Raw genomic sequence first — 144179 nt, forward strand, 5'->3', positions numbered from 1 at the left:
TTGTTGTTGTTGTTGTTGTTGTTGTTGTTGGGCCGTTTGTTGTAGTTGCGATTGATGTTGCGATTGTTGGGATAGTTGTTGCGATTATTGTTGTAATTGCTGTTGTTGTTGTATTGGTGATTCTTATCACCGTTTTTCTCCCACTTTCTTTTGACTTGCTTCACATTGGTGTCTTCAGCCGCCTGTTCTTTAATTCTTTCCTCAATCTGGTTCACTAGTTTGTGAGCCATTCTACATGCCTGTTGTATGGAGGCGGGCTCGTGTGAACTTATATCTTCTTGGATTCTTTCCGGTAATCCTTTCACAAAAGCGTCGATCTTCTCTTCCTCATCTTCGAATGCTCCCGGACACAATAGGCATAATTCTGTGAATCGTCTTTATTACGTGGTAATATCAAATCCTTGGGTTTGTAACCCTCTAAGTTCTATCTTGAGCTTATTGACCTCGGTTCTGGGACGGTACTTCTTGTTCATCAAGTGCTTGAATGCTGACCACGGTAGTGCGTAAGCATCATCTTGTCCCACTTGCTCTAGATAGGTATTCCACCATGTTAACGCAGAACCTGTGAAGGTATGCATAGCATACTTCACTTTGTCCTCTTCAGTACACTTACTTATGGCAAACACCGATTCGACCTTCTCGGTCCACCGTTTCAATCCGATCGGTCCTTCGGTTCCATCAAATTCCAAAGGTTTGCAGGCAGTGAAGTCTTTGTAGGTGCATCCTACACGATTTTCTGTACTGCTAGATCCAAGGCTATTGTTAGTATGTAGTGCAGCCTGTACTGCGGCTATGTTTTTAGCAAGAAAGGTACGAAATTCCTCTTCGCTCATATTCATGGTTTGTCGAGTAGTCGGTGCCATTTCCTTCAAATAGTCAAATGAAACAAGTTAATCATACAGAATATTAAGAGTAGTCAATAGTATCTCGTAGCATAATATGAACTCATTTATAAAAGCTTTTTCTTCATATTAGCGTTTTATAAGTTTAAATTCGGGTAGTACCTACCCGTTAAGTTCATACTTAGTAGCTAATATACAATTCAACTACTACAATTCTATATGAAAAACTGATTATAATAATATTTCGCGTTCAAACTTTTTCACAATATTTCACAAACTTACAATACCGCTTATTTTACATATAACATGAAATATAGCACACAATAACTTTGATACAAGATAGTTGTGAAGATAATTCTAGCTAGTACACAAGTCGTTCAGCAAAGGCAATAAAGACACGTAATTCATACGTCCAGAAACAAGTCATGCATTCTGGTTTTACTAGGACTACTTCCCATCCTTGGTCTTGTGGAACATAACCGTTATGGCCGTTGATAAGACAGCGTGTTGTAACGTTGTCAAAGGGACGAGGGTTACGTAATGTCCAACAGTCCCGTAACAATCTAAAAACCTCATTTCTTACCCCAATTACCGACTCCGTCACTTGTGGGAACGTTTTGTTTAATAGTTGTAGCCCGATGTTCTTTTTCTCACTATGGTGAGAAGCGAACATTACTAACCCGTAAGCATAACATGCTTCTTTATATTGCATGTTAGCCGCTTTTTCTAAATCATGAAGTCCTATATTCGGATACATTGAGTCAAAATAATTTCTTAACCCGTTGCGTAAAATAGCATTTGGGTTCCCCGCAATATATGCGTCAAAGTAAACACATCGTAACTTATGGGTTTCCCAATGTGATATCCCCCATCTTTCAAACGAAAGCCTTTTATAAACCAAGGCATTCTTGGAACGTTCTTCGAATGTCTTACAAACTAATTTTGCCATAAATAGTTGTGCCGAGGAATTCTGACCGACTCTAGACAAGATTTCATCAATCATGTCTCCGGGTAAGTCTTCTAAAATATTGGGTTGTCTATCCATTTTGTGTTTTTATACTGTAAAATAGACAAGCGTTAGATTCATAAAAGATACTTATTAATACAAGCAATTTTTACATATATCGTAAAGCATAAGCACACTATATTACATATATTACACCGCACAAATACAACTATCTTATTCCGACACACTCGTTTCTTTTTTTTCGAACTTGGTTCTTTTTGCTAAGTTTTTAGGGATATATGATGTTCCCCAAATACGAGCCGTCGTTTTCCACATTGGTCTAGAAAAACCTGGTGGTTTAGAGGTTCCCGGGTTATTGTTACAACTTAAGAAATACGGGTGTTGACGATACATATAAAGTTCATCGGGGTTGGAATCAGATTTCTCTATTTTTATGCCCTTTCCCTTATTGTTCTCTTTTGCCTTTTTATATTCAGTTGGGGTAATTTCTATAACATCATTGGAATCCTCGTCGGGATCCGATTCATCGGAGAATTGGTAATCCTCCCAATATTTTGCTTCCTTGGCGGAAACACCGTTGACCATAATTAACCTTGGTCGGTTGGTTGAGGATTTTCTTTTACTTAACCGTTTTATTATTTCCCCCACCGGTTCTATTTCTTCTTCCGGTTCCTCCTCCTCCGGTTCCGATTCTTCTTCCGGTTCCGATTCTTCTTCCGGTTCCTCTTGGGGAACTTGTGAATCAGTCCACGAATTATTCCAAATTACACTTGACTCTTCATTATTATTAGGTGAGTCAATGGGACTTGTATTAGAGGTAGACATCTATCACATAATATCAAACACGTTAAGAGATTAATATATCACATAATATTCGCATGTTAAAAATATATAGTTTCCCACAAAATTTGTTAAGCAATCATTTTTCAAGTAAACACGATCGAAGTCCAGACTCACTAATGCATCCTAACAAACTCGATAAGACACACTAATGCAAAATTCTGGTTCTCTAAGACCAACGCTCGGATACCAACTGAAATGTCCCGTTCATATTGATTATAAACGTTCCATATTGATTGATTTCGTCGCGAGGTTTTGACCTCTATATGAGACGTTTTTCAAAGGCTGCATTCATTTTTAAAACAACCATAACCTTTATTTTATCTATAAAGGTTTAAAAAGCATTACGTAGATTATCAAATAATGATAATCTAAAATATACCGTTTACACACGACCATTACATAATGGTTTACAATAAGAATATATTACATCAAAAATAAGTTTCTTGAATGCAGTTTTTACATAATATCATACAAGCATGAACTCCAAATCTTGTCCTTATTTTAGTATGCAAAAGCGGAAGCTCTTAATAATCACCTGAGAATAAACATGCTTAAAACGTCAACAAAAATGTTGGTGAGTTATACGTTTAACCTATATATTATCAAATCATAATAATAGACCACAAGATTTCATATTTCAATGTACATCCCATACATAGAGATAAAATTCATTCATATGGTGAACACCTGGTAACCGACATTAACAAGATGCATATATAAGAATATCCCCATCATTCCGGGACACCCTTCGGATATGATATAAATTTCGAAGTACTAAAGCATCCGGTACTTTGGATGGGGTTTGTTAGGCCCAATAGATCTATCTTTAGGATTAGCGTCAATTAAGGTGTCTATTCCCTAATTGTTAGATTACCAGACTTAATAAAAAGGGGCATATTCGATTTCGATAATTCAACCATAGTATGTAGTTTCACGTACTTGTGTCTATTTTGTAAATCATTTATAAAACCTGCATGTATTCTCATCCCAAAAATATTAGATTTTAAAAGTGGGACTATAACTCACTTTCACAGATTTTTACTTCGTCGGGAAGTAAGACTTGGCCACTGGTTGATTCACGAACCTATAACAATATATACATATATATCAAAGTATGTTCAAAATATATTTACAATACTTTTAATACATTTTGATATTTTATGTTTATTAAGTCAGCTGTTCTCGTTAGTAACCTACAACTAGTTGTCCACAGTTAGATGTACAGAAATAAATCGATAAATATTATCTTGAATCAATCCATGACCCAGTGTATACGTATCTCAGTATTGATCACAACTCAAACTATATATATATTTTGGAATCAACCTCAACCCTGTATAGCTAACTCCAACATTCACATATAGAGTGTCTATGGTTGTTCCGCAATATATATATAGATGGGTCGACATGATAGGTCAAAACATTGTATACGTGTCTATGGTATCTCAAGATTACATAATATACAATATAAGTTGATTAGGTTATGGTTGGAATAGATTTATTACTAACTTTCACGTAGGTAAAATGAGTAGTTTTTATCAATCTTGTTTTACTCGCCATTTCTTCGTTTCTAATCCGTTTTGAGTGATTCCAGTGGCCACGGTTTCGTATTGAACTTAAATTTATGAATCTAAATAGAAAAAGTATAATTTTATAGTTGGAAATACAAGTTACAAGTCGTTTTTGAAAGAGATAGTCATTTCCGTCGAAAGAACGACATCTTGATGACCATTTTGAAAAACATACTTTCACTTTGAGTTTAACCATGACTTTTGGATATAGTTTCATATTCATAAGAAAAATCATTTTTCCAGAAGTATAGCTTTTAAATCAAAGTTCTTCTTAGCTTTTAATTATCCCAACCAAAACAGCCCCCGGTTTTACTACGACGGCGTATATCCAGTTTTATGGTGTTTATCGTGTTTCCGGGTTTTAAATCATTAAGTTAGCATATCATATAGATATAGAACATGTGTTTAGTTGATTTTAAAAGTCTAGTTAGAAGGATTAACTTTTTTTGCGAACAAGTTTAGAATTAACTAAACTATGTTCTAGTGATCACAAGTTTATAACGTTGAATAAGACAGCTTTTTATGTATGAATCGAATGATGTTATGAACATCATTAATACCTCAAGTTCCTTGGATAAACCTACTGGAAATGATAAAAATGGATCTAGCTTCAAAGGATCCTTGGATGGCTTGAAAGTTCTTGAAGCAGAATCATGACACGAAAACAATTTCAAGTAAGATTTCCACTCGAAATAAGATTGTTATAGTTATAGAAATTGAATTAAAGTTTGAATATGATTATTACCTTGTATTAGAAAGATAACCTACTGTAAGTAACAAAGGTTTCTTGATCTTGGATGATTACTTGGAATGGATTTAGAAAACTTGGAAGTAAACTTGCAATCTTGGAAGTATTCTTGATTTTATGAAACTAGAACTTTTGGAATTTATGAAGAACACTTAGAACTTGAAGATAGAACTTGAGAGAGATCAATTAGATAAAGAAATTTGAAGAATGAAAGTGTTTGTAGGTGTTTTTGGTCGTTGGTGTATGGATTAGATATAAAGGATATGTAATTTTGTTTTCATGTAAATAAGTCATGAATGATTACTCATATTTTTGTAATTTTATGAGATATTTCATGCTAGTTGCCAAATGATGGTTCCCACATGTGTTAGGTGACTCACATGGGCTGCTAAGAGCTGATCATTGGAGTGTATATACCAATAGTACATATATCTAAAAGCTGTGTATTGTACGAGTACGAATACGGGTGCATACGAGTAGATTTGTTGATGAAACTGAACGAGGATGTAATTGTAAGCATTTTTGTTAAGTAGAAGTATTTTGATAAGTGTCTTGAAGTCTTTCAAAAGTGTATGAATACATATTAAAACACTACATGTATATACATTTTAACTGAGTCGTTAAGTCATCGTTAGTCGTTACATGTAAATGTTGTTTTGAAACCTTTAGGTTAACGATCTTGTTAAATGTTGTTAACCCAATGTTTATAATATCAAATGAGATTTTAAATTATTATATTATCATGATATTATGATATATCAATATATCTTAATATGATATATGCATTTAAATGTCGTTACAACGATAATCGTTGCATATATGTCTCGTTTCGAAATCCTTAAGTTAGCAGTCTTGTTTTTACTTATGTAGTTCATTGTTAATACACTTAATGATATATTTAATTATCATATTATCATGTTATATATAATATAACAATGTATTAATACGCTTCATATATATTTAGTAAGACGTGGTTATAACGATAATCGTTATATGTATCGTTTCGAGTTTCATACGTCAATAGTCTCCTTTTTAAGTATATAACTTATTGTTACTATTTTTAATGAGATACTTGATGATCATTATATCATGTTAAACATATATATTTATTCATTTATGTATCATCATGTCATATACAACTTGTAGCGTTCGTGAATTATTGGTCAAACTGGGTAATTAGACGTTTACAAAATTTCCGTTTCAATTAACCAAGTCTTAACAAGTTTGATTGCTTAACATGTTGGAAACATTTAATCATGTAAATATAGTTTTCATTAAACATATAATCATAGAAAGGTTCAGAAAAGTTCGGGTCACTACACATAATACCAATCAAAAGAAAATTCCTCCACCGAATTGTAACATCCCGCATTTTTCCGTTAATTCATTTTAACGCCCATCTTTTTTTTTAAATAATCTTTCGTCATCTATATTCGTACCTTTTGTTAACTAACGTTCTTAACATTTCCGTTATTGGATTGTAACATCTCCCGTTTACTCTCGCGTATTTAAAATAATTCGTTTGGTTAATTCACACACCTGCTTTTAAACTCGAGGGACTAAGGTTGTCAAGTGGGCAAACTAGTTGACTAGGTCAACTAGTCAACCCACCATCTCATCCGTTCATTTTCTTCAACCTCCCACTTCTTCCTACTACTTCCATTACTTGTGCTCTCAAACTCCAAATCCTAAATTCATCATCTATTTCAATTCAAGCAAGCAAACATCAAAACGAATTGTACTTTTGTGATCCTCTCTTCATCCTCTACATTTTGGTACCAATTTCACTACTTGGGGTAAGATTTCTAAAAACTCTAGATTTCTCAAATTCGTTTTATAGACTTGAAATGGTGTTAGTTAGTGTCTATGACTCGTTTATAACATGAATTTGTGATTTATTTGCTTCTTCTTGATGTTTTGAGTAACTAGCATGAACACTTGAAATGGGTTTATAACTCCTTGATTTTGGTTGATTAAAGGTTGTTAGATGTTAAACCTATTGTGTTAAATGTGTTACTAGCATCGTTAGCTTCGTTTTGGTATGTTGGATGACATGAAAACCTTACATGAACATGATTATTAATTTTGTGATTCTTGGTTAGGGTTTGATAGATCTTAAAACGAACATTCGATGTATTAAATGCTTTGCAATGTTATTTGTAAGTGTTTAGTTGTATTGTATGCGTAATTACCCACGAAACGGCACATTACATGTGTGTAGTAAGTTCCCGAATCATAAAATGCGTTTTACGAACTTGAAACTTCAATGGTGAACTTTTAACGATCATTCGACGAGGATTTGGTCATTTTAAATGATGTAATTTTTTGATGATATGTGTTTAATTGTATTCCTCGTCAAAATACCTTTCCAACGTTATAAGATACGTATTTTGAATGTTTTCGGTTCATAATTTGTGTTTGAAAGTGTTTTAGTTCGAGACTTGTCAAATTGCAGTAGCAGAAATCTGTAATACATTTAGACGCCATCCCAACCCTTTGGACGCCGTCCAAACCTTCACTGCTGGACGCCGTCCAGCCATTCTGGACGCCGTCCAGATGATCTATCAGGGGCTATCCAAAATTGTCATTCTTCGTTTAATTCCAACTATGCTACGCATCTCCGATTAACATGTAACTTGTTCTAACATGCTCATATATGATTATAAAACTCATAAAAATTGTCCGAGACCTGACCCGAACGTACTGACTTTTTCGTTGACTTTGACTTGACCAAAGTTGATTTTTATTCAAACTTAACCGAATACTTATGCAATCGTTCTAACATGCTTTTATACTTGTACCATGCATGAAACTTGACAACGTGATTCACATGCTATATATAATCAAGTCGTAATGAGTCATTGGACTAATTGAACACATTTTGACCGACCTTGTGTCATAATCGTTAATTGATACAACTTACTTGTTTAGGTTAAGGCTAAACAACTTTTATGAACACGTTTACTTTGTGAAGTACCTTTATACTCGTGCACTCGAGGTGAGATAATAGTCCCATATTTCAACAACTATTATACCTTTAAATCATGGGATGAGAAACATATACAGTTTTATACTACATACTTTATACTTTGAACACAAGTACGAAAACAAACATTCCACAGCGAGTTAGAGCAAAAAGACTCAATTCAATTATCATTAGTTACACTTGCAGGGTGTAAGCGAGAACTTATATTATGTGATCACATGGGCTTGACGAGCCTCATTCGGACGGTTCGCTACCGTTAGCGGATGAAATATATTTTCGGGTTTAGTGTATGTTCTAACACTACGTAACAGGGTACAAAACAGTTAAGTCTTGATAATTGGGTGCTCGCGAACATACTTTTGGAATGCAAACAATTTGGATAATCAACGTTATGGAAATACAAAATCTTGTGGTTCAAAAACAACGTTTACAAATACACCTATGATTTCACCAACGTTTTTCGTTGACAGTTTTCTATATGTTTCTCAGGTTCATGAATGACTATTTGATACATGCTTCCGCGTACACTCATACTTGCTTGGGGTCAAGCATACATGCATACACTCTGATTACTTGCTTGGAGTCAAGCATACATACATATTTACTCTATTTATAGCAACCGTGATTTTAAACTAATTATGTCGCAATTTATTTCATTTATACTTTATCACTCTTGTAAACTTAAACTTGTTGTCGAACCGTTTGGTAACTTAAAACATTGCAAGTCATGCACGTTTCAAATGAATGCGACATAATTTTGGTCAAATGCGTCTCATTTAGGGACTACGACCACGTTACGGGACCTAAGTTAATGGCGCCATCAATGACGATTTGGGCGGGTCGTTACAGATGGTATCAGAGCGTTGGTTGTGGGGATCTAGGATGTGCATTAGTGTGTCTGACAGAGTCGTTAGGATGTATTAGTGAATCTAGACTACAACCGGATAGTTAGCCATTGCATTCTGACATACATTTGCTATAGATAGCACTTACTTGACTACTTGTGCATATATACTTGAATCTTTCTTAGGTGAACTCCATAATGGTACCAAATTTTCATCATACGAACTCGTACTCTGCCACTTTCTGATAACACATGTGAATTCAAGATTCATACGCGTAAGGATGACGACGACTTCATTCGTTACACTAGTTCGGGAACCTTGTCTCCCGGGTTATTATTCACCACTGTCCCAGCTTACTACCCACGAGTACTATAAAGTTTCCACCACTATGGAAATCACTAGCCACTACCGATATTACACCGGTGTTCTTCACTATCTACCACTTCTTGTTACTACCTCCAATACTCTAGGAGAGTATCTTCATCAATACTTATCACTACGGTTGCGTACTACTAGTTATCATAATTCGTTACTCCTTTCGTACCTAAGGACACTATTGGTTGACTTGAACCGCATTGACGTGAACTATCGTTTATCCACTTCCCTCGGGAAACGCTTCTTCAGAGTTGCATAAATTCTTTCGATTCGATACGAGTCACGTTAGAGATGCCATTACATTTTGTTCATTTTAAATCTTCACGATTACACGAATTTGATTTTATGGAGTGATGTGAGAATGGAGGTATGAGTTAGCATAATATAACGATACTCGATCAACGTAGTTATATTATGGTAAGTCATACCAAAGTTCTAATGACTCGTGATGGTGATTGGACTCGATCAACCTAATCACCATCATGTGCCATGTACATGACTTTATTTTTCCTTGTTGCCATCCGAAAACTTTGAGAATATTGTTAACAACCTTACCAGGGACAGATCTTTGATTATTGCCAAAACATATTTACGCTTCCGAATGGATGACGAATTCTTTCAACTTCAAAACATATGTTACACGTGTATACTATCTCGTCTTTGCACACTTTTATCGACGAACTACGAAACGCTTGATATGCTCACATCGAGGCGGAAACTTCTCTCGCATTACACTCGTACTTCCGTGTAATGAAAACCTTTATCTAAATTCCTAATGAAGAGAGAGACTCTTCACGTTATACTAGTATTCGCCACGAGGGTGAATATTCCAAACAAACGTTCTTTGGAAACCAATAAGATACTTATTCTAATAAACGCCTTTCAAAAATCGACAAGATGGGGAAAGACTTGTACGACTATGCATTATAGAAATTCTATCTCGACACGGTGTGCCTTTGTCATTTGTTTTGGATCGAGATTCTCGTTTCACTTAGATTCGGAGTGCCTTACAAGAAACCTTGCGAACACGTTTAAACATGAGTACCGCGTATCATCCACAAATCGACGGACCAAGCAAACATACGATTCAAAACTTGGAAAACATATCAGGAACTTGTATTGTTGCCTTTAATTGATTTCCTCTTACTACGATAGTTATCATTCGAGTATTAACGCCGCACCTTTTCAGAACTTTATATGGCCGCAATTGTCGTTCTCTTAATTGTTAGGCCGAAGTAGGTGACAAGCAAACCACCGGACCCGAACTCATTCATGAAATAACCGTTACGACCGTTCAAATCCAAGAAAGGCTCGAGATGGCCCGTAGTCACCAAAAGATCTATGCCGATGTTAGACGTAAACCTTTCGAATTCCAAGTGGGTAACCGCGTAACGTTAAAAATCGCACCTTGAAAAGGGTAATCCGTTTCGGGAAATGTAGAAAGCTAAATCCGCAATATTTTGATCCTTTGGAAATCTTGGAGCGTATTGGACCCGTTGCTACCGTTTCGAACTCCCAACTCGATCGAATTCTGTATATCCTACATTCCATGTATCAAACTTAAAGAGGTGTCTTGCGAAACAAGAACTTGTTATTCTCTTCGATGAGCTTGCTATCGACTATATACTCCGCCTCCTAGGAGAACCGGTTGAAATTATGAATCGTGAAACAAAACTCTAAAACAACGTAAAACCCCGATTTTCGAAGTTCGTTGAAATGCCCAAGGAAGTACCTTCACTCATTCGTAGAATTGGTAACGCAAGATTTTGAGGAAGAAACAACGACTACTACTTCCAACTAAATTTCGGGATGAAATTTCTTTTAAGGTGTAGGTAATGTAACATCCCGCATTTTTCCGTTAATTCATTTTAACGCCTGTCTTTTTTTTTAAATAATCTTTCGTCATCTATATTCGTACCTTCCGTTAACTAACGTTCTTAACATTTCCGTTATTCGATTGTAACATCCCCTGTTTACTCTCGCGTATTTAAAATAATTCGTTTGGTTAATTCATGCACCCGCTTTTAAACTCGAGGGACTAAGGTTGTCAAGTGGGCAAACTAGTTGACTAGGTCAACTAGTCAACCCACCATCTCATCCATTCATTTTATTCAACCTCCCACTTCTTCCTACTACTTCCATTACTTGTGCTCTCAAACTCCAAATCCTAAATTCATCATCTATTTCAATTCAAGCAAGCAAACATCAAAACGAATTGTACTTTGGTGATCCTCTCTTCATCCTCTACATTTTGGTACCAATTTCACTACTTGGGGTAAGATTTCTAAAAACTCTAGATTTCTCAAATTCGTTTTATAGACTTGAAATGGTGTTAGTTAGTGTCTATGGCTCGTTTATAACATGAATATGTGATTTGTTTGCTTGTTCTTGATGTTTTGAGTAACTAGCATGAACACTTGAAATGGGTTTATAAATCCTTGATTTTGGTTGATTAAATGTTGTTAGATGTTAAACCTATTGTGTTAAATGTGTTACTAGCATCGTTAGCTTCGTTTTGGTATGTTGGATGACATGAAAACCTTACATTAACATGATTATTGATTTTATGATTCTTGGTTAGGGTTTGATAGATCTTAAAATGAACATTCGATGCATTAAATGCTTTGCAATGTTATTTGTAAGTGTTTAGTTGTATTGTATGCGTAATTACCTACGAAATGGCATATTACATGTGTGTTGTAAGTTCCCGAATCATAAAATGCGTTTTACGAACTTGAAACTTCAATGGTGAACTTTTAACGATCATTCGATGAGAATTTGGTCATTTTAAATTATGTAATTGTTTGATGATATGTGTTTATTTGTATTCCTCGTCAAAATACCTTTCCAACGATATAAGATACGTGTTTTGAATGTTTTCCATTCATAATTTGTGTTTGAAAGTGTTTTGGTTCGAGACTTGTCAAATTACAGCAGCAGAAATCTGTAATACATTTGGATGCCGTCCCAACCCTTTGGAAGCCGTCCAAACCTTCACTGCTGGAAGCCGTCCAGCCATTTTGGACGCCGTCCAGATGATCTATCAGGGGCTGTCCAAAATTATCATTTTTCGTTTAATTTCAACTATGCTACGCACCTCCGATTAACATGTAACTTGTTCTAACATGCTCATATATGATTATAAAACTCATAAAAATGGTTTGAGACCCGACCCGAACGTGCTGACTTTTTCGTTGACTTTGACTTGACCAAAGTTGACTTTTATTCAAACTTAACTGAATACTTATGCAATCGTTCTAACATGCTTTTATACTTGTACGTTTCATGAAACTTGACAACGTGATTCACATGCTATATATAATCGAGTCGTAACGAGCCATTGGACTATTTCAACACATTTCGACTGACCTTGTGTCGTAACCGTTAATTGTTACAACTTACTTGTTTAGGTCAAGGCTAAACAACTTTCATGAACACGTTTACTTTGTGAAGTACCTTTATAATCGTGCACTCGAGGTGAGATCATAGTCCCATCTTTCAACAACTATTATACTTTTAAATCATGGGATGAGAAACATATACAGTTTTATACTACATACGTAATACTTTGAACACAAGTACGAAAACAAACATTCCACAGCGAGTTAGAACAAAAAGCGTCAATTCAATTATCATTAGTTACACTTGCAGGGTGTAAGCGAGAACTGATATTATGTGATCACATGGGCTTGACGAGCCTCATTCGGACGGTTCGCTACCGGTAGCGGATGAAATATATTTTCGGGTTTAGTATATGTTCTAACACTACGTAACAGGGTACAAAATAGTTAAGTCTTGATAATTGGGTGCTCGCGAACATACTTTTGGAATGCAAACGATTTGGATAATCAACGTTATGGAAATACAAAATCTTGTGGTTCAAAAACAACGTTTACAAATACACCTATGATTTCACCAACGTTTTTCGTTGACAGTTTTCTATATGTTTCTCAGGTTCATGAATAGCTATTTGATACACGCTTCCGCGTACACTCATACTTGCTTGGGGTCAAGCATACATGCATACACTCTGATTACTTGCTTGGAGTCAAGCATACATACATATTTACGCTATTTATAGCAACCGTGATTTTAAACTAATTATGTCGAAAGTTATTTAATTTATACTTTATCACTCTTGTAAACTTAAACTTGTTGTCGAACCATTTGATAACTTAAAACGTTGCAAGTCATGCATGTTTCAAATGAATGCGACATAATTTTGGTCAAATGCGTCTCATTTAGGGACTACGACCACGTTACGGGACCTAAGTTAACGGCGCCGTCAATGACGATTTGGCCGGGTCGTTACACGAATATGGAATGACCCACCGAATATTCCACCACCGAAACAACTCGGCCCATATTTTGAAAGACCAATTGCAATGTAGTAAGAGATGTTCAATAGTTTCTTTTTCAAGCAAACACCAAACGCACAACTATGAAATATTGGAAGGCAAAATGTGTCTTTGAGCTAGAATGAGATGTACCGGGGATGCTCTTCTTGATAGCTAACCAATGAAAAAGCATGACTTTGAATGGCACATTGTTGCCCCATATTACTTTGGGACAGATTGGGGCAATGATAGACCTGGTATCACCAAACGTATTGCACCCGCTATCGAAAAAGAATCACTCAAGTTATCATTCCAACGAATGACATCTGGCTCGTCATCAGTGAGTACAAAGGGAAAAATGAAATCACTCAACTCTTGCCATTTAATTGATTCATAAGGATCAAGCTGCTGATTAAAAGCTACAGCCCAACTGAACTGGGCCAGATTCGGATCAGTGGGCCAACGAGCCTATTTAACAGTGAGATTTGGATTGGAACAAATAAGGAATAAAGAAGGAAAGTCGTCCTTCAAAATGTGTCCGTTCGCCCAAGAATCGAACCAAAAGAGAATACCCGCCCCGTTACCAACTTTCCACTTCCAAATGCTAGACCCCACAATACTTTTAGAGGTGTCATCTCTTTGTAAATTACCCAAGTCTCTCCAAATCGGTGAAAGTTGTGATGAACGTAGAGAAGACACGTCGTTCATAAGTTTTCCCTGAAACGAAGGGCCGAGGGAAGAGATAACAATAGACTTCCAAAGTGAGAGCTTGTTAGAATTAAGTTTCGACCACCACTTTGCAAGCAAGGCAACGTTTTTTAGCCTTAAAGGGGTAATACCTAAGCCACCCATTTCTTTAGTTAAGCAAACTGAATCCCATTTTACAAGGCAAGTTTTCTTTTTGAGACAATTGACACCCCAAAGAAAATTTCTACGGTACCTCTCGAGCAATTTAATAATAGAAACAAGCACTTTATAAATGGACATGTAATGAATCGGAAGATTGGAAATTACCGCGTTTACCATGACAAGGCGTTCTCCAAAAGAGAGACACCTCCCTTTCCAACCCGCGAGCTTTTTCTTGAACTTGAGAAGAATAGGATTCCACATGGAAAGTTTATCTCTATTTAGGCCAATCGGGATGCCTAAATATTCCAAGGGAAAAACACCAACTTTACAATTAAAAATAGCCGAAAAGGACATCATATCTTCCCTTGACACGTGGATGCCATACATAGTTGTTTTTATTGCATTCATTTGTAGCCCGGATAACTTGAAGAAAAGGTGCATGATATGCTTGATTCGATTTAATTCTTGGACGGAAGGTTGAGCGAAAATGATGGTGTCATCTGCGAATTGAGAGTGATTAATATTTAACCCGTTTCCAAATTGGCAGCCTATCAGAGACCCATTGGGTAAGTCTAAAGAGAGAAGCTTGCTCAAAACTTCCGCTACAATGATGAACAGAAAAGAAGATAAGGGGTCTCCTTGTCTCAAGCCCCGTTTCATAGTACTTTCGCGAGAGGGAGAACCATTCAAAAGGACCAAAAAATTGATGTTGGAGATACACGTTTTAATCCAGGAGATGAACTTGGCACCAAACCCCATATTTTCAAGAACATTAAGAAGGAATTCGTGCAACACACAATCGTAGGCTTTTGAGAAGTCGATTTTCAAAAGAATAATTGGACGCTTTTTTATCTTGGCCGTATGCACAACTTCATTTACAACCATAACACCGTCCATTAAAAGTCTTGACGGAATGAAACCATTTTGATTTTCGCTTATAATAGAATGGATGACTTTCTTTAATCTATTAGCGAGCCTCTTGGCTAAAATTTTGTAAGTAGCATTGAGAAGACTAATAGGCCTCAATTGATCAATACTTTTAGCCAAATTGGTCTTAGGGATTAACACAATAAAGGAGGAATTGAAACCTTTTGGAAACGAAGGATTGGCATGAAATTGATCAAAGACATCCATAATGTTATCCTCTAAAAAGTGCCATGATTTTTTGAAGAATTGCAAAGTAAAACCATCCGGGCCTGGAGTTTTATTGCCATCAAAAGCATTGATAACCTCTAGCACTTCTTTGGATTCAAAAACTGATTCAAGAACAGTACGTTGATGGGCTGAGATGTGGGCTAGTTGTAACGAAGCACATTCCAATTTAGTGAAAGTAACAGTGTTATTGCACTTTGAGAAAAGAGATTCATAAAAACTAATAGCAAATTCTTTAACTATGGAAGGATCTTCTTCCCAAGAATTATTGATTTGCATCCCGGCAATATAAGACGATTGTTGTTTGATTCTTGAAGCAAGATGAAAAAATCTTGAGTTTTTATCACCAAGTTTAAGCCATCTAAGTCTTGAATGAAGCCTATGCATGGCTTGTATTTTGATCGTGGTCTTTTTCTTTAGTTTTATTAATTTAACAAGATCATTCATCTCATCAACAGAGAGGTCACGAAGCTTATACATGGATTTGATATGAGAAATCTCATCCCCTATCACTTTAAGATCGACATTGTGTTGGTCCCTTTGAGAAACACACCAAGCTTTAAGATCAGATTTTAACAAACGGAGATTTTTGCCCATGACAAAAGCAGCCCACCCATCGGTTGTGTAAGAAGCAGACGAAAGCCAAGTGTTGTTAAACCTAAACAGTTTGACCCCCCAGAAGCATAACTTTTTTCCCCAAATCAAAGGTTTATGATCAGAACGACCGGGTTGACCCATTTGGAGAATAGCATCGGGCCACAAGCTAGCCCATTTAACATTTATAAGAACTCTATCGATCCTTGAGAATTTGCCTAAAGGCCCTTCCCATGTAAACTCGTCGTTTGCTAAAGCTTGATCGATCAGATTAGCATTCAAGATGAAATTGTTGAAGGATGCAATGCTATTAAGGTCAATGACTTCGCGTAGTCTTTCTTCTGGTGAACAAACCGCATTGAAATCACCCAAAAAACATAAGGGACCCGGCCAATTATGAGCGATTTTGGTCAATTGAGACCACACTATCTTTTTATCATGTTCTTGTTGTGGTGCATACACATTAACTATAAGGATGAGATTATTAGTAGGAGAATACCTCAAAATAGTGGCTATCCAAAATCTTTTCTTCCAATACTTGATTAATTTGAAAAATTCGGTTCTCCAAATTGAAACCAATCCACCCGATCTTCCCGTGGCATTAACTTGAACCCCGTCAAACGCAAAGTGTCTCCAAACTTCTTTTAAAATGGGTAGGGGCACGCTTTGAACCATGGTTTCTTGTATTGCTAAGAATTCTATTTGAAATAGATTGACAAGTGTACCCGCCATTCGACCTCTTGACTTTTCACCAAGGCCCCGGGTATTCCACGAGGCTAGCCTCATTGTTTGGGGGAATTGGAAATGAGCTCATCATCCTTCATATTGCTCATAATGAAATCAAATTTAACCATTTCTTCTTTGTGAGTGTGCTTTTTTATACCAAAAGAGATCCTTTATTCTTGCAGTTTTTGTGATTTGTTGCTTGACCAACAACGTGGTTGATTTCACTCTCTGTATCAAAGTGGTCCAAATTGTCAATGGTAGAATCTTGATTGACCCAATTGATTTCGGACGAAGTAGGGTTACACTCACTGTTAAGGGTATTGAAAGGAGTTTTAGAAGGGATGCAACGGGTTTTTTTTTTTTTTTTACAAGAGGCCTTACAATCGGCCCCCAAACACTGATCAGGATTAACATTGGAAGCGAGTTTTGTAGCAAAGCTTTCTTTAAAATTTGGGTTTAAAGTAACAGTGGCAGAAGGATTTTTGAAAGAGTGGGATGGAGAATTAGAAGGATTTTTTGGAGGTGAATGGCTAAGGGTAGCATAGTCATTATCATTGAGGTTAAAAGGTAAGGGCTAGGTAGAGGAATGGAAAGAGGTATTTGATTTGAACCCATCTTGTACAGTCTGTGCCTTTGCCTTATTTTTTGGGGAAAAAGAGATTTTCTAATCTCCTGTGCAGCTTTTTCTTTTTCATCTACAATAACCTTTTTGACTTTTTACATTGAATTATGTATGACTTTTGGTTCCATAACCCTATCTAGCTTGGTAGGCTTAGTTGGAGTTTTGAAATTTGAAACTAAACCCTCCCCTGAAACCTATCTAGCTTGGTAGGCTTAGTTGGAGTTTTGAAATTTGAAACTAAACCCTCCCCTGAAACGTCTATTTTTCCATCTTCAGGCACATTTTGTAGTGACCCGAACTTTTCCATGTTCTTATATATTAAATGAAATTGATATTTACATGATTAAATGTTTCTAACATGTTAAGCAATCAAACTTGTTAAGACTTGATTAATTGAAATAGGTTTCATATAGACAATTGACCACCCAAGTTGACCGGCGATTCACGAACGTTAAAACTTGTAAAAACTATATGATGACATATATATGGATATATATATATATATATATATATATATACATATATATATATATATACATATATATATATATATACATATATATATATATATACATATATATATATATATATATATATATATATATATATATATATATATATATATATATATCTATATATATATATAGTTAACATGATATTATGATAAGTAAGCATATCATTAAGTATATTAACAATGAACTACATATATAAAAACAAGACTACTAACTTAATGATTTTGAAAAGAGACATATATGTAACGATTATCGTTGTAACGACATTTAATGTATATATATCATATTAAGATATGTTAATACATCATGATATCATGATAATGTAATAATTTAACATCTTATTTGATTTAATAAACAATGGGTTAACAACATTTAACAAGATCGTTAACCTAAAGGTTTCAAAACAACACTTACATGTAACGACTAACGATGACTTAACGACTCAGTTAAAATGTATATACATGTAGTGTTTTAATATGTATTCATACACTTTTTAAAGACTTCAAGACACTTATCAAAATACTTCTACTTAACAAAAATGCTTACAATTACATCCTCGTTCAGTTTCATCAACAATTCTACTCGTATGCACCCGTATTCGTACTCGTACAATACACAGCTTTTAGATGTATGTACTATTGGTATATACACTCTAATGATCAGCTCTTAGCAGCCCATGTGAGTCACCTAACACATGTGGGAACCATCATTTGGCAACTAGCATGAAATATCTCATAAAATTACAAAAATATGAGTAATCATTCATGACTTATTTACATGTAAACAAAATTACACATCCTTTATATCTAATCCATATACCAACGACCAAAAACACCTACAAACACTTTCATTATTCAATTTTCTTCATCTAATTAATCTCTCTCAATTTCTATCTTCAAGTTCTAAGTGTTCTTCCTAAATTCTACAAGTTCTAGTTTCATAAAATCAAGAATACTTCCAAGTTTGCTAGCTTACTTCCAATCTTGTAGAGTGATCATCCAACCTCAAGAAATCTTTATTATTTACAGTAAGATATCTTTCTAATACAAGGTAATACTCATATTCAAACTTTGATTCAATTTCTATAACTATAACAATCTTATTTCGAGTGGAAATCTTACTTGAACTTGTTTTCGTGTCATGATCCTGCTTCAAGAACTTTCAAGCCATCCAAGGATCCTTTGAAGCTAGATCCATTTTTCTCATTTCCAGTAGCTTTATCCAGAAAACTTGAGGTAGTAATGATGTTCATAACATCATTCGATTAATACATATAAAGCTATCTTATTCGAAGGTTTAAACTTGTAATCACTAGAACATAGTTTAGTTAATTCTAAACTTGTTCACAAACAAAAGTTAATTCTTTTAACTTGACTTTTAAAATCAACTAAACACATTTTCTATATCTATATGATATGCTAACTTAATGATTTAAAACCTGGAAACACGAAGAACACTGTAAAACCGGACATACGCCGTCGTAGTAACACCGAGGGCTGTTTTGGGTTAGTTAATTAAAAACTATGATAAACTTTGATTTAAAAGTTGTTCTTCTGGGAAAATGATTTTTCTTATGAACATGAAACTATATCCAAAAATCATGGTTAAACTCAAAGTGGAAGTATGTTTTCTAAAATGGTCAACTAGACGTCGTTCTTTCGACTGAAATGACTACCTTTACAAAAACGACTTGTAACTTATATTTCCGACTATAAACCTATACTTTTTCTATTTAGATTCATAAAATAGAGTTCAATATGAAACCATAGCAATTTGATTCACTCAAAACGGATTTAAAATGAAGAAGTTATGGGTAAAACAAGATTGGATAATTTTTCTTGTTGTAGCAACGTGAAAATTGGTAACAAATCTATATTAATCATATCCTAGCTAACTTATATTGTATTATACATGTATTCTAATATATTATTTAATCTTGGGATACCATAGACACGTATGCAAATGTTTTGACATATCATATCGACCCATGTGTATATATTATTTGGAACAACCATAGACACTCTATATGCAGTAATGTGGGAGTTAGCTATACAGGGTTGAGGTTGATTCCAAAAATATATATACTTTGAGTTGTGATCTATCCTGAGACGTGTATACACTGGGTCATGGATTGATTCAAGATAATATATATCAATTTTTTTCTGTACATCTAACGTTGGACAACTAGTTGTAGGTTACTAACGAGGACAGCTGACTTAATAAACTTAAAACATCAAAATGTATTAAAAGTGTTGTAAATATATTTTGAATATACTTTGATATATATGTACATATTTGTTATAGGTTCGTGAATCGACCAGTGGCCAAGTCTTACTTCCCGATGAAGTAAAAATCTGTGAAAGTGAGTTATAGTCCCACTTTTAAAATCTAATATTTTTGGGATGAGAATACATGCAGGTTTTATAAATGATTTACAAAATAGACACAAGTACGTGAAACTACATTCTATGGTTGAATTATCGAAATTGAATATGCCCCTTTTTATTAAGTCTGGTAATCTAAGAATTAGGGAACAGACACCCTAATTGACGCGAATCCTAAAGATAGATCTATTGGGCCTAACAAACCCCATCCAAAGTACCAGATGCTTTAGTACTTCGAAATTTATATCATATCTGAAGGGTGTCCCGGAATGATGGGGGATATTCTTATATATGCATCTTGTTAATGTCGGTTACCAGGTGTTCACCATATGAATGATTTTTATCTCTATGTATGGGATGTATATTCAAATATGAAACCTTGTGGTATATTGTTACGATTTGATATATATAGGTTAAACCTATAACTCACCAACATTTTTGTTGACGTTTAAAGCATGTTTATTCTCAGGTGAATATTAAGAGCTTCCGCTGTTGCATACTAAAATAAGGACAAGATTTGGAGTCCATGTTTGTATGATATTATGTAAAAACTGCATTCAAGAAACATATGTCGATGTAATATATTTCTATTGTAAACCATTATGTAATGGTCGTGTGTAAACAGTATATTTTAGATTATCATTATTTGATAATCTACGTAATGCTTTTGAAACCTTTATTGATAAAATAAAGGTTATGGTTGTTTTAAAAATGAATGCAGTCTTTAAAAAACGTCTCATATAGAGGTCAAAACCTCGCAACGAAATCAATTAATATGGAACGTTTATAATCAATATGAACGGGACATTTCACATTTTCCGGTGAAACTTCCGGCACCGGTGAGCTTTTTTCGTCAGTATTATTTTCCAATGACTGCATAAACAGACGAAGGCCAGCGTTATATTCTTCAATTGTTTCATCGTTGATAATCACAATTTGATCGTCGATATATACTTCATCGAGCCAGAGATTAATAGAGGTCATATCTACCACTTTTGCTTTAGTATAACCCTTAATAGGTCCTGGATCGTTGACCTCTATCAAGGCAATTAACACGTCAGACCTTTTGAGATTATAAGAATGTTGATCGATGTGAATCACTCTACCATAATTCTGAGCTACTTCAATGGTGTAATTTGGAGAAACACAATCGAATGGGATTCCTTCTATTCTCACTTTCGTGATTATAAAGAATGTGTTTTTTCTTTTAATCATAGGAATGACCTCCATGAATTCTAACTCATTCAAGGTTGGCCCCATGGTCATTCTTTGAAAACTTTCGGGATCGCTACACTGAACCATGTAACCGTATGGTCCCTAAGCAGAAATCGACTTAATAGATATGAACCTACTCTTTAACCATTTGAAAAGTTTAAATGCATCAATAGGCTCTTTATCAATAATGAGTACGGTTAAAGATAATCGATTACATGTTTCTTGATTAGGGGGGAGGTTAATCTTTACGCTATTATCTTTATTGGATGGATTTTGCTTATTTAAAGGAATAAAATGATTACCAGTAGGGATGAAAGCGGTATTCAAATCCTTTTTGGCATACCCTACAAAAAGTGTCATGTTGTTAACAAGATTACCATTCATATTGAATATAGCATCGTTTGCTTGAGATAACTTCTCAAATCTCACAAAGGCAAAAGAACGATCTTGTTTCCAAGAGATCCCTTTAATAGTACCAAATGATTGGAAAAGATTGTAGATGATATATTGGTTAGTAAATTTGGATAATCCACCTATAAAAACAGTGGATTTTTTTGAAAAATTGGTTGATGTCGATTGTGGGTAAAGGGATTTTGATGATTGATAGGGATTGAATTTGAGAAAGTTGGTTTGAAATTAGAATGAGTTTTGTTTTGGTTGTGTGGGTAAGGTTTCTGAAAATTGTTTGAATTCATCTTTTTTAGAGAGAGAATTCTCTGTAAATTAGTTTTTTTTATCTATATTTTTTAGTAACAATAATCTTTAAAACTTTAAAGTTGTCATTAACATCCAGAAATATTTAGAACGTTTCCATAGTTGCTATTAAAAAGTCAATAGAAACCAACATGTAATTATTATTTACATCTTAATGACAACACTAAAGACTGTTGTTAACAAAATTTTTTTAAACCAACCTATTCATAAAAATAGTAAATAACCCCTTTGTCCCCATTTATTTTACTATGCACTATTCTATTTGACTTCCATAACTAGGGATAAACTAATTAGGTAAAGTAATACAAAAAAATTAGGTAGAAAGTAAGGAGTATGATATCGCATAAAAAGTTATGTTTTTACCAACGATATCTACTCAAATTTCACATGAGTTCAAGCAAAAATGATCTAGAAACGCACTAATTTACTAAGCATTACTAACCAAGAATTTAAAAGAACAAATTGCAAAAAAGTCGAAAAAGAGCCAAAATTAGGGTTTTCTAGCCTTAATCTCAAGAATTACCGTAGAAGATCACCACGGAAGCTCAATATTACTAATCGAGGATGCCAGCACTTATTATATGAGATCTACCAAGGACCTATAAGGTTATCTGATTTATATACAAAGATCAAGACATTCCGGACTAATACACACTGAAAACATACACAAAACCCTAATCACACAATAGTTCAAATACAACCTCATGGGACTTCAAGAAGCAATTTAGGGGATTCTGTGGCACTATTATAAGTCTAAAGAAACTCCAAGATTATGCATCTACTGAACTTCAAGTCAAAATGGGTACCGGTAATCAACAACACACTATCAAAAATCAGTACACGACAATAAAGGACTACGCAGATATGAAAATCTACCAAGCAAACTAGCGACTCAAAGCCAGTTTTCCATGCAAACTGGCTACGCAGATGCAAACTTGCGACTCCAGTTATGCAAACTGGTGATCCTGCTAGCAATCTAGCGACCTGGTTAGCATCTAATTACACAAACTAACGACTCGGTTATGCCTATTGGCGACTCGGGAAGTAAACTGGCGAACCATATCTCACTAACTTGCGACTCAGAGCCAGTTGGTGATGCAAACAGGTAAATTAGTGTCAAATGAGAGGCAGTTTGATGAACTAACTCACGAATCATCATCAAAATGGTGACTGGAAGACAATCTGCTGACTCAATTCGCCTATAAATAAAAGGCTTCAGACGTTCATTTCATTCAACTAGAGTAGTTTGATTTCCAAAGGGATCTCTAATGTGTAAAATCGTGTATATAAATTTTGAACTTGAAAGTATCGGTTTTAAGAATATTACACACATAAGGGCAATGTACCCGATCGTGGAGCAGTATTGAAACTAGTAATTCGAAATTGTTCCAAGGATAGCTTACACGCAATTTAAGATTATAAATTAAATGTAATTAACTAAACCAATAAAATGAAATAAACCAAATAACAATTATTTGGTTTTGGTTAGTTAACAATTAACCAATCGGAGAGTGGTTCAATTAAAAAGACAATATTTTTGTTGGTTTATATTAATAAAACGGATTAAAGGTAACTTTCAATCAGATAATGGGCAATATGTCCATCTAGGCATTCTTCACTATGTTGGATGTATTTAAGTTTAAGTCCTTATTAACACCACGCAAATGCAATTCGACTCACCGGTTCACCAAGAGTTCTCTTGAGTGAAGCAACAGTTCAGATTACACAAAAGACCTCTAAAATGTGGCTAGCTAAATTGACTGACTTAAAGGCTCGAACTATGACCCAGAGTTCTCTGTAATCAACAATCGTGTCAATTTTCGTTGTGCATAATCAACCTCTATATCTATCAATCGACAAATTGATTCAATTCCTTTGTCCAGATATTGCTCAAATTACACAACCCAAATAGCCAACTAAACAATTATAACATACTCCAAAATGCGTCACTAATTTGGACAATCATAATCAATCAAGTAAAATATGATTAAGAAACTGAAAACATACACAATAGACTCCAATGAGTGTTCACTCAATTGGACAATCAAATATGTCAATCAATTTGTATAAATGTATTAATAAGAGCATTCAAATGTTCAAACATTAAATCATCATATGCACAATCCTTGATCAATCAATTCAAACCAACATAGTATTTAGCCTAAGTGAACATAAAAGGTTTAGCCTAAAATCATAATGAAAGACAAAATCATAATCAAAATATAAGAAGAATTCATTGTGTTTGCACAAGAATCAACCTACTAATGATATTGAATGATGAAGAGATTAAAGGTTTATGTGTAAAATCGCTTCTATTATGTATTGAACAAGAATTACCGATTAAAATTACACACACTCACGGGCAGTGTACCCGATCGTGTAGCAGTATAGACTATGCTAAAATTCGTGCCAAGGACAGTGTTCACGCAAATCAAGATTATCGACCTCATATATTTAAACTAAAAACAAATAAAAGGAAATAAACTAAACTAAAAACAAATAAAAGAAAAGAACTAACAAGTTGTTTGTTATGATTATACAACGATTAACCAAATCAGAAAGAGTTTCAAATTAAAAGACAATATTTTTGGTGTTTTATGTGAATAAAACATTTTCAGATAAGTTGAATATCATTCCAAAGAAGTATGTTCATCTAGACTTTTTACCCTCGGTTATGTATGTTTAATAATTAAGAACAGTTTGACTATCAATACACATGAATTACTAAATTGGTTCACCATGAATTCCCCTGAGCAAACACTACAAACTTGATTGCACACCACAGAATTCCCTATTACTTAAGACTTCTAATTTGTGATCAACCAATTCAACTAACTCAGTGACTTAATAAGTGACCCTGCTCTCGTAGTCATCAACAATCACACCAACTATCATTGTGTGTCTTAGTTAGTGATCTAATGATAATATTCAAATGTTAACCCGTAACGACCCGCCAAAGTCGCTATTGACGCAGTCATTAACAGACGGTCCCATCACGTGGATATGCCCTCTATATGAAACATTTTAACCAAAAGTGCATTCATTTATTTCAAAACATTTTCCAAATTCAAAAGTGAACCAACAATTCTAACAGTAATACATTTCAAAATATATAAAAAGAATGAATGCATAAATTTAGTAAAACGAAAGTAGGCAGGCATGCAACACTTCAAAAGAGCTACTTTTGACTTCTAGACCACAGCTGAAGCAACAAATAAGTACCTGAGAAATACATGCTAAAATTTGTCAACATAAAGTTGGTGAATGCATAGGTTTGAATAACTGTTGTATAATATAGACCACAAGATTTAGTGTTTCAAAATGTTTGTAAAAGCATTCTAGATAATGAGCACTAAATTTCGAAACTTAACATGTTTGTGGAACGTTACCACATACCCGTAAAACAAGACACTCGTAACCCAAGTGTTAGAGGTCAAACTATTATGTACCCGTTTATGACCTGCAGTCAATGGTTAGACTAAACCCGGGTGGAAATTGTCAGTCTCAATCGATCTATAATACGACCGAAACGGACAATTTTATTTGTGCGGTGTCATCGGGCCGCAACGCTCCAGAATCAACCACCAAGGGGGTGGTACTATTTTAAATTTATATTTAGCGAGGCCTAAATCGTACTACTCCTTAGTATGAGTAAGGGAAGTATGACCTAGAGTCGTATTTTTGAGATATCAATAGAATCGAACCTATATTTAAGCCTAAGATAGTTATGAAGGAGTAGTGGTTACTTAATTTTGGGATTTTCTAATTTATAAGACAGATAAAGTAAATGCGATAAAATTCGTAATTCATATAAGGTTAAAGTGAGTGCATACTATGATTTCATCAGTTATTCTGCCGAGATTATGGAATGCTGGCTCATGAATAGGCAGATACCTTGTATTCATTACACTGGTCCTAAATGCCCCTGTCATAAGACATGTCACTGGGTACTGCGTTAGGCTTCAAGATTATTGTCTTTCACCGTTTTCGCTCTAGAATCTTCGTTTTAGCTCTAATTCTCTTGATTCTTTTTGCACCGTCTTAATAATTACTTGTTCTTCAATTCTAACTGATGAAGTGGGTATTTTGCTGATAAAGTTTGAATCTTTCTTGTTTTTGGGCCTTAATACCAGGGTGAAAACGTGACTTTTTAGCCGATATCAATCTATTCACAACAGTTCGCGCTTACCCAACCTAGTAATTAACGATATCAAGCTAGGGATTTAAGGTTACAACTCATGTGTAAGACTGTAAGTAATTGTACTTGTGTCTATGCGTAAAACAGTAAAAGCATGCTTGATTTCTAACCCCAAAAATGAAAATAGTAAAAAGGGGTTGTGAAGTCACTAGTGATGAAGTACGGTGCGAGATTCGGAAGTGCAATTTAGGTAGTTTGCGGTGATCCAGGCTCGGAACCTAAATATAAATTAAGTTCGGAGATCATACTATATCTAATATAGTGTTTAATTAAGTTCATAATTAATTTCAATAAGTTTTACATGTTCTTTTCTATTTTCGGTTTCATTTATTACTTAGTTTCTTAGTATGGTATTTCCAGCTTTTCTGTTTCGGATCAACAATTTTACCAAAGTGTTTATCCCAAAATTTTCATCGATTTAGGATGAGATTATCATCTCTGGAAAGGTTTTTGTGTCTAGTTTCCAACCATATAAGGTTCCATCTCAAATTCAAAGTAAAAGTTGGTCAAGTTCATCCTCTTACAGGTGTGCAAAACTGTCCAGATTTACACTATAAGCTTCCATGCAAGCTTAAAAATAGCAAAATACATTTTTTACTTAGGATTTTTACAGAGAGGTTAAGACATATAAAAGTACTTTTGTTTAAAAGGAATCATCTCCAGGTATTTACTAACCTAGTTTTTAGAAGTGGTGTTCTAGACCATCATTTGACTATAATAAAATCATGGGTCAACTTTGGATGACCATTTCTCCAAGATTACTACATGGATTTATGTGGTTCAGTTTGTGATCTACTACTCTATGTGTACCATTTAAAGAACATAAACTTAGATTTCCAGAACCCTTTTAGTTTTTAATTTTTACTTGATCCTTTTGAACTTGGTCAGATCTGGTCAAAATTTGACATGTAGTGAGAAAATAAAATTAAAAATACCTTTTTCTTTTGAGAAAATTATGAAACTTTACAGAGAGTCAAAAACATATATCTGAACAACATATAAAATTAGGAGTTCCTGAAACCAAGTATAAGTTGGTTTTTAAGTCGTGATCTTTTGCTATTTCATTAGGACTGATTTGGACAGATTCATGTTAATAATGTTTCTATGTGCTTTAGCCACTTTAATCTTTATTTCAAGTTTATTATGAGTTGTTTTGCTTTACTAAAACATATAATCAGTCATCTAAAGTCAAGATTAGGGCTATCAGTGAGTGTTTAAACACTCTAGATTAAGTTTTTACACTCATTTCTCTTGAAGATGACCTTGAAATGAAGACTAGAAATGCAAGTAGTGTTTATACCTTGATGAATGAAGATGAATATGCTTATGAAGATAAAGGAAGATGAAGAAAATGGCTGGAACTTGAGAGAAACTTAGTGAATTGTAGAAGTGTAACAAGTGAAAAATGAAGAAAATGGAAGTTAAATGGGGATGGTGGGGGTAGTGTGGCATGATGAGAGGAAAAGGAGGGTGATGACTAATCATCCTCATTAATTAGTTCATGCAATACATGCATTTGAAATGACATATTGATTTGATATGTTTCCATGTAGTTAGTGTTAATTAAGTGTGATTAATTACTTAAAATCTTAAGCTTAATTTTAGATTAGTTTAGGTTTAGGTGTAAGTATGTGTTTATGATCTTGATTAAAGCTAGATCATATATTGTTATAGTTTCTAGATAGATTAAGGAAGGTTACTTAATCATAATACTTGATTAGCTGATGTATATAAATACATAAGGGTGTGAATTTCTCAAGTTAAGAGTTTACGAGGATATACTAGGGTCTCTGGAAATTATGTGAATGTGTGTGACAACTTTGGATCAATCAAGATCTAAATGTAGCACTAGAGTTATACAAACCTTAAAAACAAATCAAGATTCACTATATCAGATTTACATGTCAAGTCAGAAATCCCGAATTAAGAATGTTTAGGTTAAATAACCTAGTTGGAAAAGTCAGGGTTGTGACATAACCACTTTGTTTAGATGATGACACCAAGTCTTATGTGCTTAAAAAGTGTACAGAACAACACAAGTTCACGAGCCTACATGATCTCTAGCAAACGACCAATACACATAATAAACAAGTCAAAAGAGTCATTTGAATAACTCTGGATGAGCATGGCTGGGTCCACGGTAGACCGCAGGTCATACCATAGATTAACTATACCTTGGTTCTGAGGAACAAGGTGCACGGTCGACTCCATGGCCAACCATGGGTCGACCGCAGTTTTCTCTGTCAGAATTTTTGATCAAATAATGTTTAACCACTTTCGGGCATCTATAATTTATGAAACTTGTTTTAACATGCTTACAATAGTTACCCCCTTCATATCCAAATGAGTTTTGGTCACTAGAACGCTAATCGTGGTTAATCACACCTAATGACATCTTAATGACACTTTAGCTTGTGATCAATGTTAAACACATAAGTGTTGCTAAATGTCCGTTTGCAAAACCATCCTTTTAAATCTTAAAAAAATATAGACATGATTAGGATGGTCATTAAGTTTCAACTAAAGAGATGCTCTTCATTTGATTAATCATTAAGCATTACTTACATGCTTAAGTATGTTTATCTCTTTATGATTAGTGTAATTCCCTAGAAGTCTTCATGTAAAATAAATTGGTCTTATTTGGAGTGTTGCAAGTAACCAATGAAAGCATTTGCTTGCAACCCAATGTTGACAAATGCATAGAAGACTTGTGATATTATCTTTGGAAGCTTGCTAATTGTTATGGAGCAAAAATCAGGATTTACCCTTTTTAGTAATCAATGACACAATGCAAGGACTATGTGACTTTCCTCTTTTACAAGCTCATGTCTACTTCAATGAATGCATCCAAAGTATAAGATAAAGGTTAAGGAATTCTAGGTGTATTAAGCATCTTTTGAAGGCTCTATATTGGGTAAAGAAGTTAAAATTTCAAAGTAAAAGGACATCTAACGGATATATTGAAAAGCTAACAAAAGGCTCCGCGGTCTACTCCACGGTCGATCGTGGATTGACCGCATTTTTGTCTGTCAAGATTTTCTTGGAATATAAATACACCACTTTGCCAAACTAGAAGACTACCTCTTTCCAACATACTTTCAAAGTCATATCAACTAAAATCCTAAGCCTCAAGCACATATCTATGGAGAATTACATTGTAAACTTTATGCTTATTCATTTGTATCTTTAAGTTTACTTTGTGAGATACTTCCTTAGGGGGTCAAGGAAGTTAAATAGTTCTTGTGTAAGGAAACGCCATCTTACTTAGTGATTCAACTTCCTTAAAGTGATCTAGGAAGTTGATTAATTCCATTGGGAATTAATACTTGTCCAAGGTGAAGACAAGTTTGATCTAAGTAAGATTGATGTGACCTATTCAAGAACTATGAGAGATTGAGTTAGGAGAATTGATCTTGTGATAAGGGCATCACTTGACTTATGATTCTTCTTCCTTAAAGGAATCTAGGAAGATGATTAATTCCATTGGGAATTAATACTTATCCAAGGTGAAGACAAGTTTAATCTAAGTAAGTTGATGTGGCTTATTAAAGATCATTTGGTGTAAACGGATCTCCACCAGGTTTGGAGAAATGCTTATTGAAGATAACTCCCGATTAGTGAATCGGGGAGTGGATTAAGGAGGATTAGTTAACATCTTCCCGAACCACTATAAATTCTTGCGTTTGTTCACTTTACATTGTTTACATACTTGCATTAACAAACACAAATGCTTCCACAATTAAAACTTATGATTTGATTGTCAAAGATTTTGAAAAAAAATTAAGTAACTATTCACCCTCCTCTAGTTACTTACAATTGGTATCAGAGTGGTTGCTCTAATATTTGCTAAAAAAATGTCTTTGTCATGTCTAAAAACTATTTTGAGCAAAAACCCGAGTCAAAGATCTTGGAACTACGCTCTACTTGTTTGGAGAATGCAAAAGATATTTTGAATGAGTTAGTCTTAAATCACAATAAAAAATTTCATATGAGAAGCAATTTCAAGACACTCGTGTGATGTGGAGTCAAGGATCGAACCCGAATGCTCAAACTTACATCCATTACTTTGAGGAAAAATACCATCATTCACATGGTGAGGTAAGCTTGTTTGTTTTTAGTCTATTTAATATTTGTATACTCTAAATGTTGTGATAATTAATAAAACTATGATTAAAAAAGAAAAGTTTGAACAAAGAAACATTTTTTTTGAATGAACCAAGTTAATTTTTAAAAAATAAAGTATGTAAAGAAAAATGTGGGGTTGAGTCAGAATCACAACTATAGTGTACATAATAGAAACACCTTGAAACTTACCATAAAACTTAGGTCAATGAAATGTATGAATGAAATGTATGTGAAAAGTGAAATTACTTGTGCCTTGAATCCTTGCATAAAAAATGACATGAGTTAAAGCTTGATGTGTGCTTGATTAATTGATCATAAGTGCTAGAATACGTAGGTTGTCACACATCTTAGAGTCTTAAGTGATAGACATAATATCTAAGATTAGATTCTAAGCATCTCAATAAGTATTCTCAAAATTCATATAGTCAAACAAAAGGTTACTTAGTGGTAATAATAATTTGAAATTAAAATCACTAGCTTGTGACTACTTTGAACAAGAAAAAAAATTATCTTTCCTCAAAAATTACAAAAAGGGGTGATACGGTAAAAGTGATTTTTAGAAGTCAAAGATACCAAATGACAAACGACCACTTGGCTATTGATATCGGCTAAAAAGTCACGTTTTCACCCCGGTATTAAGGCCCAAAAACAAGAAAGATTCGAACTTTATCGGAAAAATACCCACTTCGTCGATTAGAATTGAAGAAGAAGTAATTACGAAGACGATGCAATAAGAATCAAGAGAATCGGAGCTAAAACGAAGATTCTAGAGCGAAAATGGTGAAAGACAAGAAATCAAGTTACGATCCAGGGAATCAGCAGGCCAAACGGCCTGCCAATGTGAAAAACGACCTGCCAAATGACCAGATCAAACGGCCTCAGCAAACAGGCTGCCTCAGCAAACGGACTGGCCAAACGGCCTGCCAGCCATTTGCAGGCAAACATCAAGCTTATTTAAAGGGCACTTGTCATTCATTTTCAACACACACTTCAATTCATTTCTCTCTCTCTCTTGTACAATATTAGTCATACTTTCAATGTCTTCGACTCCGTACGGGAAACCTAGTACCCGAAGAAGAACGCCGAAGATTGTATTAGGAGCGGTCTGGAGTCTTGAAGTTTTCACTTTTGTATTCAGAACTCATTTAATCTACTAGTAATTCTATCCCTTGTCATTTTATAACGTCTCCATTATTATACTTTACGATATTGTTGCCATGATTAGCGAGTAGCTATCTTTAGTGTATGTTATGACGTAATCAGTTATAATGCCGAAATTATATTATGGCTTGTGTATGTTGTCAAAATGATTTCCGATTACGCTTTGAACTCAATCGCTTTTCCAACTAATAGAACGTAGTTATTGGCTATGTTATTAGGAAGTCGTGAACCCCGATTCAGAGTACACTATCTGTGTCACCCCTTGGTAAGAGAAGTCTATCGGATACAACGTGAGTTTGACTGAGGCACACCGGTTGTAGTAAGTCCACAGAGCCTTGGATTCCGACTGAGGACTCTTTTGTAGTGAAACATATGACTAGACCCCTAGTACATTGTCGGTCTTAGACCATGCTAGTGTAGTCACCAAGCATATAAACTTTGTATGTGCACGCTGAAGCACAACTGTTGTTGTAAGCTGTACCTCTGCTAAGTAAGACCATGAAACATGGTTAGTGTTGACTAGTACACTTCACCATAACGCGGTCTCAAGCATTGCACCCCGCTTGAGGAATTCTTAGTTAATTAAAGAACTGTTTGTTCGAACACATAAAGGATTGGACCGTTAGGATAACCGAACGTTTCCTGGAAGTCAGCTTGACTTGACCATGGTGTTCTTTATGGTTAAACTCTTTTAAGGGCCTAACTATCTTCTAAACCAATCATTAATGAACGCATTGCGACCCATCACATCTCTCGGATGTGGAAAACCATGTATTATATTATACTTAAGAAAGTTTAGGCCATTTCGGAATGTTAATACGTCACCCAACCGAGTCGCTCAATTGGATGAGCCGTGTGAACGTGTATGCCTGTAGTCAGACTGCACAGGCATCAGGCGTAAGGGACGTTGCTGTCTATTCAGAATCTTCAAGCCTAGCGCATTACCCAGTGACATGTCTTATGACAGGGGCGTTTAGGACTAGTGTAGTAAATACAAGGTCACTGCCTATCCATGAGCCAGCATTTCATAATACCAGGCAAAGTAACTGATGAAATCATAGCATGCACTTGTTTTAGCCTTATCTGAATTACAAATTTTATCGTATTTACTTTACTTTACTTTAATCTAGAAAACCTAAAATTAGGTAATCACCAACTACTCTTGGAGTAGTACGATTTATAACCCCCTAAATATAAATTTAAAACAAGTGTCCCCCCTCTTGGTGGCCGGCTCTGACGTGCCGCGACCTAACGACATCGCGCGAAATAAAATCGTCCGTTTTGGTCATATCAAGAGGGAGGCGAGTTTTTGGCACCGTTGCCGGGGAACTGGTATCAGACAATAATGCTTCTATCAAACTCATTCACAAACATTTAGGTGGTGTCTAAGAAAGACAATTATACACGGACTTTGTTGTTGGATTTACCGAACAGTCTCCAATTATATTGGAACCAAAAGGATCCTGTCTCTCCGTAGTCAGCCTGGCCACTTGGTTTGTTGAATAGTTCATGCGAAGCTCTGTTATCGAAGTACCAGGGAATCAGTAGCCAGAACCAAAAACATATCTATAATTAGGATAATTAGAATACCTTAGCCTAGAATACCTTAGACTACTTTAGAATAAGATTGCCCTAGAATACCTTAGATTACTTTCGATTAGCTATTAAATTAGGAACTTAGTTTATCTCTATAAAAATTAAAACAACAAAAAGAGGCATACCCAATGTATGACCCAAACCCGATCTAGACCAGGGCCATTGTTATTCATACCTGATCCAGACGCCATAATCTCTAAAGCACGCAAGGAAGCACGCATCAAAAATCGAATGGCATTATGCGTTACTTTAGCAGAAAACACTAAACCCTCAATTGAAGGTCGAGGAGGACCGATCAGATTTCCAGAGATTCAAGGACACTCGTTCGAGTTAAAACATCACATCATCCAGATCATTCAGAACAGCTGTCAGTTTCATGGATTACCGAATGACAATCCTAATTCTCACCTTGATAAATTTATATCTCTTTCGAACTCCTACAAGCAGCCAGGGATAGGACAAGATATAGTCCGGCTATACTTGTTCCCCTATTCTCTCACTCATCATGCTCAAACCTGGTTCGGAGGACTGGAAAAAGATTCCATCACGTCATGGACGGAGATGGCTACTAAATTCCTAACCAAATCTTTCCCTCCTTCTAAACAAACCAAGCTGAAGAATGACATCGTTAACTTCAAACAAAGTTATGATGAATCTCTTTACACTGCATGGGAACGATTCAAAACCCTGCTGAAGAAATGCCCTAATCACCAGCTAGAACGGTCAGCCCAAATCTGTACCTTCTACAATGGTCTTACAGTAAATCATAGGACGACGATCGATACAGCAGCTCAAGGGAATCTGATGAACCAAACCGCAGACGAAGCATGGGAGTTGCTCGAGAACATGACAATGCATCATCATGACTGGAACAATGGTGAAACAACTTCATCATCTGCCCCACTCTCTGCACTCAACAATCAAACGGAGGCCATCAAATCCCTCACAGATAAGATGGAATCTCTTGTTAAACAACTCAGAGAATTGAAGACGCAGCTGCAGTAGGTCAACCAAGCTTAGGTTTGTGTAAATTGTACCAACTCGCAACCCACTGAAGAATATCAAGTTGAGCACGAAAACCCCAAAGGTTCGGTCTCTTACGTTCAATACCCAGCTCGTCCACCAAATCCTGGATTCAATCAACAACCTAGGGTTAATCAATTTCAGCGAAGCAATCAACCTTTTCGCTATCGCTATCCACCTTACCCAGCTTAACAATCTCAATTGACCTACGATCAACCACTTCCACTCACTCGTACCCCAGTTGAGGAAAATTTCCCTACCACCCAGATTACGAAAGAAACTAACCCCACTCTCGGAGCTGATGATCAGTTGACTCAGTTCATTCAAGGACAACAACAACTAAATCAGAAAACTGCAGCCATGCAAGATCAGACAGAGATACTAATGAGAAACCAATTGGCTCTGCTTAAAAGCCTGGAAACGCAGCTCGAACAGTTATCACAACGCCTTGAAACCCGATCGCATGGAAGATTGCCAAGTAATACTATCCAAAATCCCCACATAGAAGAAGCAAAACAAAGGATTCCGTAATCCCAGAGGAAGAACCACAGAGAAGGTCAGCCAAGCTTAATAACAAATCAACATATACTAAGAAGTTGACACCGAAAACTCAAGTTTGTGTACCCTATCCTGGAAGGCTACAAGAAGAACCATCAAAGCTTGATTCCCTCAAACTTGATGGAAGATTCCTGGAGACTATGTCCAAAGTCCCTAACTAGAAGAGATAAATCCAAAGGCTTCTCTCTACAAAGGAGAGGATACCAAATTCTACCAAAATTCCACTGAGTGAAGAATGCTCTGCATTACTCAGGAACTCTCTACCACAGAAGCTAGGAGATACGGGCCGATTCATTTTTTCGTGTTCAATCTACCAATCTGGAACCATTCATACGCTAGCAGATTTAGGAGCAAGTATCAACCTAATCCCCTACTCTCTCTACAAGAGATTAGAGTTAGGATACTTGTCACCAACCAAAATGACAATCCAACTTGCCGATCACACAATTCGATATCCTAAGGGCATAGTTGAGAGTCTTGGTGAAAGTCGACAAATTTTTGTATCCTACAGATTTCGTAGTAATGGATATCAAGGAAGACCTACACACACCAATAGTGTTAGGAAGACCTTTCATGAATACTTGTAGGACTTTCATTGATGTGTACAATCAAACCTTGATCTTACGATCACATGGGGAGAGCGTTACCTTCAAAATTGACCGACCAACCAATCTTTCTGGACAGGTAGAGATGTTTGCTATTTCCACCAGACGGCTCACTTCCGATGACGAGTCTTCACCACCAGCCGATGATATCGAGATGGGTGTCAAATCACAGTCTGTAGACGACCCAGAAATGGAAGAAGAGGATCCTAGTGAAGAAATAGAGGAAGAGGAGGAATCTGAAGAGGAAGAGGAAATGGAAGACGTAAAAGAAACTGCGACAATACCCACTCCAAGCATTGAGCGTCATGAAGAAATAATGAGGCTTGAGACGGCAGATCGCAGTTTAATCATTCGCTTCAAGAAGAAGACCGACAAGGCCGAGGTTAAGGATATAGAAATTGATCCTACAAGTATCAAACTGGAGAATCAGAATACTGAAGAAACCCGTTCATCAGGCGCATCCTCAAAGAACAATACACCGATGATGATGAGGTAGAGTAACATGAAGACATTCTGAATAATTCACACTCTCTAACCGAACCAGATCAAAGGGAGCCGGACTCTTCTTCAGATCGGATTCCGGTTATATCTACACACGCAGACATGATAACTTTCATCAATGATACCGATGAATTTGAAGATATTCTCAAAGCCATCCAAAAATCAACCATTGATTTTTTGCTATGCTTAACAGAACGAATTATGGCTATCCAAGAAGAACACAACCTCTATCTATGAAGAGAAGACAATGATGTTGAAATCCTAGAAGAACGCATTCAAGACTTTATCAATTCTCTTCACGATCATATCTACCAATAAGAAAGGCAACGAGAGCACAATTCAGTGGTTCATATTATTCTTGAGACAAGATTCTGTCGAGATCAGAAGATCATTTACTCTAAGGTCTACAATGCCTAAGCAGGATCTGCACTTCCGTTCTCACGAAACCAATGAGCACTACTGACTCTCATCCGAATGCATATGGATCTTTCCACCGGATGCCCGACTTATCACTCTGATTTGCAAATGATTGAGGATATTCACAGCCTTTTCGCTCTCTTGAAAAGAGATAATTTCGAAAGCACACCAGACAGACTAGTGATTTACGTAACAATTGATCACCATCCTGATCTGATTATCAAAGAGTTACGAGACGCTGTTACGGAGGAAGTAAGGCAAAACAATCCATTCTCTCATCTTGAACCAGATCGAGTCAACATCGCCACCTATGTTACGAAGCAGATATCACATATTTTCCACGAATCCATAGATCCTAGTTTCACATTTAAAGCTGGATGTCGGGAGATATACTCAAAGGCGTTGACATTAATGCTCGGCGGAGTACCGATTTGGTTTTGGAGACGAATAAAAAGATTGATATTATTCGGGATCACTTTAAGAAGGCTCAAGATAGATAAAAGTCGTATGCCGATAAACGTAGACAAACGATCGAATTTCAAGAAGGTGCCATGGTGATGCTTAAGGTTTCACCATGGAAAGGTATTATTTGATTTCGAAAACGGGGAAAGTTAGCTCCTCAGTTTATTGGGCCATTTAACGTTTTAGCTCGTATTGGTGAAGTCGCGTATCGTTTGGAATTACCCGAAGAACATGCGGGGATTCATAATACATTTCATGTTTCCCATCTCCGTAAGTGTCTTGCGGATGATTCTTCATGGATGCCATTAGATGAAATTGAGCTAAACAATAGGTTAGAATATGTTGAAGAGCCGATTGCTATACTTGATGAGAAGGTGAAAATGTTGAGAAATAAAGAGGTGAGAACTTTTAAAGTTCAATGGCGTCATAGTAAAGGTTCCGAGTTTACTTGGGAGCCTGAAGAGTTTGTGTTGGTTTATCTTCCTTCTTGTCATGCGGCGTGGATCGCGAGGACGCGCTCCGATTCAAGTGGGGGAGAGTTGTAAGACCCGTTTATTTGTAGTGGTAAGCTCTAATCTTGATTTCCTAATTTAATTTTGTGAAAGGGTTAGTGTTAGGGTTAATGGTGAACTTAAAACCCACTTTGTTAGTAAATTGGGTGTTTTGGGTGAATTTGGGTCATGAAGACCTAAAGATGATTTAACTAGGGTTTTTCGAAGTATTAATTGATGCTTATGAGCTTAAATTAGTTAGTTAATTACTAGCACACCTAGAGATAAGTAAATGGGCGTTGTGTGGTTTGGGGGATGACCCGAAATGGGTGTGTTGACATTAATTTGGTCAAATGGGTCAAGATGGACCTAAGTTAGTTAATGTTGTTGTGTAATGCATAAACCTTGTGTTGAAATGCGTTTTAAACCTAACTTGGCTAACGATTAGGGTTTTGGGGATGTTAACCCAAATTTTAGGGTTAAGGGTGTAAATGGGTCAAAATTGCACCATAGGTCAAGATAACACTAGAATGGAGTTTTAGTTGGATGACCAACTTGAGTTTGTGATTGATATTATGTATAATGTAATAGGTACGTTACATTGATGATTTCCGAGCTTGATTATCTTTCACAAGAGATTTTGAGGTGAGTGGAGTAATTATACGTATGTGTATATGACGCGTTTATTTGTGGGTGTTATGGTATGAACCATCGAGCCGGTAGTGCCATAACATGTGTGCGATAAGATGTGAACCACGAGCCGGTAGCATCGAGTGTGAACCACGAGCCGGTAGCACTATAAACTAGATGTGAACCACGAGCCGGTAGCATCGAGTGTGAACCACGAGCCGGTAGCACTATAAAATAAGATGTGAACCATGAGCCGGTAGCATCGAGTGTGAACCATGAGCCGGTAGCACTATAAAAGTGTATGACTCAATTGCGTATGGTGTGAACCACGGGCCGGTAGCACCATAGCGTTTATGGTTAACCATATTGAGATTGTCGTTTATTTAGCATATATATATATTGTGTTGAGTATATGCTAATGCGGTTTTGTGTTAATATACGACTTGTTAAGTGTTTTGGGAATGATGACATGCTAATTGAGTTACAAGTTCGTATGAGGTATTTGGTGAATGTGATTGCAAATAGATGAGTTATATATATTTATGTGTAATTATTGCATTCACTAAGCTTTGCTTACCCTCTCGTTGTTTACCTTTTTATAGGTTCGGTTGTGGACAAGGGTAAGGGCATCATCTTGGATTAAAGATCCCGTCGTTATTAGAGAACGCTTTTGGGATATTTAGCTTTTGGAGCTTGACCGAGACTTGGGTAGTTTAATCCCAAACACCATGCTCGTAGTGTAGTTTGGTACTTAAACTTTTTGATGGTCGAAACTCATATTTTGTATTAAACTCGTAAAATGTCCGATGTGGGCCCCGCTTCGTAAAACTCATTTTATTAATGGAATGTGTTAGTTTTGCATATTTGAATATGTTGTTAAAAGCGTTTTGTCTAATTATGTCGGGAAGTGGCCAATCTTTTTCGCATTTCAAGACTTTTGGGACAGACCAGAATGGCGCGCCGCGCCATTTGCTGATCAAACAAATTTTTTTTTTTGGTATTTTCCGCTGGTTCGTTTATGTTTTGGTTTGGGTCGTTACAAGTGGTATCAGAGCATGGTCTAAGGGATTTAGGTGACTTGAGATAGACGCCTAGACTTAAACTTTTTGTGTGCGCATTATGCGGGACTTGTAGGACTTTGGGTCGGATCGGGTTTTGGTTAGTGCATAGGTTTATGTGAACTAATCATGCGCTATTGTTTTGTGTGGCATTTGAAATCGTCAAGCGAAATAGACGTGGTACTAGTGAGTTAATGCGATGTGCTCGCGTAACAATGGTTAGCTACCATTGTTACGGGTTCAAATTGTGTCAAACAAGCGATGTACGACGATTGTTGAGAAAGATGGGGTAGTGTGGTGTATATGTATATATATATGGGTTAAGTCCTTTCATTTTGTTGCTTAATTTACTTCGTTTTATAAAATGAAGATGAGAAATGGACACGACACCAATGACGAAAGTACGAGTGAGGACGTTGAACTCACGGCCAAGATAGAGGCCATCTTTAAAAGGCTAAAGAAGGATTTTCTTGACGATGTCCGAAAGGTCTTTGATGTTTTAGCAGAGTAGTATAAAATACTATTAAATTTTAGCAGGAAATACTATTAAGTACGATACAATTTTACACAAGATATTTATTTATTTAGAGAATGGATATACTTAAACCTTGCTACAACACTTATAGGCAGTGTACCTAATCGTACAGTAGTGTAGTTTTTAGTAAGTCCGGTTCGTTCCACAGGGAATCTTTTTAAACAAAGCTTAACGCTATATTAGTTTACTTTTATAAAAATACAAATATATATATAAGTAATATTATTATTATAAAAGGGGGGTTTTTACCGTTTAATGACCGGTTTGTCGATTTTAAAACTTTAGTCGCAGTTAAAACCAAATGTAAAATATTAAAAATAAATACAAGACTTAAATTAAAGCGTAAAGTAAATAACGATAATGAAATTGCGAATAATAAAAGTGCGATAAAATAAACTTGCGATAATTAAAAAGTACGATAATTAAAAGTGCAATTAAATAAAATAACAATAAATAAAAATGCGATAATTAGAAGTGCAATTAAATATAAAATAAAGGAAATTAAATATGAAATAAAAGAATTATGCTTATTTAAACTTCCGTAATCATGATGTTTGAAGTGTTGATTTTAGTTTTATGCCCATGGATTAATTGTCCTTTGTCCTGGATTATTTAATATGTCCATACGGGTTTGTCCATAATAGTCCATCAGTCATAAATATAAAGAGCGAAAGCCTTCGTCAAATTATTCTTATTCCCGAAGTCAAATATTCCAACTAATTGGGGATTCGAATTGTAACAAGGTTTTAATACTTTGTTTAATGAATACACCAGGTTATCGACTGCGTGTAAACCAAGGTTTTACTACTTTGTTAACAATTACACCAATTACCCTTGAATGTAATTCACCCCTGTTTCAACAAGTCTATTAACTATTAATCCAGTTCCGTATCCGGTAAAATGAATAATTATTGGTATTTATAGATATCCCGCCCACCGTACCCAGTCAAGCTTATGTGGTTATATATAAATACGTCGAATTATAAGTTTGTATATTAAATTAACAAGGTATTGTTTAGTTAATATAAAACCCATTAATAGCCCATAGTCTAATTTCCACAAGTGTCGTTCTTTTATCCAAACCCCAATTATGGTACAAAGCTCAATTACCCAATTTTAGTAATTAGCCCAACATCATGATTACTTCGGTATAAATAAGCATAATAATAACTTAGCTACGAGACATTAAATTAAAAAGGTTGAACATAACTTACAATGATTAAAAATAGCGTTGCGTTACACGGACAGAATTTCGACTTACACCCTTACAACATTCGCTAACATACCCTTATTATTAGAATTAAAATTACAATTAAAATTAAAATATAAATTATAAATATATATTTACGTATAGATATAGAGAGGATGGATATTTTGATGTTTTTGCGATCAGAATTCGTTTGCTTTTATAGGGAGTTTCAGAATTTGGTGCTCCGCGACTCGTGGCAATTTTTGCCTTCAAACTCTGCGAGTCGCGGAGTTTGTTTTTACAGCTCACCCACATTTGGCTCTTTGTTTGCCGACGATTTATTTTATAAATATAATATATATATATAATTAATATAATTAATTATATATTATATTATATTTATATACATAGTTAACTTGTAATTTTTAGTCCGTTGCGTCGAGCGTTGAGAGTTGACTCATGTCCCGGTTCCGGATTTTCGAACGTCCTTGCGTACAATTTAATATCTTGTACTTTGCGTTTTGAATCTTGTACTCTTGTAATTTCGAGACGTTTCTTATCAATAATTGGAACCTCTTTAATTGTATTTTGTACTTTTGAGCTTTTTGGTCATTTGCGTCTTCAATTCGTCGAATCTGTCTTTTGTCTTCACCTTTTATTATTTAAACGAATATCACTTGTAAATAGAACAATTGCAACTAAAAGCTTGTCTTTCTTGAGGAATAATGCTATGAAATATATGTTCGTTTTTAGCATTATCAAATATTCCCACACTTAAGCGTTGCTTGTCCTCAAGCAATATCGTCTTGAAATACTAGAATCACTTCTTTATTCTTCACACTTTGTACATCAGTGATTTCTATACGGCGGTATAAACAATGGTAGTAACGATATGGTTTACAGTCCCACATGACTATAAAATTTAGATCCATTAAGGAAATTGGATCTTTATGAAAACATTTGATCTTTTGAAAATTAAATCTAGCTTTTACCCTAGATAAGTTTTCCGGAATAACCCTTCACCGGTGTTTGCAAAATATTTTTGTGGGTTTGGTGGGTTTCAGATTTGAAAATTTTAGTTCAAAACTTATGGTTTTGTGTCACCCACTTGCTAACCTTGTATTTGGAAAGCAACACGTCCAGTTTACTTGTCCCGTATATTACCTTTCGGTAAACTACCGTCCGGTTGTAAAGGAAAGCTTTGAACAAGCAACTGTTAAGGCAATGTCCCCTGACATGCTTTTAATTATGGTCTATAACGTATCGGACGCAATTACTATCCTTTGTAGGAGCAATAGTAAAGCTCACCCTTATGATTTTTCGGTCTGGCACAAGGTCCTGTCTTTAACCATGCTATGCAACCACCGTTCTTACGGTTGACACCCGATTTAGTTCAGGTGACCTAATGAATTCCAGGTGAATTCCTATGATTTTACGTTCAATGGTAATGAACGCATTGAAAATGGGTTTTCAGAAAACAAATAGGTTTATAATTTGATCAAAATATTTTCTCGTTCAAGCTCGAGTTTAGATATCATTGAATTCCATGAGTTTGAATTCTCAATCTTTAAGGTTAATCTCAAGGATTGAGTAATATCAGTCTTAAAAGCTGATTTTTGATCTTTTAAGGAGATTATCCTTTCTGGGGATTTGATTCATTAGTCTTATCCAGCTAATTTGCATGGTGCCCCCCCATTTTACGAGATAAATCCTTCTCATAGTTAGGATAAATCTGACCACTTGGCGACCCTGTTTAATGCTGAGGTCCGTGGATTTCCTGCTGATTTTAGTGATGACTTTTCTAGGTTTTTCGTCAACCTACAGCTGGTCTGGACGACAACTTCCTGACCTAAATCAAGAAGCGCGTTTCTTTTTCGGAAGACTTTACTTCCTTTTAATGATGGAATTGATTCATCGTGTAGATCCATCTCTTTTTTTCTTTCATCGGGTAAAATAGTTTAGTTTAGTCCAAAGCAAAAGTATTTTCAGTTATTTGTTACAGAAATATGTGACATATGTTTAAGATAACTTGGTAATTTTTCCCACACTTGGCTTTTATTTTCCTTTTTATTGTCCTCTATTCCATTTTAAATGAATTTTAACATTTTGGTTTGTTTCTCAATTTATGTCCTTTCTGAGGTAACAATAATTTTGGTGTTAACACCTAGTTTTATCGTTCATAAATATGTATAAACATGATTTTGAGTTCATTTAATTGAAAATTTTGAAAATTTTTACTAGAATTGGGTAGTCAGTATATAAGACTAGGGCTGTTCTTTATCATCAGAGAGCACTAGATTCTAATACAACTACTGCTTTATTAGTATTTTTAATGGTAACCAAGTGTATAAAGTAAAAATTTTAAAATCCGAAAGAATTTAACCCCTTCCCACACTTAAGATCTTGCAATGCCCTCATTTGCAAGAAATCAGTAATAATTTAAATTATTGAGGGTGATTTGTGTGAAAATGATTAAATTTTACCAAAGTTTCCAAACATATTTGTGTTTGTTTACTGAATGATAAATGGTGCACATCATTTGTTCATTCCGTCTTGTTGTTATTTCACATATATTTTGCATCTTATCATCAAAATTAGTTGCTTTTGCTGAACTTAATGCCAGTCTTTGACAATGCGTTGTTTTACCCTGTTGTGTACATAAGATAAACTGCAAACATATATACATATTTTTTAAGTTTGGTATATTACCCCACATTCAAAAATTATTAAAATCTAAGAATAAAAGTTAGAAAATTATAACAACTATTACAATATTAACATAAGTATTAAACGTATCAACATTAAAAATTACAAAATAAATAAAAAACTAAGTAGACTAGGGATGATATTGATACCAATAGGGGTTCCATGCATAACCATAGGTGCTATAAAATGCTTCGACAGGGTTATACGTAAGATACGGTGGTTGCATCTCTATAGACCAGGGAGGGAATATGGGCTTTGGAGTAGGAATATAGTTTCTACCTATATGTTGGCAATAAGCTATGATTTGGTTTTGATGAACTTGCCAATCTTCAAATGCTCTCTGTCTAGCATTTTTGTACTCCTGTGAAGCTATAAATCTTTGCATTTCTTGCATTTCATTTCTCCCTCCTACATTACCTTGCTGTTGGTTTCTCTCAACCTGTGGATGTCTACCATGGTATTGTACTGCGGCGTTATTTCGCCTCTTCAAAACTTTCGCACCATGGTATACATTTAAACCTATTGTATCGCGGGGTTCTGGTTCTTCGACTAATAATCCCCCCCGACTTATATCCACACCGAAATATTCAGCAATCAAAGTTATAAATATACCACCTCCTATTATGCTATGCGGTCTCATCCCCCTAACCATAGCTGATAAATAATAACCCACACAATAAGGAATACTTACAGCGCTTTGTGGGTCTCGAATACACATATGGTAAAACAAATCCTGTTCATTTACCTTTTCCTTGTTCTTACCTCTTTGTGTAATCGAATTAGCTAAAAACCTATGAATTACTCTTAATTCAGCTCTATCTATATCCAAATAAGAGTAATTTCCCCCTTTGAATCGGTGATGGCTTGTCATTTGACTCCATACACCATGTGTATCAAAATTTTCATCTATCTTTCTACCATTTAGTATCAACCCTTTACAATCGGCAGATGCTAACTCCTCAGGCGTATATATACGTAAAGCCTGAGCCATGTCTAGTAAAGACATGTGGCGCATCGAACCTCCTAACAAAAATCTAATAAAAGATCGATCGGTTAAACTAGCTACCCGATCATTTAATTTTATACTACACAACAATTCTTCACACCATACTTTATATACAGGTCTACGCATGGTGAATAAACGTACCCAGTCGTTAAAAGTAGAATTACCATACCTCTGTGCAAGTAATTCTCTAATTGGCCCGGCCAATTCTACAGCTTCTAAAGGTCCCCATTCTATGACCCTAGGTACCTCAACAACTTTAGAATGAAGAGTATGCAAACCCCTTTGGTATTTTGGATAATCTATCCAAAGTCTGTCAAATCTCAGGTTCGGGTGCAAATCTTCCAAGTGCATATCAGAAAATGTCATGACTGGATGAGGTATATCTTGTTTGTAGTAGTTATCCACCTCCTGTTGTTCCGCATTCTTAGCAGGAGCATTGCGAGCTTGGGATGAAGATTCACCCCTTTCAGTCTGCAAAACACATCAAACACAATTTTTGTGCATCCAAATATGCATTAGTGTCAGCAAAATCATCAATCAAAATAATTACAATGACATGATCAATTTATATCAAACTTAAGCTCATTTTCATATTTTTATCAAATCTACACTTTTTCAAATAAGCATATACGAAAATGTTCGCCAAGTTTATAAGCATTTAACTCAAATAACATGTCAAAATAATCATTACTAGCAATTAAACAAATTTCAAATGGCATTATCTTTCAAAAATCAAGTTCATGAATTTTAGACTTGAAAAAGTCCACTTTAATTCTCAAAATCATGTTTAGGCTCAAAGTTTGGATCATTTAACTACCTAAACATGTTACATTACTTAATTTAGCAACAATTCATGACAAAAATCGGCCATAACCTGTTTATATCAAAAAGCCCCAAATTTGCTCAAGAACACAAACCCTAGATTACTCAAAATTTGAAGTTTAAGGCTTCCAGTCATGTTAAATAGCATCAATCTAGGTTATACAAGCATAATACATAAACAATTTAAGCATAATTACACTAAAAAGCATCAAAATCAAATTGGGTATAAAATTGCTCAAGAACACTAATTTTCGGATTAAATGGTGTTTAGGTGTAGAAATTTACCGTTTTTCTTGAGTAATTCTTTGATAGCATCCTTCTTAACATGATTTTAGTAAAAGATTTGATGATTAACGGTTAAAAATTGTGAATTTGGGGGTGTTTTTCGGGTTTTTGCGCAGTATTTTCGCTGTGTTTTTGTGGGTGTTGGGTTGGGGACAGATCAGTTCGTCCCTTATATTTTTTTTTCTGAATTTTAGGAACTCCGCGAGTCGCGGTATTTTACCCTTCAAACTCCGCGAGTCGCGGAGTTTGTATATATATATATATTTTTTTTTATATATATATATTTCTTAACTAATTAAAATAATTAAGTAATTAATTTTAAAATTTTGTTTCCCTTGTTATCTAGGACGAGGTCGTTTCGGATCGATGTCCTAGTCCGTCCTTCGACAAAATTTTAAAATTTGTCTTTTTGTAGCGATTGTTTTAAAAGCTAAGATTTTTGGGGTTTTTTAATGTTTTTGGCATACTTAAATTCAATAAGATTAAAAATAATGATAATAAAAGTTCTCGTCCCTCCCTCGGGTAAAGCAATTTCGGTTCAAAGACCTAGTCTTCAACTTACGACGAATTTTAAAAATCATATTTTTAACTTAATGAGATAAAGTAAATTTTTGTTTTTAAATTCACACAATTTAAATATAAAATTCAAAATTAATATTAAAAATTCACACCAAACTTAAAATTTGAAATGCATAAAATTAAAAATTCATATTTTAAAAATTAAAAATTCACACCAAACTTAATTTAAAAATTCATATTATAAATTCACACCAAACTTATATTAATTTTTCAAATATTTACAATTTTAAATATATTGATTTTACAAAGTTTACAATATTAATTTAAGATTTATATATTAATTTTAAAAACATGGTAAAAATAAAATTAAAAATCTTTTTGGCTTTTTATCCCACTTTAATCAATCAAATATTATCAAAAATATGTGCCCCTCTTTTCGGTAAAGTAATTTCGGTTCCAAGACCTAATTTAACTCATGACGAATTTTTGAAATATTTTGGGTTGATTGATTAAAGATATTTATACCTTAAGAATAAACGTTAAATTTCGCAGTGATGTAATAAATTTTTGAATGATATCAATAATTTCGGTCGCCAAACCTAATTTTATTCAATACCAATTTAATACTTTATAGCGAACAAATTAGCCTTTATTATCAAAAGGTTAAAAAAAAAAAAAAAAACTGTACAAACATACCTGTGAAATAGATTTCTTAGTTATATGATCTATCCCATTCATAAGATAGTCGGTTTAATTGGTTTTCCATGGCTACATAGGCGTAACCTCGAGCATTCAGTATTTTTTCTTCTAAACATATGAACGGTCCGTCTCTGCATAAAGTAACAAATTCGGTGTTTGAATAGGTTTGATTATTTGAATATTTACCTCCATGTGACCATTTTCCGCATTTGTGACATCTTTCTAGGTGTCGTGCTCTTCTTTTTGCTGCGGATTTTGATTTTCCTTTACCAAATTGTAACTTATTATCTTCGCATCTGGATTCTTTTCTAACTCCGTCCAATCTTTCTCTGATTACTGATACTATTTCACTCGGAAGTGTGTCATTATTACGTTTAGTGATCAAAGCGTGTAGCATTAGACCATGGTTTAGTTCACAGGCAGTCTTCATTTCCTAAAAACTTAAAAAAAATAAAAATTCAGAATGGGGGGAGAAGACTAGTTCTTTAGGGTCTGCTAGGGAAAGACCATTCGGGTTCCATTTTCGAGAATTACATGAAAACAGACAATCTAACTCTAACAGAAATACATAAATCCCTTATACTTAGTTAGCTGTGCTATCAAAATTGTGATTAACTTCATTGTCTTCTTCCATCGGACCATGTATGTAATGTTTAACTCTGTGACCATTAACTTTAAATTCAATCCCATTTGAATTTATTAATTCTATCGTTTCGTATGGAAAAACTCTTTTGACTATGAATGGTCCAGACCATCTTGATTTCAATTTTCCAGGAAATAGCTTGAATCGTGAATTGAAAAGAAGAACTCTGTCTCCTTCTTTAAATTCTTTTAAACTTCTGATTCTTTTATCATGCCATTTCTTCGTTCTTTCTTTATAGATTAACGAATTTTCGTATGCTTCATGTCTTAATTCTTCTAATTCGTTTAGTTGACTTAGTCGTAGACGTCCGGCTTCTTGTAAATCAAGATTACATGTCTTCAAAGCCCAAAATGCTTTGTGTGTAATTTCTACTGGAAGATGACATGCTTTTCCATAAACAATTCTAAAAGGTGTGGTTCCAATTGGAGTTTTGTAGGCTGTTCTAAAAGCCCAGAGTGCATCCTCCAATTTAATGGACCATTCCTTCGGATTTGATCCTACGGTTTTCTCTAGAATACGTTTTAAAGCTCGGTTGGTATTTTCAACTTGTCCACTTGTTTTTGGATGATATGCGGTGGAGATTTTATGAGTTACTCCATATCTTTTAAGAACTTTCTCAAGTTGATTATTACAGAAATGAGTACCCCGATCACTTATTAAAGCTTTCGGTGTTCCAAACCTTGCAAAAAGACGTTTTAAAAAGTTGACTACAACTCGTGCATCGTTAGTTGGGAGAGCTTGTGCTTCCGCCCATTTAGATACATAATCAATGGCTACGAGTATATATAGATTATTATGAGATTTTGGAAATGGACCCATAAAGTCAATACCCCAAATGTCAAATACTTCACATACTTGGATGACGTTTTGTGGCATTTCATCACGTTGACTTATTTTTCCAGCCCTTTGACAAGCATCACAGGATTTGCAAAGAAGGTGTGCGTCTTTGTAAATTGTAGGCCAATAGAATCCAGCATCATAAATTTTTCTTGCTGTTAGTTGAGGCCCATAATGCCCTCCTGTTGGTCCTGTGTGACAATGGTTTAATATTTTACTGGCTTCATCTCCGAATACACATCGGCGTATTATTCCATCTGGACAACTTTTAAACAAATGTGGATCTTCCCAGAAATAGTGTTTTATATCACTGAAGAATTTTTTTCGTTTTTGGTACGATAATCCTTTTTCAAGGAATCCACAAACTAAGTAGTTTGCATAGTCTGCAAACCATGGAATTTCTTTATAATCTATCTTCAATAGATATTCATCAGGAAAGTTGTCTTGTATGGCCGATTCATTTAGAACTTCTAACTCAGGATTTTCAAGACGAGAAAGATGATCAGCGGCGAGATTTTCTGCTCCCTTTTTATCTCGGATTTCAATATCAAACTCTTGTAAGAGTAAGATCCAACGGATTAATCTTGGTTTAGCATCTTGTTTCGAAAATAGGTATCTAAGAGCAGAATGGTCGGTATAGACCACCGTTTTTGCTAGAACGAGATATGATCGAAATTTGTCAAAAGCAAAGACAATAGCAAGGAGTTCTTTTTCAGTAGTTGTATAGTTCGTTTGTGCTCCTTGTAACATCTTACTAGCATAATATGTAGGTTGAAATTGTTTTTCAATCCTTTGTCCTAAAACGGCTCCCATTGCAAAATCACTTGCATCGCACATTAGTTCAAATGGTAGATTCCAATTTGGTGTTATCATGATCGGCGCATTAGTTAGTTTCTCTTTAAGAATATTAAAAGATTTGATACACTCATCTGAAAAGATGAATGGAGCATCCTTTTCTAGGAGTTTATTCATAGGAGTGGCAATTTTAGAAAAATCTTTTATGAAACGTCGGTAAAAACCGGCAAGCCCTAGAAAACTCCTTACTCCTTTAACATTGGTGGGATGTGGAAGTTTAGCAATTACATCTACTTTAGCTCTATCCACTTCAATTCCTTCTTTTGAAATTTTATGTCCAAGAACAATGCCTTCTTTAACCATGAAATGGCATTTCTTCCAATTAAGTACTAGATTTGATTGTTCGCATCTAATAAGCATTCGTTCCAGATTAGCTAGACATGTTTCAAATGTATCACCAAAGACTGAAAAGTCATCCATGAAAACTTCCATGCATTCTTCTATCATGTCATGAAAAATCGCCATCATACACCTTTGAAAGGTTGCAGGGGCGTTACAAAGTCCAAATGGCATGCGTTTGTAAGCAAAAGTACCATAAGGGCACGTGAATGTGGTTTTCTCTTGATCTTCGGGTGCTATTGGAATTTGAAAATATCCGAAAAATCCATCTAGAAAACAATAGTAACTATTTTCGGCTAATCTTTCCAACATTTGATCTATAAAAGGTAAGGGAAAGTGATCTTTTCTGGTGGCGTCATTTAATTTTCTATAATCAATACATACACGCCATCCTGTTACAGTCCTAGTAGGAATAAGCTCATTTTTCTCATTTGTAATGACAGTCATGCCACCCTTCTTAGGCACGCATTGAACTGGGCTTACCCATGGACTATCAGAGATTGGATAAATTAGACCTGCATCTAGCAGTTTAATAATCTCTTTCTTAACTACATCTTGCATATTAGGATTTAGTCTTCGTTGGCGTTGCACATACGTTTTATGACCTTCTTCCATAAGGATTTTATGTGTGCAATACGAAGGAATTATTCCTTTAATATCATGAATCTTCCATGCAATGGCTGGTTTATGAGCTTTCAACACAGAAATGAGTTGTGATTTCTCATTTTTAGTAAGAGAAGACGATATTATTACAGGTAATTTAGATTCACCATGTAAATAAGCGTATTCCAAATGGTTTGAAAGTGGCTTTAACTCTAATTTGGGAGGTTCTTCTATCGATGATTTGTATCGATATCTGTCTTCTTCTTTTAGCATTTGAATTTCTTCTGTTGTTGGTTCATATCCATTAGCTATAAGTGTAGTTAACATTTCGGCTTCATCAATTGGTTCATTACCTTCTCCTAAAGAACATTCTCATGTTCCTTGTAATTCTGGAAATTCTTCTAATAATTCTGCATGTGCATCTATAGTTTGAATATAATAACATGTATCATCTGCAGATTGCGGTTGTTGCATTGCTCTATCAACTGAAAAGGTAACACTCTCGTCCTCTATACTTAGGGTCAATTTCTTACCGAACACGTCTATCATTGCTTTAGCCGTGTTTAAGAATGGTCTTCCTAATATGAGAGGAACTTGAGAATCTTCTTCCATGTCCAGAACAACAAAATCTACTGGAAATACTAAAGTACTAACTTTAACTAGCATGTTCTCCATTATCCCTCTAGGATATTTTATTGATCGATCGGCTAGTTGTATGCTTATTCTTGTTGGTTTCAATTCTCCAAGGTCTAGTTTAGTGTATAGTGAATACGGCATTAGATTTATACTAGCACCTAAGTCTGCCAATGCTTCCATTGAACTAAGACTACCCAGAAAACATGGAATTGTGAAACTTCCTGGATCAGATAGTTTTTCTGGTATCTTATTCAACAGCACTGCTGAACAATTAGTATTCATGGTAACAGCCGAGAGTTCTTCCATTTTCTTTCTATTTGAGATTAGATCTTTCAAGAATTTAGCATATCTAGGCATTCCTGAAATCACATCAATGAAAGGAAGATTTACATTTATCTGTTTAAACATATCCAAGAATTTGGATTGCTCAGCTTCAAGTTTCTCTTTCTTCATTTTACTCGGGTAAGGAAGTGGTGGTTGGTATGGTTTAACATAAGGTTTAGCCTTAACTGTGTTATCTTCATTAACCTTTTCAACTACCGGTTCTTTTTCCTTATCTTGATTAGGTTGTGGTTCTTGTGGAGTAGGAATAGCTTCATCAGAAGTTACAGGTATTTCAGGTGGTTTAAGTGTTGTACCACTTCTTGTGGTAATGGCTTTAGCTGTTTCATTCCGGGGGTTAGTATTTGTATCACTAGGTAGACTTTCCGGTTTTCTTTCACCAATTAACCTTGCTAGGTTACTTACTTCTTGTTCCAGATTTTGAATAGAAGCTTGTTGATTTCTAAATGCTTGAGCATTTTGTTCATTAGTTTGTTTCTGAGATGTGAAAAACTGCGTTTGAGTTTCAACTAGCTTCGTCATCATATCTTCTAAATTCGTCTTTTTATCATCGGTTTGTTGTGGTGGTTTGTTTTGAAAATTAGGTCTTTGCTGGTTGTAAGTATTATTGGATACTTGTTGATTGCTAGGACCATGTTGGTTGTTGTATGGAATATTTCGGTTATAATTCTGGTTTTGATTGTAAATAGGTCTTGGCGGTTGATAATTATTCTGATAATTATTTCCAGGTCTTTGGTTTATGTATGAAATATTCTCTCTTTGTTCCATTGTTAATTCAATACTGAGACCATCTTTTGTCAAATGTGGTCCTCCACACTGCTCACAACTAATTTGTATTGAGTGAATATCTTTAGTCATCTTTTCCATTCGTCTCTCCACAGCATCTATCTTTGCGGAAATGGAATCTAAGTCATGGCTAGAATCGGCTCTAGCTGCTTTAGATGATCTAATGATATCTTTTTCTTGGTGCCACTCATGTGAGTGGGAAGCAGTGTTATCAATAATTTTGTAAGCATCAGTTTCGGTTTTCTTCATAATAGAACCACCAGCTGCTATATCTATGTCTTTCCTTGTAGTGATGTCGCATCCTTGGTAGAATATTTGTACTATTTGACAGGTGTCTAAACCATGTTGCGGACATCCTCTTAATAACTTTCCAAATCTAGTCCACGCCTCATATAGAGTTTCATTCGGCTTCTGTGTGAATGTAACAATTTCTCCTTGAAGTCTTACGGCTTTAGATGCAGGAAAGAATTGTTTAAGAAAGTTTTCAACTAAAACGTCCCCATGTATCAATCGCCCCTTCAGATAACGATTCCAACCAATCTTTGGCTTCTCCCTTTAAAGTCCAGGGAAATAACATGAGATATATCTGTTCATCCTCCACTTCTCGAATTTTAAATAGTGTGCAGATCCTATTAAAGGTACGTAGATGTTCATTTGGATCTTCCTTCGGCGCACCACTAAATTGGCATTGATTAGTCACCATGTGTAGAATTTGTCCTTTGATTTCATAATCTGGCGCATTAATGTCTGGATGAGTAATTGCGTGACCTTGGCCAGTGCGTTTAGCTCTCATTCGGTCTTCCATACTTAATGGTTCTAGATTCTCCATAATTGAATTTGTTGAATCGGAATCACTAGAGGATTCTGATTTAATGGTTCGTTCCTCAACAATCTCTGTTTGAATGATTGGTGGTTCCGGAGGAAAATTTAGTGGTTCAGGATCTACGAATCGTTCCTGAATATTCTCCGGATTCTCAATTGTGAGGTCGGGTTCAAAAAATGGATTATCGGAAATTTGAACTGGAGTACTTGGTCGACTGGATGAAGATTCTAAAGAAAAATCAACGGCGGTAATATTTGCTAAATGTCTTGATCTAGTTACAGGTGGTGAACGTACAAAAGGTGATGAACGTCTTGCTCGGTGCATTCACTGAATATCCTATTAGTTTTTAAAAGGAAAGAAAAATTATAATAAGAAGTTATCCAATCAATAGACTTTTCTGATTTTGCCCACGTTTCGAATAGCCAAAAGATGCAGCAGAGGGGCAGGATTCGTTTGGTCTCAATATAATTGAGGACTGTTTGGCTCCAATAACCCGGTCCACATACAAATCCAACTATTACTACGAACCAGAAAATTTTGATGTCTATCAATTTAACCACTTAAAATAAATTTTCGTAATTTTAAGAAATTTAGATAAGAAGTAGAATAAAAATCTATGTCCTAAAAACTAGAATAGCGAGAAATAAGAAAGAAAAAGAGCGTGTCGAAAAAGGTCGAAAAAGAAAAATGGTTGAAAAATAAAAGGTGACGGAAAAATAAAAGAAACTTATAAAACTTAAAAACACTTGACTAACCTAACCTTATTACTACAACTAACTTAAAATTATAATCGCAAATTGAGATTACTAATTGGAATGATAATTGATACATAGGTAAAAGTCGTCTAAAAATATTAAAGCTTACAAGAAAAACTAAATCCCAAATGGAAATAACTTAAAAAGAAACCAAAACTTAAAAAGGCGTCGCAAAATTCTAAAGCACCTAAATCTTAATCTAAAGAAAAAGTACTTAAGGAATTCTACGGCAAAGCCTAAAAATCTAGAAATAAAAATAATTATGGCAAAAACTAAGTTTAAAACTAAATATGAGCTAAAAATACAAATATTACGCTAAAACGATTAAAAAGGGACAAAATATAAAAATATACAAAAAGTTGTAAAAAGTACAATTTTTATAAAAATATTATTTTTATTTTAATTATTTATTAAAACTATTAATTTTACAATTTAATTAAACTAATTTAACTAAAATATAAATTAAATAAAAAGTAAAACTAATTATAATAATAATAATTAATTAGGGTTAATAATAATAATAATTAATAATTACTCCGTAATTAAATGCAGATTAGGGTTCTGTCGGTGTCAGGGTGTCTCCGCGAGTCGCGGTATTCGAGGCTGCAAACTCCGCGAGTCGCGGGGTTCCAAAATTCAACTCAGGTACTTTTTTTAATTCGACGTTTTTTTTTCTTTTTTATTTTTTTTTTATATTTTCTGTTTTATATTTTCTGTTTTATAATCTAAAATATTTATATAATAAAAACTTATATTTTAAAAACTAGAATAAAAATAGAACTACTTTAAAAAAAATCTTAAAACTAGATTTATATATATATATATATTTTTCGGTTTTTTTTTATGTTTTAAATAAAAACAAAATACTTAAATAAAACTTATATAAAAATAAAGAAACTTTATAAAACTTAAATATTTAACAAAATCTTAAAAATACTTATATTTTTGTTTTTCTTTTTATATTTTCGAATATTTAAAACGTATTTTTATAAAAACGAATTTTAATAAAAGTAAACTAAAAATCTTTTTTTTTTTATGTAGCGTTGCGCTTCCGGCTTTTAAGCGAATCCCCGGCAGCGGCGCCAAAAATACTTGATGTTTTAGCAGAGTAGTATAAAATACTATTAAATTTTAGCAGGAAATACTATTAAATACGATACAATTTTACACAAGATATTTATTTATTTAGAGAATGGATATACTTAAACCTTGCTACAACACTTATAGGCAGTGTACCTAATCGTACAGTAGTGTAGTTTTTAGTAAGTCCGGTTCGTTCCACAGGGAATCTTTTTAAACAAAGCTTAACGCTATATTAGTTTACTTTTATAAAAATACAAATATATATATAAGTAATATTATTATTATAAAGGGGGGTTTTTACCGTTTAATGACCGGTTTGTCGATTTTAAAACTTTAGTCGCAGTTAAAACCAAATGTAAAATAATAAATAAATACAAGACTTAATTTAAAGCGTAAAGTAAATAACAATAATGAAATTGCGAATAATAAAAGTGCGATAAAATAAACTTGCGATAATTAAAAAGTACGAAAATTAAAGTGCAATTAAATACAATAACAATAAATAAAATGCGATAATTAGAAGTGCAATTAAATATAAAATAAAGGAAATAAAATATGAAATAAAAGAATTATGCTTATTTAAACTTCCATAATCATGATGTTCGACGTGTTGATTTTAGTTTTATGCCCATGGGTTAATTGTCCTTTGTCCTGGATTATTTAATATGTCCATACGAATTTGTCCATAATAGTCCATCAGTCATAAATATAAAGAGCGAAAGCCTTCGTCAAATTATTCTTATTCCCGAAGTCAAATATTCCAACTAATTGGGGATTCGAATTGTAACAAGGTTTTAATACTTTGTTTAATGAATACACCAGGTTATCGACTGCGTGTAAACCAAGGTTTTACTACTTTGTTAACAATTACACCAATTACCCTTGAATGTAATTCACCCCTGTTTCAACAAGTCTATTAACTATTAATCCAGTTCCGTATCCGGTAAAATGAATAATTATTGGTATTTATAGATATCCCGCCCACCGTACCCAGTCAAGCGTATGTGGTTATATATAAATACGTCAAATTATAAGTTTGTATATTAAATTAACAAGGTATTGTTTAGTTAATATAAAACCCATTAATAGCCCATAGTCTAATTTCCACAAGTGTCGTTCTTTTATCCAAACCCCAATTATGGTACAAAGCCCAATTACCCAATTTTAGTAATTAGCCCAACATCATGATTACTTCGGTATAAATAAGCATAATAATAACTTAGCTACGAGACATTAAATTAAAAAGGTTGAACATAACTTACAATGATTAAAAATAGCGTAGCGTTACACGGACAGAATTTCGACTTACACCCTTACAACATTCGCTAACATACCCTTATTATTAGAATTAAAATTAAAATTAAAATTAAAATATAAATTATAAATATATATTTACGTATAGATATAGAGAGGATGGATATTTTGATGTTTTTGCGATCATAATTCGTTTGCTTTTATAGGGAGTTTCAGAATTTGGTGCTCCGCGACTCGCGGCAATTTTTGCCTTCAAACTCCGCGAGTCGCGGAGTTTGTTTTTACAGCTCACCCACATTTGGCTCTTTGTTTGCCGACGATTTATTTTATAAATATAATATATATAATTATTATAATTAATTATATATTATATTATATTTATATACATAATTAACTTGTAATTTTTAGTCCGTTGCGTCGAGCGTTGAGAGTTGACTCATGTCTCGGTTCCGGATTTTCGAACGTCCTTGCGTACAATTTAATATCTTGTACTTTGCGTTTTGAATCTTGTACTCTTGTAATTTCGAGACGTTTCTTATCAATAATTGGAACCTCTTTGATTGTATTTTGTACTTTTGAGCTTTTTGGTCGTTTGCGTCTTCAATTCGTCAAATCTGTCTTTTGTCTTCACCTTTTATTATTTAAACGAATATCACTTGTAAATAGAACAATTGCAACTAAAAGCTTGTCTTTCTTGAGGAATAATGCTATGAAATATATGTTCGTTTTTAGCATTATCAGTCTTCCAAGAGTCGGTCGATGGACAAGTGACCGAAATGATCAATGATCGAATGAAAGCCGCAATAGAGGAGGCTTTAGAGACTAGAAACATTTATCCTCGAGGCGAAGGGGGTGAAGGTAATGGTGGGGGTGGAAGGCGGGACTTCCACTATAAAAATTTCAAGGATACTCAACCTTCGATGTTTAATGGGGTGAGGGATCCATTGAAAAGCACTTGTTGGATCTCTGATATCGAGGGAGCGTTCCGTACTGCGGAGTGTCCTCCCGAGAAGAATACGAGGTATGGGTCTAGCATGTTGTGCGAAGAGGTCAAGTTGTGGTGGGACGATAAAATCAAATTATATGGTGAAGAGCAATGCATGTGCTTGACATGGGAGGAGTTTAAGAAGGAATTTTTCCAAGAATACCGAACTTCTTCCGATCTTGATAAAACCCGGGACGAGTTGCACCATTTGCTACAAGGTTCAATGGACTTGGTTACTCTCAAGTTTACCTTCTTGGCAAAGACTCATTTTTGTCCGGAGTACGTTGGTGATGATCACAAGTTTATGCTAGATTTCTACCGTACTTTAAGTGATGAGTTGAAGGGTAAGATTAGCCGGGGAATGGCTAAGTCATTTGAAGATTTATACGAATTGGTTAGGGGTTTTGAGCCGGAGGTTCCAAGGAAAAGCGATTTCACTTTTTCGAAGAGAAAGTTTGAAGGTTCGAGCTATTCGAACTTTTCAAATAAAAAGAACAAGAAAGGCTCCGAAAGCGTTAATAGTGTGAAGAAGGGTGCTTCCGGAGGTTTCAGACCCACGTGTTATAATTGTAATCAAAGAGGGCACATCGCCCGTGATTGTACCAAGGCGACGACCAAGCTTACTTGTTTTAATTGTGGTAAAGAGGGACACAAGAGGCCGGAATGTCCCGATTTGAATAATTATCATGTGAAGAAGTTGGAGAGAGCGGCGGGTATGGCTAGGGGTCGTAATTACTTGATGACCAATGATGAGGCCAAGCAATCCAACAAAGTTGTTTCAGGTACTTTTATGGTTAACTCTAATCCGGCAAGGATCCTATTTGATAGCGGTGCAAATTTGTCGTTTGTATCTCCAAAATTTGTGCCTAGACTTAATAGACTGTTTGCTAAGTTAAGTCGTCCGATAGAAGTCGAAATAGCGGACGGCAAGACGGTGCTAGTGGTTGATGTGTGTAAAAATTGTGATGTCGTTTTTGGTGCCGAAAACTTTAAAATTGATCTTATCCCGATGACTTTGGGCGATTTCGATATCGTTGTTGGTATGGATTGGCTCGATCATAATAGAGCCGATATTGCATGCCATGAAAAATGTATTCGTGTAAAGGCCCCAAGTGGGGGAGAGTTAATTATTCACGGTGATAAGCGTAGAAGACTTGTGCCGATATGCACTTTTGCACGGGCACGTCGTCTCCTTGATAGTGGTGGCATGGCTTTTCTTGCCCATGTTGTTGATACTCGTGATGAGCCACCACCCATTCGTGAAATTCTGGTGGTTAGTGAATTCTAAGATGTTTTTCCGGACGAGTTACCGGGTGTTCCGGCGGAAAGACAAGTTGAATTTCGCATTGAGTTGGTTCCGGGGGCTATCCCCATTGCTAAAACTCCCTATCATTTAGCACCGACGGAAATGCAAGAGTTGTTAAATCAAACCCAAGAGTTACTTGAGAAGGGTTTCATTCAACCGAGTGCTTCGCCATGGGGTGCTCCGGTTTTATTCGTAAAAAAGAAGGATGGTAGTATGCGGATGTGCATCGATTATCGGGAGTTAAATAAAGTGACGATCAAGAATCGTTATCCATTACCTCGGATTGACAATTTGTTTGACCAACTCCAAGGTGCAACGTATTTCTCTAAAATCGACCTACGATCCGGCTATCACCAAATGCGGGTCCGTGAGGAAGATATCGAGAAAACGGCTTTTCGAACGCGTTATGGGCATTTTGAGTTTGTGGTTATGCCTTTTGGTCTTACGAATGCACCGGCGGCATTCATGGATCTTATGAACCGAGTGTGCCAACCTATGTTGGACAAGTCGGTGATTGTGTTCATTGATGACATACTAGTCTACTCGAAAAGTATGAACGAACATGAACGTCATTTGCGCGAAGTATTGAAGACGTTACGAAAGGAGAAGTTGTATGCTAAGTTCTCCAAATGTGAATTTTGGCTAAGGGAGGTTCAATTCCTTGGCCACATTGTGAAAAAAGACGGTATTCAAGTAGATCCAGGGAAGATAGACACGATGAAGAGTTGGGAACGACCGACTACGTCTACGGAAATCCGAAGTTTTCTTGGATTGGCCGGTTATTATCGTCGATTTATCCAAGACTTTTCTAAGATCGCTTCTTCGTTGACAAAATTGATGAGGAAGAATGCGAGATTTACTTGGGAGAACGAGCAAGAAATTGCTTTTCAATTGCTAAAAGAGAAATTGTGTCAAGCTCCGGTGTTAGTGTTGCCGGTAGGAGTGAAAGACATGATGGTTTATTGTGATACTTCGATAAATGGGCTCGGGTGTGTTCTAATGCAAAGAGGTAAAGTCATCGCATATGCCTCTCGACAACTAAAGGAACACGAAACGAGATATCTGAATCATGATCTTGAGTTGGCGGTGGTTGTGCATGCGTTGAAAATTTGGCGCCATTACTTGTATGGTGTCAAGAGTACGATTTATTCGGATCATAAGAGTTTGAAACACCTCTTCAATCAATGAGATTTGAATTATCCCCAACGTAGGTGGATGGATGTGGTGAAAGATTATGATTGTGAAATAATTTATCATCCGGGCAAGGCGAATGTGGTCGCGGATGCGTTAAGTCGAAAGAGTCATCACCCGGCGTTACGATTGGGATTGTTACGTATGATTATTACTAACGATTTTCTTGAAAAACTTGGTGTGATTCAAATAGAGGCTTACGTTCACAACAAGCATGTTGAACGAATCATGGGGCAATTGGAGTTCATTACTATGGGCTCGCATGGTTTGTTGTCTTTTCAAGGAAGAGTGTGGGTGCCTAAGATGGGTGATTATCGACAAGTGCTACTTGATGAAGCACATAAGTCAAAGTATTCCATTCATCCGGGCTCGACGAAAATGTATCTAGATTTAAGAAAAGATTATTGGTGGCCGGGCATAAAACGTGATGTTGTGAAGTATGTTGAGCAATGCGTCACATGTTTGCAAGTTAAGGTCGAGCACCAAAAGCCGTATGGTAAGTTACAACCGTTGGAAATCTCGAAATGGAAATGGGAGCACATTACCATGGATTTCATCACAAAGTTACCTAAAACGGCGAGAACCCAATTTGATTCAATTTAGGTTATAGTTGATTGAGTGACGAAAAGTGCTTTGTTTCTTCCCATCCGGGAAACGATATCGTCGGAGACCTTGGCTAAGTTGTTTATCAAGGAAGTCATCTCTCGACACGGAGTTCCTATATTGATTATTTCGGATCGAGATACTCGTTTTACATCACAGTTTTGGGAAAAGTTTCATGAAGATATGGGTACACAATTGAAATTGAGCACGGCGTATCATCCTCAAACGGACGATCAAACTGAACGTACGAATCAAACTTTGGAGGATATGTTACGTGCGTGTATTATTGATTTTGGTGGTAGTTGGGACGAGCACTTACCTTTGGTGAAATTCTCGTACAATAATAGTTATCATACTAGTATCGGGATGCCACCTTACGAGATGCTTTATGGACGGAGGTGCCGAACTCCGATTTGTTGGGGTGAAATTGGTCAAAGAGAGATTGGGAGTATCGATTTGGTTTTGGAGACGAATAAAAAGATTGATATTATTCGGGATCACTTTAAGAAGGCTCAAGATAGATAAAAGTCGTATGCCGATAAACGTAGATGAACGATCGAATTTCAAGAAGGTGACATGGTGATGCTTAAGGTTTCGCCATGGAAAGGTATTATTCGATTTCAAAATCGGGGAAAGTTAGCTCCTCGGTTTATTGGGCCATTTAACGTTTTAGCTCGTATTGGTGAAGTCGCATATCTTTTGGAATTACCCGAAGAACTTGCGAGGATTCATAATACATTTCATGTTTCCCATCTCCGTAAGTATCTTGTGGATGATTCTTCATGGATGCCATTAGACGAAATTGAGCTAAACAATAGGTTAGAATATGTTGAAGAGCTGATTGCTATACTTGATGAGAAAGTGAAAATGTTGAGAAATAAAGAGGTGAGAACTTTTAAAGTTCAATGGCGTCGTAGTAAAGGTTCCGAGTTTACTTGGGAGCCCGAAGAGTTTGTGTTGGTTTATCTTCCTTCTTATCATGCGGCGTGGATCGCGAGGACGCGCTCCGATTCAAGTGGGGGAGAGTTGTAAGACCCGTTTATTTGTAGTGGTATGCTCTAATCTTAATTTCCTAATTTAATTTTGTGAAAGGGTTAGTGTTAGGGTTAATGGTGAACTTAAAACCCACTTTGTTAGTAAATTGGGTGTTTTGGGTGAATTTGGGTCATGAAGACCTAAAGATGATTTAACTAGGGTTTTTCGAAGTATTAATTGATGTTTATGAGCTTAAATTAGTTAGTTAATTACTGGCACACCTAGAGATAAGTAAATGGGCGTTGTGTGGTTTGGGGGATGACCCGAAATGGGTGTGTTGACCTTAATTTGGTCAAATGGGTAAAGATGGACCTAAGTTAGTTAATGTTGTTGTGTAATGCATAAACCTTGTGTTGAAATTCATTTTAAACCTAACTTGGCTAACGATTAGGGTTTTGGGGATGTTAACCCAAATTTTAGGGTTAAGGGTGTAAATGGGTCAAAATTGCACCATGGGTCAAGATAACACTAGAATGGATTTTTAGTTGGTTGACCAACTTGAGTTTGTGATTGATATTATGTATAATGTAATAGGTACGTTACATTGAAGATTTCCGAGCTTGATTATCTTTCACAAGAGATTTTGAGGTGAGTGGAGTAATTATACGTATGTGTATATGACACGTTTATTTGTGGGTGTTATGGTATGAACCATCGAGACAGTAGTGCCATAACATGTGTGCGATAAGATATGAACCACGAGCCGGTAGCATCGAGTGCGAACCACGAGCCGGTAGCACTATAAACTAGTTGTGAACCACGAGCTGGTAGCATCGAGTGTGAACCACGAGCCGGTAGCACTATAAAATAAGATGTGAACTACGAGCTAGTAGCATCGAGTGTGAACCACGAGCCGGTAGCACTATAAAAGAGTATGACTCAATTGCGTATGGTGTGAACCACGAGCCGGTAGCACCATAGCGTTTATGGTTAACCATATTGAGATTGTCGTTTATTTAGCATATTGTTTATATATATATATATATATATATATATATATATATATATATATATATATATATATATATATGTATTGTGGTGAGTATATGCTAATGCGGTTTTGTGTTAATGTACGACTTGTTAAGTGTTTTGGGTACGATGACATGCTAATTGAGTTACAAGTTCGTATGAGGTATTTGGTGAATGTGATTGCAAATAGATGAGTTATATATAAGTATGTGTAATTATTGCATTCACTAAGTTTTGCTTACCCTCTCGTTGTTTGCTTTTTATAGGTTCGGTTGTGGACAAGGGTAAGGGCATCATGTTGGATTAAAGATCACGTCGTTGTTAGAGAACGCTTTTGGGATATTTAGCTTTTGGAGTTTGACCGAGACTTGGGTAGTTTAATCCCAAACACCATGCTCGTAGTGTAGTTTGGTACTTAAACTTTTTGATGGTCGAAACTCATATTTTGTATTAAACTCGTAAAACGGCCGATGTGGGCCCTGCTTCGTAAAACTCATTTTATTAATGGAATGTGTTAGTTTTACATATTTGAATATGTTATTAAAAGCATTTTGTCTAATTATGTCAGGAAGTGGCCAATCTTTTTCGCATTTCAAGACTTTTGGGACAGACCAGAATGGCGCGTCGCGCGGCCTTTTGGCGCGCCGCGCCATTTGCTGATCAAACAAATTTTTTTTTTTTTGGTATTTTCCGCGGGTTCGTTTGTGTTTTGGTTTGGGTCGTTACAAACCAGCAGAGCCGTAGATCATATTCTCATCGGACTTCAAGACTTATCAAGAACCAAAACTGCGCACTACTTATCGTTCAGAAGATCTTCAAGAGAAGTACCGGATTTTTTACCACTATTGGTCCGGCACTTTCTCAGGATTTACCCGCCAAGACTCACATTCCCTCGAGAAGACCAAGATCACAACCATCAGCGAGGAATGTTTGCTTTTTAGAGCATCACTACGATCGAGCCAACGACCTTAAACAAAAGCGCTTCTCGGGAGGCAACCCGTGCAATAAAGTAGAGTAGAAGAATAAAGGATGACAAATGAGCCGATAAAAGACGCAAGGATTGGAAGCCAGCCGTATCTGCTAGGGGTATTTCTTTCTTTTCGCTACTAGCTCAAGATTCAAACTATGCCACATCCTAGCTTATCACTAAGTGTGGGATAACACCCAAATGAACACTAGACAAATATTCCCAAATCTTCAACTAAAACTCCTAAGTGTGGGATACAGTAGGAACATTGAGGACAATGTTCGTTTATGTGTGGGATGATGGTATAATCCTTTTTATGCTATATTTAAATAACACATTATAAAGATTCCAAGTTTTTAAGCTAAATTTCAAATTTTTAACAAAAGAAAGCCTTTTCGAAAAAGTATTTTTGAAAACATGAAACATTTGTAAATAAAAATAAGGCTTAAGTAAGGTGAAAATCTTGTTAGGACGAACCAAATCTCTAAAAGAGCATTCATGACTAGGCATTATCGATCTAAATTGATTATGGTGAGGCACCCAAATAAGACTAGCATTCATCTTCAATGCTTCGCTATTTTCCGTTGAGAGTGCCGATGTCTGTGCTCAAAATCAGAACTTGCTTTAGATCTGCATTTCCAAGTTGCAAAATGTGATTCGGTTATAATCAGAAAAGCTAGCCATTTGTCAAAAATAACCCGCTCACACTTCCATTTCTTTTACCTCATCCACATCATCTTTACTATCAATCGAAAATCTAGAAAATGAGATTCCTTTTGTAAACCCGATGCTACAAACTTCTCAAGTATCACGGCAAAGGAGTATAGTTCAAAAGTGCTTCTCAAAAATATCAGTACTCCTATCTATCTAAAATTTTTCAAAATAAAAGTCTTTTGAGACTATGTTACCCTTTTCACCCCTTAAAACAACTTCACCACCACTCCAAAATTCCGTTCCATCACTGACAAATGACCTAGAAGTTATGGTTACTACCGTTTTCACATTAGTAGCAAGGATTTGAGTCTTTATCAAGCCTATGACGATGAGTACAACAAGACAGGCTATGAGTGAAAATTCATTTCTTAGATCTATAGGGAACCCTAAACACTTGAGTGATTTGAGTGACCCGTGAAAGCTAGCCTAAGTCATGTAACCTCCTCGCATGCTTGCAGAGATAGTTTCAACCCTAACATAAATGACTCACCTTATCTTTCGCTCTTATAACAAAAAGCAAACCACTTAGGCTATTAGAAAAGAAACTCCGAAAAGATTTCTTGAAGTAAAAACGAGAGGTTTGCTTGAGGACAAGCAAAGTCTAAGTGTGGGATATTTGATATCGGCTAAAAAGTCACGTTTTCATCCTGGTATTAAGGCCCAAAAATAAGAAAGATTCGAACTTTATCAGCAAAATACCCACTTCGTCGGTTAGAATTGAAGAACAAGTAATTACGAAGACGATGCAAAAAGAATCAAGAGAATCGGAGCTAAAACGAAGATTCTAGAGCGAAAATGGTGAAAGACAAAAAATCAAGTTACTATCCAGGGAATCAGCCGGCCAAAAGGCTTGCCAAACCACCTGCCAATGTGAAAAATGGCCTGCCAAACAGACATATCAAATGGCCTCAGCAAACAGGCTGGCCAAACGGCCTGCCAAACGTTTGCAGGAAAAAATCAAGCTTATTTAAAGGGCACTTGTCATTCATTTTCAACACACACTTCAATTCACTTCTTTCTCTCTCTTGTACAATATTAGTCATACTTTCAAGGTCTTCGAAGCCGTGCGGGAAACATAGTACCTGGAGAAGAACGCCGAAGATTGTATTAGGAGTGGTCTGGAGTCTTGAAGTTGTCACTTTTGTATTCAGAAATCGTTTAATCTACTGGTAATTCTATCCCTTATCTTTTTGTACTGTCTTCCATTATTATGCTTTACGATATTGTTGCCATGATTAGCGAGTAGTTATCTTTAGTGTATGTTATGACGTAATCAGTTATAATGCCGAAATTATATTATGGCTTGTGTATGTTGTCAAAATGCTTTTCGATTATGCTTTGAACTCAATCGCTTTTCTAACTAATAGAACGTAGTTATTGGCTCTGTTATTGGAAGTCGTGATCCCCGATAAAGAGTACACTATCTGTGTCACCCCTTAGTAAGAGAAGTCTATTGGATACAATGTGAGTTTGACTGAGGCACACCGGTTGTAGTAAGTCCACCGAGCCTTAGATTCTGACTGAGGACTCTTTTGTAGTGAAACATCTGACTAGACCTCTAGTACATTGTCGGTCCTAGACCATGCTAGTGTAGTCACCAAGCATATAAACTTCGTACGTGCACGCTGAAGTACAACAGTTGTTGTAAGCTGTACCTCTGCTAAGTAAGGCCATGGAACACGATTAGTGTTGACTAGTACACTTCACCATAACGCGGTCTCAAGCATTGCACCCCACTTGAGGGATTCTTAGTTAATTAAGGAACTGTTTGTTCGAACATATAAAGGATTGGACCGTTAGCATAACCGAACGTTTCCTGGATGTCAGCTTGACTTGGCCATGGTGTTCTTTATGGTTAAACTCTTTTAAGGGCCTAACTATCTTCTAAACTAATCATTAATGAATGCATTGCGACCCATCACGTCTCTCGGATGTGGAAAACCATGTATTCTATTATACTTAAGAAAGTTTAGACCATTTCGGAATGTTAATACGTCACCCAACCGAGTCGCTCAATTGGATGAGCCGTCTGAATGTGTATGTATGTAGTTAGACTGTAAGGGCGTTGAGGGTAAGGGACGTTGCTGTCTATTCAGAATCTTCAAGTCTAGCGCATTACCCAGTGACATGTCTTATGACAGGGGCGTTTAGGACTAGTGTAGTAAATACAAGGTCACTGCCTATCCATGAGCCAACATTCCATAATACCAAGCAAAGTAACTGATGAAATCATAGCATGCACTTGTTTTAGCCTTATCTGAATTACAAATTTTATCGTATTTACTTTACTTTACTTTAATCTAGAAAACCCAAAATTAGGTAATCACCAACTACTCCTGCACTTTATAATTATCTTAAGTTTTAGATATAAGTTCGATTCTACTGATATCTCAAAAATACGACTCTAGGTCATACTTCCCTTACACTTAATAAGGAGTAGTACCATTTAGGCCCCGCTAATATAAATTTAAAACAAGTGTCCCCCCTCTTGGTGACCTGCTCTGACGCGCCGCGACCTAACGATATCGCGCGAAATAAACCGTCCGTTTCGGTCATATCAGCTATAAAAGACACCTTGAGTGAACCTATCACAAGCTTTTAGAAAACACACTTTATAAAACTCAACATAGTGCCAAACTAGTCGGCGGTCGAGCCTACAGTTGACCGTGGATCGACCACATAGGCTCTAATCAAAATGTGCTTTCGCAATTCTAAGATCGGTCGTGGTTTGACACTTTTAGATGTTGAATCATTTTAAATGATTATATCATTAGTTTTACATTGTTTATTAGGAAGATTTAAACATTTGCTAATGTGAGTCATTAAAAAAGACTCGTTTAAAAGGTCAAGTGATTTTCAAACAACTATAGGCATACAAGATCAATTATTCTCACTCAAGAAATGAAATTGGTTTTGAAATATAAACATGTATAAAAGAACAATAGTCTATTCCTTGAGAAAGGTATAGAGATGAGTTATTGTGAGAATATTTGATGCTAACAATCTCGGACCCAACAAACATTGGGTACCATGTATTGTGTCTTTAACAAGTTGTAGGTTTGTTAACAAGTGTGGTGGAAGACGATGTAATCACAAGTACTCAAAACACATGTCCATGATAAATATGTCTCACCGAGCACAAAGAACATGATAACGGTGATGTAATGTTTGATGGACATATTTGAAGGACCATTGTCAGTAGAGGTAAAATTTCTTGCAAACAGATGTGCTACTTGAATTCTAGCTTGCTATGTGCATATTTCTTAACATGCTAGTTAGGTCACAACTCATTTGAAAGTAGAAACATATTATGCATATAATTGTGTAAATTTTCTTATGTGATTGCATGTAAAATTAGGAATGAGATAAAAACATGTCAATATATGCATTGCATCAATACATGTTCTTACGAACATAAAACTAACTATCCAATATAAAATGTGATGGTAATTTGAGTGAATTCATCCTTGAGTTAAAATATAAAAGATCATTCTCATTAAATTGCTTCAACGAAGCAAATACTCGAGAAAAGATGCTAGAATTAAGAGATGATAAATGAAAAGATCACAAAAATAATCATAACTAACAAATCTTAGGTGATATCAATAGGAGACAAATTAGATCATAAGTGTGTAGTCTAAGTTCTATGTTTTCTAGGTATTGTGTAGATTTCCAAAGTTTAACTTTGTAGTCTTACTAAAGGGGTTGTATATGATTTCTATCATCTATGCTTAATGAGATACATTTGTGATGATAGAACTCATTACAGGCTTACACTTAAATGATATTATTCTTGTCTAAATTTCTAGAGTAGTAGTCATTGATAAAAATTGTTAGTTAAACGCATAAGCGTTTGTTGAGTTGTTAAAATGTCTAAAACACACTTAGACATATTAGGATGGATGATTCTAAATCTTTGAGGTTAGAAAACTTTAAGAATAATTCATGCTCTTAATTTCTAAACTAGGATTAGGTTTGCGTCAAACGAACACCTAGAACAAACTAAGTGAGATGAAAAGTTTCACTAACCTTTTTAGATAAGTGCTTAGACATTAAACACACCTATGGAAATCAATGCTAGATTATCACTCAAAGGTGTAGGTGTGACTATAAAGGTAGGTAAGTGTGATGACCCGGGAATTTCCGACTAAATTTAAACTAAATCTTTATATGTTTCCGGCATGATAAGCAAAGTCTGTAATGTTGAGTCTTAAAAATTTTGAACTGTTTCATACATTCAATTGACCTTCGACCATTCCCAACGATTCACGAACCTTTAATTGTAACTAGAAATGTAAATATAAATAAGTATATATGTAAATAATTATATTAAATATATTAGTGAACTATTAAGTAATTTAATTATTATGAAAGATGACTTTAATTAACTAAAGCTTGTTATTTTGAATATATAGAGTATATTGTATATAAATTGTTAAAACATAAATTGCCAATGTTATCAAGATAATAAAAGTATAATATTATATTTGGGGTTAATTGTTTGAAACATAATTACATATACATATACATATACATATATATATATATATATATATATATATATATATATATATATATATATATATATATATATATATATATATATATATATATATATATATATATATATATATATATATATATATATATATATATATATATATATATATATATAAACCTATATACGAATAGGTATGATTCTATGTATAATTATATGTACATTGTAATAGATATAATGTATAAATATTCTGTTTTATATTATATAAATAGAAAACATTACATAAAAAAATAAATTGTAACATTAATATGTTAAAAGTAATTATAAGTTAAAATATAGTTATTGATATTACTATATACTATATAGATATGAATAATGAAACATGTAGTTTGTAATATTTTTATTATTAATTGTATTATGATTGGATGTTATCATTATTAATAAAGATATTATTATAATTATTAGAAAATAATACAAGTTATTAACAATATTATTATAATTATTAGTAGCATTATTTATTTACTATTATAATTAATATAAACATTATATATTTAATTATTATTAAATATTACTTATATAAATATTACATAAAGAAAAGAATGAATGATACTGTTATCAATCCACATCCAACTGTTTCTAATTTTTGTAATGGTCGGGAGTTATTAAAAATCATTTTCATTGGAGCTGTAAAACAGAAATCGTTCAGTATACATATCCTACACACTGTGTAATGGAATTAAAAAAAAATAGAATTTTATAAAAAAAAAAGTTATTCGCTGTTCTTGTTCAGAAAATTCAAAAGCTTGAATTCGTTCCATTTTTCAAAATCCATCAATGCAGAGTTGTTAGGATTCCTTATGTAAACTTATCTGCAAAATCACATCTTTCAACTCTTCAAAACCGAAACGAATTCTCGAGTCAAAGTTTGTTCTTAAAAAGTCAACAGTTTTGTTCATATTAAAATTCGAGTTCAAATCAATGTATTGGATCCAATTGAGGTTACATAAAGTTTATATGAATGTTTTACTACCTTTTTCATGTTATAAATTTTATCTAAAACGTTTTAGAAATAAAAAATCGATTCCAAGTTAATGAACGGGATATACGGTCTGTTCCAGTTCTATTTTTTTTATCTTTTTAATTTACTTTAATTCTGTTTTAAATATAGTAATCGATTACTAGTCATCTTCTGTGTCAAAAAGAATTCCAAACGAAACCGTTATGGCTGCTATGGAATTTTAGGTCGAGTGAAATATTGGAGAAGAAGAGGGAACTGTAAAATCGGGTTATAAAGATATAGAATAGGAATTATTCAGAAAAACAGGCACAGAGGAGTGGTGATGGGTGTTTTCGGGTTAACGGGTGGTCGAGGGTTCGAGACTCGTCCAATGCGTTTTTTTTAGAAAGCTCTTTAAGGTAGTTTTCATTTTCAAATTATTATTATTATTATTATTATTATTATTATTATTATTATTATTATTATTATTATTATTATTATTATTATTATTATTATTATTATTATTATTATTATTATTATTATTATTATTATTATCATTGTTATTATTATTATGATTACAATTATTATTGTTAATAAGATTATTAACGTATTTATTATCATAACTTTTGTAATCTAAGTATTAACTATCATTATTATTATTATGAATAAAGTATAAATAAATATATTGATATTACTACTATTATTATTATTGTCATATTTATTTTTAACGACTAGTATATGTATTATCATATTTGTTATGTGAACATAATTACTACGATTTATATTACTATCATTCTTGCTATTAAGTAATATCATAAGTATTATTAATGTAATTATGAGTATTATTAATGTTGGTATAGGTATTATCATGATTAAGATTATTATCATTTTCATTATGAAGATAATACAAACTATTAATATTAGTAACACTTTAGATTTATTATTATTATTGTTATTATTAACAAAATTATTATTATTATTATTAAGATTACCATTAGTAATAAGACTGTTATAATTACTATTGTTATCAAGTATATAAAATTATTAATCTTATTATCATTAATATCAGTATTATCATTAATATTATTTTACCACTTCAATTATTATCTTTATTTATTAAAATATCGTTTTAACAAACAAATGAAAATATTTTTACTTATATATATATATATATATATATATATATATATATATATATATATATATATATATATATATATCTATATCTATAAATATATCCATTACATATAACATAGCAAAAATTAATATTTTTATTTTACAAAATGAATATATGAAACATATATATGTTATTAATATAAAAGAATATAACTAATAAGACTATATATTTATGTGTTCGAATACAATTATATGTATTAATGAATATACAATTGATTTAGGTTCGTGAATCCGACGCCAACCTTGCATTGTTTAGTTGTTCAATGTCGTTATATGTATTTTTACTACAAAATACATTAGGTGAGTTTCATTAATCCCCTTTTAAATGCTTTTGCAATATATATTTTTGGGACTGAGAATACATGCGCTGTTTTTATAACTGTTTTACGAAATAGACACAAGTAAATGAAACTACATTATATGGTTGAATGATAGAAATCGATTATGCCCCTTTTTATATAGTCTGGTAATCTAAGAATTAGGGAACAGACACCCTAATTGAGGCGAACTCTAAAGATAGATCTATCGGGCCCAACAAGCCCCATCCAAAGTATCGGATGCTTTAGTACTTCGAAATATATATCATGTTCGAAGGAGGATCCCGGAATGATGGGGATATTCTTATATGCATATTGTGAATGTCGGTTACCAGGTGTTCAATCCATATGAATGATATTTTTGTCTCTATGCATGGGACGTATGTTTATGAGAAATGTAAATATGAAATCTTGTGGTCTATTAAAATTATGAAATGATTATTTATGTTAAACTAATGAACTCACCAACCTTTTGGTTGACACTTGAAAGCATTTTTATTCTCAGGTACGAAGAAATCTTCTGCTGTGCATTTGCTCATTTTATAGATATTACTTGGAGTCATTCATAGCATATTTCAAAAGACGTTGCATTCGAGTCGTCGAGTTCATCAAAATTATTATCAAGTCAATTATAGTTGGATATATTATGAAATGGTATGCATACCTGTCAACTTTCGATGTAATGAAAGATTGTCTTTTCAAAAACGAATGCAATGTTTGTAAAATGTATCATATAGAGGTCAAGTACCTCGCGATGTAATCAACTGTTGTGAATCGTTTATAATCGATATGGACTTCGTCCGGATGGATTAGGACGGGTCTCTACAGTTGGTATCAGAGCAGAGGTCTTAGCGAACCAGGTCTGCATTAGTGTGTCTAACTGATAAGTCGTTAGGAGGCATTAGTGAGTCTGGACTTCGACCGTGTCTGCATGTCATAAGTTTTGCTTATCATTTCTAGTCGGAAATCATTTGATTATCATCCTTAGTAAATTACCTGCTCATTATTCTTAGTCTAGACACATCTTATTACATTGACTGCATGAAAAGTGTATAGACAAAATTCATATCTTAGCGTATCTGCTAATTGATATCTTAGCGTATCTGTTATTGTTATCTTTGCCTGACAACTTCCGTAGATTCCTCGGTAACTTATGAGATTTTAGTATTATATATGTATATGTAAATTATGTATTGCAGGATACTAATCTACATCCTATAATCTATTTCTTATCGAAAATCCTTCATCTGATCGTACGAGATGAATCCTTCAACTAGATCGAGTCCCTTGGATTTCGACAGCTATTCCGATAGTTATCCCGACAGTTATTCAGATTAGATAGACATCTAAGCTCTGGAAGCAACGACACCAGAATGAATCAACCAATCATCCATCCCCAATTCATCTGATGGATTCATAGTCGACTTAATCAACGAAGACGCACAGAAGGCGATCCCATCCACTAACCGAATTCACCTTTTGGTGAAGAACCTGAAGCACTTACCGGCGAACCTGTTCGTAACACCATTTTCACCCTCATTTCTCGAATATCTCACCACGACTATATCATAACTCAGATTCTAAACCTTATTCATCCGCTCGTTCCGATCTACAATCATCCCGGAATAATATAAGAAGTCAACGAATTTCGCACGCTAGTAATCAATTTGGAGAATATGGTGCAAAATGTACCAGCTTCAGCAACATTACAAGCACCAACATCAATACCAGTACCACCAACAACTCAAGTTCACATCATACACCTCAACATCTAATTATGTACCTCGAGCTTAATCAAAAATATGCGAATCGTTCTACATCATTTATCTTCGTTCGACATGACGATTATGTAATCTTCAATGTTTTAGAGATTATATATTCTAGTTCTAACGGTAAATCAAATGAGATTAATATTATATTAACTCATTAAATCTATGAGTACATCTGAAGAAAATATATATGTAAGTATATTTTCATAAAGATTGTAATTAAAAATTCTTTTGTATAAACTGTTAATGGTGAAAATATTTTAACGGGTAGGTAATACCCGAGGAATATTTAGATTTCACTTTAATAGGTTATACTGTACATTCTTCGAATCTGATTCAACAGTCATTTACGATCCTACTTACATCCATCGACATACGTATTCGTTCACCACAGAATAACCATTTTCATTCAATTTCATATTTGGTTTTGACCTATCAGAATCAGACAAGTGGCATAATGAAGAAAACATTAGACAAAATAAATTTTAGAAACAAACAAATTAACTATGATAAATTTTGTTAAGAATCCACGCTAACAAAATCCTAGCTAACTGTTCCTGGCTAACTGTTAATTCTTTATTGTACATTTAATTATCGCAATTTATTTTATCGCAATTTAATTTTCGTAATTTTTATTTATTGTCATTTACATTCTGTTATTTATTTTACACACTTTATTTATCGTCATTTAATTTCTGTTATTTATTTTACGCACTTTAAATATCGGGACACGTATACAAGATTTTGACATATCATATCGACGCATCTATATATATTATTTGGAATAACCATAGACACTCTATATGCAGTAATGATCGAGTTCTCTATACAGGGTTGAGGTTGATTCTATAATAATATATATAATTTGAGTTGTGATCGAGTCTGAGACATGTACTGAAATGTCCCGTTCTTATTGATTAAAAACGTTCCATATTAATTGATTTCGTTGCGAGGTTTTGACCTCTATATGAGACATTTTTCAAAGACTGAATTCATTTTAGAACAAACCCTAACCTTTATTTCATCAATAAAGGTTTAAAAAGCTTTACGTAGATTATCAAATAATGATAATCTAAAATATCCTGTTTACACACGAGCATTACATAATGGTTTACAATACAAATATGTTACAACAAAATAAGTTTCTTGAATGCAGTTTTTACACAATATCATACAAGCATGGACTCCAAATCTCGTCCTTATTTAAGTATGCGACAGCGGAAGCTCTTAATAATCACCTGAGAATAAACACGCTTAAAACGTCAACAAAAATGTTGGTGAGTTATAGGTTTAACCTATATATATCAAATCATAATAATAGACCACAAGATTTCATATTTCAATACACATCCCATACATAGAGATAAAAATCATTCATATGGTGAACACCTGGTAATCGACATTAACAAGATGCATATATAAGAATATCCCCATCATTCCGGGACACCCTTCGGATATGATATAAATTTCGAAGTACTAAAGCATCCGGTACTTTGGATGGGGCTTGTTGGGCCCGATAGATCTATCTTTAGGATTCGCGTCAATTAGGGTGTCTGTTCCCTAATTCTTAGATTACCAGGCTTAATAAAAAGGGGCATATTCGATTTCGATAATTCAACCATAGAATGTAGTTTCACGTACTTGTGTCTATTTTGTAAATCATTTATAAAACCTGCATGTATTCTCATCCCAAAAATATTAGATTTTAAAAGTGGGACTATAACTCACTTTCACAGATTTTTACTTCGTCGGGAAGTAAGACTTGGCCACTGTTGATTCACGAACCTTAAGTTCCTTGGATAAACCTACTGGAAAAGAGAAAAATGGATCTAGCTTCAACGGATCCTTGGATGGCTTGAAGTTCTTGTATTAGAATGATAACCTACTGTAAGAAACAAAGATTTCTTGAAGTTGGATGATCACCTTACAAGATTGGAAGTGAGCTAGCAAACTTGAAAGTATTCTTGATTTTATGTAACTAGAACTTGTAGAATATATGAAGAACACTTAGAACTTGAAGATAGAACTTGAGAGAGATCAATTAGATGAATAAAATTGAAGAATGAAAGTGTTTGTAGGTGTTTTTGGTCGTTGGTGTATGGATTAGATATAAAGGATATGTAATTTTGTTTTCATGTAAATAAGTCATGAATGATTACTCATATTTTTGTAATTTTATGAGATATTTCATGCTAGTTGCCAAATGATGGTTCCCACATTTGTTAGGTGACTCACATGGGCTGCTAAGAGCTGATCATTGGAATGTATATACCAATAGTACATACATCTAAAAGCTGTGTATTGTACGAGTACGAATACGGGTGCATACGAGTAGAATTGTTGCTGAAACTGAACGAGGATGTAATTGTAAGCATTTTTGTTAAGTAGAAGTATTTTGATAAGTATCTGGAAGTCTTTCAAAAGTGTATGAATACATATTAAAACACTACATGTATATACATTTTAACTGAGTCGTTAAGTCATCGTTAGTCGTTACATGTAAATGTTGTTTTGAAACCTTTAGGTTAACGATCTTGTTAAATATTGTTAACCCAATGTTTATAATATCAAAAGAGATTTTAAATTATTATATTATCATGATATTATGATGTACGAATATCTCTTAATATGATATATATACATTAAATGTCATTACAACGATAATCGTTACATATATGTCTCGTTTCAAAATCATTAAGTTAGTAGTCTTGTTTTTACATATGTAGTTCATTGTTAATATACTTAATGATATGTTTACTTATCATAATATCATGTTAACTATATATATAACCATATATATGTCATCATATAGTTTTTACAAGTTTTAACGTTCGTGAATCACCGGTCAACTTGGGTGGTCAATTGTCTATATGAAACCTATTTCAATTAATCAAGTCTTAACAAGTTTGATTGTTTAACATGTTGGAAACATTTAATCATGTAAATATCAATCTCAATTAATATATATAAATATGGAAAAGTTCTGGTCACTACAGTACCTACCCGTTAAATAAATTTCGTCCCGAAATTTTAAGCTGTTGAAGGTGTTGACGAATCTTCTGGAAATAGATGCGGGTATTTCTTCTTCATCTGATCTTCACGCTCCCAGGTGAACTTGGGTCCTCTACGAGCATTCCATCGAACCTTAACAATTGGTATCTTGTTTTGCTTAAGTCGTTTAACCTCACGATCCATTATTTCGACGGGTTCTTCGATGAATTGAAGTTTTTCGTTGATTTGGATTTCATCTAACGGAATAGTGAGATCTTCTTTAGCAAAATATTTCTTCAAATTTGAGACGTGGAAAGTGTTATGTACAGCCGCGAGTTGTTGAGGTAACTCAAGTCGGTAAGCTACTGGTCCGACACGATCAATAATCTTGAATGGTCCAATATACCTTGGATTTAATTTCCCTCGTTTACCAAATCGAACAACGCCTTTCCAAGGTGCAACTTTAAGCATGACCATCTCTCCAATTTCAAATTCTATATCTTTTCTTTTAATGTCAGCGTAGCTCTTTTGTCGACTTTGGGCGGTTTTCAATCGTTGTTGAATTTGGATGATCTTCTCGGTAGTTTCTTGTATAATCTCCGGACTCGTAATCTGTCTATCCCCCACTTCACTCCAACAAATCGGAGACCTGCACTTTCTACCATAAAGTGCTTCAAACGGCGCCATCTCAATGCTTGAATGGTAGCTGTTGTTGTAGGAAAATTCTGCTAACGGTAGATGTCGATCCCAACTGTTTCCGAAATCAATAACACATGCTCGTAGCATGTCTTCAAGCGTTTGTATCGTCCTTTCGCTCTGCCCATCAGTTTGTGGATGATAGGCAGTACTCATGTCTAGACGAGTTCCTAATGCTTGCTGTAATGTCTGCCAGAATCTTGAAATAAATCTGCCATCCCTATCAGAGATAATAGAGATTGGTATTCCATGTCTGGAGATGACTTCCTTCAAATACAGTCGTGCTAACTTCTCCATCTTATCATCTTCTCTTATTGGCAGGAAGTGTGCTGATTTGGTGAGACGATCAACTATTACCCAAATAGTATCAAAACCACTTGCAGTCCTTGGCAATTTAGTGATGAAATCCATGGTAATGTTTTCCCATTTCCATTCCGGGATTTCGGGTTGTTGAAGTAGACCAGATGGTTTCTGATGCTCAGCTTTGACCTTAGAACACGTCAAACATTCTCCTACGTATTTAGCAACATCGGCTTTCATACCCGGCCACCAAAAATGTTTCTTGAGATCCTTGTACATCTTCCCCGTTCCAGGATGTATTGAGTATCTGGTTTTATGAGCTTCTCTAAGTACCATTTCTCTCATATCTCCAAATTTTGGTACACAAATCCTTTCAGCCCTATACCGAGTTCTGTCTTCCCGAATATTAAGATGCTTCTCTGATCCTTTGGGTATTTCATCCTTTAAATTTCCCTCTTTTAAAACTCCTTGTTGCGCCTCCTTTATTTGAGTAGTAAGGTTATTATGAATCATTATATTCATAGATTTTACTCGAATGGGTTCTCTGTCCTTCCTGCTCAAGGCATCGGCTACCACATTTGCCTTCCCCGGGTGGTAACGAATCTCAAAGTCGTAATCATTCAATAATTCAATCCACCTACGCTGCCTCATATTCAGTTGTTTCTGATTAAATATGTGTTGAAGACTTTTGTGGTCGGTATATATAATACTTTTGACCCCATATAAGTAGTGCCTCCAAGTCTTTAATGCAAAAACAACCGCGCCTAATTCCAAATCATGCGTCGTATAATTTTGTTCGTGAATCTTCAATTATCTAGACGCATAAGCAATCACCTTTGTTCGTTACATTAATACACAACCGAGACCTTGCTTTGATGCGTCACAATAAATCACAAAATCATTATTCCCTTCTGGCAATGACAATATAGGTGCCGTAGTTAGCTTTTTCTTCAATAACTGAAACGCTTTCTCTTGTTCATCATTCCATTCAAATTTCTTCCCTTTATGCGTTAATGCAGTCAAGGGTTTTGCTATTCTGGAAAAGTCTTGGATGAACCTTCTGTAGTAACCAGCTAGTCCTAAAAACTGGCGTATGTGTTTCGGAGTTTTCGGGGTTTCTCACTTTTCAACAGTTTCTATCTTTGCCGGATCCACCTTAATACCTTCTTTGTTCACTATGTGACCGAGTAATTGAACTTCTTCCAACCAAAATGCACACTTTGAAAACTTAGCGTACAATTCTTCCTTCCTCAATACTTCTAACACCTTTCTCAAATGTTCACCGTGTTCTTGGTCATTCTTTGAGTAAATAAGTATGTCATCAATGAAAACAATGACAAACTTGTCAAGGTATGGTCCACACACTCGGTTCATAAGGTCCATGAACACAGCTGGTGCATTAGTTAAACCAAACGGCATGACCATAAACTCGTAATGACCGTAACGTGTTCTGAAAGCAGTCTTTGGAATATCATCTTCTTTCACCCGCATTTGATGATACCCGGAACGTAAGTCAATCTTTGAATAAACAGACGAGCCTTGTAGTTGATCAAATAGGTCATCGATTCTCGGTAGTGGGTAGCGATTCTTGATGGTAAGTTTCTTCAACTCTCGGTAGTCGATACACAACCTGAATGTACCATCTTTCTTCTTGACAAACAAAACAGGAGCTCCCCACGGTGATGTGCTTGGTCGAATGAAACCACGCTCTAAAAGTTCTTGTAATTGACTTTACAGTTCTTTCATCTCGCTAGGTGCGAGTCTGTAAGGAGCACGAGCTATTGGTGCAGCTCCTGGTACAAGATCTATTTGAAATTCAACGGATCGATGTGGGGGTAATCCCGGTAATTCTTTCGGAAATACATCGGGAAATTCTTTTGCGACGGGAACATCATTGATGCTCTTTTCTTCAGTTTGTACTTTCTCGACGTGTGCTAGAACAGCATAGCAACCTTTTCTTATTAGTTTTTGTGCCTTTAAATTACTAATAAGATGTAGCTTCGTGTTGTCCTTTTCTCCGTACACCATTAAGGATTTTCCTTTTTCTCGTATAATGCGAATTGCATTTTTGTAACAAACGATCTCTGCTTTCACTTCTTTCAACCAGTCCATACCGATTATCACATCAAAACTCCCTAACTCTACTGGTATCAAATCAATCTTAAATGTTTCGCTAACCAGTTTAATTTCTCGATTCCGACATATATTATCTGCTGAAATTAATTTACCATTTGCTAATTCGAGTAAAAATTTACTATCCAAAGGCGTCAATGGACAACTTAATTTAGCACAAAAATCTCTACTCATATAGCTTTTATCCGCACCCGAATCAAATAAAACGTAAGCAGATTTATTGTCAATAAGAAACGTACCCGTAACAAGCTCCGGGTCTTCCTGTGCCTCTGCCGCATTAATATTGAAAACTCTTCCGCGGCCTTGTCCATTCGTGTTCTCCTGGTTCGGGCAATTTCTAATAATGTGGCCCGGTTTTCCACATTTATAACAAACTACATTGGCATAACTTGCTCCGACACTACTTGCTCCGCCATTACTCGTTCCGACACCATTTGTTCCTTTCGTTCTATTAACCCCTGGTCCGTAAACCTCACACTTCACCGCGCTATGACCATTTCTTTTACACTTGTTGCAAAATTTGGTGCAGAACCCCGAGTGATACTTTTCACACCTTTGGCATAGCTGCTTCTGATTGTTGTTGTTGTTGCGGTTATTATTGTTGTTGGGATGATTGTTGTAGTTGCTGTTGTTGTTGTTGTTGTTGTTGGGCCGTTTGTTGTAGTTGCGATTGATGTTGCGATTGTTGGGATAATTGTTGCGATTATTGTTGTAATTGCTGTTGTTGTTGTATTGGTGATTCTTATCACCGTTTTCCTCCTACTTTCTTTTGACTTGCTTCACATTGGCCTCTTCAGCAGTCTGTTCTTTAATTCTTTCTTCAATCTGGTTCACTAGTTTGTGAGCCATTCTACATGCCTGTTGTATGGAGGCGGGCTCGTGTGAACTTATATCTTCTTGGATTCTTTCCGGTAATCCTTTCACAAATGCGTCGATCTTCTCTTCCTCATCTTCGAATGCTCCCGGACACAATAGGCACAATTTTGTGAATCGTCTTTCGTACGTGGTAATATCAAATCCTTGGGTTCGTAACCCTCTAAGTTCTGTCTTGAGCTTATTGACCTCGGTTCTGGGACGGTACTTCTCGTTCATCAAGTGCTTGAATGCTGACCACGGTAGTGCGTACGCATCGTCTTGTCCCACTTGCTCTAGATAGGTATTCCACCATGTTAACGCAGAACCTGTGAAGGTATGCGTAGCGTACTTCACTTTGTCCTCTTCAGTACACTTACTTATGGCAAACACCCATTCGACCTTCTCGGTCCACCGTTTCAATCCGATCGGTCCTTCGGTTCCATCAAATTCTAAAGGTTTGCAGGCAGTGAATTCTTTGTAGGTGCATCCTACACGATTTCCTGTACTGCTAGATCCAAGGTTATTATTGGTATGTAGCGCAGCCTGTACTGCGGCTATGTTTGAAGCTAGAAAAGTACGGAATTCCTCTTCATTCATATTCACGGTGTGTCGAGTAGTCGGTGCCATTTCCTTCAAAATAGTCAAATGGAACAAGTTAATCATACAAAATATTAAGAGTAGTTAATAGTATTTTGTAGCATAATATGAACTCATTTATAAAAGCTTTTTCTTCATATTAGCGTTTTATAAGTTTAAATTCGGGTAGTACCTACCCGTTAAGTTCATACTTAGTAGCTAATATACAATTCAACTACTACAATTCTATATGAAAAACTGATTATAATAATATTTCGCGTTCAAACTTTTACACAATATTTTACAAACTTACAATACCGCTTATTTTACATATAGCATGAAATATAGCACACAATAAATTTGATACAAGATGGTTGTGAAGATAATTCTAGCTAGTACACAAGTCGTTCAGCAAAGGCAATAAAGACACGTAATTCATACGTCCAGAAACAAGTCATGCATTCTGGTTTTACTAGGATTACTTCCCATCCTTGGTCTTGTGGAACATAACCGTTATGGCCGTTGATAAGACAGCGTGTTGTAACGTCGTCAAAGGGATGAGGGTTACGTAATGTCCAACAGTCCCGTAACAATCTAAAAACCTCATTTCTTACCCCAATTACCGACTCCGTCACTTGTGGGAACGTTTTGTTTAATAGTTGTAGCCCGATGTTCTTGTTCTCACTTTGGTGAGAAGCGAACATTACTAATCCGTAAGCATAACATGCTTCTTTATGTTGCATGTTAGCCGCTTTTTCTAAATCACGAAGTCCAATATTCGGATATATTGAGTCAAAATAATTTCTTAACCCATTGCGTAAAATAGCATTTGGGTTCCCCGCAATATATGCGTCAAAGTAAACACATCATAACTTATGGATTTCCCAATGTGATATCCCCCATCTTTCGAACAAAAGCCTTTTATAAACCAAGGCATTCTTGGAACGTTCTTCGAATGTCTTACAAACTGATCTCGCCTTAAATAGTTGTGCCGAAGAATTCTGACCGACTCTAGACAAGATTTCATCAATCATGTCTCCGGGTAGGTCTCTTAAAATATTGGGTTGTCTATCCATTTTGTGTTTTTATACTGTAAAATAGACAAGAGTTAGATTCATAAAAAAAATACTTATTAATACAAGCAATTTTTACATATATCATAAAGCATAAGCACACTATATTACATATATTACACCACACGAATACAACTATCTTATTCCGACTCGCTTGTTTCTTCTTCTTTGGTTTTGGTTCGTTTTGCCAAGTTTCTAGGGATATATGATGTTCCCCTAATACGAGCCGTCGTTTTCCACATTGGTTTAGAAAAACCTGGTGGTTTAGAGGTTCCCGGGTCATTGTTACAACTTAAGGACTTCGGGGGTTGACGATACATATAAAGTTCATCGGGGTTGGAATTAGATTTCTCTATTTTTATGCCCTTTCCCTTATTATTTTCTTTTGCCTTTTTAAATTCAGTTGGGGTAATTTCTATAACATCATCGGAATTCTCGTCGGAATCCGATTCATTGGAGAATTGGTAATCCTCCCAATATTTTGCTTCCTTGGCGGAAACACCATTGACCATAATTAACCTTGGTCGGTTGGTTGAGGATTTTCTTTTACTTAACCGTTTTATTATTTCCCCCACTGGTTCTATTTCTTCATCCGGTTCCGATTCTTCTTCCGGTTCCGATTCTTCTTCCGGTTCCGACTCTTCTTCCGGTTCCTCTTCGGGAACTTGTGAATCAGTCCATGAATCATTCCAATTTACATTTGACTCTTCATTATTATTAGGTGAGTCAATGGGACTTGTTCTAGAGGTAGACATCTATCATATAATATCAAACGCGTTAAGAGATTAATATATCACATAATATTCACATGTTAAAAATATATAGTTTCCAACAAAATTTGTAAAGCAATCATTTTTCAAGTAAACACGGTCGAAGTCCAGACTCACTAATGCATCCTAACAAACTCGATAAGACACACTAATGCAAAATTCTGGTTCTCTAAGACCAACGCTCGGATACCAACTGAAATGTCCCGTTCTTATTGATTAAAAACGTTCCATATTAATTGATTTCGTTGCGAGGTTTTGACCTCTATATGAGACATTTTTCAAAGACTGCATTCATTTTAAAACAAACCCTAACCTTTATTTCATCAATAAAGGTTTAAAAAGCTTTACGTAGATTATCAAATAATGATAATCTAAAATATCCTGTTTACACACGAGCATTACATAATGGTTTACAATACAAATATGTTACAACAAAATAAGTTTCTTGAATGCAGTTTTTACACAATATCATACAAGCATGGACTCCAAATCTCGTCCTTATTTAAGTATGCGACAGCGGAAGCTCTTAATAATCACCTGAGAATAAACATGCTTAAAACGTCAACAAAAATGTTGGTGAGTTATAGGTTTAACCTATATATATCAAATCATAATAATAGACCACAAGATTTCATATTTCAATACACATCCCATACATAGAGATAAAAATCATTCATATGGTGAACACCTGGTAATCGACATTAACAAGATGCATATATAAGAATATCCCCATCATTCCGGGACACCCTTCGGATATGATATAAATTTCGAAGTACTAAAGCATCCGGTACTTTGGATGGGGCTTGTTGGGCCCGATAGATCTATCTTTAGGATTCGCGTCAATTAGGGTGTATGTTCCCTAATTCTTAGATTACCAGACTTAATAAAAAGGGGCATATTCGATTTCGATAATTCAACCATAGAATGTAGTTTCACGTACTTGTGTCTATTTTGTAAATCATTTATAAAACCTGCATGTATTCTCATCCCAAAAATATTAGATTTTAAAAGTGGGACTATAACTCACTTTCACAGATTTTTACTTCGTCGGGAAGTAAGACTTGGCCACTGTTGATTCACGAACCTTAAGTTCCTTGGATAAACCTACTGGAAAAGAGAAAAATGGATCTAGCTTCAACGGATCCTTGGATGGCTTGAAGTTCTTGTATTAGAATGATAACCTACTGTAAGAAACAAAGATTTCTTGAAGTTGGATGATCACCTTACAAGATTGGAAGTGAGCTAGCAAACTTGAAAGTATTCTTGATTTTATGTAACTAGAACTTGTAGAATATATGAAGAACACTTAGAACTTGAAGATAGAACTTGAGAGAGATCAATTATATGAATAAAATTGAAGAATGAAAGTGTTTGTAGGTGTTTTTGGTCGTTGGTGTATGGATTAGATATAAAGGATATGTAATTTTGTTTTCATGTAAATAAGTCATGAATGATTACTCATATTTTTGTAATTTTATGAGATATTTCATGCTAGTTGCCAAATGATGGTTCCCACATGTGTTAGGTGACTCACATGGGCTGCTAAGAGCTGATCATTAGAGTGTATATACCAATAGTACATACATCTAAAAGCTGTGTATTGTACGAGTACGAATACGGGTTCATACGAGTAGAATTGTTGATGAAACTGAACGAGGATGTAATTGTAAGCATTTTTGTTAAGTAGAAGTATTTTGATAAGTGTCTGGAAGTCTTTCAAAAGTGTATGAATACATATTAAAACACTACATGTATATACATTTTAACTGAGTCGTTAAGTCATCGTTAGTCGTTACATGTAAATGTTGTTTTGAAACCTTTAGGTTAACGATCTTGTTAAATGTTGTTAACCCAATGTTTATAATATCAAAAGAGATTTTAAATTATTATATTATCATGATATTATGATGTATGAATATCTCTTAATATGATATATATACATTAAATGTCATTACAACGATAATCGTTACATATATGTCTCGTTTCAAAATCATTAAGTTAGTAGTCTTGTTTTTACATATGTAGTTCATTGTTAATATACTTAATGATATGTTTACTTATCATAATATCATGTTAACTATATATATAACCATATATATGTCATCATATAGTTTTTACAAGTTTTAACGTTCGTGAATCACCGGTCAACTTGGGTGGTCAATTGTCTATATGAAACCTATTTCAATTAATCAAGTCTTAACAAGTTTGATTGCTTAACATGTTGGAAACATTTAATCATGTAAATATCAATCTCAATTAATATATATAAACATGGAAAAGTTCGGGTCACTACATGTACACGGGTCACGATACGTATTAATTAATTTGAATATTATATAGTAAACTATATATGAATTATTATTTGTACACTGCTAACTGTGGACTATCAACTGAGGACTATCAACATTGGACAATTAAAATGAGTTAAAATATTGATTATAACATATGAAACTAAACAATTCTTCAAGTTTGCCACTTGATTTCATTCTAAACTTCATTAGTATCTTGACTATTACAATCTGCGTTTAAACCTTTCATGATTCTTGAAAACACCTCAATCGATAGGATGAATCAACCGCACTTCATCTACGGAAGAAAAGATTTATGCATATAGTTATGCACCTAAGAAACTCTCGGCAATTGAGTAAAAGTTTAACACGTAGCCGCGTCAGATCCTTTGGCATTTATTAACAAAAATAACTTTGCAATCCCTTTTCAATGTAGCCAATTTTGTCACAGCTCCAGCAAGTCAACTTCGACTTTTCATTCGAAGTAGCCTTACTATAAATCCTGATATATACGATTACCCTTTTGATACCGGAGAATTCTTTTTATATTCCACCATATTACCAGCAGACGTACCAGCAACCTCGTTGCTTCTTGGCTTAAATCTCTCTGACAAATCATTATATTTATTCATTGAAACCCTATCATATACTCATCCGCATCTTGTAACGAGAACTGCCATACCAATTACCGCGAATCAGCAATCAGTACTATGAAAACTCACAGCATATCTACTTCAACAGTTATATGTATGACATTTATCTCTTAGAATTATGATCTTTCATTCTGAAATTCTGAAAAGCACTCAATCTACAAATCAATACCCTGAATGTTTAAAAAGCTGAATGAAGTAGCAGAAACCGTAGACAACTGTAAACGACCTTAATCTTCGGAAGTTTGATGATAAAGAATAGTATGTTGGAAAAGCTCATAAAAGTTAGAACTGGAAAACAGATTGAGCTAACCATGAAGGAGGCCAAGGACAAATACAAGGACCATACCCTATATTCAAAGAATCCAGGTAATTCTGAATCTGATGAAATCTTTAGAGAATATCTTGCTCCGAAGTCATGTTAAAATCTTGCGGAAAATCTTTCTCCATCAACCATCGAACTTAGAAATTCCAAAATATCATCATCAATATCTTCGATATTTTCGAGGATATTTTCAAAAATATTCTCGTCTGAAATTATATACCTCTTCGTGCTTCCTGTGTATCATATATTGGAAACATTCAATAGAAAATTTAATACCGAAAAGCAGATTATGCGAAACTATGAAGAAAGCCGTGGACAAATCACAAAGAATAAGTTTGACTTCAAAGAATCCAAATGATTCAATGTTTGCTAAAGTCTTTAGTGAATATCTTGCTCCTTACTCTAAACCCTTGCAGACAATAGTTTCTATCATCCCCTGATCTTAGATATTCCGAGATATTATCATATCTTTCATTATAAATATCCTCCATATTTCTGAAGATATTTTTATAACTATTCGTATCTGAAATCATTAATCTCTTCTTGCTATCAGTATTACATCATATAGAAACTGTTAGTTTCTATATTCTGTAAACTTTCGAACTTAAAATATGAATGTTATTGAAGTAATGTTGGGAACTGATGCATGAGTTAGTATAATATAATGACACTTGATCAACGTGATTATATTACAGTAAGTCATGCTGAGTTTCTAATGGAACGTGATGATTCACATATTAATTGATTAAAACTTGAAACAAGATTTCTTGAGGTTAGATGATCACCTTACAAGATTGGAAGTGAGCTAGCAAACTTGAAAGTATTCTTGATTTTATGAAACTAGAACTTTTGATATTTATGAAGAACACTTAGAACTTGAAGATAGAACTTGAGAGAGATCAATTAGATGAAGAAAATTGAAGAATGAAAGTGTTTGTAGGTGTTTTTGGTCGTTGGTGTATGGATTAGATATAAAGGATATGTAATTTTGTTTTCATGTAAATAAGTCATGAATGATTACTCATATTTTTGTAATTTTATGAGATATTTCATGCTAGTTGCCAAATGATGGTTCCCACATGTGTTAGGTGACTCACATGGGCTGCTAAGAGCTGATCATTGGAGTGTATATACCAATAGTACATACATCTAAAAGCTGTGTATTGTACGAGTACGAATACGGGTGCATACGAGTAGAATTGTTGATGAAACTGAACGAGGATGTAATTGTAAGCATTTTTGTTAAGTAGAAGTATTTTGATAAGTGTATTGAAGTCTTTCAAAAGTGTATAAATACATATTAAAACACTACATGTATATACATTTTAACTGAGTCGTTAAGTCATCATTAGTCGTTACATGTAAATGTTGTTTTGAAACCTTTAGGTTAACGATCTTGTTAAATGTTGTTAACCCAATGTTTATAATATCAAAAGAGATTTTAAATTATTATATTATCATGATATTATGATGTACGAATATCTCTTAATATGATATATATACATTAAATGTCGTTACAACGATAATCGTTACATATATGTCTCGTTTCAAAATCATTAAGTTAGTAGTCTTGTTTTTACATATGTAGTTCATTGTTAATATACTTAATGATATGTTTAATTATCATAATATAATGTTAACTATATATATAACCATATATATGTCATCATATACTTTTTACAAGTTTTAACGTTCGTGAATCACCGGTCAACTTGGGTGGTCAATTGTCTATATGAAACCTATTTCAATTAATCAAGTCTTAACAAGTTTGATTGCTTAACATGTTGGAAACATTTAATCATGTAAATATCACTCTCAATTAATATATATAAACATGGAAAAGTTCGGGTCACTACAGTACCTACCCGTTAAATAAATTTCATCCCGAAATTTTAAGCTGTTGAAGGTGTTGACGAATCTTCTGGAAATAGATGCGGGTATTTCTTCTTCATCTGATCTTCACGCTCCCAGGTGAACTCGGGTCCTCTACAAGCATTCCATCGAACCTTAACAATTGGTATCTTGTTTTGCTTAAGTCTTTTAACCTCACGATCCATTATTTCGACGGGTTCTTCGATGAATTGAAGTTTTTCGTTGATTTGGATTTCATCTAACGGAATAGTGAGATCTTCTTTAGCAAAACATTTCTTCAAATTCGAGACGTGGAAAGTGTTATGTACAGCCGCGAGTTGTTGAGGTAACTCAAGTCGGTAAGCTACTGGTGCGACACGATCAATAATCTTGAATGGTCCAATATACCTTGGATTTAATTTCCCTCGTTTACCAAATCGAACAACGCCTTTCCAAGGTGCAACTTTAAGCATGACCATCTCTCCAATTTCAAATTCTATATCTTTTCTTTTAATGTCAGCGTAGCTCTTTTGTCGACTTTGGGCGGTTTTCAACCGTTGTTGAATTTGGATGATCTTCTCGGTAGTTTCTTGTATAATCTCCGGACCCGTAATCTGTCTATCCCCCACTTCACTCCAACAAATAGGAGACCTGCACTTTTTACCATAAAGTGCTTCAAACGGCGCCATCTCAATGCTTGAATGGTAGCTGTTGTTGTAGGAAAATTCTACTAACGGTAGATGTCGATCCCAACTGTTTCCGAAATCAATAACACATGCTCGTAGCATGTCTTCAAGCGTTTGTATCGTCCTTTCACTCTGCCCATCAGTTTGTGGATGATAGGCAGTACTCATGTCTAGACGAGTTCCTAATGCTTGCTGTAATGTCTGCCAGAATCTTGAAATAAATCTGCCATCCCTATCAGAGATAATAGAGATTGGTATTCCATGTCTGGAGACGACTTCCTTCAAATACAGTCGTGCTAACTTCTCCATCTTGTCATCTTCTCTTATTGGCAGGAAGTGTGCTGATTTGGTGAGACGATCAACTATTACCCAAATAGTATCAAAACCACTTGCAGTCCTTGGCAATTTAGTGATGAAATCCATGGTAATGTTTTCCCATTTCCATTCCGGGATTTCGGGTTGTTGAAGTAGACCTAATGGTTTCTGATGCTCAGCTTTGACCTTAGAACACGTCAAACATTCTCCTACGTATTTAGCAACATCGGCTTTCATACCCGGCCACCAAAAATATTTCCTGAGATCCTTGTACATCTTCCCCGTTCCAGGATGTATTGAGTATCTGGTTTTATGAGCTTCTCTAAGTACCATTTCTCTCATATCTCCAAATTTTGGTACCCAAATCCTTTCAGCCCTATACCGGGTTCCGTCTTCCCGAATATTAAGATGCTTCTCCGATCCTTTGGGTATTTCATCCTTTAAATTTCCCTCTTTTAAAACTCCTTGTTGCGCCTCCTTTATTTGAGTAGTAAGGTTATTATGAATCATTATATTCATAGATTTTACTCGAATGGGTTCTCTGTCCTTCCTGCTCAAGGCATCGGCTACCACATTTGCCTTCCCCGGGTGGTAACGAATCTCAAAGTCGTAATCATTCAACAATTCAATCCACCTACGCTGCCTCATATTCAGTTGTTTCTGATTAAATATGTGTTGAAGACTTTTGTGGTCGGTATATATAATACTTTTGACCCCATATAAGTAGTGCCTCCAAGTCTTTAATGCAAAAACAACCGCGCCTAATTCCAAATCATGCGTCGTATAATTTTGTTCGTGAATCTTCAATTGTCTAGACGCATAAGCAATCACCTTCGTTCGTTGCATTAATACACAACCGAGACCTTGCTTTGATGCGTCACAATAAATCACAAAATCATCATTCCCTTCAGGCAATGACAATATAGGTGCCGTAGTTAGCTTTTTCTTCAATAACTGAAACGCTTTCTCTTGTTCATCATTCCATTCAAATTTCTTCCCTTTATGCGTTAATGCAGTCAAGGGTTTTGCTATTCTGGAAAAGTCTTGGATGAACCTTCTGTAGTAACCAGCTAGTCCTAAAAACTGACGTATGTGTTTCGGAGTTTTCGGGGTTTCCCACTTTTCAACAGTTTCTATCTTTGCCGGATCCACCTTAATACCTTCTTTGTTCACTATGTGACCGAGGAATTGAACTACTTTCAACCAAAATGCACACTTTGAAAACTTAGCGTACAATTCTTCCTTCCTCAATACTTCTAACACCTTTCTCAAATGTTCACCGTGTTCTTGGTCATTCTTTGAGTAAATAAGTATGTCATCAATGAAAACAATGACAAACTTGTAAAGGTATGGTCCACACACTCGGTTCATAAGGTCCATGAACACAGCTGGTGCATTAGTTAAACCAAACGGCATGACCATAAACTCGTAATGACCGTAACGTGTTCTGAAAGCAGTCTTTGGAATATCATCTTCTTTCACCCGCATTTGATGATACCCGGAACGTAAGTCAATCTTTGAATAAACAGACGAGCCTTGTAGTTGATCAAATAGGTCGTCGATTCTCGGTAGTGGGTAGCGATTCTTGATGGTAAGTTTGTTCAACTCTCGGTAGTCGATACACAACCTGAATGTACCATCTTTCTTCTTGACAAACAAAACAGGAGCTCCCCACGGTGATGTGCTTGGTCGAATGAAACCACGCTCTAAAAGTTCTTGTAATTGGCTTTGCAGTTCTTTCATCTCGCTGGGTGCGAGTCTGTAAGGAGCACGAGCTATTGGTGCAGCTCCTGGTACAAGATCTATTTGAAATTCAACGGATCGATGTGGGGGTAATCCCGGTAATTCTTTCGGAAATACATCGGGAAATTCTTTTGCGACGGGAACATCATTGATGCTCTTTTCTTCAGTTTGTACTTTCTCGACGTGTGCTAGAACAGCATAGCAACCTTTTCTTATTAGTTTTTGTGCCTTCAAATTACTAATAAGATGTAGCTTCGTGTTGCCCTTTTCTCCGTACACCATTAAGGGTTTTCCTTTTTCTCGTATAATGCGAATTGCATTTTTGTAACAGACGATCTCTGCTTTCACTTCTTTCAACCAGTCCATACCGATTATCACATCAAAACTCCCTAACTCTACTGGTATCAAATCAATCTTAAATGTTTCGCTAACCAGTTTAATTTCTCGATTCCGACATATATTATCTGCTGAAATTAATTTACCATTTGCTAATTCGAGTAAAACTTTACTATCCAAAGGCGTCAATGGACAACTTAATTTAGCACATAAATCTCTACTCATATAGCTTCTATCCGCACCCGAATCAAATAAAACATAAGCAGATTTATTGTCAATAAGAAACGTACCCGTAACAAGCTCCGGGTCTTCCTGTGCCTCTGCCGCATTAATATTGAAAACTCTTCCGCGGCCTTGTCCATTCGTGTTCTCCTGGTTCGGGCAATTTCTAATAATGTGGCCCGGTTTTCCACATTTATAACAAACTACATTGGCATAACTTGCTCCGACACTACTTGCTCCGCCATTACTCGTTCCGACACCATTTGTTCCTTTCGTTCTATTAACCCCTGGTCCGTAGACCTCACACTTCGCCGCGCTATGACCATTTCTTTTACACTTGTTGCAAAATTTGGTGCAGAATCCCGAGTGATACTTTTCACACCTTTGGCATAGCTGCTTCTGATTGTTGTTGTTGTTGCGGTTATTATTGTTGTTGGGATGATTGTTGTAGTTGATGTTGCTGTTGTTGTTGTTGTTGTTGTTGGGCCGTTTGTTGTAGTTGCGATTGATGTTGCGATTGTTGGGATAATTGTTGCGATTATTGTTGTAATTGCTGTTGTTGTATTGGTGATTCTTATCACCGTTTTCCTCCCACTTTCTTTTGACTTGCTTCACATTGGCCTCTTCAGCAGTCTGTTCTTTAATTCTTTCTTCAATCTGGTTCACTAGTTTGTGAGCCATTTTACATGCCTGTTGTATAGAGGCGGGCTCGTGTGAACTTATATCTTCTTGGATTCTTTCCGGTAATCCTTTCACAAATGCGTCGATCTTCTCTTCCTCATCTTCGAATGCTCCCGGACACAATAGGCACAATTCTGTGAATCGTCTTTCGTACGTGGTAATATCAAATCCTTGGGTTCGTAACCCTCTAAGTTCTGTCTTGAGCTTATTGACCTCGGTTCTGGGACGGTACTTCTCGTTCATCAAGTGCTTGAATGCTGACCACGGTAGTGCGTACGCATCATCTTGTCCCACTTGCTCTAGATAGGTATTCCACCATGTTAACGCAGAACCTGTGAAGGTATGCGTAGCGTACTTCACTTTGTCCTCTTCAGTACACTTACTTATGGCAAACACCGATTCGACCTTCTCGGTCCACCGTTTCAATCCGATCGGTCCTTCGGTTCCATCAAATTCCAAAGGTTTGCAGGCAGTGAATTCTTTGTAGGTGCATCCTACACGATTTCCTGTACTGCCAGATCCAAGGTTATTGTTGGTATGTAGCGCAGCCTGTACCGCGGCTATGTTTGAAGCTAGAAAAGTACGGAATTCCTCTTCATTCATATTCACGGTGTGTCGAGTAGTCGGTGCCATTTCCTTCAAAATAGTCAAATGGAACAAGTTAATCATACAGAATATTAATAGTAGTTAATAGTATTTCGTAGCATAATATGAACTTATTTATAAAAGCTTTTTCTACATATTAGCATTTTATAAGTTTAAATTCGGGTAGTACCTACCCGTTAAGTTCATACTTAGTAGCTAATATACAATTCAACTACTACAATTCTATATGAAAAACTGATTGTAATAATATTTCACGTTCAAACTTTTATACAATATTTTACAAACTTACAATACCGCTTATTTTACATAAAGCATGAAATATAACACACAATAACTTTGATACAAGATAGTTGTGAAGATAATTCTAGCTAGTACACAAGTCATTCAGCAAAGGCAATAAAGACACGTAATTCATACGTCCGAAAACAAGTCATGCATTCTGGTTTTACTAGGACTACTTTCCATCCTTGGTCTTGTGGAACATAACCGTTATGGCCGTTGATAAGACAGCGTGTTGTAACGTCGTCAAAGGGACGAGGGTTACGTAATGACCAACAGTCTCATAATAACCTAAAAACCTCATTTCTTATCCCAATTACCGACTCCGTTACTTGTGGGAACGTTTTGTTTAATAGTTGTAGCCTGATGTTCTTGTTCTCACTTTGGTGAGAAGCGAACATTACTAACCCGTAAGCATAACATGCTTCTTTATGTTGCATGTTAGCCGCTTTTTCTAAATCACGAAGTCCTATATTCGGATATACTGAGTCAAAATAATTTCTTAACCCGTTGCGTAAAATAGCATTTGGGTTCCCCGCAATATATGCGTCAAAGTAAACACATCGTAACTTATGGATTTCCCAATGTGATATCCCCCATCTTCCGAACGAAAGCCTTTTATAAACCAAGGCATTCTTGGAACGTTCTTCGAATGTCTTACAAACTGATCTCGCCTTAAATAGTTGTGCCGAGGAATTCTGACCGACTCTAGACAAGATTTCATCAATCATGTCTCCGGGTAGGTCTCTTAAAATATTGGGTTGTCTATCCATTTTGTGTTTTTATACTGTAAAATAGACAAGAGTTAGATTCATAAAAAAAAATACTTATTAATACAAGCAATTTTTACATATATCATAAAGCATAAGCACACTATATTACATATATTACACCACACGAATATAACTATCTTATTCCGACTCGCTCGTTTCTTCTTGTTCGGTTTTGGTTCGTTTTGCCAAGTTTCTAGGGATATATGATGTTCCCCTAATACGAGCCGTCGTTGTCCACATTGGTTTAGAAAACCCTGGTGGTTTAGAGGTTCCTGGGTCATTGTTACAACTTAAGGACTTCGGGGGTTGACGATACATATAAAGTTCATCGGGGTTGGAATTAGATTTCTCTATTTTTATGCCCTTTCCCTTATTATTTTCTTTTGCCTTTTTAAATTCAGTTGGGGTAATTTCTATAACATCATCGGAATTTTCGTCGGAATCCGATTCATCGGAGAATTGGTAATCCTCCCAATATTTTGCTTCCTTGGTGGAAACACCATTGACCATAATTAACCTTGGTCGGTTGGTTGAGGATTCTCTTTTACTTAACCGTTTTATTATTTCCCCCACCGGTTCTATTTCTTCTTCCGGTTCCGATTCTTCTTCCGGTTCTGATTCTTCTTCCGGTTCCGACTCTTCTTCCGGTTCCTCTTCGGGAACTTGTGAATCAGTCCACGAATCATTCCAATTTACATTTGACTCTTCATTATTATTAGGTGAGTCAATGGGATTTGTTCTAGAGGTAGACATCTATCACATAATATCAAACACGTTAAGAGATTAATATATCACATAATATTCATATGTTAAAAATATATAGTTTCCAACAAAAATGTTAAGCAATCATTTTTAAAGAAAACACGATCGAATTCCAGACTCACTAATGCATCCTAACAAACTCGATAAGACACACTAATGCAAATTTTCTGGTTCTCTAAGACCAACGCTCGGATACCAACTGAAATGTCCCGTTCTTATTGATTAAAAACGTTCCATATTAATTGATTTCGTTGCGAGGTTTTGACCTCTATATGAGACGTTTTTCAAAGACTGCATTCATTTTTAAAACAACCATAACCTTTATTTCATAAAATAAAGGTTTAAAAAGCTTTACGTAGATTATCAAATAATGATAATCTGAAATATCCTGTTTACACACGACCATTACATAATGGTTTACAATACAAATATGTTACATCGAAATCAGTTTCTTTAATGCAGTTTTTACACAATATCATACAAACATGGACTCCAAATCTTGTCCTTATTTTAGTATGCAACAGCGGAAGCTCTTAGTATTCACCTGAGAATAAACATGCTTTAAACGTCAACAAAAATGTTGTTGAGTTATAGGTTTAACCTATATATATCAAATCGTAACAATAGACCACAAGATTTCATATTTCAATACACATCCCATACATAGAGATAAAAATCATTCATATGGTGAACACCTGGTAACCGACATTAACAAGATGCATATATAAGAATATCCCCATCATTCCGGGACACCCTTCGGATATGATATAAATTTCGAAGTACTAAAGCATCCGGTACTTTGGATGGGGTCTGTTAAGCCCAATAGATCTATCTTTAGGATTCGCGTCAATTAGGGTGTCTGTTCCCTAATTCGTAGATTACCAGACTTAATAAAAAGGGGCATATTCAATTTCGATAATTCAACCATAGAATGTAGTTTCACGTACTTGTGTCTATTTTGTAAATCATTTATAAAACCTGCATGTATTCTCATCCCAAAAATATTAGATTTTAAAAGTGGGACTATAACTCACTTTCACAGATTTTTACTTCGTCCGGAAGTAAGACTTGGCCACTGGTTGATTCACGAACCTATAACAATATATACATATATATCAAAGTATGTTCAAAATATATTTACAACACTTTTAATATATTTTGATGTTTTAAGTTTATTAAGTCAGTTGTCCTCGTTAGTAACCTACAACTAGTTGTCCACAGTTAGATGTACAGAAATAAATCGATAAATATTATCTTGAATCAATCCACGACCCAGTGTATACGTATCTCAGTATTGATCACAACTCAAACTATATATATTTTGGAATCAACCTCAACCCTGTATAGCTAACTCCAACATTCACATATAGAGTGTCTATGGTTGTTCCGAAATATATATAGATGTGTCGACATGATAGGTCGAAACATTGTATACGTGTCTATGGTATCTCAAGATTACATAATATATAATACAAGTTGATTAAGTTATGGTTGGAATAGATTTGTTACCAATTTTCACGTAGCTAAAATGAGAAAAATTATCCAATCTTGTTTTACCCATAACTTCTTCATTTTAAATCCGTTTTGAGTGAATCAAATTGCTATGGTTTCATATTAAACACTATTTTATGAATCTAAACAGAAAAAGTATAGGTTTATAGTCGGAAAAATAAGTTACAAGTCATTTTTGTAAAGGTAGTCATTTAAGTCGAAAGAACGACGTCTAGATGACCATTTTAGAAAACATACTTCCACTTGGAGTTTAACCATAATTTTTGGATATAGTTTCATGTTCATAATAAAAATCATTTTCTCAGAATAACAACTTTTAAATCAAAGTTTATCATAGTTTTTAATTAACTAACCCAAAACAGCCCGCGGTGTTACTACGACGGCGTAAATCCGGTTTTACGGTGTTTTTCGTGTTTCCAGGTTTTAAATCATTAAGTTAGCATATCATATAGATATAGAACATGTGTTTAGTTGATTTTAAAAGTCAAGTTAGAAGGATTAACTTTTGTTTGCGAACAAGTTTAGAATTAACTAAACTATGTTCTGGTGATTACAAGTTTAAACCTTCGAATAAGATAGCTTTATATGTATGAATCGAATGATGTTATGAACATCATTACTACCTTAATTTCTTTGGATAAACCTACTGGAAAAGAGAAAAATGGATCTAGCTTCAATGGATCCTTGGATGGCTCGAAGTTCTTGAAGCATAATCATGACACGAAAACAAGTTCAAGTAAGATCATCACTTGAAATAAGATTGTTATAGTTATAGAAATTGAACCAAAGTTTGAATATGATTATTACCTTGTATTAGAATGATAACCTACTGTAAGAAACAAAGATTTCTTGAGGTTAGCTGATCACCTTACAAGATTGGAAGTGAGCTAGCAAACTTGAAAGTATTCTTGATTTTATGAAACTAGAACTTTTGATATTTATGAAGAACACTTAGAACTTGAAGATAGAACTTGAGAGAGATCAATTAGATGAAGAAAATTGAAGAATGAAAGTGTTTGTAGGTGTTTTTGGTCGTTGGTGTATGGATTAGATATAAAGGATATGTAATTTTGTTTTCATGTAAATAAGTCATGAATGATTACTCATATTTTTGTAATTTTATGAGATATTTCATGCTAGTTGCCAAATGATGGTTCCCACATGTGTTAGGTGACTCACATGGGCTGCTAAGAGCTGATCATTGGAGTGTATATACCAATAGTACATACATCTAAAAGCTGTGTATTGTACGAGTACGAATACGGGTGCATACGAGTAGAATTGTTGATGAAACTGAACGAGGATGTAATTGTAAGCATTTTTGTTAAGTAGAAGTATTTTGATAAGTGTATTGAAGTCTTTCAAAAGTGTATAAATACATATTAAAACACTACATGTATATACATTTTAACTGAGTCGTTAAGTCATCGTTAGTCGTTACATGTAAATGTTGTTTTGAAACCTTTAGGTTAACGATCTTGTTAAATGTTGTTAACCCAATGTTTATAATATCAAAATAGATTTTAAATTATTATATTATCATGATATTGTGATGTACGAATATCTCTTAATATGATATATATACATTAAATGTCGTACAACGATAATCGTTACATATATGTCTCGTTTCAAAATCATTAAGTTAGTAGTCTTGTTTTTACATATGTAGTTCATTGTTAATATACTTAATGATATGTTTAATTATCATAATATAATGTTAACTATATATATAACCATATATATGTCATCATATAGTTTTTACAAGTTTTAACGTTCGTGAATCACCGGTCAACTTGGGTGGTCAATTGTCTATATGAAACCTATTTCAATTAATCAAGTCTTAACAAGTTTGATTTCTTAACATGTTGGAAACATTTAATCATGTAAATATCACTCTCAATTAATATGTATAAACATGGAAAAGTTCGGGTCACTACAATATATTATGAAATAGTATGCATACCTGTCAATTTTTGATGTAATGAAAGATTGTCTTTTCAAAAATGAATGCAATGTTTATAAAATGTATCATATAGAGGTCAAGTACCTCGCGATGTAATCAACTGTTGTAAATCGTTTATAATCGATATGGACTTCATCCGGATGGATTAGGATGGGTCTCTACAGTAAGTCTCTAGGATACTATTTAGAAATCAAAACCTCACAAGGTCTAAATAGACATCCTAGCAGGCTAAAGGAATAATCAAACATAACACGTAAAAAGTCCAACACAATGTGATTAATAGTTAAGAATGTCCTTGAACTAGAAACCAGAGTCAAACCATTTCAATTATCTAGTTTAACAAAAGCTAATCACATTGAAAAGAATAGAGAAGTTGTTAAAACTAATCATAATAAAAGAGCCTCAAGAATGTAAGATATCATCTTACGTATGATCTTAACATAAGAATAACTAGATCTCAAGCTCTTAATGAAAATTCACGTACATTCATTTCTACACTTGACACCAACATGGTTAAATACGTTTCCCTTAATGAAAATTGGGCAATAACCAAAACTATAAGAATTATATTAATTCTTGAGAAATAATATACATGATCTAGTGTTTATGTATAAGTGAACACACAAAATAAGAATTAAATGATTTTTTATAAAATATGATAATCTAGGATTACTCTACATAGAGAAAAGAAATTATGAAATAATATTCGCTCTAGTTGTTAGATTAGAACCCACAAGGATTTTTAACAATTATGTGTGTATCATAAGAATGAATTCTGTAGTGACCCTAACTTTTCCATGTTTATATATATTAAATGAAATTGTTATTTACATGATTAAGTGTTTCCAACATGTTAAGCAATCAAACTTGTTAAGACTTGATTAATTGAAATAGGTTTCATATAGACAATTGACCACCCAAGTTGACCGGTGATTCACGAACGTTAAAACTTGTAAAAACTATATGATGACATATATATGATTATATATATAGTTAACATGATATTATGATAAGTAAGTATCTCATTAGGTATTTTAACAATGAGTTATATACATAAAATTGAGTTTATTGAATTAAGAAACTCGAAACGATATATATAACGATTATCGTTATAACAACGTCTTACTAAATACATATGAATCATATTAAGATATTGATACACTATGTTTAATCATGATAAATGATAATTAAACATGTCATTAAGTGTATTAACAATGAACTACATATGTAAAAACAAGACTACTAAATTAATGATTTCGAAACGAGACATATTTGTAACGATTATCGTTGTAACAATATTTAACTGTATATATATCATACTAAGATATATTAATATATCATAATATCATGATAATGTAATAATTTAACATCTCTTTAGATATAATAAATAATGGGTTAACAACATTTAACAAGATCGTTAACCTAAAGGTTTCAAAACAACATTTACATGTAACGACTAACGATGACTTAACGACTCAGTTAAAATGTATATACATGTAGTGTTTTAATATGTATTCTTACACTTTTGAAAGACTTCAAGACACTTATCAAAATACTTCTACTTAACAAAAATGCTTACAATTACATCCTCGTTCAGTTTCATCAACAATTCTACTCGTATGCACCCGTATTCGTACTCGTACAATACACAGCTTTTAGATGTATGTACTATTAGTATATACACTCCAATGATCAGATCTTAGCAGCCCATGTGAGTAACCTAACACATGTGGGAACCATCATTTGTCAACTAGCATGAAATATCTCATAAAATTACAAAAATATTAGTAATCATTCATGACTTATTTACAAGTAAACAAAATTACACATCATTTATATCTAATCCATATACCAACGACCAAAAACACCTACAAACACTTTCATTCTTCAATTTTATTCATATAATTGATCTCTCTCAAGTTCTATATTCAAGTTTTAAGTGTTTTTCATAAATTCTATAAGTTCTAGTTTCATAAAATTAAGAATACTTCCAAGTTTGCTAGCTTACTTCCAATCTTGTAAAGTGATCATCCAACCTCAAAATTTTTTTCTTATTTACAGTAAGATATATTTCTAATACAAGGTAATACTCATATTCAAACTTTGATTCAATTTCTATAACTATAACAATCTTATTTCGAGTGGAAATCTTACTTGAACTTGTTTTCGTGTCATGATTCTGCTTCAAGAACTTTCAAGCCATCCAAGGATCCTTTGAAGCTAGATCTATTTTTCTCATTTCCAGTAGGTTTACCTACTAAAATTAAGGTAGTAATGATATTCATAACATCATTCGATTCATACATATAAAACTATCTTATTCAAAGATTTAAACTTGTAATCACTAGAACATAGTTTAGTTAATTCTAAACTTGTTCGCAAATAAAATTAATCCTTCTAACTTGACTTTTAAAATCAACTAAACACATGTTCTATATCTATATGATATGCTAACTTAATGATTTAAAACCTGGAAACACGAAAAACACCGTAAAACCGGACATACGCCATCGTAGTAACACCGCGGGCTGTTTTGGGTTTGATAATTAAAAACTATGATAAACTTTGATTAAAAGTTGTTCTTTTGGGAAAATGATTTTTCTTATGAACATGAAACTATATCCAAGAATCATGGTTAAACTCAAAGTGGAAGTATGTTTTTCAAAATGGTCATCAAGACATCGTTCTTTCGACTGAAATGACTACCTCTTACAAAAATGACTTGTAACTTATATTTCTTACCATAAACCTATACTTTTCTATTTAGATTCATAAAATAGTGTTCAATATGAAATCATAGCAATTTGATTCACTCAAAACGGATTTAAAACGAAGAAGTTATGGGTAAAACAAGATTAGATATTTTTTTATTGTTGTAGCTACGGGAAATATTGTAACAATTCTATAAAATTCATATCCTAGATAACTTATATTGTATTATACGTGTATTCTAATATATTATGTAATCTTGGGATACCATAGACAAGAATACAATATTTTGACATATCATATCGACCCATCTATATATATATTTCGGAACAATCATAGACACTCTATATGCAGTAATGTTGGAGTTAGCTATATAGGGTTGAGGTTGATTCTAAAATATTATATACTTTGAGTTGTGATCTAGCCTGAGGCTTGTATACACGAGGTCGTGGATTGATTCGAGATATTATATATCGCTTTATTTCTGTACATCTAACTGTGGACAACTAGTTGTAGGTTACTAACGAGGACAACTGACTTAATAAACGTAAAACAGTAAAACGTATTAAAAATGTTGTAAATATATTTTGAACATACTTTGATATATATGTACATATTTGTTATAGGTTCGTGAATCGACCAGTGGCCAAGTCTTACTTCCCGACGAAGTAAATCTGTGAAAGTGAGTTATAGTCCCACTTTTAAAATCTAATATTTTTGGGATGAGAATACATGCAGCTATTTAAATGTTTTACAAAATGGACACAAGTACATGAAACTACTTTCTATGGTTGAACGATCGAAGCCGAATATGCCCCTTTTTACTTGGTAACCTAAGAATTAGTAAACCAGTCTACTAATTGACGTGAATCCTAAAAATAGATCTATTAGGCTCAACAAACCCCATCCGTTGTAGCAGATGCTTTAGTACTTCGAGTTTTTATATCATGTTCGATGGATGTCCCGGAATGATGGGGATATTCTTATATGCATCTTGTTAATGTCGGTTACCAGGTGTTCACCATATGAATGATTTTTATCTCTATGTATGGGATGTATATTGAAATATGAAATCTTGTGGTCTATTATTATGATTTGATAATATATAGGTTAAACTTATAACTCACTAACATTTTTGTTGACGTTTTAAGCATGTTTATTCTCAGGTGATTATTAAGAGCTTCCGCTGTTGCATACTAAAATAAGGACAAGATTTGGAGTCCATGCTTGTATGATATTATGTAAAAACTGCATTTAAGAAACTTATTTTTGATGTAATATATTCTTATTGAAAACCATTATGTAATGGTCGTGTGTAAACGGTATATTTTAGATTATCATTATTTGATAATCTACGTAATGCTTTTTAAACTTTTATCGATAAAATAAAGGTTATGGTTGTTTTAAAAATGAATGCAGTCTTTGAAAAATGTCTCATATAGAGGTCAAAACCTCGCCACGAAATCAATTAATATGGAACGTTTATAATCAATATGAACGGGACATTTAAAATTCCAAGAACGAATATATACATGGAAATCCCTATTCACCGCATCTTGAAAATTTTGATAGACTTAGGGCATTCTTACTTGGTCATGCATGATAAATGGTAAAAAGTTTACAATACATTATTTGCTAAGAAGTATTAGAATGAAATCTTAATTATGCAAAGAGATGTTCATAACTTGGTCATTCATCCAATTAACCATTTTCCTTGTTACAAGTTATTTGAACTCATGGATGATAAGTTTGAAATATACTTGATAGAGAAACTTGAATGCTTTATTGTATGCTTTACACTCTAGGCTTAACTCTAAGCTTGCGCTCTTTATACACTAGGTGTAAACTACATAATCTTTGTTTTATCTCTCATATGTGCCATATATGCTTTCATTGCTTGTATGATTATGTGTACAACATCTACTTGTTATATTTGTATGTGCAAATATACATGTCATACTTGTATGCTCATATGATTATCATGCTTGACAACTTGAGTTATCTATCTGAAACCTATGTTGCATGAAATCACCTTGGAAAATGTTACCCTACACACCTAAGGACCAGAAACTTGCTAATTGAATCTTATTTGTGAGGGAATTATGCTTAATATTTGTGACATCCAACATGCCAAATAATTTTCATCATGCTTATGTGCTTACATGCTTATGATTTATTAACATGTTGAAAATTATGCTGGGATGTTTTTATGCTCATAGTATGTTGACATGATAATAATTGTCTTAGATCATATGTTGAGTGCCTGATAAGTAATTTGATATTAGCTTGTTTACCATGAATTCTATGATTGCTTGTTATGTTATATCATTCAAGTGCACTCTAGGGCTATATTTGAAAAGATAACTAAATAAGTAGTGATTTAACGTATATCATATTTTGATATTAATTTGCGAGTTAAATGCCTACCTGATCTAGTTATTTAGGATATGCTCATTCATGCCATGGGATATGCCTTTCTTTGATTATTATGAGAACTGCTTGCCAAGTATGATTGATACTTTTCGTGTGAATTATAATTTAGTTTATTATGCATGATTGCTTGTTTTGATGTAATATATGCTTACCATAATGAAAATTATTCTTAAGTTCTATGTATGAATATATTTCTAACAATGAATATGAGACTTCAAACGCACTGTTATGCTCATCACACATGCAAAGAAAAGTCCAAATATGTCACACTTTCGAGCCGTTAAAAGGATCCTTCGAGAAATCTAAAGGGCTCTATGCTTCATGGAAATCATGTGCCTTGGAGATTCAAATGATGGTGGATCGCTACTGTTTAAAAGAGTGGTGTATGTGCATTAGTTGGTTTACGCATTACCTCTTGGTCCTTAAAGGAACAAACACATGTAGCTCTCTATCTACTACCAAAGTCGAGTATATAGTGATTGAAAGATCAGGAGCTCAAGGCTTATGGATGAAACAAACTGTAATGACCCAACCCGTTATCCAACTGAAAACACGCTTAGATTTTTTATTTTTTTTTAACAAAGATCAACTTTTCAGGCAAATGGATAGCCGCTCCATATAGGGGCGCGCCGCTCCGATCCCTGCTGTCCCAAATGTCGTTTTCCCGCAAAAAGATCTCCCGCTTCCCGACACTTTTAGATGAAGCGCTTTTAACAACATTTAATAATAGTTAAAACTAACACGTTCCAATAATAAAATGAGTTTTACGACACCGGGCCCACATATGCCCAATTTGCCCTTTTTGTACAAAATACAAACTTCGACCACATGACTTTTAATACAAAATGAAGCCGAGCATGGCAATTGGGGATACGCTACCCAATCCTAATCAAAACTAAAAGCAAGTCTTCTAAGCAACTACACAAGTCCACTAGTTTCCACGCTTACCCGAGCCACCACATCCATGCAATCTATAAAAATGTAAACAACGAGAGGGTAAGCTAACGCTTAGTGAGTGAGAATATACTACATACATATATATGCATAAAATGGACACGTCACACAAATAATCAAATAACGCATACCGAAGCATCCAAGCATAAAGGTAAGCTAATCTAAGCATACCGTACGATCACTAAGCAACAAGTTAACAACATCAACAATGAGTAAGTTCACCAACGACAAAGTGAACAAATGCCAATAAGCTACACCCGGAGGGTTAGCTACATCACAACAATACAACATTATACGTATACAATATTTAACATGCTAAACAATCACAAACACAATATGGTTAACCATAAATGCTATGGTGCTACCGGTTCGTGGTTCACACCATACGCATTTGAGTCATACTCTTTTATAGTGCTACCGGCTCGTGGTTCAGACTTTGACGCTACCGGATCGTGGTTCACGCCTCGTTTTATAGTGCTACCAGCTCGTGGTTCACACTCGATGCTACTGGCTCGTGGTTCACATCTTATTTTATAGTGCTACCGGCTCGTGGTTCACACTCGATGCTACCGGCTCATGGTTCACATCTTATTTTATAGTGCTACCGGCTCGTGGTTCACACTCGATGCTACCGGCTCGTGGTTCACATCTTATGCTCGTCACATACATGTCATGGTACCACCGGCACGTGGTTCATACCATAACATCCACAAACAAATACGCCATAAATATGAACGCATAATTATTCCACTCACAATATTAACCCTTCGCCATTGGGGTTATATAATCCACATCACCCGCCCATGTGATAACGTACACACAAAGTGTGCACCTCGTCAAAGGTGGTCAACCAAAACGCACAACCTTGCCAATTGGACCTATACACAAGTCCATCAATCCACCTTTATGTGAAGTGAGCTCTATGACCGAGAACCACTTCACCCGACCCGCACCCATCCTACACATACATATGCACATAGGATATTAACACTCACCTTGTCGCCTTGAAGAATGCCACCGAATAATCCACAATCGCCGATGGAATGTACCTATTCCATTTATCACATAACAAGTAACACAATTAGGGTGGATATACAAATCAACCCAAATTGACAACTAGTGCAATTTCGACCCAAATGCACTTCCAAGCATAAACCGCGCACAAACTAACCAATAATCACTAACACAAGTGAGAATGGTCCTAATATGCCAATTAAACCCAATCATAGGTGTTAAACACCTATCTTGCCCAAAATGACACTTAAACCCTAATTTTGACCCATAAGGAGTCAACATCGCGCCATTAGCAAGTTTTGACACCAAAACATAATTAACTCGATTCTATGCTTCAACTTAATCCATTTTAAGTTTATAAACCTTATTACCTCGACAATTGAGTCATATGAAAGGACCCGTCCTAATCCATCTGGACGAATACATTACATTTGGTTACATCGCGAGGTACTTGACCTCTATATGATACATTTTACAAACATTGCATTCGTTTTTAAAAGACAAACTTTCATTACATCAAAAGTTGACGTCATGCATACCATTTCCTAATATATCAAACTATAAATGACTTGATAATAATCTTGATGAACTCAATGACTCGAATGCAACGTCTTTTGAAATATGTCATGAATGACTCCAAGTAATATCTCTAAAATGAGCAAATGCACAGGGGAAGATTTCTTTCGTACCTGAGAATAAACATGCTTTCAAGTGTCAACCAAAAGGTTGGTGAGTTCATTAGTTTAGTATAAATAATCATTTCATAATTTTAATAGACCACAATATTTCATATTTTTCCATTTCTCATAAACATACGTTCCATGCATAGCGACAAAAATATCATTCATATGGATTGAACACCTGGTAACCGACATTCACAATATGCATATAAGAATATCCCCATCATTCCGGGATCCTCCTTCGGACATGATATAAATTTCGAAGTACTAAAGCATCCGGTACTTTGGATGGGGCTTTTTGGGCCCGATAGATCTATCTTTAGAGTTCGCGTCAATTAGGGTGTCTGTTCCCTAATTCTTAGATTACCAGACTTAATAAAAAGGGGCATATTCGATTTCGATAATTCAACCATAGAATGTAGTTTCACGTACTTGTGTCTATTTCGTAAAAACAGTTATAAAAACAGCGCATGTATTCTCAGTCCCAAAAATATATATTGCAAAAGCATTTAAAAAGGGATTAATGAAACTCACTCTACTGTATTTTGTAGTAAAAATACATATGACGATACTGAACAATGCAGGGTTGGCCTTGGATTCACGAACCTATATCATTTGTATATATATTAATATACATAGTGGTAATCGAATAAATATATATATAAATTTATTAGTTATGTCCTTTCTATATTATTAATTATATATATATATATATATATATATATATATATATATATATATATATATATATATATATATATATATATATGTTTCTTATATTTATTTTGTACATAAAAATATTAAATTTTGTTATGTTATAAGTATTAATATATTATATATATATATATATATATATATATATATATATATATATATATATATATATATATATATATATATATATATATATATATATATATATATATATATCATTTGTTTATTAATACTAAGATAATATTTTAAGTGTTAACAATAATAATAATAATAATAATAATAGTACTAATACTAATAATAATAATATGATATTTTACTTTTATGATATAATGATAATAAATAACGGTGTTAATAATAATAATAATCAGATTTATTATAAACTTTTAATTTCTAAACTTATAACAATAGTTCCTATAACTTGATTTCGTAGTCATATTTATAATCGTACATGTGTTCATGTAATTTTATAACTAGGTTCCAACATTTTATCATATCAACTTTTATTATAATTTTTAAACTATAATGTTGCCAATCATTATACTTTTGTTATAACTTGTTCCAAATCATTTTAGTAATAAATACAATAATAATAATAATAACAATATTAATAATATCAATCTTATTAATAATAGTAATATAAACTATATTAATGACAAGTAATGTACTTAATACTTATAGTTATATAAATATGATATTGGTAATAATTATAATACTAACTATATCAATAATAATAATAATCCTAAATATTAATACTTTGTAATAATAATAATATTAGTAATAATATTACAATTATAGTATTAGTCTTTGTATAAGTAATTATAACTACTACTAATAACAATAACATAACAATAACAATATTCATGGTAACAATAATAATAATAATCCTAATAATAATTAGTAATTAGTAATAATAATAATAATAATAATAATAATAATAATAATAATAATAATAATAATAATAATAATAATAATAATAATAATAATAATAATAATAAAACTACCTTAAGCTTTTTCCCAAAAAGATTTGCCTCAAACGAGACTCGAACCCGCGACCTCTCGAATACCCGAACACCCCTGAACCATTGAGCTGCTGCCCATATTTCTGATTAAACATTCGATTTATTTATTTTTATACCATTTATTTCTCTGGTTCCTTTTATTCACCTTCTTCACAGAAAATCAAAATCGACCAGAGTATCAATACTCATCTATAACACGAATTGATTTCTATCTTAATTTAGGAACTTCAATGATACAACTACGATCTACTTCATGGGTTTTGGGATAAAAAAATAAATAAAAAAAGACACAGTAGCAGTCGTGATGAAGAACAAAGAACTAAAAATGCGTTTTTAAATTCCAGACACTTTTGGTTTATAATTATAACACGAAATAAGTTTTAAACCTATCATAGAAACTTTCTGAGTCATCAATTTTGCTTAAAACTTAACAACGAATTCGAATTTTTGTAAAGATCATAACGTTTGAATTTTGACAATTAACTTTGACTCTAAAATTCATACTCAATATAAAGAATTGGAAGCTTAGCTTTTGCATATAGTTTGAATATCAGAATCTAAACAAGACGGCATTTATAGTTTTTGAAATTGATTAAGAAATCATTCTGATTGAAAAATGAAAGTGAAACAGAGAACAAGCTGTGTTCTTGCTATTTTTTGTTTAAATTCAATAAAATAAAAACTGTTAAATTGATAATTGAATATGGGAAAAGTCATATGATTCCTTTAACACTAATATGGATTGAGTTATATAGAAATTATGTGATAAACCGTAATTATTCGACCATGGTTAAAAGGACAGGAAATAAATAAATAAAAAAATGAAGGAGAAAGGTATCCCTAACAGAATTTGTTTTCTTATATCTGATTGGTACTTGTTTTTGGTAATCAAAAATGATAACAACTAAAAACAGATGGTACGTTCTTGTTCTAATTTTTACAGTTTATAAAATAAATTTTAATAATTATTAAATGTATTATTAATATTAATAATTATAATTAAATTAATAATAATATATATTAAGAAAGTGACATGGAACTGAAATGGTGTGGATCAGTTTTTGTATCTGTAAATATATATCCTTATATATCTGTATTTATGTTTACAAATAAATATCAATTATTTATATATATATCTCTTATATTAAATCTTGTAATATTAATTAGTAATATAATTCTACTAATAAAATCTGATATTATTAATTTTTAATAGGAATACTAGTAATAATGATAATAGAATTAATAATAATAATAATACTAATAATAACTTTATCAAAATTATCCTAATATTAATAATATTAAAAGTAATTATTATAATAATAATGTTGTTAATGATAATCGTATTAAATTGTATTATTTTCTATTAATAATGTTGATAACTATAATGATAATGAGGATAATACTAATATTATTAATGATGCTATTAGTAATGCTAATTACCATAATATTAGTTATAATAATATAACAGTTTATATTTATATCCATAATAATATTATTAATACTAATGTGGATGTTAATATTGAAAGTAATAATATTATTACTATAACAATTATAGTAAGTAATAACATTATTACTATAACACTTTATAGTTTAACTTATAATTAAATTTATTATATCAGATATAAACATTACATGTTATTAATTATTTTATATATACAATAATAATAATAATAAATTTCTTAATTTAAATGATTAAATTATATTATTCACATTTATTATGTTTATTTATATTTATATATGTATACACCTGTACATCTTTATTTACAAATAATTGTTCGTGAATCGTCGGAAATAGCCAAAGGGTAAATGCATTCATGAAAACAGTTCAAAAATTTTGAGATTCAGTTTAATAGACTTTGCTTATCATATCGAAATCATATAAAAATTAAGTTTAAAATTTGGTCTGAAATTCCCGGGTCATCACAGTACCTACCCGTTAAAGAAATTTCGTCCCGAAATTTGAGTAAGGTGGTCATGGCTAACAATAAAAATATTTTCATGACAAATATGAGTTGATAACTTGAGGTTTATCAACATTAAGTAATATGGATAAAAATAATTCGATTATTCGAAGAGTACGAATGAAGCTATCACCAAAGAGTGAAATAGGAAAGTAAAGATTCATCTTAACTTTTGACAGAGTCAGGGTTCAATTCCGGAATTCAAGGGATTTAAAGAAAATCTTCGAAATCTGTGAGATTTGATTCTTCGGCGAATATGGAGATTAAGATCTCTATAATTAAATACGATGATCTGCCTCGATTACTATGTCTGATATTTCCATTATAAATTAAACTCATCCGTTCCATTATCCTCACCATTCATATACTTTCTTTCTTAGTTCATACATCCAAAAGATTATGAAAATGCTTAGTCCAGTTCTAATCCCTAAAATTTTCCTAATTATCATTTCTATCATCCTTTTTCTCAATCTTCCACCAAAAAAATCTGTTTTCTTCTACTATTATCTTGGGATGATATTATTCTTAATTATACTGTGCCTTTATATTACTATTCATATTAATATCCACAGTTTGTAACTTTTGAGTTGTTGTTGGGTTTTATATCTTCTTTTCTATTTCGATGTCTCTGCTTCCGTCCTTCTGTAATTATTGACATCCACAGTTAATACTCTCTCCAATTTACTGTAATTTGTACTCTCATTTATTTCAGATCTTCATTCTTTTGTTTTCTCTTCCCGACTTTAAATCAAGCGAATAATGATCCAGAATTCCTAAATGTGGAGTTTCGAATGAATTTAATGTTCTAAACAAGAAAGAACGTAATCGCACGATTTGATTTTTTTCAAATTACCCGAACCTCTGAGAATAGAACTATCAAGAATATATTTTCTTGATATGTTCAGAAGTTAAGCAGAATGAGAGAGTTTTGTAACATGGGACATGATGACGTTATGATCTGTGAATCATCACGTTCCATTAGAAACTCAGCATGACTTACTGTAATATAATCACGTTGATCAAGTGTCATTATATTATACTAACTCATGCATCAGTTCTCAAAATTACTTCAATAACATTCATATTTTAAGCTCGAAAGTTTACAGAATATAGAAACTAACAGTTTCTATATGATGTAATACTGATAGCACGAAGAGATTAATGATTTCAGATAAGAATAGTTATAAAAAAATATCTTCAGAAATATGGAGGATATTTATAATGAAAGATACGATAATATCTCAGAATATCTAAGATCAGAGGACGATAGAAACTATTGTCTGCAAGGGTTTAGAGTAAGGAGCAAGATATTCACTAAAGACTTTAGCAGACATTAAATCATTTGGATTCTTTGAAGTCAAACTTATTCTTTGTGATTTGTCCACGGCTTTCTTCATAGTTTCGCATAATCTGCTTTTCGGTACTAAATTTTCTATTGAATGTTTCCAATATAATGATACACAGGAAGCACGAAGAGGTATATAATTTCGGACGAGAATAATTATGAAAATATCCTCAGAAATATCGAAGATATTGATGATGATATTTTGGAATTTCTAAGTTCGATGGTTGATGAAGAAAGATTTTTCCGCAAGATTTTTAACATGAGTACGGAGCAAGATATTCGTTGAAGGTTTCATCGGATCCAGAATTACCTGGATTCTTTGAATATATGGTATGGTCCTTGTATTTGTCCTTGGTCTCCTTCATGGGTAGCTCAATCTGTTTTTCAATACCCAATTTTCTATCGAGCGTTCCTAACACTCCTTTCTTTATCATCAAACTTTTGGCCGTTTAGACCATCTACCATTTTTTTGTTTCCTCTGCATTTAATGCTATGATATCTGAATCATCGGTTATTAATCCGAGGTGGTTTCAGGAGAATTGTGTTTTTAGATGATTAAACACTGATGGTAATATGGTGGAATATGAAAGGTTCCCTGGTAACTATAAAAGAGCACGCGTATATATCAACGTTATAATAAGGTTGTTTCGTAGGAAAAGTTGAAGTTGTCTTGCTGGGGCTGTGACAAAATTGGCTATTTTGAAGAAGAACTACAAAGTTATTTTGGGTGATAATAACACTAAAGAAATTAGCACAGCTATGTGTTAAACGTTTACTCAGTTTCCGAGTTTTTTTTTTTTTTTTTTTCAAGTGCATAACTATATGCATCAATCTTTTCTTCCATAGATGAAGTGCGGTTGGTTCATCCTCTGGATTGAGGTGTTTTTAAGAATCATGAAAGGTTTGAACGCAAGTTGTAATCATCAAGATACTAATGAAGTTTAGAATGAAATCAAGTGGCAAACTTGAAGAATTGTTTAGTCTCATATGTTATAATCAATATTTTAATTCATTTTAATTGTCCAATGTTGATAGTCCTCAGTTGATAGTCCACAGTTAGCACAGTTAGCAGTGTACAAATAATAATTCATATATAGTTTACTATATAATATTCGAATTAATTAATATGTATCGTGACCCGTGTACATGTCTCAGACTCGATCACAACTCAAACTATATATATTATTGTAGAATCAACCTCAACCCTGTATAGCTAACTCCCGCATTACTGCATATAGAGTGTCTATGGTGATTCCAAATAATATATATAGATGCGTCGATATGATATGTCAAAACCTTATATACGTGTCCCGATATTTAAAGTGCGTAAAATAAATAACAGAAATTAAATAACGATAAATAAAGTGCGTAAAGTAAATAACAGAAATTAAATAACAATAATTAAAATTGCGAGAATTAAATTGCGATAAAATAAATTGCGATAATTAAATTGCGATAAATAAAATGTAATACGGAATTAACAGTTAACTAGTAACAGTTAGCTAGGATTTTGTTAGCGTGGATTCTTAACAAAATTTGATATTGTTAATTAGTCTGTTTCTAATCAATTTTCATTGTGTCCATTTTTTCTTCATTATGCCACTTGTTGGATTCTGATATGTCAAAATCATAATATGAAATTGAATTTAAATGAAAATAGTTATTCTTTGGTGAACGGATACGTATATCGGTGGATGTAAGTAGGATAGTATATGACTTGTTGAAACAGATTCGAAGAACGTACAATGTAACTTATTAATGTGAAATTTAAAGATTCCTCGGGTATTACCTACCCGTTAAAATATTTTCACCATTAACAGTTTGTACAAGAGAATTTTTAATTACAATCTTTTTGAAAACATATATACATATATATTTTCTTCAGATGTATTCATGGATTTAATGAGTTAATATGATATTAAACTCATTTGCTTTTCGGTTGGAACTAGAATAAATAATCTCTAAAACTTTAGAGATTACATATTCGCCATGTCGAACGAAGATAAATGAGGTAGAACGATACGTAGAACGAAGATCATACTCAAAGTACCGATGATGATATTGAAGCATGGATTGTTGATGGTACTGGTGCTGTTATTGATGGTACTGTTGGTGCCGTTGATGTTGCTGAAGCTGGTACATTTTGCACCATATTTTCCGAATTGATTATTCGAGCGCGAAGTTCGTTGACTTATTACTCCAGGATGATTGTCGGTCGGAATGAGGGGATGAATAAGGTTCAGAATTGTGGATAGAATATAATCTTGTCGAGTTACCCTGGAAAAGAGACTAAAAATGGTGTCTCGAACAAGTTCGCCGATAAACGCTTCAGGTTCATTGTCAAGAGGTGAATTCGGTTGGTGGAAGGGATTGCCTTCTGCGCATTTCCATTAATTAAGTCGACTACGAACCCATCTGATGAATTGATAATGGCTGATTGGTTGATTCATGCCGATGACGCTGTTTTCAGAGCTTAGGTGAACATCTATGTCGGAATAGCTGTCGGAATAACTATCGGAGTAGCTATCGGAATCTGAGGGACTCGAACTGGTTGCATGATTCATCTCGTATGATCAGATGAAGGATTTTTGATAAGAAATAGATTATAGGATGTAGATTAGTACCCTGCAATACATAATTTACATATGCATATATAATACTAAAATCCCATAAGTTACGGAGGAATCTAGAAAAGCTGTCAGGCAAAGGTAACAATAACAGATACGTTAAGATATGAATTTATCTATACATTGTCTATGCAATAGAGGCAGTAAGACATGTTTAGACTAAGAATGATAAGCAGGTAATTTCCTAAGGATGATAAGCAGACGATTTCTGACAAGAAATGATAAGCAAAACTTTTGACATGAAGACACGGTCGAAGTCCAGACTCACTAATGCATCCTAACGACTTATTCGTTAGACACACTAATGCAGACCTGGTTTGCTAAGACCATCGCTCTAATACCAACTGAAAGGACCTGTCCTAATCCATCCGGACGAATACATTACATTTGGTTACATCGCGAGGTACTTGACCTCTATATGATACATTTTACAAACATTGCATTCGTTTTTAAAAGACAAACTTTCATTACATCAAAAGTTGACATCATGCATACCATTTCCTAATATATCAAACTATAAATGACTTGATAATAATCTTGATGAACTCAATGACTCGAATGCAACGTCTTTTGAAATATGTCATGAATGACTCCAAGTAATATCTCTAAAATGAGCAAATGCACAGCGGAAGATTTCTTTCGTACCTGAGAATAAACATGCTTTCAAGTGTCAACCAAAAGGTTGGTGAGTCCATTAGTTTAGCATAAATAATCATTTCATAATTTTAATAGACCACAAGATTTCATATTTCCATTTCTCATAAACATACGTCCCATGCATAGCGACAAAAATATCATTCATATGGATTGAACACCTGGTAACCGACATTCACAATATGCATATAAGAATATCCCCATCATTCCGGGATCCTCCTTCGGACATGATATAAATTTCGAAGTACTAAAGCATCTGGTACTTTGGATGGGGCTTATTGGCCCGATAGATCTATCTTTAGAGTTCGCGTCAATTAGGGTGTCTGTTCCCTAATTCTTAGATTACCAGACTTAATAAAAAGGGGCATATTCGATTTCGATAATTCAACCATAGAATGTAGTTTCACGTACTTGTGTCTATTTCGTAAAAACAGTTATAAAAACAGCGCATGTATTCTCAGTCCCAAAAATATATATTGTAAAAGCATTTAAAAAGGGATTAATGAAACTCACTCTACTGTATTTTGTAGTAAAAATACATATGACGATACTGAACAATGCAGGGTTGGCCTTGGATTCACGAACCTATATCATTTGTATATATATTAATATACATAGTGGTAATCGAATAAATATATATATAAATTTATTAGTTATGTCCTTTCTATATTATTAATATATATATAAGTTTCTTATATTTATTTTGTACATAAAAATATTAAATTTTGTTATGTTATAAGTATTAATATATTTATATATATATATATATATATATATATATATATATATATATATATATATATATATATATATATATATATATATATATATATATATATATATATATATATATATCATTTGTTTATTAATACTAAGATAATATTTTAAGTGTTAACAATAATAATAATAATAATAGTACTAATACTAATAATAATAATATGATATTTTACTTTTATGATATAATGATAATAAATAACGGTGTTAATAATAATAATAATCAGATTTATTATAAACTTTTAATTTCTAAACTTATAACAATAGTTCCTATAACTTGATTTCGTAGTCATATTTATAATCGTACATGTGTTCATGTAATTTTATAACTAGGTTCCAACATTTTATCATATCAACTTTTATTATAATTTTTAAACTATAATGTTGCCAATCATTATACTTTTGTTATAACTTGTTCCAAATCATTTTAGTAATAAATACAATAATAATAATAATAATAACAATATTAATAATATCAATCTTATTAATAATAGTAATATAAACTATATTAATGACAAGTAATGTACTTAATACTTATAGTTATATAAATATGATATTGGTAATAATTATAATACTAACTATATCAATAATAATAATAATCCTAAATATTAATACTTTGTAATAATAATAATATTAGTAATAATATTACAATTATAGTATTAGTCTTTGTATAAGTAATTATAACTACTACTAATAACAATAACATAACAATAACAATATTCATGGTAACAATAATAATAATAATCCTAATAATAATTAGTAATTAGTAATAATAACAATAACAACAACAATAATAATAATAATAATAATAATAATAATAATAATAATAATAATAATAATAATAATAATAATAATAATAATAATAATAATAATAATAATAATAATAATAATAATAAAACTACCTTAAGCTTTTTCCCAAAAAGATTTGCCTCAAACGAGACTCGAACCCGCGACCTCTCGAATACCCGAACACCCCTTAACCATTGAGCTGCTGCCCATATTTCTGATTAAACATTCGATTTATTTATTTTTATACCATTTATTTCTCTGGTTCCTTTTATTCACCTTCTTCACAGAAAATCAAAATCGACCAGAGTATCAATACTCATCTATAACACGAATTGATTTCTATCTTAATTTAGGAACTTCAATGATACAGCTACGATCCACTTCATGGGTTTTGGGATAAAAAAATAAATAAAAAAAGACACAGTAGCAGTCGTGATGAAGAACAAAGAACTCAAAATGCATTTTTAAATTCCAGACACTTTTGGGTTATAATTATAACACGAAATAAGTTTTATACCTATCATAGAAACTTTCTGAGTCATCAATTTTGCTTAAAACTTAACAACGAATTCGAATTTTTGTATAGATCATAACGTTTGACTTTTGACAATTAACTTTGACTCTAAAATTCATACTCAATATAAAGAATTGGAAGCTTAGCTTTTGCATATAGTTTGAATATCAGAATCTAAACAAGACTGCATTTATAGTTTTTGAAATTGATTACGAAATCATTCTGATTGAAAAATGAAAGTGAAACAGAGAACAAGCTGTGTTCTTTCTATTTTTTGTTTAAATTCAATAAAATAAAAACTGTTAAATTGATAATTGAATATGGGAAAAGTCGTATGATTCCTTTAACACTAATATGGATTGAGTTATATAGAAATTATGTGATAAACCGTAATTATTCGACCATGGTTAAAAGGACAGGAAATAAATAAATAAAAAAATGAAGGAGAAAGGTATCCCTAACAGAATTTGTTTTCTTATATCTGATTGGTACTTGTTTTTGGTAATAAAAAATAGTATGATAGCAACTAAAAACAGATGGTACGTTCTTGTTCTAATTTTTACAGTTTATAAAATAAATTTTAATAATTATTAAATGTATTATTAATATTAATAATTATAATTAAATTAATAATAATATATATCAAGAAAGTGACATGGAACTGAAATGGTGTGGATCAGTTTTTGTATCTGTAAATATATATCCTTATATATCTGTATTTATGTTTACAAATAAATATCAATTATTTATATATATCTCTTATATTAAATCCTGTAATATTAATTAGTAATATAATTCTACTAATAAAATCTGATATTAATAATTTTTAATAAGAATACTAGTAATAATGATAATAGAATTAATAATAATAATACTAATAATAACTTTATCAAAATTATCCTAATATTAATAAGATAAAAATTAATTATTATAATAATAATGTTATTAATGATAATCGTATTAAATTGTATTATTTTCTATTAATAATGTTGATAACTATAATGATAATGATGATAATACTAATATTATTAATGATGCTATTAATAATGCTAATTACCATAATATTAGTTATAATAATATAACAGTTTATATTTATATCCATAATAATATTATTAATACTAATGTGGATGTTAATATTGAAAGTAATAATATTATTACTATAACAATTATAGTAAGTAATAACATTATTACTATAACACTTTATAGTTTAACTTATAATTAAATTTATTATATCAGATATAAACATTACATGTTATTAATTATTTTATATATACAATAATAATAATAAAAAATTTCTTAATTTAAATGATTAAATTATATTATTCACATTTATTATGTTTATTTATATTTATATATGTATACACCTGTACATCTTTATTTACAAATAATTGTTCGTGAATCGTCGGGAATAGCCAAAGGGTAAATGCATTCATGAATACAGTTCAAAAATTTTGAGATTCAGTTTAATAGACTTTGCTTATCATATCGAAATCATATAAAGATTAAGTTTAAAATTTGGTCGGAAATTCCCGGGTCATCACATCATAATCATCAACAAACCCTAATTTTGACTCTAGTCAAAATTAGTCAACCACAAGAACCCTAATGGTCTCCAAACATCAATAATCACTAATACTAGTGATTATACACCATTTACAAGTCTTAAACATGATTAAATCATTAACCAACCCAAAACCCGCCAAATATCAAAATAGCAAGTTTCCATAAACCCTCTTCATCAACTAAATGGGTTTTAAACTAACAATCTCAAACCCTAACTTGAATATCAATTCTAACAAATGAAATTCGGAGTTTGAACTTACTAATACCGCCAAAATGATGCCGTTGATGAGATGAACAAATTTAATACTTGAGGTTTGACCCGAAACACTCTTCTTCTTCTCCAATTGGAGCTCTCTCTCTCTAAATCTCTCCTCTCTCTCTAGGGTTTGAAGATGAGGGTGTTGATGAGTGAAAAGAGGTGAAATGTGATCTACAATGATCAATGGATCAATTTTGATGACCCCAAACTGAACCCAAGTGAAAAGACCAAAGTACCCCTCATTTAAACCTTTTAAAAATGCTGAAAATTGCATCAGACGCGATCGGAGCACCGCTCCATAAGGTGTAGCGCCGCTCCAACCTTCAGGTCAGTTTTCAGTAACTTGTTTTGGCTATAACTTTTTGATCGTAGCTCCGTTTTCGATGAATCAAATATCGTTGGAAACGTAATAAGATTTTCTTTCCAATGGTAAGGCTTTGAAACATCAACAAAAACTTTATTTGGGGTTGAAAAGATACGTACACACCTTGTCACTTCAGACAACGTCCAGTTTCCTTCGACGTTCGAGCAAGCAACACGTACGTGCTTCGTACACTTCATACACGCATCGTACACCATAAATACATTAAGTACAATAAATATTTGGGTCTTACAACTCTCCCCCACTTAAACTCGATCACGTCCTCGTGATCTTTTCCACTTAACCAATCCGGACCTACTCAACGGTCCTCAATCATAAGTCCCAATCCGAACTTTCCTAGACAATTCTTCCCAATGAATCACCTTTAACAACTAAAATCGTCACCCGTGATTTATCAAAACCACAATCCGAGCACTAAAACCTGCTCAATTCCCCATATCGGGAAAAACTCAACCAATCACGTACCGAGATATCAATTCCTTAGCGTACCTTTACTAAGGACAACGCTAAAAGCGACCAAGTCTTAACCTAAAGTCAACAATCCGAACGTTGAAGATCGAACCACATGAATCCTTACAGATTACACTTACCATTAAACATCCTTTGTAGTGCGCAATACAACCAATACGCCACTATCCTAACATCATAAGCAACGGCTAAAACCAAAAGCGCCCAAAACGACTATGGCAACGCTAATCCTAAGGTGTACAAAATCGACTATTGTCACACCCGTAACAACATGTGAGCGAAACACGGCTATCGCATCACTAATCACACAACATGGTCCCACGATCCTACCATCGGTGTATAAAACAATTGATAGATCACACCGCACGGTCCTTACGACCCCACCATCGGTGTATAAAACAACCAATAGATCACTCAACACCGGATGAAGTCAGCGGACCCCGTCAACTGTCATGCGTCACCGATATATCACTACTCCTATGATGAAGTCAGCGGACCCCGAACGGTCATGCTTCACCAATCACATACGCACTTTTGGCCTCGAACAATGAGTAGTGCAACATCGCGCTCTGCTACACTATAGTGAACCCTTACGAATACCACTAACCATCCACACAATCGAGCAAAGAACCACCTATATCAAACATAGGTACAAAACAATAATTCTCTAAAAGAGAATCCGACACACACATCCCTTAACCGAGGGATTTTACGTTGCTCGCCAAACACGTCCATTATCTCTCAACAAGATTTACCACATTACCACCTCGGTGATAATTTCCAAATCCAACATCATAAGTACAATTTAACCAAAATTGTACTCTACCACAAATCGACCAAAACTAGGTCCCGACACGAACTCCGGATCTATCCAACGCATCATCCAAAATCTCACACTAAAACTTCCTTGTGCGGGAGTGTAACTCCCCCACTTGGACTACATTCCATAACCGCATTTTGTACAACCGTACATTGCTACCAAAGGTAGGCTTTACCAACAATTTGGTTCACACGACCCATCACTACACCTTGCTCCAATCTTGAGCACAAGAAGGATTTCAACCAATCCTTAAACACTTCGAATGAAAAGTGTACCGCAAATTACACAACTCTACTTTCGTAATCATCCAATTGCTATAGCTTGTCAAACTTCACCCAGTCACTCATGTAACTAAGGGTTTCACTTCGGTAACCTAAGTACAATGTAACCGCAACATAATCGGAGTCGAACACCACGCTAGTAGGTATAAAAGAGGCACCTAATGTCGCGTCATGTAGACTCCTTTACCAACATACATCGAGATCAAACACTCGATCTCAAAGGTTTCATCCACTCGACGAACCTCACGGTTCATCAACTTCAACACGAGAGCGAACACGCTCTAACATCCGAACACCAAAGCCCACACACATGGCTTGGTAGAAACATTTTCCAATACTAAGGAATGCTTGGTTGCACCAAGTCTTACGCCCTGCGCCCATATATCAAAACGTCACCATTGGGTACTTCCATTAGGAACGTCACCCATATCAATAACATGCACAACACCATGCATTTAACCAACTCAAACTCAACGGCACATAATAAATAATCAAAGGACATATTTATTAAAACAAAACATACCTTAACGTCTCCTTGTCGCACCCGTCCCCGCTAACTTGGGATATTCCGACTTATGATGTCCTTCATCATGGCAAACGAAGCACACCATGCCATCACCCTTTGGCACTGAACATTCCCAAGACTTGTGACCCCTCACGCCACAATTGTAACACTTAGGCGTACTAGAGTCCGATATACCCGTCCGTGTACCACCCGTGCTCGCACTCGGACCCTTAGTCCTCTTATTTGGAGCACCATACGAAACCACCCTTCTTCCACTTGAAGGCTCACTTATCTTCGATTACGAGTACCACTCAAAACTCCTAGCCAAGTCGAATAATTCCGAAAACGATTTCGCTTGACCCCGGCAAATGTTATCCTTCAAGTCATCATTCAAGGTCCGATAGAAATCCCCTATCAACAAACGATCGTTCCCCAAATACTCCAAGAAAAGGCGAGCCTTCGCCACAAAGGTTGTCTTGAGAGTATTCAAATTCGTAGATCCTTGTCGCAAATTTCGCAACTCATTACGCAACTCCCCCAAATCAGCTGAAGTCCGGAACTCCTCGAAGAATTCCTCCTTAAATTCATCCCACGATAAAGTCATAAACGCTTCGCCACCGACAAGGTCAATCTTACCATCCAACCAATCCCTCGCCCTACCCCGCAACAAACTAGTAGCGAGTCTCGTCTTTTTCTCGGGAGGGCATTCAATAGTGCGAAAACACCCTTCGACATCCGTGATCCATGTGGTGCTTACCAAAGGATCCGATTTCCCGTCATACATCGGGGGTTTAGTCCTCATGAAGCTCTTAAGACAACGCTCCATTTCACCACTAGTTCGGGATTCGGAATACTTCCTATCCATTTCTTCTCGAAACGAACTCATTTGCTCCACAACGGCGGTCGCAACTCTAGCGTTAAACTCCAAATCATTCGTCTCGATCCCGTTTCCCATCACCATTCTAAGGAATGCAAAAGCGATTAGATCACGAACGTATAAAGCACACACACAACACCGCCCCATCTTACTAAACACTCATCGTACATCACTTGTTAGACATGATTTGCACCCGTAATAAGGTTTGCAAGTCCTTATTACGCGCACACGCCGTATCGTCTCGTTAGTACAACGACCGCCTCGCTCGATGATATAAACAAACACAAACAAAATTCTACGCGATATAAACACACGCGAGAATTATTATCACAGCACAATAATATATTAATAATATCTGCATTACTAATATAAATGTTAGTCCACCTACAACAAGGCACTAACTATAACTCATTCTGACCCGTAATCCTACAAGTCACGCAACAAATTTAGCACACACAAAAGTTTAAGTCTAGGCACCTATCTCAATTTACCTAAATCCCTTAGACCATGCTCTGATACCACTTGTAACAACCCAACCCGTTATCCAACTGAAAACACGCTTAGATTTTTTATTTTTTAACAAAGATCAACTTTTCAGGAAAATGGAGCGCCGCTCCATATAGGGGCGCGCCGCTCCGATCGCTGCTGTCCCAAAAATTCGTTTTCCCGCAAAAAGATCTCCCGCTTCCCGACACTTTTAGACGAAACGCTTTTAACAACATTTAATAATAGTTAAAACTAACACGTTCCAATAATAAAACGAGTTTTACCACACCGGGCCCACATATGCCCAATTTGCCCTTTTGTACAAAATACAAACTTCGACCACATGACTTTTAATACAAAATGAAGCCGAGCATGGCGATTGGGGATACGCTACCCAATCCTAATCAAAACCAAAAGCAAGTCTTCTAAGCAACTACGCAATTCCACTAGTTCCCACGCTTAACCGAGCCACTGCATCCATGCAATCTATAAAAATGTAAACAATGAGAGGGTAAGCTAACGCATAGTGAGTGAGAATATACTACATACATATATATGCATAAAATGGACACGCCACACAAATAATCAAATAACGCATACTGAAGCATCCAAGCATAAAGGCAAGCTAATCTAAGCATACCGTACGATCACTAAGCAACAAGCTAACAACATCAACAATGAGTAAGTTCACCAACGACAAAGTGAACAAATGCCAATAAGCTACACCCGGAGGGTTAGCTACATCACAACAATACAACATTATACGTATACAATATTTAACATGCTAAACAATCACAAACATGATATGGTTAACCATAAATGCTATGGTGCTACCGGCTCGTGGTTCACACCATATGCATTTGAGTCATACTCTTTTATAATGCTACCGGCTCGTGGTTCACACTTCGACGCTATTGGCTCGTGGTTCACGCCTCGTTTTATAGTGCTACCGGCTCGTGGTTCACACTCGATGCTACCGGCTCGTGGTTCACATCTTATTTTATAGTGCTAACGGCTCGTGGTTCACACTCGATGCTACCGGCTCATGGTTCACATCTTATTTTATAGTGCTACCGGCTCGTAGTTCACACTCAATGCTACCAGATCGTGGTTCACATCTTATACTCGTCACATACATGTCATGGTACCACCGGCACGTGGTTCATACCATAACATCCACAAACAAATACGCCATAAACATGAATGCATAATTATTCCACTCACAATATTAACCCTTCGCCATTGGGGTTATATAATCCACATCACCCGCCCATGTGATAACGTACACACAAAATGTGCACCTCGTCAAAGGTGGTCAACCAAAATGCACAACCGTGCTAATTGGACCTATACACAAGTCCATCAATCCACCTATATGTGAAGTGAGCTCTATGATCGAGAACCACTTCACCCGACTCGCACCCATCCTACACATACATATGCACATAGGATATTAACACTCACCTTGTAGCCTTGAAGAATGCCACCGAATAATCCGCAATCGCCGATGGAATGTACCAATTCCATTTATCACATAACAAGTAACACAATTAGGGTGGATATACAAATCAACCCAAATTAACAGCTAGTGCAATTTCGACCCAAATGCACTTTCGAGCATAAACCGCACACAAACTAACCAATAATTACTAACACAAGTGAGAATGGTCCTAATATGCCAATTAAACCCAATCATAGGTGTTAAACACCTATCTTGCCCAAAATGACACTTAAACCCTAATTTTGACCCATAAGGAGTCAACATCGCGCCATTAGCAAGTTTTGACACCAAAACATAATTAACTCGGTTCTATGCTTCAACTTAATCCATTTTAAGTTTATAAACCTTATTACCTCGACAATTGAGTCATAATCATCAACAAACCCTAATTTTGACTCTAGTCAAAATTAGTCAACCACAAAAACCCTAATGGTCTCCAAAACATCAATAATCACTAATACTAGTGATTATATACCATTTACAAGTCTTAAACATGGTTAAATCATTAACCAACCCAAAACCCGCCAAATATCAAAATAGCAAGTTTCCATAAACCCTCTTCATCAACTAAATGAGTTTTACAACTAAAAATCTCAAACCCTAACTTGAATATCAATTCTAATAAATGAAATTCGGAGTTTGAACTTACCAATACCGCCAAAATGATGCCGTTGATGAGATGAACAACTTTAATACTTGAGGTTTGACCCAAAACACTCTTCTTCTTCTCCAATTGGAGCTCTCTCTCTAAATCTCTCCTCTCTCTCTAGGGTTTGAAGATGAGAGTGTTGATGAGTGAAAAGAGGTGAAATGTGATCCACAATGATCAATGGATCAGTTTTGATGACCCCAAACTGACCCCAAGTGAAAAGACCAAAGTACTCCTCATTTAAACCTTTTAAAAATGCTGAAAATTGCATCAGACGTGATCGGAGCGGCGCTCCACCTTACCTTCAGGTCAGTTTTCAGTAACTTATTTTGGCCATAACTTTTTGACCGTAGCTCTGTTTTCGATGAATCAAATATCGTTGGAAACGTAATAAGATTTTCTTTCCAATGGTAAGGCTTTGAAACATCAACACAAACTTTATTTGGGGTTAAAAAGATACGTACACACCTTGTCACTTCAGATAATGTCGAGTTTCCTTCGACGTTTGAGCAAGCAACATGTACGTGCTTTGTACACTTCATACACGCATCGTACACCATAAATACATTATGTACAATAAATATTTAGGTCTTACACAAACTTTCCATGATTAAGGTACCACTTCTTCCGAAACTCATATATGTGTGCATTCTCCTGCTAAAATTGGACTAGTCAACCTAATAATTGATTATTTGAATACCAATTTAGCTTTGATCATTACATGATATGTGAAATATTAACATGTTCTATATGTTTTGGTTATACATATGTTCATCACTAAGTATACAAAGAGATATGCCCTTACATGAATAACTTGAAACTTAGTGTATGATTTTTCAATGATAACTTATCACGTGGATAACATTTCGACTTATCATATATGCCTTATTGATCACTATTACTTGACATGCTTCAAGTAGTATGCTCATAATGTTGAATAGATGTGCCTCATGCATGTTTTAAGCTTATATATAATTTAGATTGTTATGCATGATTACGTATATTAGCTTCAACATGCTACTTTTACTTTTATTCTTAAAATATGTATTCAACATGCTATGCTTATATTATGTACAATATGCTTATGCTTATGATATGTGCCATTTGTATGCCATGCTTGTGTTCTTACATGCTTGTTTGAAACTACTATGATAGTATCTATAGTGTTACATGATATGATTACGTGAGCTACTCTTACTTATTTGCCATGCTATGTTATGCTTGTGTTTTAACATGCTTGTTTAAACCTGCTTTCTTTCATACATGCTCTAGCATCTAAGCATATAAATAGGATTGTTATGCATGATTATTTGCTTGACAATTGATCTCATGTATATTAGCTTTTGCATGCTACTCTCATTTATGTTTCCACATTGTGCTATGTGCAATATGTATACTATGCTATGCTATATGGTTCTACATGCTTGTTTAAACCTACTTGCTTCTATACATGCTTGAAATTGGTAGAACTAGTAGAGAAATGTTGGTACTTTATGATAATATTGTATGATATACTAAGGCTTATGTGTACTACATGTTATATAGCACATTCATGATATAATATTTATTAACTCTGATATGTGGTGGTTCATACACACTTTTGATCTTACATGCCTCTAACGATCACATATATTGGTCAAAGTACTCGCTCTACTATTTTAGTTATGTATGACACACAATGATTCATATGCTTTCTATATATTATTATATATGTGCACTAACCCTTGATTATAATTTGAGTTCATATGAGTCCTTACTTAGTCTTATGACTAGGTATGTTTCGGGAGAGGGGGGGGGGGGGGGGCAATACTATATCCCACCATGTAAGTTTCAAGGGAGAGCATTACTCTTTGGATTGTGACGACCCAGAAAATTTTGAACCAAACTCACGATACGATTTCATAATTCTAACATGATAAGCAAAGCCCGTTATGTTGCGTCTCAAAATTTTTGAACTATTTTTGTACATTCATTTGACTTCGAACATTTTTGACGATTCACGAACCATTAATTGTAAATAGATATATATATATATTAATTTGAAATATAATTTAAAATATTATATGAGTTAATTAATTATGTAAATAAAATAATATATGATATTATTATTAAAATAAATCTATATATATATATATATATATATATATATATATATATATATATATATATATATATATATATATATATATATATATATAAGAATATTGAAAATACATATATGGTTTCGAATTTATTTAGTAAGCGATAATGGTACTCGTCCATTATTTCGATTGCTATTAAACAAGAAAAATGCGTGCATGTGAACGTATTAAAATAAATATTAGATGAACCTTTTGATCACGTTTTTTTTCCTCATTTAATGATTAAAATAAATAAATGAATCTAATTTAAAATTTTGGGATTTTTTTAAAGATGACTTTTATCTGTATAATGTTTAGCAAGGAGCACGATTTAATACTACGTGAATTGATAACAGGACACACCCGGATGCTACCCTATTCTAGATATTTGTTGATTTTAATTACTGTTTAAGATTGATAATTAGTATTATCGAGTTTCTGTGTCTTTTTCTCTTACTGATGCTCAATCATCAATTTAACAACTAGCACTAATTACTTCTCCTGTTTCCTCTATGCTTTACACAATATGACCACTTATTCATAACCATAATCTATCTTCATCCATTTAAAAAGAACTCATACTTTTAAACTATTAATTACTACCTGCCACTATATAATTTGTATACATTATAACCAAATTTTTCAATTGTGGGGACATGATTATTATTAAAACACTACTCTTATATATATATACATATCGATATATGAGGTACATACATATGCAAACAAGTAATCAATCGAAATCTGTTAAACATACTTATCAAACTTTCCATCTTTTTCTTTCCTTGTGAATTATTGTAGACACACGAATCAAAATTTGCATGATCTAACCAATTATCTTGATGTTTCCCACTAATATTGTTTCTTTCTTTTTGTTTAATATTCGATCACCTTTCTCTAAGTACATATATACACATATATCATATGCATAAGAGAAATATAATATACATATAGATATAAAACCTTTCTCTTCTCCTAAACCACCACCACCGGTTACCAATCACCACCTTCTACCACCATAAACCACCTCCAACACCCACCATCAAAATTCGTCACTGCTGCTACTATTCCTAATCGATTCCCAGCCCAAACTGCCATCACCAACTGAGTTTACTACTCCTACTTTTAATTGCTGTAACAATTGGCCGAAGCTCCATCACCATCATCAAGAACTAACAAAACGAAAACTCACCTGCTACGCTGTTACTTCAATCATGTTTACCGCTGCTACTTGTGTTTTTTTTATATTTAAAATCGAACCAACAACAACCTCACACCCTAACCCAACGAACCTTTTTTTTATTTATTTTGCTTTTGTGTTACGTCCCATCATCACTACAACTACCATCACAAACCAACCCTAAACTCGTAAACAAACACCACCCTAGTACGCCACTACTACGTATCACTCATGTTACTGCGGCTGCAATGTGATGTTTTTAATTCAATACAAATCAGACCTAACACCACTGCTACAACCTTCCACCACCATTAAAACACCTTAATTAACCACCTACAACCAACTTGCCACCACATCAGTCGTCGCTATTTTTACTGCTTTTGCGTGTGCTGGTTTTAATATAAAAACCGAAACTAAACACCTCTATGGGTTCTACTGCTTTAGCGTATTTTTTTCTCCTTTTTGGTCGATAAGCATGAAACATAATAACCCTACTTGAGTAATAATGGTATAATATTATTCAACTAATATTATTATTATTATTATTCGCTGCTACACATCTTTTGTTTATGGATTGTATAAATGATTTAATTGTGATGGTTATAAATGGGAATTAAAAAAAAAAAAGTGGTCAAGTAGGTTAGGCAAGATGGCCGACCAAGTTAGCTTTTATGGACATTCTTTATTGTTTTATTTTATGAAGTAATCATGAAGTAAGAAGAAGATGGAACTGTTAGAATACAGGTTATATATTTATATATGGGTATTAAAACAGAAAAATTGAAATGGCTGAATGGTTAGGAGTGTTGTGGTGTAAGCTAGAGGTCGCGAGTTCAATTCCAGGCTGTGACATTTTTTTTTTGAAAAAGAAGGAAATCTATCAAGATATATATATAGATTATATAGTAGTTCATCCGATTTATAATAAATAAAATGATTCAGACGAATGGTTAAGTGGTGTTTTGGGTTAGCGGGAGGCCTTGAGTTCGAGCAAGGCGTTTATCTTTTTAAAGCTTGTTTCATTAAGGTAGCACCTTTGTTATTTTTGTTATTATTATTATCATTATTATTATTATTATTATCATTATTATTAATTAAAAATTTTCATATTACTAAGATTAACATTATTATTATTATTATTATTATTATTATTATTATTATTATTATTATTATTATTATTATTATTATTATTATTATTATTATTATTATTATTATTATTATTATTATTATTATTATCATTATCAAGATTTTTATATATTATTATCATCATTTTTTTTACTAATACTGTTATTATTTATTATTATTATTAGTATCCTTATTTTTATAAAAATATTACAACTTTCTATTATAAATATTATTTTACAAAATAAAGTAGTAGTTATATAAAGACATATCTAAATATAATCTTATATACACAAAGATATTAATCTTAATACATTACATAATATAAATAAACTTAGTCGATTAAATATGATATGTGTTAATATATATACATGATATAGGTTCGTGAATCCGAGACCACCCCTACACTTGTTCAATGACGTTATATGTATTTTTACTACAAAATACAATATGGTGAGTTTCATTACTCCCTTTTTATATATATTTTTGGGCTGAGAATACATGCGATGTTTTGTAAATGTTTTACGAAATAGGCACAAGTACTAAAACTAATTCTATGTGGGTTTAAACCAGAAATATACCCTTAGCTTGGTAACATTAAACTACTTGTCTATGTACGGTACGCGCGAATCCTAAAGATAGATCTATTGGGCCTGACAAACCCCATCCTGACTATGGGATGCTTTAGTACTTCGAGGTTATTTTAAACACACCTGATCTGGTGTACTTCAGAGGGTAAAACATGAACGTTAAGGCTTGTTACGGGGTGCCTACAACTTATAGAATACTTTTATGCACTTACGAGTGTACATAAATTTATAAACGAAAATCTTGTGGTCTATTAATATATTGAAATGATTGTTATGATAAACCTATGAACTCACCAACCTTTTGGTTGACACTTTTAAGCATGTCTATTCTCTGGTATGAAAGAAATCTTCTGCTGTGCATTTGCTCATTTTAAAGATATTACTTGGAGTCATTCATGGCATATTTAGGTCAGTACCTCGCAATGGGACCAGATGTTGATGACTTCGTCCAGGTGAATTAGGACGGGTCTCTACATGGATGCTCTTAGTTCCAGAGAGAGCTAACCTTTTTGCTTTGACAAAAGGGGGAAAAAGTGTATGGTAAGTGATGTTAACACATGTGTTGTATTATACGCTTCAGCACACTTACATAGCTTTGTCATCATCAAAAAGGGGGAGAATGTTGGTTAGTGATCCAATGATAATATTTAAATGTTAACCACTTTGTTTTGATGATGACACAAAGTCTTATGTGCTTAAAAAGCGTATAGAACAACACAAGTTCACGAGCCTACATGATCTCTAGCAAACAACCAATACACATAATAAACAAGTCAAAAGAGTCATTTGAAAAACTCTAGATGAACACGGCTGGGTCCACGGTCGACCGCAGGTTAGACCATGGATATCATGTACCTTGGTTCTGAGGAAAAAGGTGCACGGTCGACTCCACGGTCAACCGTGAGTCGACCGCAGTTTTCTCTGTCCGAATTTTTGATCAAATAAAGTTTGAACACTTGGGGCATCTATAACTCAAAAATCTGCTCTATAACTCATATCATCAATCTTAAAAAAAATATAGACAATTAATCTTCAATATGAGCATGAAACTAACCAAATAAGGACTGATATTGCAAAGATAAACATGCCAGTTTTGAGCAATATCAAATCCCCCACACTTGAACCTTGCTTGTCCTAAAGAAAATCCTAATAAAAGAAATCATCTAATAAGGTTCAAGCATTTAAAAGTGTATGTACCGTATGATTGAACAATCACCTAATGTAACACCATAGCTCTCACTTGCAACCCCTAATCTCTAACTTCCAAAAACCTCAACCAAGATGTAGACGGTAACAAAGAATTGAACCGTACCAAATGTGAAATGAAACGAGGTGTAGAAATCTTGAACCTTATAATATGATCTTCAAAATGAACCGTAAAACAAGTGGAAGCCAAGAACCAATATGAACACATGAAAATAGATCCATAGTACACATTAGATGCTATACTCTAGTTGTAAAGCTAGAGTGTTATCGTCAATTCCATCAACATTGAATAATTGGGTGTGCTGGGATGGAAGTCCCTTTAGTTCTCCTTGTGTTTTAGGATGGCGGCACTCATCAGGTGCCCCAACGACCACTCTGGTGATTCTAGAGCAGGGTGGATGCTTGAAGAAAGGTCATGGAATTTAAGTCTCACGCGACTTATAATTAGATCAAAAATTTGGTCCTTTGGGGAAAGTAGGACCTTTATGAAAGTCATTTGAGAGTTAAAAAATGTCATGCTAGCTTTTACACTAGACAAGTTTTCCAGATTAACCATCACCGGTATCCGATTCACCAGGTTTAATCTCAAATTCCGGGTGAGGGTAACTGAAAAAAACCAAAGTCTCAGTCGGCGGTAGCAAGCTATCGCCCCCATGATTAAAGTACCATGGAACTTCCACTTGGTACCCCCTAACACGATACTGTTATCGGTCTTTAATTTGGTTTGAGAGTTCAAGACTCTCTCTTCCAACAGTATCTTACATCTTAAAATGATGTCGGTATGAAATGGTATAGTTTAGGAGGTCTGCTATACCAAGTAATACAAAGATTCGGAAGACTTTCCTTCCTAGAAGGATGGACTGGAATCATCCTGCAGTACAAAAGATCCAAAATAGAGTTCCTGGAAAAAACTCAATGCAATAGTGGTGTTATCATCCAAAAACGAACTCAATAAACGGGTACAACTTGGCAAAAATTTTAAACTCTCACAAATTTTTCAAGAAATATAGCCAAATGTACCACATTCGATAGAATTTATATCTCACCCCCAAAACTTAATATCATGTAATGCCCTCATTACATGAAATAAGATAAAATAGAATAAATTTAAGGGGACAAAATAGTGTAAAGAAGAATATAAAACCCGGATGTAAAACTGGATGTCGCGAATTGTAGTGACAAACCAGCCTGCACTGAATGACATTCCACAATAACTATCCTTAAATGTTCATCATCAAAGATACTTGCAATGAATCCAAACAAATATACAATACTCTACAAGAATGGTGCACTTTCATCGACTCATGCACCTAACACTCTCCCGGACTCAGCTAACACCGGGAGTGTAGGTTCCATCATCCTGTAACCCATACGAGCCTACATCTCTACCATCACCAATGACCTTAGATTCAAGCCATTCGTCAGCTTTCTTAGCAACCTGCACAAGATAACACAATTTTTCCTTGCATACGGGCGACAAGTTATCCACTAAATAGTTACGAAGTTTAAGGTCACCTCTAATCCTAGCCCCGTAAACCCTCTTATAAATCCTTTTTTTTTCTTATTATCAACAATGAGTTATCAACTTCCTCTTCAACTATCGGGTCAATAGGACTCGAGTTACTAACAGGTATAACTACAACCCCCCTCACACTTAGGCTTTTTAGTCTCGGTGAAAACACAAGAATGAGTCAATGGGTCATCACAAGCAACAAACACCATTTTTATCGACTCCTTATTCTTGGTGGGTGGGTTGTTATGTTTCTTTTTCATGAAGGTGACCTATTTGTCACCTTCTCTCAATGTAATCTTATCCTTTTCCTCATCAACTAATATGCGTACGATAATTAGAAATGCTCTACCAAAAATGAAAGGATAATCGGTGTCCTCCTCTACATCTATGACAACAAAATCCGCTAAGAAATTCATGTCACCAATCCGAACATGCACATCCTCCATCATACGAATCGGGCATTTCTTGGCTTGGTCATACAAGCAGATGCTAATAGTAGTGGGTGCTAAATCAGACAAACCTAATATTTTATACAAAGCTAGGGTCATAACATTCAAACTCGCCCCCGAATCTGCTAACCCATTATACATAACTGAATTTCTAAGTAAACAAGAAATTATAAATTCACTCGAATCACCCAATTTCAGTGGAAATGCCGGATGTGCGACTTTCACCGGAACTGCCTAATGCAACTTTAGCTTCTTACTTTTCCTTCACCTTAACTTCAAGATCTTCCTTTCTATTTTCCTTCCTCGCTTCCTTCCTCATCTGTTTCTATATCTTGGAGTCACCTGAAAAAGAACTAACAAAATAAGCATTGTTAACAATAGAAGGTCTTTCCACGTAGTCATACTTGACCCCCTTTCTCGGGAAGGGAATCAGTGGTATATAAGGCGGAACCACTGGCTTCTCATGCTTCACCTCGGGTGGTGGCTCATCCCTAACCTCCTTCACTCTAATAGACACCATCTCAATGTCCGACTCTTCACTTGAAGTTGAAATAACCATGTTCAAATGATCGCTCCTCAGGTTCCCCTTCGTGTTTCTCGGCAATTCACCCTGTTTCCTTTCGTTCAACATATTAGAGAGGTTACTCACTTGCGTTTCTAGATTCTGAATAGTTGCTTATTGGTTATGAAAAATGATGTCACTATAAAGATAAGGTTTAAATGGATGGTTTTATTCGTGCGGTGTCGTTAGGCCGCAGGATGTCAGATTCAGTTGATCAAGGTAGCGCACAGTGGTTTTGTTTATTTATAATATGCAAGGCCTAAATTTACTTTTACTTTCTAAGGTGTAGAAGGTGTAAGTTAACCTAGTGTCGTATTTTTGAATAGATTAAATTGAAAATCAAGTGGATAATTATCTTTTGATTAAATTACCTAGATAAGGATAGTAGTTGGTTTAAGCTAAAAGTCCTAAGTGCGGAAAGGTAAATAAGTGAAAGGATATCCGGAGTATGCAGATCAGGGAAATGTTGACCAAGATATTTATATTGGGTTAGGGAAAGGTAATTATGCTTATGTTACACAGACCTACTTATCTCTGAACTCTCGGAGTTCTCTTTGAGCAGTGAGAAGTATGTCACTTGGTTGTATAATTGAAAGGTAGTTGTACCTTGGAGGTTATCCTCAGTAAAGTACTAGGTTTATTAGTGATTTGAGCTCTAATCCTAACCCTCGTTATCAGTTTGGTTAACTGAATAACAACGTGCCGTGTTGATTGAACACTGATCACAAATGGAAGGAGTCAGTTGGTTCAAGTTGGTAAAACCTTAAATGAAAACTAAAAATCATTTCATTATACTAATGAGATCATATCAGTTCAAGCATTATATAGCATTATAGTTGATGTACTGAAAGTAAAGCAGATAGAAACCTAATAAATACCTAAACTGTTTATATGACTTATTCCTAAGGCAACAATCAAACAAGAACATGCAATAGGCTTGGGTCATATAGTGAAGGCACTAATTAGATCTTAACAGCTCCTAAGAAGTCTCTTGGGAACAGTCAATAGGCATACTAGGTCATTCATGTCTCAATTCCAAAGTCTTGTGTCCTAAAAGCACATTAAATGCCTCTCGGGAACTCGCCATACCGAGTTCATAGAATCCTCAGATACAGTATAACCAGGGGTCTTAATCCTATGAAGGAGCTAATTTCATATAGGTGGACAAGTCCTGATCACAACCTAGGTTGGTCAATCCTTAAGATGCTAGCATACAAATCTATCAGACTTCTTAGTTCAGTATTACGAAAAAAATCGTACTAAATTAACATAATTACGCTAACCCAAACTTCTATCATGGCAATATACAGATTAATTAAGCTATCATGATAATATCGAAAGGAATTATTAAATATAAAAAGTAAGAACACATGTTTAATACAAAAGACAAGCGTTTCGGATAAAAACCTGAAAAGGCTGAAGAAATCTGCCCGAGATCACAGGAACTCGCTGGGATATCCTTCAAAAAATAAAAGCTAAGCTAACTACTACTAAAAACTAACTAAAAGCTTAAATATATAAAGTGAATTACAAATTGAGTGTGTGTTGAAATGGATGGAGAGAGCCCTTTAAATAGACTTGAAATTTTTCTGTAACGGCTGGCAGGCCATTTGGCAAGCCGTTTGGCAGGCCGTTTGCAGGGACCGTTTGGCAGATCAAGCCGTTTGCAGGGGCTGTTTGATCAGGGCATGTGGCAGGCCGTTTGTGTTTGGCAGGCTGTTTGGCAGGCCGTTTGGCTGCCTGGTCATCTAAAATTCACTGGATTGTAACTTGATTTCTTTTCTTTCACCGTTTTTGCTCTAGAATCTTCGTTTTAGCTCCGTTTTACTTGATTCTTTTTTCATTGCCTTTTAATTACTTAATCCACAAAATTAACCAAAAAAGTGATAATTTTTCTGACAAAGTTTGAATCTTTATTGTTCTAAAGCTTAATATTGGGGGTAAAAATGTGATTTTTTGGCCGATATCAAAAAAGTTGATTGATATCGGCTAAAAAGTCACGTTTGTACCCCCGATCTCAGGCCCATATTCAACAAAGTAATCAACTTTATAACCAAAATATGCATCTATTTGCTTTGATTGGTACATTTGGTAATTACGAAGGCAATGAAAAAAGAATCAGTGAAAACGGACTTAAAACGAATAATCTAGAGCGAAACCGGCAAAAACCTAGAAAGCTTCTAGAAACAAACGGCCTGCCTTTGGCTTGTGGATATGTGACCTAATTGGAAATGGGTGGCCAATAAACGGCCCTATTAAACGGTCTACCAGCCCAGCAAACGGACCAACAGGATTATGGACGCACCAATTAAACGGCCTACCATGATTTTGGACGGCTAACTATGATTCCAGACGGGCTGCCACAAACGGCCTGTGAGGCCAGAAACTAGTATAAATAGGGTTCATTGCAACCATTTCAACACACTCTCAACTTTTCACTTCTTCAATTCACTCTCAAATTTAGTTTAGTCTAGTTCGAGAATAGTCTTTCGAGGCCTTTTCACCTCCTAGCGGGAAATTAAGTACCCGGAGGAAAATGCCGAAGATTGTACTAAGAAGCTGTCTAGAGTCGGAGTTGTCACTTTTGTACTTTTGGAACTCGATTAATATACTGATACTTTTATCTTTACTCTATCTCGTTATAATGCCTTTTATTACTTTGATAGATCATATTACTACCAAGATTAGCGAGTAGTTATATTTTGTGCATGCTGTGATGTAGTTGTTACACTGTCTGAATATATAAAATTGTCTAGTGAGATACTATTGAGATGCTTTCTGATTATGATTAAACTTAATTGCTTTTCCGACTAATAGAACGTGGTTATCGGCTATGTGATTGGGAAGTCGTGAACCCCGATTCAGAGTACACTATCTGTGTCATCCCTTGGTAAGACACCTCTGCCGGATACATAGGGCATTTGTCAGAGGCACAACGGTTGTAGTAAGGCAACCTACCCTTCGGATTCCGGCAAAGGCTCTTTCGTAATGGAAACCCTAATTGATACTAGGAGTACAAGGCCGGCCTCAGGCTATGCTAGAGTAGTCACTATGCATATAAACATAGCACCTATATCGAGGAGGCACATCGGTTGTAGTACTCTACACCTCTGCTATGTATGCCCATGGAAACGACCTCACTGTTGAAGAGTACATTGCACCATAACGTGGTCTCAGATATTGTACTCCGTCTGAGGGATTCTTTAGTAATAGGAACTGTTTTTTTAAACCCATAAAGGATTGGAACCGTTAGGATAACCGAACATTTACATGGATACTACTGTCTGGCATGCCGTTCCTTTATGGTTGATTTCTTTTAAATAAGAACCTAACTGATCTTTATAAACCAATCATTAACGAAAGCATCGGAAACATATCATGTCTCTCGGATAAGGGATATCCTCTACTTTAGCTTATGTTTAAGAAAGTTTGGGCCAAGTGGATAGATTAATACGCTGCCTTATCGGGTCGCTCATAATAAAAGAGCCGTCTAGTGTTAACAAGTAGCTGTGTTACTCTGGCGTCGAAGGAAGAGGCGTTGCTGCCCATTCAGAATCTTCAAGCCTATCGCATACATTATGCCCAGTGACATGTCAGTCCTCTGACAGGGGCGGTAGGTCCAATATAACGGGTAAAGGGTTATCAACTATTCATGAGCCAGCATTACACAACTCAGCAACGTAACTAACGAAATCATAGCATGTACATCTTTAACCTTATCTGAAATACGAATTTTACCTATCTGTATTTACTTTATCCTTTAGAAAATTAGAAAACCTAAAACAGAAACACTACTACTCCTTGTTAATTATTTTTGTTAGGTTTTAGGTTCGATTATGTAGACTTCTTTAAAAATGACCCTAGGTCATACTTCCCTTGCTCACCCTAAGGAGTAGTAGATTTAGGCCCCGGCCTTATAAATTTAAAACACGGGTACATCCCCACTGAGAGACCTTGATCGACGGTCGTGCGGCTTGACGACACTGCACACTAAAACACATCTGTTCGTTTTGGCCATATCATTGATCATTCTTTTCATCTCTTTGATTCTGAGTCGTTATGAGTTGAGTTTTGGATGTCACCAACGTCTCCATCATTGCTTCCAAACCCGATTTCTTTTCTTTAACTTGGGGCTTCTGATAAAATGTCAGGGCGCGTAGTTGAAAACCACTACTAGAACTCCCGAAATTGGCATTCTGGCCTTGACTTTGCGGGTTATACAGATTGTTGAAGTTTCGATTGATTTGGGCTCTTCCTTGAAACTGATTATTATTTTGTTGAGTAACATAAGCCACTTGCTCCTTTTAAGCCATAGTCAAACCAGTATCACAATCTTTACGTAAACGCGGACCCCCACAATACTTACATCCTACCTTAATAGCATGTGTCTCCTTATTAATCTTTTCCATATTCTGTGAGAGACCATCTAACTTTGCACTAATCGACCCAAAATCGTCGATAGCACCAGAGCTTACGACTATAGAAGACGAACAGGTCAAATCGTTATCCTGATGCCACTCATGTGAGTACTCGACCTGTTTCTCAATAATATCATAGGCCTCTTGTTTAGTCTTATCCATCAAAGAACCACCTGTAGCTTGGTCAATAGTAACACGTGTGGCAACATCACACCCCGTGTAAAAAAATCTGAGCCTTATGAAAGGTGTCTAGCCGTGCTATGGACACACTCTCAACATTCTACAAAATCTACACCATGCATCATATAAAGTTTCCATGGATTTCTGACAAAACTGGGAATTATCCTATTGAAGCCTAGCATTTTGAAGCTGGAAAGTACTTACCCAGAAACTTTTTAACCAATACATCCCAAGTGTCAATCGTTCTCTCGGGTAACCCATCTAACCATGCACTTGACTCTCTCGTGAGCGTCCACGGGAAAAGCTTCAAATAAACCACCTCATTAAGAACATCCTTGATCTTATACAAACTGTAGATTCCCTTAAAAACTCGAATATGCTCATTAGCATCCTCATTAGGCTTACCTCCAAATTGACACTTACTGTTAATCATTTGAAGGATCGATCCCTTTATCTCTAATTCGGCTGTCATAATCAGTTGAGTGATGGAATTGCCTTAGCCAAATCGGGTGGCCTTCATATTCGCAGCCATAATCATCCATTCTAGGTACTTCAAGTGCTGGGAGAATAACTGTTTCAACTTCACTATTATATGGAATAAAATTCCAACTGGAAGAAGATGAAGAATCCACTGTATCTGCTTGTTCAGTATTCACTTTTCACAAAAATCTCTCCAATTCGGGATACTGTTAACGCAGTGGAGAATCAGAAGAATCGGTTTTTGGCATACACCACGTGTGCTCTACAAAACATAACTAACAAACAATTACGAGCACCGAAACTAAACAGAATAAAACTAAAATCAAACAATTCACAAACTAAAAAGAAAAATAAACAATATTCAAATAATACAAACAAGCAAATAATCTTAAATTGACACAATTGTCCCCGACAACGGCGCCAAAAACTTGATTTGTATAATCGCGTCTATTATGTATTGAACAAGAATTACAGATTAAAAGTACACACACTCACGGGCAGTGTAACCGATCATGTAGCAGTATAGAATGTGGTAAATCCGTGTATCATTCCAAGGACAGTGTTCACACAATTCAAGATTATCAACTTTATATAATTAAACTAAGAACAAATAAAAGAAAAGAACTAACAAGTTGTTTGATGTGGTTATTTAACGATTAACCAAATCAGAAAGAGTTTCAAATTAAAAGACAATTTTTTTGGTGTTTTATGTGAATAAAACTTTTTCAAATAAGTTGAATATGAATTTAAAGAAGTATGTTCATCTAGAGTTTTTACCCTCGGTTATGTATGTTTAATAATTAAGAACAGTTTGACTATCAATGCACATGAATTACTTAATCGGTTTACCGGGAGTTCCCCTGAGCAAACACTGCAAACTAGATTGCACAGCACAAAATTCCCGGTTACTTAAGACCTCTAATTTGTGACCAACCAATTCAACTAACCCAGTGACTCAATAAGTGACCCTACTCTCATAGTCATCAACAATCACACCAACTCTCACTATGTGTAATCCACCACCCATGTATCAACAATTGGTTTAATTTAATTTGATACGGTCTCCTATTAAACGCACAATCACCTAATTCAAGTAATCGGTTGAATAATTGCAATAGATATCAGTAAATGTCACTAAATTCTAGTAAACATCACTAAACTAGACAATCACAACCATCAAGCAACCAAAGATTAAGATATTATAAATACATGCAATAGACTCCAATGAACTCTCGTTCTATTAGACAATCACAATAATCAATTCAATCAAACCAATATTCATTTCAAGAATCTTTCTTTAATCAATCACTAAAATTATTATGCGAATCAAACAATCCAACAAAGATTACATCCAAAAACCTTGGTTATTAGTCTAGACAAACATATGGATTTAGCCAAAAATCATGATCAAAGAAACAATCACACAAAAATAAATAGATGAAATCATTATGAGAGAATAAGAGATCAAACTAGTAGTAATTGTGTTCTTGAATGATGAAGAGATCGAAGCTTGTTACCCGAATGATTGAGGTGTTTAGATGATCTTGAAGTTCTCCAAAAATCACCTATTTTCGCCTCTCTAAGCTCAGGAAACGCCCAAGTGAAAGTTAGAATGATAAATGACCAAAAAAATGTTTAAAAAAACCCCCCAAAATCCCATCCAAAAGTCGGCGCAGCGCGAAGATGAAGTGCGCAGCACACAACAGTTAAACAAGGCTCCTTATATGAAAACACGATATACGGGGCGACACCCCAAACAATTACACGGCGCACAAATTTAACTTTTTCATCAAACATTTTTTTGGAAGTTGGAGAGCTCTGAGTTACGAACGTCTGGGCTTTTGATTCATCTTAATCTGAGACCCGAGGAGTGAGATATTACTGTTTTCGTGCAGGCGCGCAAATCTTGCAAAACCACTAACTTCTCACACAACTTCACCATTCTTTAATGATTCTATCCGAATGCAATAAGGATAAAACGTAGAAGCTTGAAACTCTCTAGCATTATGATATTAATCGACAATATGAATCAGAATAAACCTTGATGATAATCGAGCATCAAAACACGTGTAAACCAACACCAAAACCCCAAAATCCGCTTTATAACTCATATCATCAATCTTCAACAAATATAGACAATTAATCTTCAATATGAGCATGAAACTAACCAAATAAGGACTGATATTGAAAAGATAAATATGTCAAATTTGAGCAATATCAAATCCCCCCACACTTGAACCTTGCTTGTCCTCAAGCAAATCTGAATAAAAGCAATCATCCAACAAGGTTCAAGCCTTCAAAAGCGTATGTACTGTAAGATTGAACAATCACCTGATGTAACACCATATCTCCCACTTGTAACCCCTAATCTCTAACTTCCCAAAACCCCAAGAAAGATGTAAACAGTAACAAAGAATCGAACCTTACCAAATGTGAAATGCAACAATGTGTAGAAATCTCGAACCTTATAATATGATCTTCAAAATGAACTGGGAAACAAGTGGAAGGCAAGCACCAATATGAACACATGACAATATATCCTGGTTAACATTACATGCTACACTCTAGTTCTAAAACTAGAAGTGTTATCGTCAATTCCATCAACATTGAAAAGTGGGTGTGCCGGGATGGAAGTCCCTTTGGTTCTCCCTGTGTGTTAGGATGGAGGCACTCATCAAGTGCTCCAAAGACCACTCTGGTGACTCTAGAGTAGGTGGACCCTTGAAGGAAGGTCGTGGAATTTAAGTCCCACGTGACTTATAATGAGATCAAAAATTTGGTCCTTTGGGGAAAAGTAAGACCTTTACGAAAGTAATTTGAGAGTTAAAAAATGTCATGCTAGCTTTTACATAGAAAATTTTTCCAAATTAACCATCACCCGTATCAGATTCACCATGTTTAAACTCAAATTCCGTGAGGGTAACAGAAAACCGAAGTCTCAGTCGGCGGTAACAAGCTATCGCCTTCATGATTTAAGTATCATGGAACTTCCATCGGTGCCCCTAACACGCTATTGCTATCGGTCTTTAATTAGGTTTGAGAGTTCAAGACTCTCTCTTTCAATAGTACCTTACATCTTAAAATGATGTCGGTATGAAATGATATAGTTTAGGAAGTCTGCTATACCAAGTAATATGAAGATTATTGTGTGTGACAACCCGGAAATTTCCGACCAAATTTAAACTTAATCTTTGTATGATTTCGACACGATAAGCAAAGTCTGTAATGTTGAGTCTCAAAATTTTTGAATTGTTTATATGGATTTATTTAATCTGTGACCATTTCCGACGATTCACGAACAACTATTTGTAAATAGATACATGAATATTAATTATAAATATATAAGATTTAATATTAAATTTATTTATTTGAAAATGGATATTTAATATATTTAGTTATATAATGAAACTGATATTTAAATTGTATTTATATATACATATAGTAAATTAAAAATAAATGATTTCGAGCTTAAATAGTAATACTCGGTTGGTATTTCGCTAGTGTTCATATAGATCTAATACATGTTTGTGAAGATTTAAAATAAAGGTTAGACTGTAAATTAATTACGAAGATTTTAGGTTTGATGAAAATATTTTTACCTTTTGAGTTTAAATTTTCGTACTCCGTACATAATATTTGGAACAGAAAATAAATAATTAACGAATCTTTTTGATTAGGTTTCAAACAGTTAATGACTGAAATAATTAAATATATTTAAACTAAAAATTTGGGATTTTTAGGAACACTTTTATATATTAACTGTTTAGCAATGGACACGATAGCACTCTGTGAGAAAACTGTCTATAGGATAACTCGACTGCTAACTGCTCCTTTCTTTAAGTAAATATCAATTATCAATTATCATTATTATATTAATTGTAGTACCATTGTTGTAACTATCCAATTATATGTACATTATTACATACATGATAATCACACACACAAACTCATCTATCTCTTCTTCTTCTTCTGAGACAAACAGCCAACATCCTCCAACCTACTTCAACCATCAACACCCAGGTTCATCTTCGATGGCTCCAGACAACCATCAAACTCAACCCACAAACTAATTATCTTATACTACTCGTGTACTAGTGTTTGTTTACTTTCGGTTAGAACTTACAACCACCCTCATCACCACCATAAACTTTGAATCTCCACCAGCCCCACCTTTATAATGTTCAATATAGCTATTGCTATTGCTAAGTATCCTTCTATTTGTATTTGGTTTGAACAACCACTTGTTTGAACAACCATCATAACCATCGAAGGCCATCACCCTAAACCACCTTCAACGATCATTATCTTTTTTTTTTTATGAAGAACAACTTGTTAATATCATTTTGTTTTCCTGTTTTGAACAACACCCACTTGAGTTTATCAGAACCCAATCACATCCACCACCATCTCTCGGTTACCACTCTCACCACCTAGTAAACAACCAACAACCATCCACCACGAGCAACCACCTTCTCCGGTTACCATCTTCCTTAAACCACAAATGTAAACCCACATAATTTTTTGTTTTATGTCGAGCAAAAATCAACCCATTTAAAACACCACCACCAACGGATAACCCATGATTAATTACTTTTCACGAACGTTGCAGTTAAACAACAATCATCAACACACCTTTGTATACGCTGTTATGTTCTTGTTGCCTGTAACTATACGAACAACCATCCACCATCACAACCCTCATAAAGTTGCTATAAGTTTTTCTGTTTTACTAGAACTATAACTCCACTTTAAGACTGCTACTGCAGCTGTTGTGTTTTTCTGTTTAAACCGTAGCAAACCACCACGAACCATCACAATTTTACTGCAACATTCTGCTGCTACGATTATTTTTTTCATGTTTTCAGTCGACAAGAACCCCACAAAATTTTGGAATAACTCACTGCTGTATATTTTTTTTTTTTTTTCATACGTTCTAGCCAACAAACTCTAATCATAAGACCACTTGATCAATTATTTATGTTGCTTTTTCGGTGGTGGGTCAAGATTATCAAACACACATAACTATGATTATAAAAGTAATGACTACCAACCTGCCACTAGTCATTTTTCTTTTCTGTTTCTTTTATATTTTGGTTCTCGAAAACAAACCATAAAGAGCGGGGCTATTATGATTTGTTTTTCTATATTGGACTGTAAAAGGGGCTGTGAGCTATTATTGTAGATTGGGTCGTGAATCTTTATTTTAATGTTGGGCTAAGGGCCAACTTACATCTTTATTTGGGCCGTGACCCAAACTCGGGCTCTGTTGGGTTGTGAACAAATTTCTGGTTGCTTGTTGGACGGAATTCTGGCCCGTGCCTACTTAAAGTATAACTAGAGCTAGATAATGATAATTATGAAAACAATAATAATATACGGGTGATGATGATCATTATGATGATAATTATGAAAAAGATGATGATTATGATCGAAAAATTTAATGAGGATGAAGTGACGAAGATAATAATAAGATGATTAATTTACTAAATTATGATCATGATAATGATTAGATGATAGAGATGATGATAAAGGTTAAGTTTATGAGGATGATAATAATATGATAAAGATGATGATAATTAAGTTTGATACTATTCGATGTATAGATGAACGAAAGAGGTGATGGTGAGGAGTGTTGACAGTGAAAATTAGATGATGATGAAGTAAGATGATTATAATGATCATAAAGATGACAATGTATATTGATTATGATAAAGCCGCATGAAAATGATAATGTTAATATGATACATGAAATCATGAAGGTGATAATGATATAGATGTGATCGATGATTATGATGATGTTAAGTATGATGAAGAAATGATAAGTGTTTGATGAAGATGAACTAGTTAATCATGCGGTTTGATACCAAAACAAATCGTTGGTTTATGGGCTTGAAGGTGTTAACGGGTTAGCGGGAGGTCGCGGGTTCAAACCCGGACTTGAGCATTTTTTTAAAGGCTACTTCTTTGAGGTAGTTTACTTATTACTCATTTTTTACTATTATTATTATTGTTATTATTAATTATTATTGCTATTAGGTTATTACAAATATTAAAAATATAATTATTAGTATCATTCATACAATTAATATTATTATCATTAGTGTTAAAATGATTAATAAAATTTTTGTTATTATTATTAATAACTTTAGTATTAGTATTAATATTATAATCAGCATTATTATGATTATTATCATTACTAGTATTAATATTATTATTAGTATTATTATGATTATTATGATTATTATCATTATTAGTATTAATAACATTATTAGTATCATTATTATTAAAAATTATAAATTTTCATTTTTGTTATTAGTATTACTATTATTAATAAAATTATTATTATTATTATTATTATTATTATTATTATTAAATCAATATTATCAAAACTATCATTCTAATAAATAAATATTTTGTACATTAAAAATACATATTACATAACTATATTAATATTACGTATAACAAATTATTGATTTTTGATATAATACCAATTACAAATATATATATATATTAATATAACTATGTGTATAAATATTAATAAGTTTACAAAATAAATATATATAACATATAACTGAAAATAGAATATATCAGTCTGTTCGATTCCGATTATATGTGTTAATATATATAAATGGTATAGGTTCGTGAATCCAAGGCCAACCCTGCATTGTTCAGTTTCGTCGTATGAATATTTTTACTACAAAATATTGGATTGTGAGTTTCATTTGCTCCTTTTTTAAATGCTTTTGCAATATATATATTTGGGACTGAGAATACATGCGCTGTTTTTATAAATGTTTGACGAAATAGACACAAGTACTCAAAATTACATTCTATGGTTGGATTATCGAAATCGAATATAACCCCTTTAGCTTAGTAACCTAAGAATTAGGGAATAGTACCCCTAATTGACGCGAATCCTAAAGATAGATCTATGGGCCTAATAAACCCCATCCGAGGTATGGATGCTTTAGCACTTCGACTTATTATACAGATGAGAGGATTCTGTTTTGGGGATATTCTATATGCATCTTATTAATATCGGTTATCAGGTGTTCTCAATATGAATGATTTTACCTTAATGCAGACGAGAGGATTCTGCTTGGGGATTATGTTTATAAAATGAAAATCTTGTGGTCTATTAAAATAATGGAAATGAGTGTTTATGATAAACTAATGAACTCACCAACCTTTTGGTTGACACTTGAAAGCATGTTTATTCTCAGGTATGAAAGAAATCTTCCGCTGTGCATTTGCTCATTTTAGAGATATTACTTGGAGTCATTCATGACATATTTCAAAAGACGTTGCATTCGAGTCGTTGAGTTCATCATGATTATTATTAAGTCCATTATAGTTGGATGTATTATGGAATGGTATGCATGCCGTCAACTTTCGATGTAAAGAAAGTTTGTCTTTTAAAAACGAATGCAATGTTTGTAAAATGTATCATATAGAGGTCAAATACCTCACAATGAAATCAACTATTGTGAATCATTTATAATCGATATGAACGGTTCCTTTCAGTTAGTATCAGAGCGGTGGTCTTAGCGAACCAGGTCTTGTATTAGTGTGTCTAACTGATAGTTGTTAGGATGCATTAATGAGTCTGGAGTTCGACCGTGTCTGCCTATCAAAAGTTTTGCT

The sequence above is a fragment of the Rutidosis leptorrhynchoides genome, chromosome 7, assembly GCF_046630445.1.
Source record: "Rutidosis leptorrhynchoides isolate AG116_Rl617_1_P2 chromosome 7, CSIRO_AGI_Rlap_v1, whole genome shotgun sequence".
Taxonomy (NCBI): Eukaryota; Viridiplantae; Streptophyta; class Magnoliopsida; order Asterales; family Asteraceae; genus Rutidosis; species Rutidosis leptorrhynchoides.